The sequence below is a fragment of the Bos grunniens genome, chromosome X (assembly GCF_055505025.1).
Source record: "Bos grunniens cultivar Pamir isolate PY7600 chromosome X, Bosgru_T2T1.0, whole genome shotgun sequence".
Taxonomy (NCBI): domain Eukaryota; kingdom Metazoa; phylum Chordata; class Mammalia; order Artiodactyla; family Bovidae; genus Bos; species Bos grunniens.
Window position 1 is genome coordinate 142,936,574 of NC_141194.1, and position 144,179 is coordinate 143,080,752.

Consider the following 144,179-nt stretch of genomic DNA (forward strand, 5'->3'; position numbering starts at 1 on the left):
CCCTCATACTGAAAGGAAGAGAAGCCTCTGCTTGCTGCAACTAGAGAAAGCCCTTGTGCATCAATGAAGACCCACCACAGCCAAAATAAATAAATCTTAAAAATACAAACAAAAACCCCCCCAGAAAATTGAGAGATATAAATATTTAGAAGAAAGTGTCAAAATTATTATTGTTTTAATTAGGCTTTTTAGGGTGTTACAATTGATATTCAAATTATCATAAATGACAAGAATTTATTGTAAGGATATACATGAGAATAAGGAATCATGAATAGAAGATATTTCTTAGTTATGATAAAAGGTATCTGTAAAAAAAAATCTTACACCAAGTATCATACTTAAAATCTTGCCTCCTAAAAGGAAATCCTAGGCAGTGCAATAAGAGAAGTAAAAAAAAAAAAAAAAAACTTTAAAGACTTGGAAAGAAACAACACTGTAATTGTTAACAGAAACAGGATTGTGTACATAGAATATTCAAAAGAATTGAAGGATAAGCATTTGAATTGATAAATGAATTTAGAAAGGTTACTGAACATGTGGACAACGATGAAAATCAATTGTATTTCTGTATATGATCAACAAACAGTTGGAAACTTCCAAAATATAATGTTAAGTCATTGCAATAGCACAAAAAGTACCCGGGGATAAATCTAGAAAAACACATGCAAGGCCTTGACATAGAAAACTATAACAGATTATTGAGAAAAAGGAAAACCTAAATCAATGGAGTGATATACTGCGTTCACAAACTGGAAGATGCAATATGTTTAAGGTGTCAATTCTCTGCAAACTGATTTATAGATTCAATGAAACCCCATTCAGAAATCCCAGCATTTGTATATGAGTGTATAAGTGCGGGAGAACTGACAAGCTAATTTAAATTATGTGGAAATAAGGTCCAAGAATAGCCAGAGCACTCTTGAAGAACTAGTGGGAAGACTTATTCTAGTAGATATTATCTTATTATATAGTGAAAATAATTAAAAGAGCAAATAGGCAGTGATAGGCAAATAGATCAATGAAACGGAATAGAATGTCCAGAAACACCTGGACATATCCTGCACAGATCTAACAGATATATAACAAAGGTGCCACTGGGAAAGGATTAAAAACAACTTTGCTGGAACAACTGTCTATCCATATGGCAAAAATAAGAGTTGACCACCCCCTTATATCATCCACAGAAATCAATTCTAGGTAAATCATAGATCCAAATGTATGAAGTAAAATATAAAACTTCTAGAAAATAATACAGCAAAATATTTTCATTGTCTTTGGGAAATGAAGGACCTTCTAAAACACAAAAATACTAATCATAAAAGAAAAGATGGATACATTTGATGACATTAAAATTAAAAGAGTTTGTGTTATTAACAGTGAAAAAGCAAGCCACAGAATAGTGTTAGTCTCTCAGTTGTGTCTGACTGTTTGTGATCCCACAGACTGTAGCCCACCAGGCTCCTCTGTCCATGGGATTTTTCAGGCAAGAATAGTGGAGTGGATTGCCATTTCCTTCTCCAGGGGATCTTCCTGACCTAGGGATCGAACCAGGTCTCCTGCATTGTGGGCGGATTCTTTACCGTCTGAGCCAGTGGGAAGTAATACAGAAAAGTATATACAGAAGTAATACAAGAAGTGATACAGAAAAGTATATATAGAAACTCATAGCCAAAATATCTGTTGCTGCTGCTGCTAAGTCGCTTCAGTCGTGTCCGACTCTGTGTGACCCCATAGACTGCAGCCCACCAGGCTCCCCTGTCCCTGGGATTCTCCAGGCAAGAACACTGGAGTGGGTTGCCATTTCCTTCTCCAATGCATGAAAGTGAAAAGTGAAAGTGAAGTTGCTCAGTCGTGTCCGACTCCCAGTGGCTCCATGGACTGCAGCCTACCAGGCTCCTCTGTCCATGGGATTTTCCAGGCAAGAGTACTGGAGTGGGGTGCCATTGCCTTCTCTAAGCCAAAATATCTAAAGAACTACAAATCATCTTTTAGATAATAGAGGGTTTGACTTTTGACTCTTTGGGCACCAGTGCAGTCCCCAGATCCCCAGGGGAAGGCAAAGCCACTTATTCTTTTTTTTTTTTGGCCTTGAGGCTTGCAGGTTCTTAGTTCCAGACCTGAGGTGGAACCTGTGCCCCCTGCAGTGTAAGCTCAGGGTCCTAGTCACTGGAGTACCAAGGAAGTCCCAAGGCCACTTATTCTTTTTGCCTCTGAAGGCAGAGCCAGAGTCAGGGAGGGAGGTGGGAAAGTGGGATTTTGAAAGAGAATGTGCTGTCTAAAGACTCTAATTGAAAAGATTTCTTTTCTCAGAAGGACTAGAGGGAATAGGTGTCCACATCCCATCATGCCCTTCATCATAGCATCTCAAGGGACAAGTGAGTGGAGTACTTTCTGAAGGTAGAAGGGTGGACTGCATCAACTCTAAAGGTCAATTCTTTTTTTAATATTTATTTTTGTTTATGTGGTTTTTTTTCCTTTGGTTGTACTGGGTCTTAGTTGCAGCATGCAGTCTCTCTCTCTCTCTTTTTTCTTGAGGAACCTCCATACTGTTTTCAATAGTGGCTGCACCAACTTATATTCCCACCAACAGTGTAGGAGGGTTTCCTTTTCTCCAGACCCTCTCCAGAATTTGTAGACTTTCTTTTCCACTTTATTTTTTAATTGAAGGATAATTGCTTTACAGAATTTTGTTCTTTTCTGTCAAACATTAACAAGAATCGGCTGGTTCTTGTTCAGATTCTTGTTCATGTGATCTCTTAGTTGTGGCAGATGTTATCTAGGTCCCTGACCAGGGATCAAATCCAGGCCCCCTGCACTGGGAGTATGGAGTCTTAGCCACTGGGCCATCAGGGAAGTCCCTAAAGGTCAATTCTTTTTTTGGGGGGGGTGATTTTATTTTATTTATTTATTTATTTTAATTGGAGGCTAATTCCTTTACAATATTGTGGTGGTTTTTGCCATACACTGACATGAATCAGCCACGGGTATACATGTGTCCCCTGGTCATGAACCCCCCTCCCACCTCCCTCCCCAACCCAAAGGTCAGTTCTTAATTTCAGCTTGCTCCTGCTGGCTCGGCCCTAATTCCAGACTGAGGAGGCGGAGGAGTTTCAAGGAAGCCCCCGTCTATCCTCCCAGGCCTCGAGGTTGGGGGTGGTGTGGGGAATCCAGGCCTGAGAATCCAGTGAGGCCTTTGGAATGGAGCTGGAGAGAGAGGGAGTTATTAATAGGCATTCCTGTGGGACCTCCCCTGCCTCCCCTGTGAATCCCAGCAGGGTTAGGAGGGCTGCCACGCCCGCAGCTGGTTTGGCTCTCCCACTCCTAGGCACAGGACACAATCTTCACTCCTTGTTCATTCATTCTGACCTCAGCTCCTGCTATGGCCCCCCTCAGCTCACTCCCTTCAGCCCTGGTGGTCTTCTCCCTGACGCTCAGACATGTCAGACACATTCCTCCCTGAGACCTTTGCATTTGCCGTTCCCTGGCCTCGAACACTTTTCCTTCAGGTATCTGTATGGCCCGTCCCCTGCCCTGTTTCAGGTCTTGACTTGGATGTCATTTTCTCAGAGAGGTCTTTGCTGCCCATTCTATCTAAAATTTCATTACCCGCCCCCCAATACTTCCTATCTTCCTTCCTTGATTTCCTGTTCCCTTAAGACCCTGTGTATTTTATTTACTTATTTATTTATTTTTGGCTGTGCTGGGTCTTTGGTACTATGTGGGCTACTCTCCAGTTACAGTGTACGGGCTTCTCATTGCAATGGCTTCTCTTGTTGCCGAGCACAGGCTCTAGGGCCTGTGGGCTCAGTAGTTGTGGCACATGGGCTTGGTTGCTCCTTGGCAAGTGGGATCTTCCTGGACCAGGGATTGAATCCGTTTCTCCTGCATTGGCAGGCAGGTTCTTCACCACTGAGCCACTGGGGAAGCCCTCCTGTGTATTTTTGTTGCTCATTTTGTTTACTGTCTGGCACTCCCACAGTGAGGACAGGGATGTTTTTTGGGGGGTCACTGTTGTATCTCAGAGCCTAGTAGTTCCTGGTAATGTAGGAGATGTTCAATAAATACTGGTTGAATAAATGAATCAGCGCTTATTGAGTGCTGACTAGGTCCCCGCCTGTGCTGGCTGCTGAGGGTATGATTGAGAAAGATGCAGGCCTTGGCTCCTCAGGGAGTTTGCTGTCTCTTCAAGGAGAGAGCAACAAGGAAGCAGGTCTGTTGGGAGCCCCCACTATGAGACTCCAACACGAGGAAGAACCCTTGCTTGGTTCCTGTACTCCTGCAGTTCCTGATGGGAGCCCCACTCACAGTGGTTTGGTTTCCAGGCTTCAGAGTGGGGGCCGAACAGGAGACTGCACCACCAGAAATGGGTCCCTGACTTTTGTTTGGCTTCTTTGAAGCTGGGCCTGAGAAAGGAGTCCCTGTAACCTGTTGGCTGCTGCACTGGAGCCCCGCCACTGGGCCCTCTGAAGCACTGTCACAGCATCCCCACCCTGACTGAGGGACTCGTCACCATGTGCTGTAATCACCCATCGACCGCCCTGGGGCCAGGCTAGAAGGTAAGCACAGGGCAGGGGCAGGGGCCGAGTCTGTACGGCTCTAACCTCTCTCGCCGTCTACTAGCCCAGGCCGTGGACCACACACACCAAGGAGCATGGGCACTGTGGGCCAGAGTGCCCGAGTTTGAATCCCAGCTCTGCCACTTACTACCTGTATAATCTGGGGCAAGTCACTAAATATTGCTTGTGCTTCAGATTTTCCATCTGGAAAATGGAGACAATAGCAATACCCCTCTCGTGGGGTTATGAGAATGAAGTGGGTTAATATTGCAAAGTGCTTAGAACAGCACCTGGCACATGGTAAGTGCCTGATAAATAGACACATGCTAAAGACTAGCTATTGCTTGAATGACTGAACTGCAGTGATGGTCACCCCCACCTGTGCTGAGCTTAAATATGAATCCCACGTGTCTCTAGCTCTGGGACAGCTCAAATCAACTGAATTTCTGGTAATGGTGTTAGGGAAATTTTTTTTTAAAAATAGTCTTGTTTAGGCTTCAGAGACAAAGCAGAGCAGGCTTCTGACCTTGCTTCTAACCTGCTTGGACACTGCCCTGATTAGGAGTGACTGCCTGCTTTGAGTACAAGACTCACAGCACTATAGATAAGATGGGGGAGACATCTTGAGATTGTTGAGCCCCTGGAGGGGGCCTGGCCAACCAAGCCCCAGGCGTAGCTGCATTCCAAGTTTTACAAAACAAAACAAACAGCATTAACAGGAAACCAGGCTTGCAATTTGGTCACAGATTGATGATGATATCAGTTTGCGTCTGTCCAGGGATTATAAGCAGGAACTCTGAACTGCGATCTTTGAAGTCTTACTCATTGAGCACACATGCTGCCTGGGACCCTTTCCCCAATCTGGACTCCAGATGTGCTGTGACATGGGACTTTAAGTATGGGTGTTGGTCAAAACCCAATTTGGTGATGTACTCTCTGCTCTTTCTATTTCTCTTTTCTTTTAATGTTAGTATGTTGAATGTAAGCTAGATAATTCTCTAATAAATATCTGTATTATTTATTTGTATATAACGAGTCACTTATTTTGTTAACAAATCCTTTGAACCTGAGACGCAAGTGAAAACTTTCGGCAAAACCACAGCACCCAGGCTGGCCACCCTCAGAGCAGGTTTCTGTCTGTGTCCTCTTGTATCCTTTCCTGGCTTGATCTCCATTTCCGCCCTGTAACAGTGCTTGTGGCACCCTTGGGGTCCCTAGTTTTCATCTGCTCTGCCAGGGAGCTTCATTTCCCTCCATCTCTGGTTTTGCATTGGGGGCATGGTGCCCTGATCCCTGTCTGAAAAAGCTTAGCACTTTCTTATTGTCTGCAGGCCAGGGCTGGGTTATCCCACCAGAAACCTCATCCTGGTGCAGGAGATAGCCCTGGGCATGGTAGTGGGGATATGTGAGGTTGCAAGGTCAGGTTACAGAGCCAGAGCATCCTGAACTTCAGCCATGAGAGAACCCTTGAAGTTTGGGACACATGCACTCTCTCCCAGAGGAATCTGGGGGCCTGCTGAGCCAGGTGAGGGTCTGGGCCAAGTTGCTTCCTTGGAGTGGACTAGCCTACCGCAGAGCTTCTTAACCTGGGCTCCACAGAGTTCAGGCTGAACTTCAGAGAGTCCTTGAACCCTTTGAAAGAAATATGTTGTGTGTATATGTAAGCAGGTGGGCATTTTTCTGTGGAGAGAATTCATTAGTTTCACTAGGTTTTCAAAGAGGCCCAAGAAGACACAACAGTTAAAAATCACTGGTCTAGGGGGCTTCCCTGGTGGTCCAGTGGCTAAGACTCCACGCTTACAATGCAGGGGGCCCAGGTTCCATCTCTGGTCAGTGAACTAGGTTTCTCATGCTACTGAACCGGAGCAGGACCCTATGGTCCTTGCCCCACCCCCACCATGTCCTCTGCCTGCCTTTTGTCTTTGGAAAACTTTCGTCAAAAAATAAGTTTAATCAGAGAAGTGAGAAATGCTGAAACAAAGGAAAACAGTCAAAGGAGACTAAATAATAGTAATGTAGTCATTGAGCATATTCAACGACCTTTAGCTCTTTCTCAAAGGCTCTAGGGAGAAGGCAATGGCACCCCACTCCAGTACTCTTGCCTGGAAAATCCCATGGATGGAGGAGCCTGGTAGGCTGCAGTCCATGGGGTCACTAAGAGTCGGACACAACTGAGCGGCTTCACTTTCGCTTTTCACTTTCATGCACTGGAGCAGGAAATGGCAACCCACTCCAGTGTTCTTGCCTGGAGAATCCCAGGGACAGGGGAGCCTGGTGGGCTGCCATCTATGGGGCTGCACAGAGTTGGACACGACTGAAGTGACTTAGCAGCAGCAGCAGCAGCAAGGGTTATAGATAATATTCTGAGCCATATCCTGCAAGCTGTCTTATAGATATTGAAACACCAGGTGGGGAAGTTAAGTACATGATGACCAGACTGTACCCAGGACATGAGCTGCCACAATTCTGAAAACTGACCTCAAAGAAATAGGAACAAATGTATCCTGAAACTGAAGATTAACTGTACCTAAAACAACCAAGATGATGCTAATCAGACCACTGATGACCAATTTGAAGATGACTGTTAGAGATGATTACGCAGTTTCCGCATGTAGCCCCCCACTCTGTCTATAAAAGCTCTCACCCCCTGCTTGTCGGGAGTGGGGGCGGTGTTGGCTTTTGGATAGATGTCTGCCACCCTCTCTCCCCAGTGGCTGCCATCTGAAATAAAGCAAACTCCTTTTCACCAATTTGGCCTGTTTATTGCCTTTTGAACAGTGAGCAGCCAGAACCCATGTACATATCTTTCTGTAACACTATAAGAAAGATCAAAGACCCACGTGCTGCAACTAAGACCCAGTTCAGTTTGTTCACTCAGTTGTATCCAGCTCTTTGCAACCCCATGGACTTCAGCATGCCAGGCTTCCCTGTCCATCACCAACTCCCAGAGCTTGCTCAAACTCATGTCCATCAAAACGGTGATGCCATCCAACCATCTCATCCTCTGTCGTCCCCTTCTCCTCCTGCCTTCAGTCTTTCCCAGCATCAGGGTCTTTTCCAATGCGTCAGCTCTTTGCATCAGGTGGCCAAAGTATTGGAGTTTCAGCTTCAGCAACAGTCCTTCCAATGAATATTCAGGACTGACTTCCTTTAGGATGGACTGGTTAGATCTCCTTGCAGTCCAAGGGACTCTCAAGAGTCTTCTCCAACACCACAGTTCAAAAGCATCAATTCTTTGGTGCTCAGCTTTCTTTATGGCCCAACTCTCACATCCATACATGACTACTGGAAAAACCATAGCTTTGACTAAATGAACCTTTGTCGGCAAAGTAATGTCTCTGCTTTTTAATATTCTGTCTATGTTGGTCATAGCTTTTCTTCCAAGGAGCAAGCGTCTTTTAATTTCATGGCTGCAATCACCATCTGCAGTGATTTTGGAGCCCAAGAAAATAAAATCTGTCACTCTTTCCTTTGTTTTCCCTTCTATTTGCCATGAACTGATAGGACCACATGCCATGATCTTAGTTTTTTGAATGTTGAGTTTTAAGCCAGCTTTTTCACTCTCCTCTTTCACTTTCATCAAGAGGCTCTTTAGTTTCTCTTCACTTTGTGCCATAAAGGTGGTGTCATCTGCATATCAGAGGTTATTGATATTTCTCCCGGCAATCTTGATTTCAGCTTGTGCTTCATCCAGCCCAGCATTTTGCATGATGTACTCTGCATATAAGTTATATAAACAGGATGACAATATACAGCCTTGACATACTCCTTTCCCAATTTGGAACCAGTCCGTTGTTCCATGTCCGGTTCTAACTGTTGCTTCTTGAACTGTATACAGATTTCTTAGGAAGCAAGTCAGGTGGTCTGGTATTCCCATCTCTTGAAGAATTTTCCACAGTTTGTTGTGATCCACACAGTCAAAAGCTTTAATGTAGTCAATGAAGCAGAAGTTTTTCTGGAATTCTCTTGCTTTTTCTATGATCCAGTGGACATTAGCAATTTGAGTTCTGGTTCCTCTGCCTTTTCTATATCCAGCTTGAACATCTGGAAGTTCTTAGCTCACATACTATTGAAGCCTAGCTTGGAGAATTTTGAACATTACTTTGCTAACGTGTGAGAGGAGTACAATTGTGTGGTAGTCTGAACATTCTTTGGCATTGCCTTTTTTTGGAATTGGAATGAAAACTGACCTTTTCCAGTCCTGTGACCACTGCTGAGTTTTCCAAATTTGCTGGCATATTGAATGCAGCACTTTCACAGCATCATCTTTCAGGATTTGAAAAAGCTCAGCTGGAACTTCATCACCTCCACTAGCTTTGTTCATGGTGATGCTTCCTAAGGCCCACTTGACTTCACATTCCAGGATGTCTGGCTCTAGGTGCATGATCACACGACTGTCGTTATCTGGGTCATTAAGATCTTTTTTGTATAGTTCTTCTGTGTATTCTTGCCATCTCTTCTTAATATCTTCTGCTTCAGTTAGGCCATACCATTTGTGTCCTTTATCAAGCCCATCTTTGCATGAAATGTTCCCTTGGTAGCTCTAATTTTCTTGAAGAGATCTCTAGTCTTTCCCATTCTATTGTTTTCCTCTCTTTCTTTGCATTGATCACTTAGGAAGGCTTTCTTATCTCTCCTTGCTATTCTTTGAAACTCTGCATTCAGATGCTTATATCTTTCCTTTTCTCCTTTGCCTTTCACTTCTCTGATGCTGGGAGGAATTGGGGGCAATTGGAGAAGGGGACGACAGAGGATGAGATGGCTGGATGGCATCACTGACTCGATGGACGTGAGTCTCAGTGAACTCCAGGAGTTGGTGATGGACAGGGAGGCCTGGCGTGCTGCGATTCATGGGGTTGCAAAGAGTCGGACACGACTGAGCGACTGATCTGATCTCTGATCTCTTCTTTTCTCACCTATTTGTAAAGCCTCCTCAGACAAACATTATGCCTTTTTGCATTTCTTTTTCTTGGGGATGGTTTTGATCACCATCTCCTGTAAAATGTCACAAACTTCTGTCCATAGTTCTACAGGCCCTCTGTCTATCAAATCTAATCCCTTAAATCTATTTGTCACTTCCACTGTATAATTGTAAGGGATTTGATTTAGGTCATACCTGAATGGTCTAGTGGTTTTCCCTACTTTCTTCAAGTCTGAATTTTGAAATAAAGAGTTCATGATCTGAGCCACAGTCAGCTCCCAGTCTTGTTTTTGGTGACTGTATAGAGGTTCTCTACCTTTGGCTGCAAAGAATGTAATCAATCTGATTTCGGTATTGACCATCTGGTGATGCCCATGTGTAGAGTCCTCTCTTGTGTTATTGGAAGATGGTGTCTGCTATGACCAGTGCGTTCTCTTGGCAAAACTCTGTTAACCTTTGCTCTGCTTCATTTTGTACTCCAAGGCCAAACAAGGCCCAGTATCTCTTGACTTCCTACTTTTGCATTCCAATCCCCTATGATGAAAAGGACATTTTTTTGGTGTTAGTCCTAGAAAGTCTTGTAGGTCATCATAGAACTGTTCAGCTTCTTCGGCATTAGTGGTTGGGGCATAGACTTGGGTTACTGTGATATTGAATGGTTTGCCTTGGAAATGAACAGAAATTATTTTGTCATTTTTGAGATTGTGCCCAAGTACTGCATTTTATACTCTTTTGTTGACTATGACGGCTACTCCACTTCTTCTAAGGGATTCTTGCCCATAGTAGTAGATATAATGGTCATCTGAATTAAATTTGCCCATTCCAGTCTATTTTAGTTCACTGATTCCTAAAATGTCAGGGTTCACTCTTGGCATCTGCTGCTTGACCACTTCCAATTTACCTCGATTCATGGACCTAACATTCCAGGTTCCTATGCAATATTGTTCTTTACAGCCTTGGACTTTACTTCCATCACCAGTCACATCCACAACTGGGTGTTGTTTTTGCTTTGGCTCCATCTCTTCATTCTTTCTGGAGCTATTTCTCCATTCTTCTCCAGTAGCATATTGGGCATCTACTGACCTGGGAAGTTCCTCTTTCAGTATCATATCTTTTTGCCTTTTCATACTGTTCATAGGGTTCTCAAGGCAAGATTACTGAAGTGGTTTGCCATTCCCTTCTCCAGTGGACCATGCTTTGTCAGAACTCTCCACCATGACCCCTCCATCTCGGGTGGCCCTGCATGGCATGGCTCATAGTTTCACTGAGTTAGACAAGGCTGTGATCCATGTGATCAGTTTGGTTAGTTTTCTGTGATTGTGGTGGGTTGCCATTTTTTACTCCAGGGGATCTTCCTGACCCAGGGATTGAACTAAGACCCAGTGCAGTCAAATAAGTAGATTAGTTAATTAAAAAAAAAATCACTGGTGTAGTCCTCAGAATGTGAGAGGTATCATAGCCCTCCTGGGAAATGTAAAACCTTGCCATCAGATTGTTTGGGTGCTATCATGTACTGCCTGTGACCTTGAGTAAGTCCCTTTACCTCTTAATGTGTCAATGTCCTCATCTAGAAAGTGAAGTTAATAGTACAGTCACACCTTGGAGATACTGTGGGTTTGGTTCCATACCACTGTGATAAAGCAAATATTGCAATGAAGTGAGCCATATGAATTTTTTAGTTTACAAGTGCATATAAAAGTTATTTTTACACTTATACTATAGTCCCTTAAGTGTGCAATAGCATTATGTCTAAAATAAAAAAAATGTAAAAGACTTTTAAAAAATTAAAAAGACTTTATTTCTAAAAATACTAACCAGCATCTGAGCTTCCATCAAGTCATAATCTTTTTGCAGTAGTAACATCAAGATCACTGATGATGGATCACAGTGACACATATAATAATGAAAAATATGAAATATTTCAAGAATTATCAAAATGTGACACAGAAACATGAAGTGAGCAATTTGCTCTTAGAAAAATGGCCCCAATAGACTTGCTCAATGCATGCTCAGTGGCTCAGTCGTGTCCCACTATCTGAGATCCCATGGACTATAACCCACCAGTGTCCTCTGTCCATGGAATTTTCCAGGCAAGAATCCTGGAGTGGGTTGCCATTTCTTACTCCAGGGGATCTTCCTGACCCAGAGACTGAACTTGAGTCTCTTCCGTCTCCTGCATTGGCAGGTGGATTCTTTATGACTGAGCCACTGGGGAAGCCCTTGCTCAATGAAGGGTGGTCACAAACCTTCAACCTGCAAAAAAAACAAGGTGTCTGCAGGATTTCCCTGGTGGTTCAGTCGTTAAGACTCCACACTTTCATTGCAGGGCCTATGGTTTCAATCCCTGGTTGCGGGACTAAGATCCTACATGCAGAGCCACCAAAAAAAAAAGAAAAAAACAAACAATAACCTCTCCACCTAGTATTTGCAAAGTGCAGTAAAGAGAAGCACAATAAAACAAGGTCTGGTTTTTTCCAGATATATGCCCCAGTGTTCATTGCAATACAAGGAAGCAACATAGATGTCCACTGGCAGAGGAATGGGTACAGAAGATGTGGTACATGCACACAACGGGGTATCGTTCAGCCAATGAAATCGTGCCGTTTGCAGCAACGTGGATGGACCTAGAGATGGTCATACTGAGTGAAGCACGTGAGGCAAAGAAAGACAAATACCATATGACATCACTTATATGTGGGATCTTAAAAAGGCTGCCAATGAAGTTATCTACAAAACATACACAGAGTTACAAATGTAGAAAACAAACACAGTTACTAGGCGGTAAGGGAGAGGAGGGATAAATTAGAAGATTGGGACTGACACATACACACTACTATATATAAAATAGACAACTAATACGGACCAACTGTATACACAGGGAACTTGACTTTGTAATGGCCTATATGGGAGAAGAATCTAAAAATGAGTGGGTGTATATATATATATATGTAACTGATTCACTTGGTATACATCTGAAACTAACACAACATTGTAAATCAACTATACCCCAATTTTTAACTGAAAAATGAAAAAAAAAGCAAAGTCTGCCTGTACCTGCTGTATAGAGTTCTTCAGAGAAAAAAAACATGGCATCATAAAGGCACACCCCTGGGGCTTCCCTGGTGGCTCAGTGGTAAAGAAGTTGCCTGCCAATGCAGGAGACACAGGTTTGCTCCCTAATCTGGGAAGATCCCACTACTGAGCCTGTGCTCTAGAGCCTGGGAGTCACAACCACTGAGACCACGTCTCCCAGCTACTGAAGCCTGCAAGCCCTAGAGCCTGTGCTCCACAACCAGAGAAACCACTGCAATGAGAAGCCTGCGCACCAACTAGAGAGTAGCCCCTCACTGCAACCAGAGAAAAGCTTACGCAGCAATGAAAACCCAGCACAGCCCAAAATAACCAAGTCATAGTTTTTTACAAAAGCAAAGCCCTTAATAGACTGTGTGGAGCATGATCAAGTAGGCGTTATCATTATACTCTGTGCGTGTGTGTTTCTGAGACTAGAGGCAGAAGGATGGCGGACGGTGGTTGGAGCTCTTGGAACTCTTGCCTAGATCTGACAGGCTGCTGGAAGGAGCTGTAGGAGCTATCCAGCACTGGAGGCTGTGGGCAGCCCCATCGTATTTCTAAGGTACAGTTGGAAGCGAGATCAACTCCCCTTGTATCTAGAATGGTTTTAGGGCGCAGCAAGGCAATGTTACTCTATTGGTCTGCCATTCTCTGTGTCCTAAAATTTCTACAATTAGAGTTGCTGATAGCTTGGGCAAAAAACTTGTGCTCAGTAGCAAGTCTGTGCGGGGAAGCAGGGTGAGGCCCCATCACAAATGTTGACTTTGTTCTGTATTTGGCTGTGTCGTTATTTCCTAGGAGTCACATTGCTACTGCCAGTTACACAAGTTGTTGCTACTCACTCGCAGTTACTCATGGATGACAAGCTGGTTTCCTGTGAGAGGCACAGTAGGCAGTGTAGCCCACACTCTCAGCTGAGTGAGTTCTCATTCTAACCACTCCCTATTGTGTGGGGACCCTCTCTTCTCTGAAAAGCAAAGCATCATTTTTTAATAACTCTCCACACACTTCCTGTATGGATTTTAAAAGCCCATTTAATTGAGCCGTGTACTTGTTTTTTCTCACTCTAGTACCCGATAAGCTACCTGTTCTGATTTCATCATTACAGCAATGGCTTTGCTCTTGTGACTTCCTAATTAATTTTCCTTTGAATTTTCCTACATTTTGGATTTGCCTACTAATTAGATTTAATCTTGACTCCTATAAATTTCATTCATCTGCTCATAGACGTGTTTATTTTCTTTATTGTCAACTCTGAAAGAGTTTTCTGATTGGTTTGCAATGTTTAATATCCACACTGTTTTATTTCCGGTTAGCCAGATTGTTGCCATTAGCATAATTAACTATTATCATAACAAAAATGAGTTAGATACCAGCATTCTTGAATTTAGGTCTTGTTTAGGTGGATTCTTTACCAGCTGAGCCACCAGGGAAGCCCAAGAATACTGGAGTTGGTAGCCTATCCCTTCTCCAGCGGATCTCCTCAACCCAGGAATGGAACTGGGGTCTTCTGCATTGCAGATGGATTCTTTACCAGCTGAGCTACTAGGGAAGCCCTTGTTTAGAAAATAGTTGAGGTAAAAAGTTTCTGAATTTAGGAACATGGTGCAACATAATATTCTTCTCTGAACGATACATAGACGTTTCCTGGTACAAACTAATTAAATCCAAGGGAGGACAGAGCCATATAGCTGAGGATGAGGGACCTTGAAACCTGAATGCTATTTGAGCCTGCCAAAATGATCCCTTCTCTAGTTTCACAGACCCCAACGCCACCTGGTGATCCAGCCCTATGTCCCTGGGCAGCTCCTCTTCCGGGTCCCGAAGCAGCCATCCCACCACCATTCATTCCACTTGCCTCCATCCCATAACCCCCGCCAGCATCCCCTTTCAGCAGAACGACCTGTTTCCATTTTCATGGAGCAAAATTCAGGCCAACAGTGGAAACTTCAGCCTCAACCTGAGTGGCCCACAGATTCAACTCAAGTGCGATGGCGCCCCCTTCCTCTCTGTGGTGGGCATTGTATGTACTTCCCCGGACCGTCTTCATGATGGAAGGACTCAGTGCCTAAGCCCACAGCCCTCAGCTGTCAGACCCCTCTGGGGACTGCCTCCACGGAAGAGAGCTGCTTTGCCCAAAGGCCAGCCAACTTCCTGGGGCAGCCTGTATCCAGTGAATGACTGATGAGGGGGTGTAAAGGCCCAGCCCCTGGTTTCAGCTCCTAGCTTCAGAGCTTCCCAATGGGGTTGGCTGAGGCCTTTGTCCAACCTGCTTTTGCAGCCCAATCCTGCTTCCATTCCTTCCCATCCTCGGGTGGCGATCCCAGGAGAACTCCCTCATAGCCCTACGCTGAGCCCCTCGTCCTGCCCACAGCCTCTCCCTGGGCCCTGCTCCTTCACTTATGTCATCTCTCTTCCCTGTGGCTTTAAGCTCTCTCTCTCTCTCCATCTCTCCCCCTCAACATGGAGATTTGAATAAATACCTTCAACAAAAACCTCCTTTGACACAGAGCTCCCTTGCAGCTTCGGTCGTTTCTTGCCCTTCAGTCTCAGCTGCTGGATTCAGCCCTCTGCAGTGTGGCTTCTGCTTCCATCACTCTGCTGAAATGTCTCCTTGTGTCCCTGCTCTCTTTTCTGGTACATCTGGCTCTGACAGCTATTCTCTCCTCCCTTCATTGCTAGGACACTTGGCTCTCTCTCATTTCCTCTGTGTGTTTTAAGTGCATGTGCACTAGCTCTAGAGTTCCATCCTTAGCCCTCTTCTCTTCTTATTTATAATTCTATCCCTCATCTCATTCATGACTATGGCTTCAGCTCTCCTTACATACTTGTGCATGCATGCTAAGTTGCTTTGGTCATGTCTGACTCTGTGCGACCCCATGGACTGTAGCCCGCCAGGCTCCTCTGTCCATGGGATTCTCCAGGCAAGAATATTGAAGTGGGTTGCCATGTCCTCCTCCAGGGGATGTTCCCAACCCAGGGAACGAACCCACGTCTCTTATGTCTTATGCAGGCATTGGCACCACGTGGGAAGCCCTCTTTTGTCATGATCTCTCCCTTATCACCTACTTTTGTACACCCACCACATTCTGTTGATTCTGCTTATTTCAGGGCTCTTGAATCCCTCCTTTATACCCTCCCTGACAACGTCGTCATTCAGGCTTTGAACCCACAGAATCTAGACAACTGCAGCGGCCTCCTCAGCATGCCCTTCACAGCCTGCCCGTCTCTCTGCTTCCAGAACCATGTTGCTTAATAGTGCCTTGGATCACAGTGCTCCCCTATTCAGAATGCTCCAGTGACCCACACCCATTGCCTTCAGAATGAAGTAAAAACTCCTATCAGGGGCTTCCATGGTGGCCCAGTGGTTAAGACTACACAATCCCAACATAGGGGGCATGGGTTCAATCCCTGGTCGGGAAACTGAGATACCACGTGCTGCATGGTGTGGCCAAAATATTAAAAAATAAAATAAGAATAATAAAAATAAGTTTTAAAAAACTCCTTTCACTGGCATCTCTCTGATCTGGCTGCTGCCAGCCTGGCTTCATCACCCTACCCCCACTCCCACCTAGCACTTTATATTCTAGCACAACTGGACTCCTTGACGTGCTTTGAACATGCCTCACTCTCCCCATCTCAAAGCTTCCTTTGTACATGTCCTTCTCTCTGGAAAACTGCCTCACTACTCCCCAGTTACTCTTCCTTCCCCCATCCCCATTTATTCTTTGAGTGTCCTTGCAAACTTTCCTGACTCCCTGAGGCTCTCTTAGGCCCTCCTGCACCTTCCCTCCTCTTTATAGACATTCCCTATTCAGTGCCCCTCTTTCCATGTCTTTCTTTCTACCTGGCTGAGTTGCTGGAAGCCAACAGTCCCAGCCTGTGGTCCCAGTACTTGACATGGTATTTGGCAGTTGGCTGCCCCTCATTAAGGACTTCGGGGATGAACGAGTCAGCAAGGCCTGAGTGTAGCAGGAAGAGGGAAGAGAAGAGCTTCTGGGGTGGCAGACAGAAGATGCCCTGGTCCCACGATTCTGCTCTGAGCAGATACCATGTCTTTGGTCTCTGCTCCACGCACATTATCCCCAGATGCAATCTGCATTGGCCCAGAGGTCTGTGGGGTGGCTGTGATCTTGTTGCCTCTGTGCCTCAGAAAAGGAGCCCAAGTAAAGCCAAGTCTACAGAGCTCTGCCTGGGGGCCAAGGCAGGCATAGAAGACCCTTTCCTGCTGCTCAGCGGCCATTCCCATCTGCACCTATGGTCACTGAAGGGCCACTCACCAAACCCTTGGCTGACTCTCTTCATGTGGAAAGAAGGGAATTCGAATCCTGACAAGGCTCACCACTGCTTTTGCGACAACTTTTGTATACAGCAGACGGCGCTTGCCACCCAGGTGCTGCAAAAGGATTCCAGCAATGCTGAGATGTTGGTGCTCTCAGCCTGGTTGGTGCTGGGCTGCTCTCAGTTGGTGCTGGGCGGAGCCTGAGACAGCTCTTTTCATCCAAGGGTACTAGACAAAAGTTCTCTGTGTGCTGCAACATGAAAAAGGTTGCTTCACATTGTTATTAATAAATCATATCTAATCCTTCTGGTCAAGTACCAAGAATTTCACGAGTGCCCCCCTAGGGCCTTGGCATCTTGAATTAACCCATCCATCTTCCCCCCAGTTAAAGTTTTGTCTCAGGTTTTCAGGTACCGTGGAGGGGACTTTGTTTATCCCTGTTTCACAGATGAAGAAACTGAGGCATAGCGAGGTTGAGACCTACCCACTGCAGTACTGGCATAGATGAATCAACCTGGTAGGGGTAGCTGGCTTCCCCACACCAGAAGATGTGAGAGCACAGCCTGGCTGAGAGCCAAGCCCTCTAAGGCTGCCCAGCCAGAGCAGTACCTTTACACTCTGCCCCCCAGAGGCCAGTAGGGTCTGTAGGAGCAGAGGGGGTACCTGAAGGCGGCTCCATGGCAGTGGCAGGTGGAGCTCTTCTCCGTGATAATAACCTTGGCCACATGGGAGCTCCCTAAAAGGAAATCCTGCTACACAGCATTTCCGGGATGTGCCCCCTCCCCAGACAGATCAGAGGTTGTGCCAGGCCAGGGGTGTGCCTCTCCTGGGAAGGCTGTGGAACTTTCCAGGGGCAGCCGCCTTCTTGTATGGCCAATCCTCAGGACATGATGAGCCAGTTGTGGCAGATAGTGCCTGTAGGTGCGGGCTTCCCAGATGGCTCAGAGGTAAAGAACCCACCTGCCAATGCAGGAGACGTGGGTTCTATCCCTGGGTCGGGAAGATCCCATGGAGAAGGACATGGCAACCCACTCCAGTATTCTTGCCTGGGAAATCCCATGGACAGAGAAGCCTGGTGGGCTACAGTCCATAGGGTTTCAGAGCCAGACACGACTGAGCCACTAAACAACTGCCTGTAGGTGCGGCACCTATCCTCCGTGCCCTGTGTCTGGAAGGCTGCAGTCATCTCCACAGGAATAACTGAAACCAAAAATGTCACAAGGTTGTGTCCGCTGGGCCAGAACCTTCCTGGGTGAGGGATGCTGAGGGTGGGGGAGACTTGAAGAGCCATCTATATAAACATCCCCAGGATTTAGAATCAGGACCTGGGTTTGAATCCTGACATGTTCTCTTATTAATCATGACTTTGGGCAAGTTCCTTCACCCCCCTAAGCCTCACTCTCATAATTAGTATCATGGGGAATAATAATACCTGCTTTTCAGGGTTGTCCTGACCACTTACTCATCCCCATTTGACAAATAGTGGAGGTCCTAGCAAGTCCTATCCTAGACTTGCTATCAGAATCAGGGCACATGATGCTTAGATTTAATACCCGGCACACTGTAAGTGCCGAATTAATGTTAACTTCTCTTTGAATGTCAGGCCATGAATTGGGACTCAAGGGAGCAGGCAGTTGGAGGCATCCTGAACAGAAAAGTAGCAGGAGAAAAACACTATTAGGGAAGGTTGCAGTGCAGAGGCAGGATTGAAAAAGGTCAGCCTTATCATTTCCACAGGGTTATTATGAACATCATAAAGCACAGGCAGAGCAAGAGGCTAAGGGCTGGCTCATCAGGACTTGAGCCCAGACTGCAGTTGGGGACCGGAAGTAGCAAGAGGGAGGAGGGGCTGGGAGGAATCCTCCTCTCTGCACCCTGGAAGCTGCTGGGCTTCATTTTCAGATCACCTTGCCTGTCTTTGGGCAGTGGTTTCAGGATGTGGGAAAAGGTGTGGGTATGTCTGTACTGCAGCAAGGACGTGAGCCAGGGTGTTTGAAGGACATGAGAACACAAGGGTATAAAAATGCCACCCTGTGGGTGAGACCCCATTCCTCTAACCCAGATGAGGGCATCATGGGATGCAAAGACCCCACCATGGTCCTTGAGTCCTTCAGTAAACTGTCAGCCATGAGTTTACCCAAGTCTTTCAGAAACTTGTCTTTTTCAGCCTCTCTCACCAACTGGGATGTTTTCCGCATGTTTGTTTCCTTCTAAAGAAATTCTTTTCTTAAAAACACACCTCTAAGGACTTCTCTTGTTGTCCTGTGGTTAAGACTCGATGCTCCCAATGCAGAGGGGTTCCATCCCCAGTTGGGGAATTAGGGTCCCACGTGCTGTGTGGCACGGCCATCCTCCCTTCCAAAAAACCAAAGCCAAACAAACAAAAAACCCACACCTCTCCCAAACTTCACATGGTGCCCTTTTTCTAGGGCATCAGCCTTCCCCTCTGCCCACCAGATTGCAGGTGTGTGTGTCAGCAGTACACAGCACGGCTGGAGGAAACCAAGGAGATCTTCTAGAAGAGCCCCTTTAGATAATTTTCTAAAAGCTGGTTTAAAACTCAACATTCAAAAAACTAAGATCATGGCATCCAGTACCATCACTTCATGGCAAATAGATGGGGAAACAATGGAAACAGTGACAGACTTTATTTTCTTGGACTCCAAAATCACTGCAGATGGTGACTGCAGCCATGAAATTAAAAGACGCTTGCTCCTTGGAAGAAAAGCTATGACCAACCTAAACAGCATATTATAAAAAGCAGAGACATTACTTTGCCAACAAAGGTCCATTTAGTCAAAGCTATGGTTTCTCCAGTAGTCATGTATAGATGTGAGAGTTGGACCATAAAGAAAGCTGAGCACTGATGAATTGGTGCTTTTGAGCTGTGGTGTTGGAGAAGACTCTTGAGAGTCCCTTGGACTGCAAGGAGATCCAACCAGTCAATTGTAAAGGAACTCAGTCCTGAATATTCAGTGGAAGGACTGATGCTGAAGCTGAAGCTCCAATACTTTGGCCACCTGATGTGAAGAACTGATTCATTGGAAAATACCCTGATGCTGGGAAAGACTGAAGGCAGGAGGAGAAGGGGACGACAGAGGATGAGATGGTTGGATGGTATCACCGACTCTATGGACATGAGTTTGAGCAAGCTCTGGGAGTTGATGATAAAGAGGAAAGCCTGGCGTGCTGCAGTCTATGGGGTCACAAAGAGTCGGACATGACTCTGCAGCTGAACTGAGACTGACAATCAGAGACGTGAAGTGACTTGTTTAAGGTATCACAGCTACTAAGCTAAGCTAATCTAAGTCATTTCAGTCGTGTCTGACTCTGTGTGACCCCGTATATGGCAGCCCACCAGGCTCCCCCGTCCCTGGGATTCTCCAGGCAAGAACACTGGAGTGGGTTGCCATTTCCTTCTCCAATGCAGGAAAGTGAAAAGTGAAAGTGAAGTCACGACCCTATGGACTGCAGCCTACCAGGCTCCTCCATCCATGGGATTTTCCAGGTGGTAGGTAAAACCGGAAATTTCCATAGATGTCCAGTCGGAAAACTGACCTGTACTTTTCTTCCCAAGCCAAATGGTTTCCCATTTAGGTTGTATTTTTCTGGACTTCCCTCATTGCCTCTATTCTTTCCACCCCACCCCTCTTTTCATTCTGTCTACTTGTCGGGTGTAGGTGCCAAAGTAGCCTAGGCCAATCAGGAGAGCCAGCAGGCAGGAAGCAGAGCAGTGGACCCTGGAGGAGGGCATAGCAACCCATTCCAGTATTCTTGCCAGGAGAATCCCATGGACAGAGGAGCCTGGTGGGCTATGTCAGACATGACGGAAGCGACTTAGCATGCATGCAGGTGTTCTGTAACCGGGAAGTTCAGACACCAATTGTTGTTCTTCCAACCTAGGAGAAAAGTCACCTCTGCCACCATCCCTTGCACCCCTCCCCAGCCCCCACTCCATCCCATGCCCTCCGAAGCCAGAAGAAGTGCTAACTGGGAGCCATCTGCTCATGGCATCAGCCTGAGAACATCCTGGGCAGCTGAGAGCGTGGTGCTGCCCTCCTGTGGTATAGGGGATGGGAACCGGCAAGGGTGACGATGCAGACACAAGGGCTCAATAGACTCTGAAAGGGGAGGGTTCAAACAGATTTACAAAAGTCCCACTCCCTGCCGGGCACCCATGTCCCACCCAAACTACCCCCACCCCAACACATCTTCCAGCCGGTGCCTTCTGACCACACCATTCATGGGGGTTTGGAAAAGAGGAGAGGCCTGCTGTGTAGTTTGCACAGAGGCATGACTCTCTGGACTCCCACGTCTCTGGGTCACTAGTACCATTGTCCTGATGGCTCCACACAACTATTAAGGAGACATTGTAAAACCATGCCTTCTTCTATCAGCAGGCCTTGGGCTGAATGACCTGGGGAGTGTACCAAGTTGGAAGTTCTGGTGTGTGTGTCTGGGTTAAAATATTAAAACTTTTTGTTTCCAGGCCAAACTTTGCTCCTGTGCTCCAGACCACACACTGTGGCCTCAATTCAAGCACCTCCTGGCCAGCCTCGCTTGGCTGTCCCAGAGGCAACTCAAATTTGACAGCCCCAACCACACTAAAATCCTTTCTCTTCCCCTCAGACCCACAGTCTGTCCCTCCCAATGAGCCCTCTCTTGATAAAGTCACTGATGCTCACTTATGTGGCCGAGCAGGAAACCTGGGCACTCCTCTCATCCCACTTGTCCACATGTCTGGGCACCAAGTCAGGCCTCTTCCATTCTGCATGTTTTCACTTCATCAACCTAGCCCTGCACACCCTGGCGAGACTTGAGGTCAGGCCACCATCACCTGGACGTGCAGTCTCGGCCTCTTGATGTGTTTTCCTGCCTCCAGGTCCCCCATCATCCCTACCCACCCACCTCTATTCTCCACCCTGTCCATAACCAGTACTGAATGATGCGCCCAAGGCAACAGGAAGAAGGCCCTGCCTGACTGAACTGGTTTTTATCTCGGAGTCTCAGGTACCCAAAGTTCCAGTCAATTCTGGGGACAGACGCTGACTTCACAGCTAGCTCACGCTTGACCACAACTCAGTTTATATGATTTATCCTACTGACATCAGATTTTCCTGGACAGTAAGGACAGAACATGAGTGGAAAGGAAGTTCTGACACCAGTGAGGAAGTCGGGAGCATACCCAGAATAGGGTGATGCACCTGTCCGCAGAACCAGAGGGCATTTCTGGGATTTGGGGAAGTGGCTTCCAGAAAAGGGGTGGCCTGGGTCCTGCAGGGACCACCGGGAAGGAAGACTACCCTGGCAACGGAGAGGTCTCAGATGGGCAGCTCCCGCAGTGACTGGGGAGCTACAGGTCTTTCTGGGGTGGAGTCACTGAAGATTTCCCAGAGGGAAGGTGCTCAGATCTTCCAGAATGTGGTCTGGGGTTTCCTTTCAGAAGAGAGGGAAGAATCGGGGAGAGGAAATTGAGGGTGAGGCTGGAAAAGCAGTTCCCATTCTCCCCCTGAGACTTCTGACCTGAGGAGGTGAGCCCCACGTTTCTGCTCTGGGTGGGTGGGGCCTGATTCTCAGAGTCTGAAGGGGGCGTCTCGCCTTTCTTTCCTGGCAAGTCTTCACAAAACACAAGGCTCTCTTCCCAACACCCATCCTCTAGGTCTGCGGTAGAGACAGCCCCCTACAGCAACAGCCCCGCCAGCCCCCTACTATAGTCCTGCAAGACCAGGTTGAAGCCCAAGCCCTCCTTGGCTGCTCAGACAGATCCAGGACACCACCCTGCCAGTCCTCCAGCAAGGTGACACCACTGGACTTCTCGGGAAGGGACCACCATGCTCATCTTTGTACCTCTAGGGTGAAGTGTCCCCTGAACACAACAGGCGCTAAGAAAATTAGCCCTATGCTTCCCTCTGCTCAGCCTACAGCATGCTGCTTTTTTCTCTCCATCCTCGAGCATCCTCTGAAGCCAAGCCCCTTCCCTGACCTCTGTTGAGATTATATCTTTTTTTAAGAAAAAAATTTTTTGGCTGCACTGCATGGCACATGGGATCCTAGTTCCCTGACTAGGGATTGAACCTGTGTCCCCCTGCAGTGGAAGCATGGAGACTTAACCAGTAGAGTACCGGGAAAGTCTCAACAATATACCTTTTTACCTTCCCTCTCAGCCCTGTTATACAGTGTATGTGACAATGATTCCAAATCTGTAAACTACCAAAACCTACAAATTAGAAATCCAAACATGAATCAACATTGTGGTGCAAGGTCTTTTTTAAAAAGTATTTCTGTTGTGTGTATCTCATTGTCCTCCAGATAAAGCCCAGATTCCCACTGTGGCACTTAAGTCAGTTCAAGATTTGGCTGCTGCCAAATGGGGAGATGTTGGTCAAAGGGCATGAATTTCCAGGTATGAGTCAGTTCTGGGGATCTAATATACTGCCTGCTGACTATGGCTAATCATAGTGCATTATAAACTTGAAAATTGTTAGGAAAATAGATCTTAAATGTTCTCAGCACAAAAACGAAATGGTAATTATGTGACATGATGGAAGCGTTAGCTCTCACTAGTGATGGTAATCACTTTGCAATACGAAAGTGTACCAAACCATCATGTCCTATACCGTGGTCCTCTGTCTGTGACACCTGATCATAATTGCTTTATTATTTGGAAATAATTTCAAATTTTAAAATGTTGTGCAAATAAAAATAGCACTAGGAACACTTGTATACCCTTTACCTAGATTCACCTATTGTTAAAATTTTATCCTGTTTCCATTATCATTTGGCTTTTCTCTCCACACACACACTCTGTATGTACAGTTGACCCTTGAAAAACATAGGGTTGGGGTGCTGACCATCTGAGCAGTCAAAAAATCTGAAAATCCATGTATAACTTAGAGTATCTGTATAACTTATACATATATGTGTTTCCTCTGTGTCTGCAGTTCTACATCCAAGAATTGTGTAGTACAGTAGAATTTACTGTTGAAAAAAATCCCCATATAAATGAAACCATGCAGTTCAAACATATGTTGTTCATAGGCCAACTGTACATCTTCAAGGGCTGTCTCTGTTTCTGTCTCTATCTTTCTCTATCCATATATGCACACTTAATTATGTACATATAGTATATGGTCACACACCATACACATGTATACATATTTGTATATCCATCTTTTACACACTCATACACACTTTTTCTGAGCCATTTGAGAGTAAGGAGTACACATCACGACCTTTACGCCTCCACTTCAGTTTGTATCTCCCAAGCCCAGAGGCATCCTCTGCCATAGCCATGGCCCAGCTCTCAGTTCAGGAAATGAACACGGTCATAATACTTGCCTCTACTGTCCATATTCTTCCTTTGTCAGGTGACACACTGATGTCCTTCAGGACATTCCTCCCTGTCTAGTACCAGAGTTACTCTAGGGTCAGGTATCGAAAGGAGTTGCTCCTTCTTTAGCTTTCATTAAACTGGAACATTCCACAGCATTTTGGGGGACTTTTATGACCTGGTGATTTCTGAAGACTACAGTTCCTTCTCCTGCGAGCACTTTTAACAGAATGAATGCTCCTTGTGTTGTTTCCTAATGAGTCAACCGGGGTCGTGCCTCTCTGCTGGCACGCTGCTGTGGAGCTAATATGCTTTCTAATGTGGAGGTACTCAGTGTACATCTGTCTCTCATTGGTGATGTTAATTTTGATCACCAGTTCAAGGTGGTGCCCGATTTCTCTACTCTATTGTTTAGTCGCTCAGTCATGTCCGACTCTTTGCGACCTCATGGACTGCAGCACACTGGGCTTCCCAGTCCATTACCAACTCCCGGAGTTTGCTCAAACTCATGTCCATTGAGTCAGTGACACTTGACTTTATAGCTACTCTTCAATCTCTCCCTTGCCCATAATAAGCAGCCTGTGGGGAGACACTTTAAGATTATGCAAATATCCTGTTTCTCATTAAAATCTCCACTAAATTTAGCACCTATGGATGGTTTTTGTCCAATCTAATCTTTATACCGATTGCCGTAAAATGATGCATTTCTAGCTTCCATACTCCCTCCATCCACATTTACCAGGGTCAACTGTATTTTAAAACGTGTGTGTGGAGAGAGAACCTAAATGATAAAGGAAACAGGACAAAATTTTAATTTTCAAATTTACCACTCTAGGGGACTTGACTGGTGGTCCAGTGGTTAAGACTCTGTGCTTCCACTCAGGGGGCACCAGTTCAATCCCTGATCAGGGAACTAAGATCCCCACCATGCCACAGTTTGGCAAAAAAATAAAAAATAAATTAATTTAAAAATAAAATAAAATTTACCACCCTAACCATTTTGAACCACTTTTGGTTCACCATACCTGCTAAGGGCTTCCCTGATAGCTCAGTTGGTAACACATCCACCTGCAATGCAGGAGACCCAGGTTCGATTCCTGGGTCGGAAAGATCCCCTGGAGAAGGGATAGGCTACCCACTGCAGTATTCTGGCCTGGAGAATTCCATGGACTCTATAGTCTATGAGGGCACAAAGGGTCGGACACAACTGAGTGACTTTCACTTTCACATCTGCTAAGGGCTCTTGGCTAATTCCTATTCACCCTTCAGTCTGGGCTACCATAAATGGTGGTGTGCAACTCCAGGGGGCACCCTTTACATTGTAGCCATGCCCAGTGGCAGCCGTGGGTCTTGGTTTCTTGGAACTTCCTGTTGGAAGCTTTCCCAGATTCCCCAAGTGTCAGTTAGGCAATCCTGCTCTTTGCTTCCAATGCTCTGTCTGCTGAGCCCATCAGCATGCTTGTCACGTTATATTATCATTGTCTTCTTCTCTGCTTCCCTCATTGGGATACGAACTTGTCAAGGGTAGAACTTTCTCTTTCTCCTTCTCTGCTGTGCCCCGCCCAGAAGATATATCCAGCAAATGTCAAAGCAGTTAAAGAGTTGGGTCTCGTATTACAGCTAGTTACTTATATGGCTGGCTTCTCCGGTAGAGGACAAAGTCTTTAAGGGCAAGGACCACACTTAATTCATCTCTGTATCTTCTGCCCCTCCCCTTAGTACTTGGCACAAGGCCTCGTTTGTAACAGGCGCAGAAAGAACCTTTGCTGAATGAGTCCTCATGTGTATACTGGTCGTTAAGGAAACGTGTTTATTCCCTTTCCACAGAACTGCACTGAACTCTGTGGTCAACGCCTGTGAACCACATGCTGTGCCCTTTGTACCCCCGCTCTTCTAGCCCAGCTGGGCCCAGCCCTGCCTGGTTACAAGGTACAGGGAATGCAGGGGCCTGTGGTGGGGATCACCAGGGTTCTTGTTACTGAGTGCGACTCTGAGAGTGACCAAGGGCTGTCAGGGACCCATCCTGAGGCCTGAAGCCTTCCTAGATGACAGTCCCTGGCTCCTCCCAGGGACCCTTCCCAGGAGCTCCTGGCTGAACTATACACAGTTGGCAAGCTGATCTTGGATGCCTTTCTGGTGCTAGATCATTTGGAAGGCACGCTGCTCTGTGGTTGGGTTGATGCAGAAGCAGGAGAGACATGGCGAGACAGCGTAGGAGAAGCTGGGCTGACCACCCTACCATTTTGTCTGGAGCTTAGCCTGCCACTCGGGCAGAATGACCTCTGATGACTGCCCAGATCTGGACCTGGATTCCAGGCTTTCATCTTGCTTGGCAGCCCCTCAGAGTGGAGGCCCATTGCCATAGCAGCACCTACATCTTTGGGGAGGCTGAGCCATGCCCCCAGCTTGGCAACTAGAGCAACTCTTCCCAGAAGGCACTGGCTGGGGAAGCTCTGGAGAATGCTCAGCTCAGCCCCCTAGAGGCAGAAAGGAGCCTCAAGAGCAGCGCCAGGCAGGAGTCAGCGTAGTGAGACAACTCCACCTTTATGCTGAAATTTTAGCCTAGATACCGGCTGTTCTTTAGGTTTTCCTCTCTATGTAAGACAGCACTCAGTTTTTTCCCAGTAGGAAAAAAAAAATGCACCCAGGAGCCCAAGATCAGTTAAGTGAAACTCTTGAAACTTACAGCTAGGGAATGGCTAAATTCAGGAAAATAGATATAACACGGAACCGGTAACATTAAAAGTTTTTTTTCAAAAGCACTTATATAGCATTTACAGTATGCCAGGGAGTGTTTTAAATGCTTCACAATCTAATAACTCATTACATTCTCAAGACAATCTTTAAAAGTAAGTACAGTTATCATCCCCATTTTTATAGTTGAAGAAAACCGGGGCACAGAGAGGTTACATAACTTGCCTAAGGTCACAGAGCTGATCAATGGCACAGTCAGGACTCCAGCCCAGGTAGTATGACCCCAGACCCTGTTCTCTTTACCCTTCTGTCCTGCTGCCCCCCTGGGTTTGCAAACCTTGTGAGGACAGAACAGGACAAGGAGTGGGCCTTCTCCCTCAGCACTCTCCTTTCTTCCTTGGGCACTTTCATTATAGATCAAGTGGAGTCCAGCCTGTCCGCTAGTCACCTGAGGAGGAGTGAGCGAGAGAGCAAGAGTGTGTAAGAGAGAGAGAGAATGCGAATGAAGGCACTCTCTGAATGCTTGGATGCTTCTGGAAAAGCCAGCTCTAGCAGGGGCTGAGACATACCACCATGGTTCTGAAACTCCTGTATTTTATTTCCTGAGCCAAAATTCTGAGCTGAATGTGCTTAGAGACTCCCCAGAGATGAGCATGGCATCTCTTTAACCCTAGCTTCAGGCAACAACCACAACCAAAGAGCAGCCAGAGCTAAGCTTTGGCTTGACACTAAACAGCAGGGAAGAAAGTGAGTGCACCAGGATGGCGTTTCTGAGCTCGGATGTGAAAGGTGACCTGCTGTTTACAGTCAGCAAGACCCCAGTGACCTCTTCATAAAGCTCAGTCCTGAGAAAGCACAGTCAGAGCCCCAATGGGTAACATGTTGGTATGCCTGTGGGAACCTCAACTAGACAGAATGGACTCCCAGGGCATGGGTGAGGGCAACAAACTTCAGAGCAAACAGTCCTACAGCCAACATACTTTTGTGGCAACCCTCTTCTGGGCACCGGGAATACAAACATGAGTAAGAATGCTACCATTTGTGCTGACCTCTTACATGCTCATGTCTACAAAGATGATCCCTGGTGGGGGGGGTGGGTACCGGTGAGATCTGGGGACAGAGATCACTTGGGGGTAATTAGGGACCCGTGGTGGGAGGGCGACCATGTTGCCACTGCAAACCCTTTCTGCCTTGTGAGTTTTGTCTCAGAGGCACATGTTACCTGTATATGACCTCTGCAAAAAATAAATAACATAAGAGGGAGAGAGAAACATGAAGACGAGAAAATAGGAAAGTCAACAGCAGGATAAGGGTTCACAAGGACATGTTCAAAGAGCTGTGGGTTGTGGGTAATGGAAGAACCAGGACAGAAAGACTGAATTGACCAATTTGTCTTCCTCGCTTAGGACATAGGCCAGGCTTTAGCCATGCCAGTTATTTTCAAGAGGTTTTCTTATGACGTCCTCACTAGAGAAAAAAAAAAAAAGTGTGTTTTCTAGTCTTTTTTTCCCCCCCAAACAGTCCCATGAAGAAACTACTAACCTGACAAGAAAGCAGAGGCAGGTGAGGCCTGCCCAAGGCAGAGGGGATTTTGTCCTTCCACAGCTTCAGCCTCCTCCTCCCTGCTTCATGGACAAAGGTGACTGCATGGTAAGAACCATTCACCCAGCAAACACACACGGCTCCCCAGCCAGGCCTGCCCCAGGCACAGAGAAGTGTCTCTCAACAGGCTGGGTGTATGGCTGGTCGTTGGCCAATGCTGCCTGCTCACCGAGCCTCACCGGGCTGAGGAGCTGGCCCAAGCCTGAGAACAAGGGTCAAGAAAGCAGGTTCTGGTGGTTTTCAGGATAACAAATGGACACCGTCAATTTTCTAGTGTGGAGTACGTCTTCTCTGGATTGTATGCTCATAGTCTTCAATTCTGGTCTGACTTTCCCTCACATGCCCCTCACTACCTGCCGGCTTCCTTTCTCACTATGCTCACTACCCTTACGGAATGCTTCCGTGGGCCAGGCTCAGGCTAAGTGCTTTACATGTATTGTATTTCACGCAGTCCTCACAAACACCCAGTGAGGAAGGGACTGTGGCCCTCTTGGCTTTATAGATAAAGAGACTCAGACTCAGGGAGACAAACAGCTAGTAAGTGGTGGTGACCAGACAGTGGTTACAAGCCCATAATCACTGCGCTAATTAAGGCTTTTAAGTACTCTGCGGTACTGCCTCTCATAAAGTTTATTTTAATATTAGCCTAATCCAACCCTATTTAGGAAGGTAAGTGTGCTGCCAAAAAATCACTTCTGATATCCTAAAGTTAAATATAAAAGTTTTTCTGTGATTTCTTGTTTGGGGCTATTTAGGCCAAGGCTTTCCTCCAAGGGCCTAGGTACCCAAGGGTTATACTGAATCAGGGCCTGAAAAAAGATCTCTTTATAAGATCAGCATGGACATGAAAGCCTTTAGACCAGGCCCCACGGACTAAAAAATGCCAAGAGCATCTTTCTAGTTTATTGCCCCTGGGTTGGGGTGGGGAGGGTTCTGCCTGGGGATGAGCATTTTGTAGCTGATAGCTGAAGCTTTCATGGGGGAGAAGCCAACTTCTAGGTCCCATTGGGTCATCACCTTGGAATTATAGATGTGCATTTAGGATTCAGAACAAATAAACTTTCTGACTCCCTTATTCTGTATTCTTGGTTTAGTCCTACAGTCAGACAGTCCCTGGGACTCTTCTCCTTCTTAGCTTGTTGTCCTGGTGGTTAATTCTGTGTAGACTAGGCTGAGGGATAGCTAGTGAAACATTGTTTCTGGAAGTGTCTGTTTGGGTGTCTCTGAAAGAGATTAGCATTTGAATCAATTGTACAAGTAAAGAAGGCAACCCTCCCCAGTGTAGGCGGGTATTATGCAATCTGTTGAAGGTATCCCACCCTCCCCCCAAAAAGGACAAAAGGCAGAAAAAAAAGTCAAATTTGCTCCCTTTGATTTGTCCATCTTCTACTGGGCTCAGACATGGATACTCCTGGTTCTTGGGCTTTTACACTCGGACCTAGACTTATGCCATTGGCCACCTGGCTCTCAGGTCTTAAGACTCGAACTGAGTTATATCACCAGTTTGCAGATGGAAAGTCTTGGGACTTGTTTGCCTCCATAATCACATGAAGGTAAAAAAGTGTTAGTCGCTCAGTCGTGTCCAACTCTTGGTGACCTCATGGACTGTAGCCCGCCAGGCTTCTCTCTGTATGGAATTCTCCAGGCAAGAATACTGGAGTGGGTAGCCATTCCTTCCTCCAGGGGAATCTTCCCTATTCAGGGATTGAACCTGGGTCTCCTGCATTGCAGGCAGATTCTTTACCATGTGAGTCACCAGGGATCACATGAGCCAATGTCTATTATAATATATACACACATTCTGTTTCTCTGGAGAACCCAGACTAATAGAATTACTCTTATGGATTTGCATTCATCTTCTAACATGCTGAGGCTGGACACCAAGAGACTTTTCTAGCAATAGTCACTGGAGACACTCTTTCCCTCATCTCTCTTCCCTGGCTGAGGTAAGGACTCAACTGCCTCCCTGGCCGGCCCAAGGGTCTTGCTGCACCAACCCCAGGGCAGCAGCCCTGTCCTTGCTAGCACAGACACAGTGGGCTGATCTGTGAACTCACCCATGAAGTCTGAGGACGTTCACTCTCTCCCTCTTCCTGGAATGCCCTCCCCACTCTGCTCTCCCCACCCCTGCCTCTTCACCTTCAATGACTCAGGGTAAAACCTACCTCCTATGCACCTGCCATTGTATCTTCCAAGTTTTTCTGTATTCAATATGTAGCCCATTGCTTTATGATTACTATTAACAATAACAAGGTCTTCAGGGGAATTCCCTAGTGGTCCAGTGGTTAAGAATCCATACTTCTACTGCAGGGGACATGGGTTTGATCCCTGGTCCAAGAACTAAGATTTCACATGCTACGTGATGCAGTCAAAAAAAACCAACCAGACAAAAACAAAAGAAAACAACACAAAAATCCCAAGGACTTCAGCTAACATTCATTGAGAGCTGTTGTTAGACTTTCTCTCACTTACACATTATCTCATTGAAATCCCACAGCCACACTATAAGACAGGTGCAATAACAATTACTCTCCCCATTTTCCAGATGAGGAAACTAAGACTCAGGGAAATTAAATGTCTTGTCCTAGGACATAGAGCTAATAAGTGGTAGAGCTGGATCTGAACCTAGGTCTCTCTGATCCCAGAGGCATTCTTTGAACTAATGTGAGTTTACCTATTTTCTTCCAGTAGATTCAGTTCGTTAAGGGAGTCTTTTGTTTCTTCTGGATTTTTCCTCCAAACACCCAGTCCTGGGCTCTGCTTGGAGTGGGCAGTTGCCCGATTGATCTCAGTTTGCAGGAGCTCTGCTCTCACCATCACACCCCACTGGGCATCAGACTCTGCTTCTATTCAGCTCAGAGAGGGAGATGCAAACAGCAAGGCAGCCAGGAGCTAGAAGCAGGAGGCAGCGTCAAGTGTGAGCAATGACCAATGACCCCCCTGAAGTCAGGCAATGGCTCTGTGGCTTCCTGCTGTTCACCGCGTGGCCATATCACACTTGCACACCTCTGGCAGTGCAGCTAATGAGGCAGGGAAAATAAATGACACCGACATCCTGTTCGTGCTTGTGCCTGTTTGGACAGCTGGGGTATCTATGAGGGAAGATCACCTTTTAATATCACTACATTTCAACAGCAACCAGACTCTGGCAGACATCATCTGCCCCCTTGTGGACTGTGCTTCTCTGACACTTGCGGAGAAGAAGAGAGGAAAATAGACGCAGTCTCTAAAATTCCTGGAAAAATACCATTGTCTGAAAATCTTGCAGGGTCTGAGAACTGGTGATTTTCATTGACCAGGGACAACAGAAGCCCTTGTGAGCCTTCTGGGTTCTTCTACTCTGATTAGGGTTCCCGACAGCACCTGGCTCCTTGCACTTTGCAGTTAAACCCACTTAGCACGTCTCTGCATCTTTCTGAGCTCATACCTGTCTACCCTTTTAGTCTGCAGCCAGCTCTCAGCAGTCTCCTTTCAAAAATAAGAAGTCCCCTTCCTGCTTCTTTTCCCATCATCCATTTCCTTTCGTCTCCACTGCCCCCGCCCTAGCTTGTCCTAATCCCCAGCCAGTTAGAGCAGCCTCCACGCCTGCACGTCCTTCCCTCCCGCCCTGCAACCCTCGCCTCACCCCACTTTGCATAGGAGATTCACGCTGCCCACAGGGTTCAAGTTCAAAATCCCCAACCTTCCTCTTAGTCTTACTGACTGATGGCCTATTGTATACAAAGCACTCCTCAGAAATCTGTTCCAGCCTAAGGGCTGGGACCACAATGGCTACCACAGTTTCTGAGGGTTGCCACAGGCAATTTATACACATTCTGTCCTTGAATATTCAGGACAATTCTTCAAGGTATTATCATCAGAATGGACAATGAGTCTCACAGTTGTTAGACAAGTCTGTGTTCCTCTAATCTCCATCTCTTTGTTCTGACTTGTGAGGTGTGGGAAGGTTTGGTCTCAACTTGGCCAAATTCACTCATCTCCCTCCCTTTTCTCCCCTCCCTTCCACCCCTTCTTCTTTCCTCCCTCCCTTCCTCCACACTTATCAAGATCTTACTACACTAAGTCCTGCCAAGGACTGTGCTAGTCACTGGGGATACAATAGTGAGCAAAAAACTACCCTCTGGCACTTGCAGTTTGCAGCCATTCATTCTTTCCTGCCTCACCCCTCTACTCAGGCCATTCCTCTGTCTAGATGGTCTTCCTTGTATTTCTTTACCAAAATCCAATCCAGTCCTCAAAGCTGATCTCGAGTCTGAGTCTCGTGTCTGCCGGGGAGCCTTGCCTCACCATCCACCCATAGTGATTGCTGGTGTCATTCAACACATCATCTGAACAAGTCACTTGACACATGCAAGACCTTCTTGTATCCTTAACTTCCACATTTATGCATGGATCTTGTAACCCTGACTTTGTTGCAGGGAGCAAGCCAATTCTGACTCCATGTTGGAACTGTTTCTTTGACTTGCTTTTCATTGCTAATCACACAGAATGATTAGCCTCAGAGAATCCCGCCCCTCTGCATAACTGTTAAACTAAAGTGCCTTTGTTCGGAACCCTGTGTACCTGGCAGGAAGGAAGAAATTAACACATCCCCTGCCTGAGGCTTGCCATTCTAGGAGATGTTTGCAAAATTAATGGCCTTTTTACTTTGCTTCCTCCCCTACCCTCACCTCTGATCTATCAAAGAACCTGGCATCCAGACCCCAATAAGATGGTTATTTTGAGGCCCTAGCCTGCCATCCTCTCAGTCTGCCGGCTCCCCCATTAAAGTATCTTCCTTGCCTCAACACCTCATCTCTTGGATTCATTTGCCTGTTGTGTGGCGAGTTGAGTGAGCTTGGACTCTATAACAACTTGACTGTTCGTCTCAAAATGGGAAACATTTTCACTCCTCAAGAAGCATTTATCCGAGCACCTACTATGTATTTTTGGCAGTGCAGAAAGTGATAAACCTTTGTGGAGCCTCTTTGAATTAACAAAAAGTTTTCATAAATAATTTATCATTTGATTGTCACAAAACACTACCACTTCCATTTTATTTTTTGACTTAGAAATGGTAATTTAGATTACTTAATAAATATATTCTCCTCATGAAAGTGGAAATACTATAGGTCTGGCTACCATACTCGTTGACCACCCCTATGCCTTCCCATTCCAGATTCTCTTAGAGATACAGATGAAGACACAGGCTCAGAGAAGTGACCAAGGTCACAGAGCGAGTGGGTGGCAATTTTCTGACTCTAAATCTCTTGTTTCCGTTTTTCCACGCTGCATCCCGTGAGGAAAAGGACCCTGTTTACATATCTGTGTCCCGGGTGCTGTGCACAGGGCTCTGCACTGAAGCTGGGACTCAGCAGATATTTCCATTATCAGTGGGCTTTTCCGCACACCGGTTTCCCCTGCACAAGGTACTCACTGCCTCTGGAGGAGGGCTATACCGGTCCCACCCGGTTAGTGAAGGCTCAGGTGTCAACTGAGGACACACAGGCATCCTGCTAGGCTCCCCTTCTGCCATCTCTGTGCTCTGACATCGAGGACCCCGACACTCCCCTGGGGAGTCATTACAGTGGGACTTCATGGAGGTGAGTCAAGTGTTCTCTGGGCACTTGCTCTGCGGCTACCAGCGTGCCAGGGGCCCCGTGTAGTGGTGAGGAGGGCTGATATTTCAACCCTTCTGATATTGTTGTGGAGTCAAGACTTCCCAGTACACCAGACACACTTAGTGAGCCAGCCGGCACATATCCGAGTTCTAAATTATGCAAGTGTGGATGATGCTTTAGGGGATCAGAGGAGGAAGAGTATGGCCACAGTGGTCAGAGCAGGATACTTGGAGGAAGTGAGCTGGCCCAAGCTGGGTGGAGAGCAGCTGGCGTGGAGGGCGCCGCAACCCGCCGGAGCCCCCACCCAGGCAGCAGTGCCGGGTAGAGCAGAGACGTAGCGGGCCCTCTGCAGGCAGCTGCGAGGAGGCTACTTAGCCCGGAGAGGCGAGTTAGCCATTGGTCGCGGAGGCGGCTGCGCGGCAGGTCTCCCAGGCGGTATCTGCCAGCCAGCCTAGCATTTCCAGCAGCTTTCAGTCGCCAGGCCCACGGCAGCCTCGTTTTCCCCACAGGGCGTGCCCGGCCCTCCTGTCTCTTAGTTGCCTGCAGTCGCCTCCGTGGCAGGAGGGGACATCTCCCTCTGCTACTCCCTCCACTTGCCATCCGCCGCAAAGACTATTGTCGCCAATACCCCGAGAGCGCCCACTACAATGTTTCCCTTGAAAAATCCGGCACCTAAACGGACGATGCTGGCGGTCTCCAGAGAACCCCCTGGTCATTTCACATCTAAGCACAAATTCTGTGCCCAGCTCAGTTCCAGGAGCCTCGCAAGTACTAACTCATTTAATCCGCACAGTAGTGCTGTTCTTGACCCTAGTTTACTGCTGAGCAAGCTAAGGCACTGAGAACTTAGTACCTTGTCCACCTCCTGGCCTCACTCCTGGAAAGAGGCAGAGCCCTCCTCTAACCACTACACCAAAGCGTCTCCTGACGCTGCAGACATCGGGTCCTTCCCCACCCAGGCGGATGGTTCCCTACACACCACTCTCCTTCTCGGGTCTCCCTGGTCATTTTCCAGGAACCACAGCATCTCCTGGCCCTCACTTACGTGGGGGGTGAGGGTGGGGCGGAGCTCTGCTTTCAGAGTTTTTAGCTGCAGGTGCTGTTTATAAACATATATGACTTGCCTCAGTTACCCTCATCTGGAAAATGGTAATCACAGCACCTGCATCAACAAGCAGCTGAAAGGATTAAATAAGAGAAGCCGTACCCCACTGGAAGAGTGTCTGGCCCACAGTAAGAAGCTCAAGAAATGACAATGGTGAGCAAGAAGAGACCGAGTCCCTGGGGGGTTCCCACCCACTTTCAAAACAGGGAGCAAACCCACTTGCCTTCAGAGTAGATCAGAGGGTCACCTTCACTCTAGGGTTCTCTTCGGCTTTCTGTGGCCGGGGCTGTCTTGGAAGCGGGGAACATCAGGCCCAGGCACAGGAGTATGTCTGGTCTAATCAGCCCTAATATATCACGTGGGTGTGCAGTCGGTACAGCTCTGGTGGCAGCGTCCTCAGGTGCCCCAGTAACATGCCTATTCCTCTCCCCTTGGAGTGGCCTGAGTCATGTTGTGTGACAGTCAGTGTTCAGCACTGTCACCATCACAACCAGATATCCATCAAGTATTTACTTGATGGAGGGATCTGTGTTTGGGGTTCTTGATTGAATAGGCAGCATATATTCCCAGGAAGCTAGGGGCCCTTGCTGTGGAGTCATATCTATTTTGCACATAAATTGGGGGAAGGGGGGTTTCCAAGACCCTGGCTCTAGCATGGACCACATAGCAGCAATACAGGAACATGGTGATTCCCCAACCTCCTGCTGTATCCAGAGCCTCCCTCTAAGCCCAGGAGCTGGGCAAACAATAGATGCCAGTCAAGAAGGCCCAGTGCAACATATTACTGCAGAGTTGTTCCCAGGGTGCAAGAGGCTGGATCCAGTCAAAATTTACTCCTGCAGATCAATAACCAAGGAGCAAAGTTCACACGTTCATTCATTTCTTCCTCCAATGGACATTTACCACACAAAGTTTTCTGCTCCATGTTAGGAATGTAAAGAGGAACAAGACACAGCCCCTAATGGGGCCAGACACTTAGTCATTATACAATGACACAAACATTAGAGTTCATTCACTTAATTATTTCTTGAATACCTACTATGTGCCAGGCACTGTTCCAGGCACTGGGGATACAACCATGAACTGAGCATAAATAGACTACTTTAGCAGTTCAGAGGAAAGGGCAGCAAGCACTGACTAGTGGAGTCTGGGAAGACTTGTGGAAAAAGGGGTGATCTCAACTGGGTCTTGAAGGACTGTGCCTTGGCAGAGAGGTAGGAAACGGCAGCTTGTGGGTGGGGCTGGAGGGGGGGGAGTTACTGGACAAAACTGCTCTCCATTTCAGTAAACAAAGAATGTTGCCTGCCATCAAGCCATCAGCAACTGCCTTAACATGGTGTGCCCTGAGGGGGAATTCAGAATGGCTAAAAAGAAGATACCAACCCTAGATGCATATCTGAGGAATAATTTCAATGAGCCCAGATTCTTGCATCTTCTATACATACAAAAGTGCTACAGTCATTAACTTGAGATGTTTGTATTTTTGTAATTAGCAGTAATCTTCTGATGTTTGACTATTTATTTTTTTCCAGCAAAAACTCCATTGTATCCTGGCTCCTCCTTTGCCTTTCTAGAACATTTCCTAGGAGCTATATGAGAGGCCATCTCCTCAAGTATGGTCCTCAAAAAGGTCCCTGAATAAAACATACCTCACACCTTTTAGCTTGTGGTTTTTCTGCAGTCATAGTACATCAAAGCTTAGAAATATGAGCATGAACACCTGGTAAGGGAATGGCAGCGGTTTGGTTTGGGACTTTGGAGCATGCACGGATGTAGCAGAACAAAAGGCACAAGTTACTGTCTCTCCATAGACGGTTCGATCAGCTAAAATAGACCAGCTCCCTGGTGTCAACATTTTTCTGAGACCTGCACCCCACCCTTGACAAGAGGTGAGGGGGCGCCAAACACCACCTGGTCATGTGGTTGTGTTAGTTTGGTTGAGCCTTACCCAATGGTCCAATAACACAAGAGCCCCCGCCGCAGGCAAGTAACCTTAGTAGGCGGCTCAGCATTCCTTGCTAAGAGCCTTCTTTTAAAAGGAGGGTCTGTCCTGAAAAAGTTAAGGAAATTTGAATAAATCAAATGTAGCTTTAGGTTAAAGTAATTATTCTTGAACAATAATTCTTAAATTGGCTGGAATAGTAAATAATTCATATTCTAAAATTGAACTCTGTCAACAGTGCTTTGGTTATTACAATTTCTATTTAATATTTGTCAAGTGGTTGTCTGTGGTTGAAACTAGTCAGTTTTCATATTTTAATATATCATGACTCAAAATAAATAGTTGGACAGGCTCACCTTAAAGTTCTCTTTGAAAGTCAAGGACAGCTCAGAGTGCGTTACCTCACCTCCTAAAGCCTCAGTTTCATCAGCTGTAAAATGGAGCTTATAATAATACCTAGCTCTCAGGACTATTGAGAGAATCAGGAGAGTTAATCCAGGCAAAGTGAATAGCACAACATTGGCATATAGGAGGTCAAAATAATTAGTCATGATCGTGATTCTGTGGTTTTAGAGAAATCATAGTATTTGGTTGTATTGATTGTTTAATCAGCAGAAGCAGGCTTAACAATCCAATCTGTCTAGCTCTAGAAATTCTGAAAAGAGTCACAGCACTTGGTAGAAGATTTAAGAAATGATATTGCAGCTGATACTGTTAAAACACACACACACACAAACACATACGTGTGTGTATAACTGAATCACTTTACTGTACATGTGAAACTAACACAACATGGTAAATCAGCTATATTTCAACAAAAAAAAAATTTAATGGGGACTTTCCTGGTTATCCAGTGGTTAAGAATCCATCTCCCAATGCAGGGAACACAGGTTTGATCCGTGGTTGGGGAAGATCCTACATGCTGTGGGGCAACAAAGCCTGTGTGCCCCAACTACTGAAACCAGTGCACCCTAGAACCCATGCTCCACAACGAGAAAAGCCATCACAATGAGAAGCCTGCGCACTGCAACCAGAGAGTAGCCCCTGCATGCCGCAACTAGAGAAAGTCCATGCACAGCAACAGAGATCCAGCCAAAAACAAGTAAATAAATGAAAGTGATATTGTAACCCAAACAAGAAAAGTTGATCTCCAGTTTTCCTGGTAGACAGACTGAGGGACTAATCCATGATGAGCTCTGATGTGACCTAACAGAGACAGGGAAGCAGGGAGCTGAAGTGGGATTACAATTTCAGTAACCAAACTCCCAGCTTTCTATCCTAACTGGCAAGCAGCACGCTTTTACCCAGAAGTCCAAGCCCCCAGCCTCCAACCTTCACTTCTAGGGTCAGCCCACTACAAGGCTCAGTTTTTATTTAATAAAGGGACTCAAGTCCTGAACTGAATTGCAAAAGTGAAAGGAGATCTTTTGCTTCCAAAGGTCTCAGTGTGGCCTCTCCCCAGCAGCTTCTTTCCCTAGGGAGTCACATCATAGACTTGGGTAATCAGGCAGGGACCTTGTGGATTCCTCGAAATACTGTAAGAACAAAGGGAACCCTGGTGATCACATAGTGCTCCTGGGCCAGCAGGGCAGTGGGGGTCTGGGTGTGAGGCAGGATGGATTTTTTTGGCCTCTGCTCCCTTAAATAACCAGAATTGTAAAATAAGTGCTCTAACTTGAGAGTTCAGGATTACCACCATAGCCACACACTCCTATTCAGTGCATTCCAAGTGTTTTTTTTTTTTTTTTCTTTTGTTACAACCTTTTCTTTCTTTGTGTGTGTGTGTGTGTGTGTGTGTGTGAGAGAGAGAGAGAGAGAGAGAGAGAGAGATTCACTTTCTATGGGACATGTGGCATTTTCGTGACTGTTTTAGAAATCTGTAGGTCAGGGATAAGTCCATTACATCAGTCTCCCATGGATGAAACAAAACTCATTTAAGGCATCCAATAAAACAGTAACAGTCGTTGTTGTTTAGTTGCTAAGGTGTGTCCGACTGTTTGTGACCCCATGGACTGTAGTCCACCAGGCTTCTCTGTCCATGGGATTTCTCAGGGAAGAATACTGGAGTGAGTTGCCATTTCCTTCTCCAGGGGATCTACCCAGAGATCAAACCCATGTCTTCTGCATTGGCAGGCAGATTCTTTACCACTGAGCTACCAGGGAAGCCCAGTAACAGTCAGCAAAATTGTGTAAAGCAGGTGTCCACATTGTTCTAAGCACTTTACACATATTAACCCTGTTAATTTTCATGGGGTAGTGTTGTTATCTGTGTATGATAGGTGGGGAAACTGAGGCAGAAAGCAGTTAGGTGAAAATTGGAGAGCTGTCAAGTGAGAAAGTTTGGTCTTTGAAAATGAGGCCTCAGCAGAAACTAACACAACATGTTAAAGCAACAGTGTGTGTTGTGTGTGTGTTAGTTGCTTAGCTGTGTCTGACTCTTTGCGACCCCATGGAGTGTAGCTCTCCAGGCTCCTCTGTCCATGGAATTCTCCAGGCAAGAATACTGGGGTGGGTTGCCATTTCCTTCTCCAGGGGATCTTCCCCACCCAGGAATCGAACTTGGGTCTCCCGTATTGCAGGCAGATTTTTTATCATCTGAGCCACCGAGGAAGCCCTCAAAGCAACTATACTTGAATTAAAAAAAAAAAAGAAAAGAAAAAAAGAAAACAAGACCTCCAGTCCAGAAGAGTCTTATGAGCAAGTCCTGGGCAAGAAGATGGGGAGCAGTGAGGAGACCAGGTGACAAGGAAGTCCCAGGCCTGGGTAATGCCTCTGCCTTCATGTACAGGGCTGCCTCCAAATTCCTTCATCTATTCCAGCTCCACCAGCAGGCTTAGATGCAGGTTTTGTGGGGATATCAGTTTATATAATTATATTATTTGGGTACTCCCTTTTAAAAAACACAAATATATCTTTTGAACATTTTACAAAACCCAATGACCAAATGAATATATTGCTGTGGCACCTCTCAGGGCTGGGAAGGGGCCCATGCAATGGGTGGCTTCAAGGCTGAAGCATCGTTAGGTTCTTGGCACGTCTCTCTCCATCAGGAGAGAGTACATTTGCTCCTCACCCAGCAGGGCATTGGAAACTCATTTAGACAGAAGCGTTTCCCTTTGCACTCCTAAACACGAAGCCCTAGGAAGCTGATCTGTCAATAGCGGTCTAGCAAAGACTTTGCCCTGGTTATGTGTTAATGGCCACAACCATCTCCATTGTGGGAGTGAAAACATTAGAGAGGGTGAAACGTGTCTTGTGATTAGATCCCAGAAGTTCCCTTAAATCTCAACAGTGTTAAATTTCCTCCCCTCATTACAAAAGTCACCCAAGGAAATGAAATCCCAGGATGGGGACCTCTCTTCAACTGACAGTCATGGATTATTTAGCCTGTAACTCAGTTGTGTCTCTGAAGAGGGTATAGTGAAAATACTGCCCAATCTGTCACTTGAACGTTGTTTATATTTGTTGCCGGGATACCAAAGGCTCTTTTAAGCCTTTGGCTAAGAAGAATACCATGCATCTGAACTTGTGCACCTGCATTTAAACCAAATAAATGGCTGAAATGATGGGAAAGCTCCTCCAAAAATTTTGAGTAGAACACAAGGTACTTTTTTGTGTCCAGAAATTGTAGCATCCCGTATTTGTTGTTCAAATATATGGCCATTTGCATACCAAAGTGCATATTACAGATAATAAGATGAGGCTTTGAAAAGACGGATATTAACTATTTTGAGGTAAATCAAACCTCCTTTGACCCAAACTCCAAGCTGTAATTTTGTTGCTCAGCTTCTTGGTCTCAAAATTAATGTAAATCTTTACATTTGTAATTTTACTTGCCAACACCAACCCACCCACACAGTCTGCAAATGACTGTTCTGAGTCAGAGACTATTCACTTTCAACTGTGTTAAATAGTTTAAAATGTTCTCGGGGAGGATTAAATCACCTAATCCCAGTCCTTTCACTGATTCTGCTTTATGTAAAAATGATGGAGCCAGAGAACATCTCAACTGGAAGGAACTTTAAAGGAGAAATTAAGGTTCTGATGTGAAAAGTGACTTGCCCCCAGGTCACTCAGCAACCAAAGCTAAAACCGCAAAGGAAAATACTGGCTTCCTTTTAAGGTTTTAATAAAGAATCACATTTAGAAATCCTTGCTCAGAATCCAGAAACTACCCGTTCCCCACCCTCCTGCCTCTGACAGCATCTGTAAGTCCTGGTCCCCAGAGTCTGACACTGGTCTAAAAGAATCATGCCATTTTGAATCCAAGCCGTCAGAATAGGATTCAAATAAAAAACAAATCAGCTACTCTCACAACAATAAGCATTACAAATTTTTTTTTGTTTGAATAGACAAGAAACTGTTCATAATGGTTACTTTTGAAGACGGGGGTTAGGGATGGGACAGAGGAAATGCTTACTTTTCATTTTATATCTTTAATGTTCAACTTTGAGGACCATGTACAGATACTAACTGTGTTAAAAACCCCCAATACAAATTAGAAATACTATGCTTACAAACCTCCTAGGAAAAAGGAAATGTACCACAGGAACACGGACCCGTGAAAATCTAGCAGCCGGCACGGTAGTACTTTAAAATTTTTTTGTACCTTAGTATCTGTAATGGCAGAGGAGGCTGAAAGGGTTCCCCCTGGGGTCTGAGGGCAGTGCCAGAACTCTTTCTACAGCTTTAAAATGCATTCAAATTGTGCAATAGACTCACTAACATATCCACATCTCTTTTAATACAAAATAATGGCTTAAATGACTTACCATCCACAACTGCCCCTGTGGGAAGACACTCCTGGTTTCTTTATCCAGCGGTGGTGGTCGGAGCACCCGGAGCACTGCCTCCAGTGACTGAGCCGAGTGGCCCCTGGAATGGAGAGCGAGGCTGTGTGCAAGCTGACCTGTATACTGGCTCTCTCACCTGGAATTGGGCTTCACAGATTCTGTTAGGCTTTGAATAGTAACAAAACAATGGCATAAATTAGGGGGTTGCTAAGATTGTGTACTATCAATGTTCGCATGAGCATAATGGACATAATGAATTCTATAGCACTATCCTGCACAGCTTGGAGAGATTAAAACCACTTTGTCTTTAAATTAAATTTCAGAAATCATTGAACAACAAGAATAGAAAGAGGGAAAAAAAAAAAACACACCTCATCTATGTCAGCCACCCAATTGTAGGAAGCACCACTTCTTTCTTTCTGATCATTAACGCTTGGTCCTAGGTTTATTTTAATAGCTGCCAGCTCAGTGAGTCCACATCTATTGTAATAACCATAAAGGGGGCTTGGGTTCTCTTGTATTATGGTTTGCAGCCCTAAGTGAAGAGCCTCTTATCCCCTTTCAGGATCAAATTCTCTGAAAAAAGACCCAATCTGAAGTTTATTTTACATAAATCCTACACAAAATAGTATATCTAGGCTGTTACAGAGAAAAGAGAAGTGAGTTTGAGTTCATTCTTAAGTAGTTCTCTGCTTAGGCAGATCTTCATTCCACAAAATGGATGTCTAATTAGGACAAACTCACATCAGAGAGCTTGCTAGATGCCGGGCACTACATTGATTGCTTTACATGCTTTATGTTACTTAACTCTCACTCCCTAGACCCCAAGGAAATATGGCTAGCACTGTTATATCCCCATTTTACAGATGAGGAAACTGAGACCCAGGATAAGTGACTTGCCCAAGGCCATACAGTTAAGTAAGCAGCAGAGCTGGGATTCAAATCCAGGTACTTCTGATTTTGGAGCCCCTGAAATCTTAACTGTCTCTTAATAATTATCATAGTTACCACTTACAACGTTATGTATGTTCTATGGTAGATGTGGTGGTAGTGTTAATCACTCAGTCGTATACAACTCTTTGTGACACCATGGACTGTAGCCCGCCAGGCTCCTCAGTCCATGGAATTCTCCAGGCAAGAATACTGGAGTGGGTTGCCATTTCCTTCTCCAGGGAATCTTCCTGACCCAGGGAACGAAATGGAATCTCCTTCTTTAATCCTTGAAACAACTCTCAAAGGCAGGCATTATCAATATCCTCATTTTATAGATGAGGAAAACTGAGGCTTGAAATTAACTTCCCCAACAGCACAGTTGTGGCAGAATTCAGGCTTGATACCAGTAGTTTTGTGGGTTTTTTTTTAAGCAACTTTAGTAAGATACTTTTTATTGTCAGTATCACTGAAGGTCAGGGATAAATCCATTATATAAAAACATTGTGTATATTTAAGGTATATAACTTGACATGTGTACATGTGTTGACTCAGGTGCTTGGCCAGGTGGCACGTAACAAAAAGCACTAGGAACCTGTGGGCAGTAACGCCTGCTGTGCAGACCCTATCTACGAGTGGCAGGTAAACATGCTAGTGTATGTCGCATTCCTCAGGAACTTTCACCTGTGCCAGTGGATTACCTATCATTTTCTACTTTGAATGTTGTGGTTTGCTGGCCATGGTGCTTCCTACAAACCTCATGTTCCAGGTAAAATCCCTGGATTTCTGAGGCTACAAGAGCTGCAGAAATTGCAAACACATTCTCATGTGGATCCCAAGGAAGGACTTTTCCAAAAGAAACATGCATCCTCCATTAACTGGCCTGATTAAAATGCCAACCAAAATGTAGATGTGGTTTCCTTTTTGAAAAGTGAGATTTGAGTTCTTGGCAGCTCTCTCCATAATCTTTAACAGTACTGCCATCTCAGCACTGCCTAACTATGCCAGTTCTAATCCTCTGCTTTGAACAGGATTAGATTGACTTGAGACAGGTGAAGATGGAGGAGGGAAGGCAATTGGACAAAAATTGCTGTTACCACCTTATGGGCTTCCCTGGTGGCTGACAGTAAAGAATCCACCTGCAATACAGGTCTGGGTTTGATCCCTGGGTCAGGAAGATCCCCTGAAGGGAATGGCTACCCACTCCAGTATTCTTGCCTGGAGAATTCCATGGACAGAGGAGCCTGGTGGGCTACAGTCCATGGGGTCATAGAGTTGGACATGACTGAGGGACTAACACTGCTGCTGCTGCTGCTAAGTCACTTCAATGGTGTCCGACTCTGTGTGACCCCATAGACGGCAGCCCACCAGGCTCCCCCGTCCCTGGGATTCTCCGGGCAAGAACACTGGAGTGGGTTGCCATTTCCTTCTCCAATGCATGAAAGTGCAAAGTCAAAGTCAAGTCACTCAGTCATGTCAAACTCTGCGATCCCATGGACTGCAGCCTACCAGGCTCCTCCGCCCCTGGGATTTTCCAGGCAAGAGTACTGGAGTGGGGTGCCATCGCCTTCTCCAGGGACTAACACTAGCACCACTTTATAACACTTTTGTTTAAATGAGATAAAACTCATGGAAGAATGAATTTCATCATGAAATGAGATGAAATTCAAGTGTAAAATTCAGCTAGTATTTCTTCATTAATAAGCACAAGACAGGAAAGGTGGGTCCAGAGTGCTTTTTAGAGAAAGCTCATCAGCTGTGACTGTCCACAGGCAATGGACCAACAGTTTTCGGTTGCTCTGGGTCTGCAACGTCGATGGGTCACACAGACAAGCTATTCTTTGCTAAGTGGATGGCTGAAGATTGGTTTTAGAAGAAAGCTCATCACCTCAGGATATACTGCAGCATTTATTAAACAGGTAGCATTTACTCAAATGTAGCCCTTACTAAATTATCTAATGTACTTTTAAATGAAAATAAACCACAAACAAAACTATTCCAGGTATTTTTTATTTCTTCAAATTTGTTATTTGCCAGGAGTGACTGAAATAAAAAAATTGGGTCCCATCGTCATCATGGAAATGGCTTTAAGAGAAAACTGGTCATGTGAATATTATTGCTTCCCATTTTCAACCAGTAAATAGTTGCCATTGATAAATAGACAGTTAACAGTCTGTCAGGAATGCTCAAGATATGTTATATAATACAACATGCCTAGTCACAGGAGAAAAACTAGGAAATAACTTAGGTGAACTTCTTGATTTCATCATACAGGACAAGCACAAACGCCCCGCCCATGCCTCTGAGAACATTGGACCACGCGCCTTTGAAAAAGGCTTTGGCTCCTTCGTCACGAGCAATCTTCCTCCAGCAGTCAAGCGTGCCTGTGTACATGATATCAGCTGCAAAGGACAAAGACAAAGGGTTGGTGACCCGAGGCTGAGGTGAAAAGTCCTTAAGTTTAACTAGACTAACCCAGAGCCCCACCTCTAAGAGCTATCGTCAGTTTTTCAAAATCCAACATTTACACATTAGTGTGGCCAATACTGCAGTCTTAACATGGTGACTAAAGGACAACAGGGAGGTGCAGACAACCTGCTGGCCTTAACCTCTAACACCAGGCAAGCCCCCTTAGGCATAGGCACCAAAGGGCCCGCTGAAAGGAGTCTGTGCAGTGGCCACAGACCAATCAACCCCACCTGGGATCTCAACAGATTGCCATTTTTAAAGGCAGGCATGGGTGCCCATGTGCCATGCCCACATCTGTATCTTCTGCTCCAGTGGAACTTACTTCCTTTGCGCCCTGACTGCATCATCATGCGGCGACGCACAGTGTCAAATGGATAGGAAGTCAACCCAGCAACTGCCGTGACTGATTGTGCGATCATCCAGCTGATGAAGATATGAGTGTTCTTGGGATCTGGAAGCATTCCTGAGAATAGGAGAGAGACACTTTCACCAGTAAGCAGACTCTTCCTCACTTGTTTTGCACATCCCCACCCCCAACATCTCTGCACACAAAGGGCTGTACGGGGTGACCCTGGCTGCCTTCAGACAACCCTTTAAACATTCTCACATGGACAGTTCTGAAGCCCACGGGCAAACTTACCCTTGGCAGTGTCATAGATACCGAAGTAGGCAGCTCGGTAGATGATAATACCCTGCACAGACACGTTAAAGCCTTGGTACAGGCCTCTAATCCCGTCAGATTTGTAGATCTTAACCAGACAGTCACCGAGGCCTCTGAATTCCCTTTCAGCTCCAGCTTTGCCCACGTCGGCTGCTAGACGGGTACGGGCAAAGTCGAGAGGGTACACGAAACACAGGGAAGTGGCCCCGGCGGCACCACCTGATGCCAGATTCCCTGCAAAGTAGCGCCAAAACTGGGTCCTCTTGTCCACACCACCCAGGAAGATCTGCTTGTATTTATCTTTGAAGGCAAAGTTGAGAGCCTGGGTGGGGAAGTATCTGATCACATTGGCCAGGTTACCACGCCAGAAGGACAGGACTCCCTGCTCCTTGGGGATACGAACCACGCAGTCTATGATGCCCTTGTACTGCTTATCTGCAGTGATTTGCTTGCTGGCATGCTGCACCTGACAGAAAGAGTGATAATCACGAGAAGTGAAGAGAATACAGCATCTCAACGGACACCCTTAAAGGTTAGTTGGCTCCCGCCTGCCTCAAGTCTGGTCTTCTGGGTCCCACAGGTGGGACCCTCCTAACCTTCTGCCACCATCACAGCTAGAAGCATTAAACCTCCACCCCTTTGGGTGAGGAGGTACCACCCTCAAGCGGAGCCGTGACCTTTAGACCTGGGAGAAAGGTCATTATCTCAGACCCTGGTTCAGAGACATTAGGGCGAGTCCCACGTCAGGCGCGGTCACCCTGGTGACTGTGGTCTTCGCCTAAGGTCCCTGGGAGCAGCTTCCCTCCCGCTCGGGTCCCCTGCTCCTGGAGGTGACCCGAGGGCCACCACCCGTCAGCCTGTGCGGGCGCGCCCTCTAGAGCCGGAGTAGCAGAGCGCGCCACCAGGCCGCGGGAACGCGCCAGCGGCTGCGCGGGGGCAGAAGCACAAGGGACACGCGCTTCCCGGCGCCGGTTTCCGGCCCGGCCGGTCTGAGCGCGGCTGCCGGCTGCGAGGCCGCTCCACCGGCCGCGTGGCCTCCCCCAGGCTGTTATCTCCTTGCCACGACCCTGACGTGCTCGGTACGAGCAGGTGTCCCCCTTTTCAGCGCCTTCGCCCTTGACCCCAAGGCCCGGGAGTCAGTCACTCCCGGGCTGCCCCATCCGAGTTCGCTGGCTCTGGGATGCCCAGGCCCTGGTCTTCCTCCGCCCACCCTCCGCCCCCGACCCTTTCCGAGATCCTGAACTTCAGATCACTAAAACACCTCTCTCAAGTCTGGCTTTTGGTCCTACCCCGCGGCCACCCCTGCTCCCACGCTGCCACTTCCCTGGGCAGATCACGAGGGCTGGTTCCCCCCCAGGCCTGGGACCACCGCTTCCCGCGCGGCCCCTCCCCCCACTTCCTGGTCAGGCTCTCGGATCCCGAGACGTACCTGCAGCAGCAGCTTCACCCGCTCGATGGGCGCGACTGCGGTCTTGGAGATGGCCGCTGCCACTCCACCTGCCAGGAAGTCCTTGGCGAAGGACACGGCGGCATCTGTCATCTTGGAAGGAAAGAGTAAGCGGACGACTAAAAGATCGGCGAGGAACCGGCTTGGACTCCGGGGCTCTGGGGCGGAGCGAAGCAAATGGCTGATTTATATAGGGGGAGCCGGCGCCCGGGCGGCCGGCGTCGGGGGCGGGCGCTGAGCCTCTGCGCGCGGGGCGGCGGGGCCGCTGAGTGGCTGAGCGCGCAGAGGGAGGAGCCGAGGAGTGCGGCAGGGGCCGCCCTCCGCGCTGCCAGGGCTCGCCCGTAGCACCTGACCCGGCCCGAGTAGGCGGCGGCCCCAGAGTACCTGACCAGGACGCGGGACCCCAGGGGAGGCCCCGGGGCGCGGAGGGGGAGAGGTCACGGTGTGCCTGGACTTGGGTGAGGCGCGGTATTTAAGGGGACCCCAAAGAACCAACAAACAACATCCCCCCCCACTACCCAAATTTGGTTGTCAAGAGAAATAATATTGAATGCAGTATTTTAAAAAACTCATATAGATAAACTGTGGCGCGCTGGTTGGTCGCCTGTTTTTGTAAATCAAGTTTATTTGGAGCCCCAGGGCTAGGGTGAGGGTGAGGCAAGTGAGGCAGGGCCCTACCAGTGCAAGAAGGGAGCCTGTCTTTATTCAGAAATTTGAAATGTTGTTCATCAAGGATTTTTGCATTCCTTTAGATTTTTTAAATGGTGCATTAAAAAGAATCATTCATTTTGATTCCTGAGTTGTTTGGTGTCCGCTAACATTTGGCGCCCGGGCAAGTGCCTCACTCTCCTCACCCTACGTCTGGCCCTGGCCTGGAACTTTGCCGGTGTTCTGTTCAGTTCAGTCACTCAGTCATGTCCGACTCTTTGCAACCCCATGAACCGCAGCATGCCAGGCTTCCCTGTCCATCACCAACTTCCGGAGTCCACCCAAACTCATGTCCATCGAGTCGGTGATGCCATCCAACCATCTCATCCTCTGTCGTCCCCTTCTCCTGCCCTCAATCTTTCCAAGCATCAGGGTCTTTTCCAATGACTCAACTCTTCGCATGAGGTGGCCAAAGTATTGGAGTTTCAGCTTCAACATCAGTCCTTCCAATGACACCCAGGACTGATCTCCTTTAGGATGAACTGATTGGATCTCCTTGCAGTCCAAGGGACTCTCAAGAGTCTTCTCCAACACCACAGTTCAAAAGCATCAATTCTTTGGCGCTCAGCTTTCTTTATAGTCCAACTCTCACATCCATACATGACCACTGGAAAAACCATAGCCTTGACTAGACGGACCTTTGTTGGCAAAGTGATGTCTCTGCTTTTTAATATGCTTTCTAGGTTGGTCATAACTTTCCTTCCAAGTAGTAAGCGTCTTTTAATTTCATGGCTGCAATCACCATCTGCAGTGATTTTGGAGCCCAGAAAAATAAAATCAGCCACTGTTTCCACTGTTTCCCCATCTATTTGCCATGAAGTGATGGGACCGCTGGTGAAGCCAGAGGAAATTGGAGGAGCAGCAGAGCTGGGACACTGTCCGCGTGCCCCAGACCCCTGTTTGCAAAAGCAGTTTAGCAAAGATCTTGCTGGGAATTGGCAGAGGAACATTCAAAAGGACTGGGCTGGAGGGTTTTATTTGAGCCAGAAGCCAAAGCATAGAGGGTATATCGTTAAGGTTAAGGGGTTGTGTGAACTAGATTGGTATTTGGGTCTCTGGGCCCAGGTAAAGTACTCTTGCATTGAATGGATTGCTAATCTCCAGAAAAGTTTAGAGGAATCGACAGAACTAGATTGACACCCATTGTTGTCAAGAGACAAGGGCTTGTTGACTCCCTTAATCTCTGCACTGGGAAAACGTTTGCCACACATGTCCTTACAAACCTACTTGTTAGCTTGAATGCCCTTCCTCAGATTCAGAACAGAAGCTGAAGGTGCCCTCACAAATCCTATGTTTAAATCATCACAGCCATGTTTACAAAAATAACTGTTGAAAACACCCACTGTAGCTGAGCCCTAGGTACCCAGCACACTGAAAACATAGATGGCATGCCACTCAATTTCTTGCCCTCTCCCACCTTCTCCAGATCTGCCTGTTAAAGGACCCAACTCTAAGATTCCTCTGGGCATGTCAGGTTCTTCCTCTAAGTATACTTTGCAATTCGTTAGTCTTTCCATGAACCCGAGCAATCCAAAGTGATGAGCACACACAGCACATGTTCAGAGAAGAGCAATTTTCACTCCAGCTTTGTTGATCCTGGGGGCTATCTTTGACCAGTGTTCTGGAGAGGCCACTTGGTTCTCATTAGTTGATTATAATAGAAATGCAGCTGGATACAGAAATGACCTTGCTGTGCAGTTTCAATGATAGAGTGTGTTCTCTGAAAGTGATAGCCAGTCTACCTCTACTGGTGAGAGAATGAACAGTGAAAACAAAACATCAACAGCATTTTGTTTAGAGGTAGGTGGTTTTAGAATGCATTTCACTATACAATTCAAAACCTTTCTAGTCTGAACTCTTGACATTCTGATGAATGCATTTTTATTCAAATATTAATTACTCTGACCCAGCTCGCTATCACTTATGTACCCTTTTCTTTTTTAGCCTTTCCTTGGCCACATCTGCTACTTCCATTGAGCATGATGTGTCTGCCATATTCTACTCCAAAGCTCTTTTACTGTTTCAAGGATCTCCACATTTACTGTTCTGTTATATTTCACTCTCCACAAAAAGATGATCAAATAATTACGTAAAATTTGCCCCTTCTCAGTCTTTGGGTTGGAGAAGGCAATGGCACCCCACTCCAGTACTCTTGCTTGGAAAATCCCATGGGCAGAGGAGCCTGGTGGGCTGCAGTCCATGGGGTCGCTAAGAGTTGGATACGACTGAGTGACTTCACTTTCACTTTTCACTTTCATGCATTGAAGAAGGAAATGGCAACCCACTCCAGTGTTCTTGCCTGGAGAATCCCAGGGACAGGGGAGCCTGGTGGGCTGCCGTCTCTGGGGTCGCACAGAGTCAGACATGACTGAAGTGACTTAGCAGCAGCAGCAGCAGCAGCAGCAGCAGTCGTCTTTGGGTGCTTAAGTATAGTTTTACTAAAGGTGAAATACTTTTAAGAGTGACTCCATGCCATGACTTGGTATTTTGCTGAATCCACTGTGAGCTGGAGCTCTCCTGGTTGCCTATGACCAGGTGTACTTAAAGGAGTTGGATGTTCTCAAAAGTGTCAAGGTCATGAAAGAAAAAGAAAGACTAAGGAACTGTCACAGATTAAAGGAGACTAAGAAGAAAGACAGATTAATACAATGTGTGATCCTGGATTGGATCCTGGATCAGAAAAAGGACATGGTGGTACTATTGGTGAGATTTGGATACATAATCTGTAGATTAGTTAATAATATTCTACCAACTATTTTTAGTTACAATGGTTATGTAAAATGTTACCATTTGAAGAAGCTGAGTGCAGGATACATGGAAATTCTTTATACTGTTTTTGTGTGTGTGTGTGTGGGCAACATTTTTATTTCTGAAAGTTAAAAAAATTAAAAAGTCAAAAGAAAAAAAAAAGAGGAAAAAGAAAAGAAACCAGGAGCAAGAGTCCAGGGAAACAGGGACTAATGTCAATGATAATGATGATGATGTTGATAATGATATAGACTAGTCAATTCATTAAAAAGAAATGCCTTCATTGAAACATAGCAGAAGCTCTTAGTAACTACTATGTTTCTGGAAGTTGTGTAGTATACACATAGAATTAAGGAAGAGAAAACAGAGCTAAGGCAGTGCCTACTCTCTCAGAAAAAAACAAGGAAGAAGGTCAGAAATGATACTTAATGCCTCAGTTATCTGTGTACTCACACACCCGCCATATGAGTAATAAAGTGAATGCAAAATGTTAATACAAGCAAGAAAAGACAATTTTTTAGGTATTGTTCAAACTTGGTAGAATGGGACTTCTGACTGGCATCAGTAAAAAGAAGGGTAAACCTGGTTCAGAGAGATACCATGTAGGAGAGCAGAGTAGTAATATATCAAGAAAGTATAGCCAGTAATTCATTGGTAGGAGGGTGAAAAGCATTCCATGAAAATGAAAGGGAGAAATGAAAGTGATTGTCATTGTGAAAGCATACAAGAGACTGCCCATATAGATAAAAGCTATGAATAGTACTTCATGAAGTCATCATCTTGGGGAGAAATGTTGATCAGAGACAAAAACCATCTGAGTATCTGCTACAGGTTTCATTATTCTGATAGCAACACACTGATAAATACTTGACTCTCTTGCTGATAATTATAGTTCTCAGAAAACTGAAGAAGCAATGAGGGAAATTGCTAAACTAGGCTTACTCCTGATAATAAGTAAGGAAGATCTCATTGTAAAGTGAAAGCGACAAGAATCATAAGGAAACAGACCAAGACTGACTGATCTGGATCTGTTAAACAAAGGAATGCTGGGCATAGTCAGATAGGTTAACTAACCTGTGTGTGTGTGTGTGTGTGAGCGAGAGAGAGAGAGAGAGAGAGAGTTTTAAAAGTCAAAAGGATCAAAGAAAAGATAAATATGATCTCTTGTTCAAACTCCAAATAGAAAGATAGCTCAGGAGGGTGAAAGATTCCAAAGATAAAATTCAGATCCATACAATTTGCAAAAATTCCAATGAGAAATTAAAAAAGGAGAGATATTTAGTAAATTAAGCTGTCCTTCCAGATTCTTCTCTGATGAGCTCAAATTTTTAAAGTACGTATATAGATGACTTCCAAGGACAAAGACTAAAGAGTATCACAAATCTCTAGGAACTGAGTCAGAAGGGCTAAAGTCCAGAATAAACAGAGGCTTATAAAATGGGAGGGGCCACAATAAAGGTTTCTAATGTTCTGTTTAGTGCAGGACATTTAAGGATAAGGAGCTAGAGCATGTGTGAAAAAGAACTGAGGGTTTTAGTTGACTGTAAGTTGGCAATGCCAAAAAATGCTAATGAGTCTTGAGATGGGTCAAGATGATGGTCATGAACAAATCAGGGGACTTTCAGTCCCATTTGGGGCTCTTCTGTTGGCCCATAGAGCTTTGTGCTCACTTCTGGATGCCATTTTAAGAGGACATTAACAAATTGGGACATGTTTAAAAAAGACAGTTAGGAAAGTGAAGTGCCTTCAAATCATGTCATATGAGAAATGGCTGAATGAATAAGAGATATTTAACGGGGAAAGGGCTTTGGGTGAAGGAAGGCCATCATGACTTTCTTCCTAATTGAAGGACTGTCAGATGGAAGAGAATTAGACATCCTGTGTGGAATCAATGGCAGCTGGTAGAAGTATCATGAAGGTAGACTCCAACTGAACAAAAAAACGACTTTCTAAAACATGAGCCACTTGGGAATTCCCTGGCAGAAGTCTGACTGCCAAGGCCCCAGTTTCAGTCCCTGGTCGGGGAACTAATATCCTGTAAGCCTGAAGCTGAAACAAACAAACAAACAAACAACAAAAAACCAAACCGCCCAACCAGTGTGATAGTGAAGGAGAAAATAGTTCTCCTCATTTGCTGGCCAGTCTTCCTGTCTTTAATCTCTCATTTCTATTTCAGCTTCTCGAACAATCTTATTCACATCCAGTTTTCATCACATCACCTATGTTGCTCAAGAAACCAGTGACTCTCTTCTGCTTAGTGGATCAATCCTGAACTCCGCAGCTTAGCATTTGAAGCCCCTCCACCTCACCCAAGGGCTTTGTTTTGGGCCCCTTTGAGCAGACTTAGAAAGTGTTTGATATATTCCAGCCTTGGATAACTGCTTCAGATAAAACAAAATATCAGTCTTATTGAGGTATAATTATATACAATGAAACTTACATATTTAAAATTTTTAACATACATAAACACCTATGAAATTATCACTGCAGGTAAGATGGTGAACCTATCCATCACCACAGTTTTTCTAGAACCTCATTGTAATCCCTCCCCAAGCAACCACTAATCTTTCTATCACTATAGATCAGTTTGCATATCCTAGAATTTCATATGAATGGAATCATATAGTATGATACCATTCTTTTGGGGATGGGGGCATCTGGCTTCTCTCACTTTATATATATATGTATATATATGTGTGTGTGTGTGTGTATATACATATATATATATATATATATATATGTGTGTGTGTGTATATATACACCCTGAGATTCACCCATGTGTTTTGTGTGTGTGTCAATAGTCAATTCCTTTATATTGCTAAGTAGCTCCATTGTATGTCTATATAACATTTTGTTTAGCCATTCATCAGTTGATAGACATTTGGGTCATTTCCACTTTTTGTCTTTTTTGAATGATACTGCTATAAACATTCCTGTACAAGTTTTTGTTTGGATATATGTTTTCGTTTCTCTGGGGTAGATACCTAGGAGTGGAATTTCTAGGTCATATGGTTAACTCCATGTTAAACCAGTTGAGGAATTTCCAGACTATTCTAAAAATGATTGTACCAATAGCAGAATACAAGAGTTCCAGCTCCTCTACATCTCGAGGCCTTTCCTTAGCTAACATCTCAATGTCATTTCTTGTTGCTTCCCTCTCCCCCAGGGCTTCCCAGGTGGTGCTAGTGGTAAATAACTTGCCTGCCAGTGCAGGAGACTTAAGAGTTGTGGGTTCGGTCCCTGGGTCAGGAAGATCCCCTGGAGGAGGGCATGGCAACCTACTCCAGTATTCTTGCCTGGAGAATCCTATGGATAGAGGAGCCTAGTGGGCTATAGTCCATGGGGTCGCAAAAAGTGGGACACGACTGGAGTGACTTAGCACACACACCTCCTCCCCCAGGAGTTTCTTCCCATCTCCTCCTTTGGTTGTCTCATTCAGTCTCTTGGCTTTACATGCCATCTATCTGCTGACCACACCCAAATTTCTACTTCCAGCCACCACTCCCTCCTGAGCTCCAGACTTGTCCTGTTTGGCCAGGACAGCCCAGGTTTGCTTTGTATCCTGACATAATTATCAATAATGTTCTGGTATATTAGTTTTCTGTTTCAAGAAAGGTTCGTCTAGTCAAGGCTATGGTTTTTCCTGTGGTCATGTATGGATGTGAGAGTTAGACTGTGAAGAAGGCTGAGCGCCGAAGAATTGATGCTTTTGAACTGTGGTGTTGGAGAAGACTCTTGAGAGTCCCTTGGACTGCAAGGAGATCCAACCAGTCCATTCTGAAGGAGATCAGCCCTGGGATTTCTTTGAGAGGAATGATGCTAAAGCTGAAACTCCAGTACTTTGGCCACCTCATGCGAAGAGTTGACTCATTGGAAAAGACTCTGATGCTGGGAGTGATTGGGGGCAGGAGGAGAAGGGGACGACAGAGGATGAGATGGCTGGATGGCATCACTGACTCGATGGACGTGAGTCTGGGTGAACTCCGGGAGTTGGTGATGCACAGGGAAGCCTGGCGTGCTGTGATTCCTGGGGTCGCAAAGAGTCGGACACGACTGAGTGACTGAACTGAACTGAACTGATTGCTGCTGTAACAAATTACTGCAAAGTCAGTGGCTTAAGCAACACAAATTTATCATCTTAACTGTTATAGAGGTCAGAAGTCTCACACAGGTCTTACTTGGCTTAAATCAAGGTGTCTGGCAAGATTGGAGTGCTTTCTGAAGGCCCTGGGGGAAAGTCCATTTCCTGGCTCATTCAGGTTGTTGGCTGAATTCAATTCCTTGTGGTTGTAGGACTGAAATCTCCATTTCCTGGCTCTTGGGCATCTTTGTATTCAAAGTCAGCCAAGTCCTTCTTGTTCCCCATTTCTTCTGCCTTATTTTGCAACCTCGAGTCTGTCTTCCACCTTCCTCTTCCACTTTATCTGGGCCTACCAAGATGCTAAGTGCTAAGTTGCTTCAGTCATGTTTGACTTTTTGTGACCCCATGGTAGCCCACCAGACTCCTCTGTCCACGAGATTTTCCAGGCAAGAATACTGGAGTGGGTTGCCGTTTCCTTCTCTAGGGGATCATGCAGTTTTTTTTTGTTTTGTTTTGTTTTTTTACCACTAGCACCACCTGGGAAGCCCCGATAAACTATAATAGTTTTTCCATCTGAGTATCCTTATCCTTAATCATGTAAGTCCCTTTTGCTGTGTAAGGTAAATATTTACAGGTTCTTACGTATTAGTGTGTGGACACCCTTGATGGGGGGTTCATTGTTCTGTCTACCACAACTGGTTTGGACAATTAAATGAACAGCCTATGGTCCAGCCAACTGCCTACTTGGATGTCTCATGGGCATTTCAAATTTAACATGTCCAAAACAGAACTTTTAATTCCTTTTCCACCAAAACTTGGGCCCCCACCAGTCTTCTCCACCTTAGCAAATGGCAACATTATCTACCTTTTTAATAAGTCAAAAGTGAAAAACCTAGGTGCCATCCTTGATTTCTTTCTTTTATTCCCTACATTCAATTGCTCAGCACATACTGCTGATCCCAAACTGAAAAATCTATTTTGAACCTATTCACTCCTCTCATCCTTATTGCCACCTTTCTAGTCCAAGCCATCGCTTAAATTTTTTTTAAATTTTTTAATATTTTGGCTATGTCACTTGCAGGATCTTAGTTCCTGGACCAGGGATTGAACCTGGGCCCATGGCAGTGAAAGCACCAAGTCTTAACTACTGGACTTCCAGGGAATTCCCCATAAGTCATCATTTCTTACTTGGGCTTTGTAGTAGCCTCTTAACTGGTTTTCCTACTCACAGCCTTGCTTCCTTCCCATCTGTTATCCACATAGCAACCAGAGGGATATTTCAAAAATGAAAATCAGATTATATAGCATCTCTGCATAAAAGCCTTCAATAACTCCCTGCTGCACTTAGAATTAAACTAACTTTACTCATTTATTTTAGAATTGAACATTTTAGTATGGCCCCAGTGGCCGCATATGACCTGGACCTCTGTCCAGCCACATCTCATCCGTTCTCACTCACCACACTGGCTGTGCTCACCTCTTTGTCGTTCATCCAGCCTTTCCTACTACCAGTACCACTGTTGCACCTTCTGTTCTCCCTAGTTCCTTATGTGGTTGATTCATTTTTATTTTTCAGGTCTCATTTCAAATATCACCTCTCATAGTGGCCTTCTCTGGCTCCTTGATTAAAAATACTTTCCTTACCTCCCATGTAATTCTCTAATAGAGCACCCTGTTTATTCCCCTCATAACATTACAATCTATACCTCACTTGTTGATTAGGTTTTTGACTGCCCCCCTCACTAGAACGTGGGCAAGGACCTGAGCTGCCTGGTGTATCATGATGCCCAGAGTGCAAGCTATCATTGAACGAATGCATGAAGCCAGTCTTCGCACTCTTTTGCTTCCTTCCACCTCTGTGATACCACATACGCTACCTTCAGCCTGCAACATATTCTCCCCTCAACCTATTCTTCACCAACTATTATCCTTTCACTTCCTTCAAAATGTAATATAAGACTCATTCCTTCCCAGGACTTCCCTGGTGGTCTAGTGGCTAAGACTCTGAGCTCCCAATGCAGGGGGCTCAGGTTTGATCCTTGGTCAGGGAACTAGATCCCATATGATGCAACTAAGCGTTTGCCTGCAGCAACTAAAGATGCCACATGCCGCAACAAAGATCAAAGATCCCACGTACCACAGCTAAGACCTGGAGCAGCCAAATAAATAATAACTGTTGCAGGAGACTTGGGTTAGATCCCTGGGTCAGGAAGATCCCCTGGAGAAGGAAATGGCAACCCACTCCAGTACTCTTGCCTGGGAAATCACAGGGACAGAGGAGCCTGGCAGGCTACAGTTCATTGGGTCACAAAGAATCAGACACAACTTAGTGACTAAACCACCACCACCATATAAAAAAAGACTTGTTTTTTTCGATTATACTTTAAATCTCTGATTCACTGAGTGAATCAATTATGGAGCTCCTTGGTAATCTTGTTAACGGTTGCTGCTATATTATCATGCCCTTGCTTGTATTTGCTTTGTAATTATAGTTATTTCATATGTGTAGGTATGTTTTGTTCCTGAAGACTAGAAGTTACTCCTGGCTCAATATTGCATCACATATCTTTATAATCCTCCCAAAGTACTTAGCCCAGTTTGGTGGAGCCCATTGCAAACCATAAAGCAGAAAAGCAGAACACTTCCTTCATACCTCTGGGAAAATACAAGAAGTTGGAAATTTGTTTTAGGAACAGTACTAGAGTTTTAAAAATATTTTTTTACAGCTTTCAGAATTTTTTAAAAAGTTGTTCACCTCAAGGAAAATCAAGAGTAACTAACATGAACTATTCACTCTGGGTTAAGAATCTGTTAAACTCACCTGTCACCTCTAAACTCACCTGATGCAAAGAACTGATTTCTTGGAAAAGACCCTGATGCTGGGAGATTGAAGGCAGGAGAAGGGGATGACGGAGGATAAGATGGTTGGATGGCATCACTGACTCAATGGACATGAGTTTGAGCAAGCTCTGGAAGTTAGTGATGGACAGGGAAGCCTGGAGTGCTGCAATCCATGGAGTTGCAGTCAACTGAGTCAGACATGACTGAGTGACTGAACTGAACTGAAACGAAACTGTAACTGATTGGGCTACAGATGAGATTTTCTTGTGTGTATCAACTTCTCTTTTCCATAAAACACAGTCTGCCCCAGTGGCTGAAAAAATGAGTTATTTTGATATATTTCAATAGGACAAGTTTCTGAGAGTTTAAAGATTTTGGCCAGTATGTATATAGCAATAATTTTCTAACTCAAATTAATAATAAATGACCAACACATAATTTTTCTTTGGAAAATAAATTTAATAGGGAAAAATACTTCCAACATACTGAAAGTCTCTTTCTGTGTGTGTATAAATTAACAACTTAATATTAGATATTGCTTTTTAATGCATAGATAGGCTATTCAAAAGGTACAATTACATAAACTTGACATAGAATCCCCAAGGTAGAATAAACCCAAAATTTGATTTAAAAAAAATCTAGTAGACATGATTAGCCCAAAGTGCTTTTTTAGTTACATTGTGGGTCTGTGTGTGTGTCAAATGTTCTATTTGATCCTCTCTAGGCAACTGGGACATGCTGTGAGAATAAGTTGGCTAAATAATTTATTTTCTGGGTAGGCTTGCAAAGCAAACTAAAAAGGCAGAGAATTCAGGCCATTTGAACTATACAATGACTAACTGAAAGAAGGTTTTCTGGGGCATAACGAAGCAGTTATGCTACAAACTACCTTCTAGAAACACAAGAAGGCTTCAAACTTAAATAAAGAAGGCTGGATCTACTATGACGGTGGTAACTTTTAAATGTTAAATGCTTTTCATTTAGTTTCTGGTAAGGCATAATTTACATCATGGTGCGTGCACTCCAAAGTCAGCCAGGATTGTGAGTTCTAGAATGACTGGATCGGGAAGTCTCTAGTGAATCTGGGTGAAACTAGGCTGCTGTGGGTTAGTGAGCCTGTGAGCCTGTGAGCCTGTGGCAGAGCTCCAGCATGCTGTCTGCCCAGTCACTTCAAAAGCACGTTGCTCTGAGGGGTCATGGCCAGGCCCTTTCTTTGGTGTTTTGTACACTGCCTATTTGATGCTTTTCAACTATTTGATGCTTTTGAACTGTGGTGTTGGAGAAGACTCTTGAGAGTCCCTTGGATTGCAAGATCAAACCAGTCAATCCTAAAGAGAATGAATCCTGAATATTAACTGGAAGGACTGATGTTGAAGCTGAAGCTCCAATACTTTGGCCACCTGATTCAAAGAACTGACTCATTGGGAAAGACCCTGATGCTGGAAAAGATTGAAGGCAAGAGGAGAAGGGGAGGACAGAGGATGAGATGGTTGGATGGCATCACCAACTTGATGGCCATGAGTTTGAGCAAGCTCTGGGAGTTGGTGATGGACAGGGAAGCCTGGTGTGCTGCAGTCCATGGGGTCGCAAAGAGTTGGACATGACTGAGTGACTGAACTGACTGACTGACATTGCCTATTTATATCCAGAGTGTAAACTGTACATTTCATTACTGCTAGGTTTTGTTATAAAATCACGGTGGTGCAGGTGTTCACAGGGCCATCACTCTGGAGCTCAGGTATGGCCGAATCTTCTCATTTCCAAGAGCAGCAGACAGGAGCACCCTCTCGTTACTCCATGCGTGCACAATTCTGAGGCTACATTCCTCTCTGATTGCAACACGCCTTCAATCAATGCACCTCTAGTTCCATTCAGTTTTAAAGAGTTGGTTTTTTAGACTTTAGTTGTCCAGTTTTGAAGAACTTGTTTAATTCCCGTAACTCCTGGGGCTTCAAACTCTGATCCACCCCTGGGGTCAATTTATAGCTCAGAGGAGACATGATGTAACCATTTTGGTAAAGACAGATTCTCTTGCAGAACTCAAAGGTGCCAAACATAACTCCAAAATATGGAACTATCTGTAGAGAAAGAAAATGAAAATCATGTGAAAATCTTAAAACATCAATGCATCTGCAATCAACTTCGATCAGGGTAAACTGAGATAAAGGCTATGGACAATACAACATGGTCATTATTTTGGAATCAGGGAAGATGGAAAAATGCAAGCCGGCCCAGTGAGGGTTGGGGAGAGGAGTGGCAGAGCCATTGAAGGGCCTGCCCTGGGGAAGCTTGGGTGTGGGTTGATATGCATGTAGACAATCTAACACTGCTTGTCAACATACACTTGCCTTTTTTTGGCCATGCCACGCATGGTTTGTGGGATCTTAGTTCCCTGACCAAGGATTGAACTCAGTAGTGAAAATGCTCAGTCCTAACCACTGGACAGCTGGGCAATTCCTAATATAATCTTGTCTTGATTGGAATCATTTCTGTGCCAACTAGTGCAAGGTTAGTCCACAGTTCTTGACCTTTTTTTTTTTAAAGTCATGGAGTTCTTTTGGAAAATGATAAAAGTTATGGATCCTTTCCCCAGAGAGATGCACATACGCCCATATGGACACATTTTTTCATACAATTTTAGGATAGGGGGTTATAGTCCTTTTAGGAGTCTATGAACCTCCATTTTGGGAACCTTGACACTAAATGCTTAGCTCCTCTGGGATGGGGTATCAGATGTCCCAACACTGCACAGGGTCCCCACTCTTTAGGGCCAACATCCAGCCTGCATTCACAGGCTCTGTGCTAGAGGAGGTGTTTGCAGGCAAACTGCAGAGGGAGTGGCAAAGGTATAGAACAGGGTGGCAGTGGCGAGGCGGACAAGTGGGAGACTGACCACTTCTCTCACCTTCAGCAGGTTGGCTGCCAATCCATTCCAGAGCCCCAGGACCCCTTGGGCTTTCACTATCTGCCGGAAGCAGTCCATTGCTCCTGAGAAATGGACATCCACCCCTCCACCATGGGGAAGGTAGGGGCTCTGAGCCTGGTAGGAAAGAGAAGATGGGATGAGGTGATTTAGTCACTGGGAAATAATGGTTTTGTCAAGCAGCCAAGGTCTCAAGATTCAGTGTCCTGGCCAAGATGATGATGAAATGGCCGCCACAGGACTCTCTTTTCTGTAGGCTTAGAATGAGTATTAGTGGGCAGGAAAGCCATGACACCCTATTCACATGTTTGGGGCTATTGTTCTTAGAAGGAAGCAGCTATTCTGGATGGACTCCACTTCACACTTACAACTGCCTCTCAATCTATACCCTCTGGACATGGTAGACACCTCTCAGGCCTTTAATCTTTTTTTTTCATTTTCATTTGTCTTCTTTATTAGCTATAAGGATTTAACACATATACTATACTCACAAACAGCTGCAAGCTGCCAAGGATACTGTTTTACATTAAACAGGTTGTAACAGAGACTTTAATCTTTTTTAAGTGCCTTCTGTTTCCTTGTCTTAAATGATCCCTCCTCTATGAAGCCCTCAAATAGGGGCTGCTCATTTCCCCACCTCACAGATGTCCTGGAATGGGCAGCAGAGGGAAGGGCATTCTTCCAGCTCCCGCTTTCTGTTCCCAGACCCTGGCCACTCTCATGTCAAAAGCTCTCAGCTGGGGCTGGTGGCACTAAACCACACCCGTTGCTGTTTTCAGTTACTGGCCTCCTGGCCACTCTTCTACACTCACTGAGGCCTGTGACACCTAGTAGCTCCCCCTCTTCCACAGTCACCACCGTCATAGGGAACTTTAGCATCTGTAGTCATTCCATCTCATACCTTGTTTCTAGACATAGGCATCCATGATCCTCCCCTTGACACCCCTTTGACCACCCACTCCTTTGGTTACCCCATGCATTTCATCACCACTCCCAGTACCATTCTGGCTGACCACCAAAATGCCCCATCTCTGAAAGTAATTTTTTGTCCTTTGACAAAATAATTTTATGATCAAATGAAAGAACTTTTCAATATACCATCTACAGGCAGAATTGACAACACTCATCCAGTGTGAGGGGGACAGCCCCTTATAGGTGGCTTTCAGAAATGCAGACACATTTACATCAAGCTATACATCTACTTAGGTTCGTTTCTGAGATGTCTAGTTGAGGTCAATATAGCATTTTATTATGATGGAATCAAGCTTTTCCATGTGGGAGAAGCAATAGAGTATATTAGTCAGAGAAGCATAAACCTTGGAGTCAAACAGGTTGGGTTCTAGTCCATGGCTGCTCCACTTACTGGTCATGTGGCCCTGGGTAACTCATCTAATCTTTTCGAGCCTCGGTTTCCTTATTTAGAAAACAGGAATAGTATCTGCTGTGAGAATGAATGAGATGTGCATGCAAAGTACTGGTGTCAGGCACATGGAAAGGATCAATAAATATGAGCTGAAAGTGAAAGTGTTAGTTGCTCAGTCGTGTCGGACTCTCTACAACCGTATGGACTGTAGCCCGCTGGGCTCCTCTGTCCATGGAATTCTCCAGGTAAAAGTACTGGAGTGGGTTGCCATTTCCTTTTCCAGGGGATTTTCCTAACCCAGTGATTGAACACGTGTCTCATGCACTGCAGGCAGATTATTTACCATATGAACCACTGGGGAAGTCCTGCTATGACTATTCTGTATAAAGTATTCTAAATATCAGTCAAACCCCTAACCTGACATATGAGTCCTCTGTCTCCACTTCAGAACTGCTTGGACCAGTGTCCTCATCCATCCAGCTCCCCCGCTCCCTGATGCCTATTAACCATAATCATTCGGATCACTAACTGATCTAGTCACATGCCCTCTCCCTTGTCTCCCATGCTATTAGTTCCCTGTTGGCTTCATGGTCCTCCTTTTCTTGACCTCCCAGCCCTTCTTTTTGTTCCTGGTCTTAAAATCCTTGCCCTTTGTCCTTCAGCTGATCTCCATCCCCCCTCCCCACCAACCTCTTCTCTGCACCAAGCTGTTGAACATGAATCCACAAAGGGACAGGTCGGCACCACTGAAGCTTTGAGGTCTCTAGCCTCCGCTGGACCATCATACTGCAGGGTGAGCTCTGGAAGCATTGTTTCCCATTCCTCCCAGTAGCTCTTCCCAACCTCACCATACACAACGCCCTGCACATCACAGTGTCCTCTGTCCCAGATGGAGTTTGTGTTGTGTTGCACAGTTTGTGGGGAAGACAGATCATCTTTCCTTCCCACTGGTGCCCTGGATCTCACACCTTTGAATTCCTCTTGGCCACCTTTCCCAAGAGACCTGATTTCCTCCCTTAGTAAATGAATAAACTCAAGTCCCTCCCATATGAAAAAACAACTCCTTCCTCCAATCTTTGTCTTTTAGACTCTGCCCAATCTCGTGTTCCCGAAGTAACATACAGTAAAATTACCTTGCTTGGGCGTAGTTACATGAGTATAGACACATGTATAGATGGGCTTCCCTGGTGGCTCAGTGATAAAGAATCCACGTGTCACTGCAGCAGACGCAGGTTCAATCCCTGAGTCAGATCCCCTGGAGGAGGAAATGGCAACCCACTCCAATATTCTTGCCTGGTAAATTCCATGGAGAGAGGAGCCTGGCAGGCTACAGTCCATGGGGTTGCAAGAGTCAGACACGACTGAGGACTGAGCATACATGCACACACATGTATAGATCTGTGTGACCACCCCTGTAATCAGGATATAGAACTGCTCCATTAGCCCCCAGAATTTTCCTGCTCCTTTATAATCACAGTCACCCCCACCCTAGGCCAGGGCAACCACTGATCTGTTCTGTTCCTGTAGTTTTGCTCCCTGAGAATGTCATATAAATGGAAACATAGAGCTTGTAACTGTTTTGAGATGCGTTTCTTTCACTCAGCATGATGCCTCTGAGAGTCATCCATGCTGTGTTCATCAATAGGTTTTTTTTACTGCTGAGTCGTATTCCATTGTGCAGACGTATCATAATTTGCTTATCCATCTAGCTGTGGATGGACATGTCTCTCCCTTTCCATCTGTACTTCTTGAAATAGCTGTCTACTCTGGCTGACTCCACTTCCTCTCTTCCCACCTCCCCACTCTACCCACTCAGTTTAACATCTGTCTCCATTACCCTGCTGAACTGATTGTGGCCAGGCCTATCTCCTTTCCTTGCTCTTTCATAGTTGGTATAATTACTTATTTTCTTTATTGGTTGCTCCTACCCCCCAACTAGAATTTCAGCTCTGTAGGAAAGGGATTTCTGTTCTCCATCAAGGCAAAGGGTGAACTTTGGGGTTAGGCCTTCCCCTTGAGGTATAATAACAACCAAGCACAGACAGAGTATGAGAAAAGGAATGTTAAACGAACAAGCTGAGTCTCCAGCCTAGAGTTACAGGAGCCAAAAATGGTCAGGGGTCTTTGGCGAATGTCTTTAAAGTGTTCATCTTAGCACTGTTCTGACATGGCCTCTTTTCCTTCCTATCCCATTGAGAAAGAACTGCTGTCAAAGAGATATTAAGCTTCCTTTCCCTTAGAAAGAATCAGCCTAATTGCAAGGTTTGAAGTGCATCTTGCTACTGGAAGATTGAAATATTAAAAAGAGGAGATTGTGCTCATGCAGGAAATTAACTGTCTTATTCTGTTATGAGATAATATTATTGATCTATCTTCTGCTGGTTTCCAGTAAAATAGCAAAAAGCCCCCAGTCATGAGTCAAGGTAATAATTGTGCAACCTGGGATCCCCTACCACCACTAAAACAAAAAACACTAACCAAGTTACATAAATTATATAACAGGTTCAGTTATAGTCAATTTGTGATGAATCAGGATCTATGGTCAATCTTGGGACCCTAACAATCTTTCAGATGTCTTTCCTTCACTCCACCTTCAGTGTTCACATGGACCATTGTAGCAGCATCCTTAGTAGTCTGTTTGGGACAGAAAAAGTTTGAGACTTCTTGCCTTCTGTCTCTATAGAGCAGCCAGAGTGATTAAAAAAAAAAATCAAATCTTTTTACTCACCTGCTTAAAATATTTTAATGACTTTATTAAAGCCACTGAGAATAAATATAAAATTTTCACTGCTGTCTGTAAGCTGTAGTGGTAATATTGTAGTAAATATTTAACAACTGGTTCTGTGGGTGGAGGAAGCCCTGAGTTGTAGAATTTCTTTATTTCAATGTTGTAAATACTCCTACCATGGCAGATTGCAGGCTACCAACTGTGAGGTTAACCAGCACCCAAATTTGCTGCAATTTAATAATCAGCTCTCTTGAGCTGGTAGGAACTGGCTGAACACATGACGCGAAGGCTCAGGCCCTGCGTGACCTGCGCCAGGACATATTTTCAGTTTCATCTTGCGCCACTACACTTCAATTGCACTGGCCTTCTTCCTGTTCTCCTCTGGCCCCCTCTCTCCTTTGAGCCAGAGGATCATGTAACCAACTATCAACTTGACATCTCTCCACTTAAAAGTCTAATAAACACCACAAACTGTATATGTGTTTTGACCTCTTTGCTCAGGCCCCAAATAGGAGTTCCCTTAAGTCCTCTTCACCCCTTGTGTATACCACTCAAAACTCATCAGATACTGTCATTGCTTTGCTTCGAAACCTTCACCAATCCCCAGTTTTCCAAAGGAAAACTTCCAGAAGGAGTGTTTTCCAAAGAAAACTTAATAGAATTCAAAACTCTCTACAATTTGGCCCCCACCTATCTTCCCAGCATCATTTCCCAATATCACCCCATGATGGGCTAGTTTCATGTGTCAACTTGGCTAGGCCATGGTCAGTACCCAGATATTTGGTTAAATACCAGTTGGGATGTTACTGTAAAGGTATTTTGTAGCTGTGATTAACATTTAAGTCACTAGACTTTGTTAATTTGATAAATTAGGAGTTTGGGATTAATATATACACACTACTGTATATAAAATAAACAACAAAGACCTACTGCATAGCACAGAGAACTATACTCAATATTTTGTAATAACCTATAATAAAAAAGAATCTGAAAAAGAATATAAATATATATATATAACTGAATCACTTTGCTGTTCACCTGAAACTAACACAACATTTAAATCAACTATAGTTCAATTTTTAAAAAGTCACTAGGCTTTTGAGTAAAGAAAATTACCCTTCATAATGTGGGTTGGTCTCATCTAATTAGTTGAAGGCCTTTAGAGGGAAAAAGACCGACTGAGGTGCCATGAGAAACGGAATTCTGCCTGCAGTCCACCTTTGGACTTGAACCGAAACATCTCCAGTCTTTTCTTTTCCTGTGTTGTGCTCCCTGAGGTACTGGTTAGACCTCTGCCATGGGCCAGGCTACCTGGTATAAGTTATCTGGATGCAATCTCTGGGCTGGCAGCCTGCAAGCTCATGGGAGCAGACACTAGGCAGTCCTCACTGTCCCAGCTCTTCAGGGTCTAATACCCTTCATTGTACATACCAGGCACTCGTCAAATGTCAAACAAAATTCCCCTCAATATCAGTGTCGCTAGTAGCTTTCCCCAGTACAACTGTTTACCTGTGACCGGGCTCAAATAAGCCTCATGTATGGCCAGGAAATAAAATGGCCAATATTTACAGAGTTATAGGTGTCAGGCATTACACTGAGCACTTGACATGGACTAGCTCATTTAATCCTCACAGGAGCCTCATGAAATAGGCAGTATTATCTTACTAGCCCAGTTTTATGGATGGCAAAATAGAGCCCGAGAAAAGAGAAATTTTCAAAATCGCAGACTGCTTGAAAAAAGCATCAACTTGAATCTGGGTCAGATTGAAGCTCTATCCCACTAAGCTACACTATTTCCAGTGAGATTACTACCTCAGCCCTCTGTAAACCTGTTACCACATAGCAACCTCGAATGTGGGTGCCACAGCACACACTGAATGGATTCTTTATGCTAGGACTGGAGCTTATGGTGGTGGTGTTGAGTCGCTCCGTCGTGTCCGGCTCTTTGTGACCCCGTGGACTGCAGTGTGCCAGGCTTCCCTGTCCTTCTCTATCTCCTGGAGTTTGCTCAAAGTCATGAGTTTGCTCATGGTATGGTATGAATAAATGCCTCTACAAGGGTCACACTAAACAGATATCCAGAAAATGGATAGCCAACAGGGTCCTATTGTATAGTATATGGAACTCTGCTCAATATTATGTGGCAGCCTTGATGGGAGAGGAGTCTGGGGGAGAATGCATACATGTACATGTATGGCTGAGTCCCTTTGCTGTGCACCTGAAACTATCACAATATCATTAATCAGCTGTACTCCAATACAAAATAAAAACTTTATTTAATAAAAAAAAAAACCAAATAGACACCCAGATTGCAAAGGCAAAATCATATTGCTGGTTGCCCCCTGGACTGACTGTCTGTGTGTCCCCAAAGTTCATATGTTGGATCCCTAATCCCTACTGTGATGGTATTTGGAGGTGGCAGGTGATTAGGTTATGAGGGTGGAGCCCTCATCAATGGGATTAGTGCTCTTATAAGGAGACACACAAGAGAAATAAGGAGACACACAAGAGAAATAATGTCTCTCACTTCACCATGGGAGAAGACAGCAAGAAAGTGGCTATTTGCAAACCAGGGAGTGGCTTCTCACCAGATACCAAACCTGCTGGCACCTTGATCTTGGACTTCCCAGTCTCTAGAACCGTGAGGCGTAAGTGCTTGTCAAGTCACCTAATCTATAGTATTTCTGTTATAGCAGCTCGGATTAAGATATCCTCAAAGAAAGAAAGACTGGTATGGCTATATAGCCATGCTTCTCAACCTTTAGCTACATATTAGAGTAAACATGGAAGCTTTTCAAAACCATCAATGATTGGAATCAGCCCTGGAGACTGTGATTTAACTGACTTGGGGTGAGGTCTGGACGTCAGCAGTTTTGGCAAGCTCCCCACATGAGTCTGATAGGCAGACAGGTTGAGTTTCGCTGGCGTGGGCCTTTCATAGCACACAGCAGCTAAGGCTAAGACCTGAGCCCACCCCCCAGCTGCTGACAGTGAGAGCACCTGGGCAGTGAGAGCACATGGGCACTGAGGCCAGACTGCTTAGATTGAGACCTCAGTTTGCCACTCACTAACCTTGGGACTTTGAGCAAATGCCTTGACCTACCCGAGCCTCAATTTCCTCATCTGTAAAATGGGATAATAATAATAATAATGCATGTTTTATAGGATTGTTGTCAAGATTAAATGAAATACATGTAAAGTGCTTAGAACAGCATTTGACAAATAGTAACCACCATTATCATTACTATAGAGTGTTTCAGCTTGGAGAAGAGGGAATTCCCTGGCAGTCCAGTGGTTAGGACTCTGTGCTTTCACTGCCAAGAGCTCAGGTTCGGTCCCTGGCTGGGGAACTAAGATACCACAAGTTGTGCAGCATGGTCAAAACAGAAAACCCCCCAAACCTAAAAACTCCCCAAAATACCCAAACAACAACAGCAACAACAACAAAAAAAACCCCAAAACCTCCCAAAGCTTGGAGAAGAGACAAGTATACTGAAGACTAAACCAACCCAGGAGCCTAGAATGCTAGACTGCCATTTGCCCAAACTGTATCTTACTAGTAAAGAGACACAAAGCGTATCAGGTTACTAACCACAAGGCCCTGAACTTAAATCCTCCCTCCATACAAACCCAGGTGACTATCCTGTGGTGTCAAGTTCAGATCTGCCAGAATGGACGCAGTGTTCTACAGCAGACGTCACCTGAGAAAGCTGAGTCCTAGATCTGGCTCTGCCACCATTTGCCTCACCTTGACCAAGTCCTTGAATTCCTTGAACCTTTCTTTCCTCACACATCAGATTAAGGAGGCTGAAACTAAATGACCTTGAAGGCTCTTTCTTGCTCCTCTAATCCACGCTGCTGGTCCTACTCCACAACTCCTTCCTGCCCCTAGGACTTCAAATCTGTGCTTCCCTTTGCCTAGCTAAGTCTTTCTTACCGATGAGACTAAACATTACTTCTGCAGGGAAGTCTTCCCAGATCTCCAGCCTAAGTCAGGAGCCCAGTACACACTTTTGGTCACCCCGTACTTCTCTTTCATGGCGTGTGATACAGTTTGTAATGATCTAGTGGACAGTGCTTCCCTGGTGGCTCAGACGGTAAAGAATCTGCCTGCAATGTGGGAGACCTGGGTCCGATCCCTGAGTTGGGAAGATCCCTTGGAGAATGAAATGGCAACCCATTCCAGTATTCTTGCCTGGAGAATCCAACAGACAGAGGAGCCTGGAGAGCTACAGTTCATGGGGTTGCAAAGAGTTAGACATGACTGAGCAACTAACATTTTCACTTTCAGTGTATAATTATTTCATGTCTCTCTACCCCCCATACCTCACAGACTAAATACCATGAGGGCAGTGACTATGTCTATCTTGTTTATGGTTTTGTTCCCAAAGGCTACCAATATGCTCAGCACCCAGAACGTGCTTAATACATATTGAAGGAAAGAAGGATCGGATTTGCAGTCAGTGGAAATGATAGGTAAGCACTTCAAAGCAATGTGCTTGATTGTTTCTGTGATAAACTCCCCAGAGGTCTTCTACCAGAGGCAATGTTTTAGGTTTTTTTATTCTTTCCATGAGTACTGAAATAATTAAATAATACTTGTGAAGATGTAAACTCATATTCCCTTGATTAGAGCAATCCTAATTCTAGGAATCTATCCTACAGATACATTTGCCCATGTGGGAAATGATGTATGTTACAAGGATTTTTGTTGCAGCATTGTTGATAAGAGCAGCAAACTGGAAATAATCTGAATGTCTATCAAAGAGATAGTATGTCATACTATGGAACACGATGTCACCATTTAAAAGTATGTGGCAGTTAAATCTGGACTGATAAGGTGCCATCTCCAAGATACATTTTAGGTGGAAAAGAAAACAGCGTAGAAGAGATATATGCATGCTGCTGATTTTCTAAAAACAAAAAGAATATAAATATGCATGTTTATGTATATCTTTGGATAGACCATGTGTGGAATGACTAGGTAAAAAACTGGAAACAATAGGGTTTTCTCTACAGAGAACTGGAGGGGCCGAGGGACAAAGGTTGGGGAAAACTAGCTTTTTAATGGACATTATTTGTACCTCTTGGATTTTGTTTCAAATGCATATGTTCCCTAGGCAAAAGGTAGAATGTTAATTGTAAAAAAGCATGAATGAAGACAATAAGAAGACAAACCACAGGCTAGGAGAAAATATCGGCAAAAGTCATATCTGATAAGCGACCATAGAGAGAACTCTTAAAACTCAACAATAAGAAACAACCAAATTACCACTCCACATCAACTAGAATGGCCACAATCCGGAACACCAAGGGCAACAGATACTGGTGAGGATGTGGGACAACAGGAACTCTCCTTCATTACTCGTGGGCATGGACAACGGTACAGTCACTCTGGAAGACAGTTTGGTGGTTTCTTACAAAACTAAATATACTCATACCATAGGAGCCAGCGATTGTGCTGATTAGATATTGGTATTTACCTAAAGGAGGTTAAAAATTTATGCCCTCACAGAAACCTGCACATAGTTGTTTAAAGCAGCTTTATTCTTCACTTCCAAAGCTTCCAAAACAAGATGTCCTTCAGTGTGTGAATGGATAAATGAACCAGTATCAGACAATGAAATATTAAACTGAGAAAGGTATGAGTTATCAAGCCATGAAGAGAGAGGATACTTAAGACGTCATTATACATTAGCATAAATCCATGGAATGGACAACACCAAGAGTGAACCCTAAGGTAAACTTTGGACTTGGGGTGATTATGTTGTGTCACGGTAGGTTCATCAGTGGTAACAAGTGTACCACTCTGGTGGGGGATGTTGATACTGGGGGAGGCTGTGCATGTGTGGAAGCCGAGGGTGTATAGAAAATCTCTGTATCTTCCTCTCCATTTTGCTGTAAACCTAAAACTGCTCTAAAAAACCCAAAGTCTTCATTGAAAAAAAGAGTAAAAGGAGAGACAAAAGAAAGAATACACAAAAAAGAAGAAAAGAGTCTGCTAGTTGGAGCCAACAGGAGCTCATAACCTCTTACTTGTTATTTGGAAACAACTTCTAACTTCTGCAGTAACATAGGACACAAACTGAAGACCACACCATCCAGTTTCCAAGCCGTCTGAGAATGTATATTCGTGGAAGGCAGTTGGCAAATCCCAAGGAGTCAGACAAGTCAAAAAAAAAAAAAATCCAATGGTATTAAAGTAAAAGGGCCTTTATGTCTTGTGAGCCACACGGCTCAAGTTTCTCTTGGCAGAGCTAGGTCCCCCCAAATTGTCCTCATACAGCTGAGAAACACCCTGGCTCCTTGGGGGCGGGGGATGTCCATGCAAGCGGGTATAGGCAGCTGCTCCCGGCTTGGCAGGCCTACAATCCATCCCTCATAATGACCCACTCGGAAAGCCTGCAGTGACGTGGGGGCAGCGAGGAAACGGACAGCAGGCTAGTATTTTGCTTGGGAAGAGAAGAGAAATAGTTTCCACGTACCAGCTGGGGGTGGAGGTGGGGAAATCAAAAGTGCAGCTGGACCAGACTCAAGAAAGCAATTGAGATGCAGGCAGGGGAGCAGCCGAGGGAGGCCGTGGCAGTGTGTGCAGGGCACAGCCAACTTTTAGTGTTACCTTCTAAAATTTTGTTTTGATCTTTTGGCCACACCCCACAGCTTGTGGAATCTTAATTTCCTGACCAGGGATTGAACCTGGGCCCTTGGCAGTGAAAGCACCAAGTCCTAACCACTGGACCATCAGGGGTGTCCCTAGTGTCATCTTGACAAGGAATGAGACTGCGTAGGAAGCTTGCGGGAAAAGATTTGGCACATGCCAGTTTTCAGCAGGCTGGGAATACACAGACATATGCAGTAGCTGCACCCAGTGGCCTCTGGGTGAACACCTGTTAAATTAACCCAACAAATGAATGACCCACTCCACTACCATCCCTTCTCACCATTATCTATAGAGAGGGAAGATCTTTTGAGGTCTTTCGATGCTAGCTCATTTGTGTGTTTATAGTGATCATAGAAAACACATAAACACACCTGGCCTGGCTTTTGTAGCTCTAATCAGGCCTCTAATCATGCCTGAGTAGATTCTGAAGAGATGCTTCAAGAATAAAAATAGTACCTTAGCTTTATTGAGTATTTATCATGTGTCTGGCTCTGTGTCTGCATTAACCCCATTCAGTCTTCTCCACAGGAATATGAACCAGGCACTTCTCCCCTTGTTTTACAGAGGAGGAAAGATGAGGTTCAGAGAGGCAACGTGGTTTACCCAAGTTCACACACAGAGTAAAGGGCAGGGCTGGCATCTAAAGCCCACACTCTGGACCACAGAGCTAGTCTGCCAATTAAAGCTTTATGATAAACACAGCTATCAAAAGCAAATGAGCAGGGGATCTTCCCTGGTGGCTCAGTGGTAAAGAATCCATCTGCCAATGCAGGCGGAGAAGGCAATGGCACCCCACTCCAGTACTCTTGCCTGGAAAATCCATGGACGGAGGAGCCTGGTAGGCTGCAGTCCATGGGGTCGCTAGGAGTCGGACACGACTGAGTGACTTCACTTTCACTTTTCACTTTCTTGCATTGGAGAAGGAAATGGCAACCCACTCCAGTACTCTTGCCTGGAAAATCCATGGACGGAGGAGCCTGGTAGGCTGCAGTCCATGGGGTCGCTAAGAGTCGGACACGACTGAAGCGACTTAGCAGCAGCAGCAGCAGCCAATGCAGGAGACACAGGTTTGATCCAAGAGGATCCCACATGCCGCGGGGCAACTAAGCCTGTGTGCCTCCAACTATTGAGTCTGTGCTCTAGAGCCTGCGACCTGCAACTAAAGAAAAAAAGCCCATGCAACAATGAAGACCCAGCACAGCCAAAACCAAGTAAATACATTATTAAAAAACAAACAACCACCTCCCTTAACAAATGAACAGGGACTTCCCTGGTGTTCCAATGGTTCAAACTCCAAGCTCCCAATACAGGGGGCACAGTTTCAATCCCTGGTCGGGGAACTAAGATCCCATATGCCACATGGCGTGGCCAAAAACAAACAAACAAACAAAAAAGAGACAAACAAATCTCCAAAACAAATGAATAACATCTATGTGAGGGAAAGGAGGTAAAAACTGGTGCTGCATTTCTAAAGCTGGCTTGATGCCAGCAGAGGGATTCACAAACCCCAGTGTGCATCTCCTCCTGACAGCAGGGCCTACAGATGAGTGCTCACAGCTGTGGGCCTTTCCTGGGACTTCCCTCCCTTCCCCGCTCTTCACCCCAACCCTGGAGGCAGGGGGAAGGGGAGCTCCCATTTTAGCTGCTGTTATTGTCCAGCTGGACCTCAAAGAAGTCTGCTTAGCAGAGGTTGGCCATTTTGATTCCCAGACTTTATCTCTTGGAAAGAATGAGACAGTGCAAGTCAGGAGGAAAGGGCAGAGTGATTTTACAATGAATGGAATTAGGAAGGCTCCTCCCTGCGGCCCTGGGCCCACCCCCCACCCCTCTGCCCTGCCCCGTGCCTGCCCTCTAGGGAATGGTCTTGTTTCCATGATCAACAACTGCCATCCCTAAAGTATTTAGGACACTCTACACCTTTGGAACAAACAAAGGGGAGACTTCTTTCCTTATACCTTAATGATGATACTCAAACAAAGCCACCTGGCCTGAGGGATGTCCAGACCTCTACCTGGATCCGAAAAATGTCCTTTTTTTCCCCCGTCAGAATGCCAAGGCAATGCTACTGACTGAGGCAGAAGCTGCCAGTTCCCAAAGGGCCCGGCCACCAAAGCAAAATGATGGCAAGGAATTAGAGATGCAGTGAACTCAAGGTAACGTTCCCACCCTCTCCCATGACCCTGAGAGCCGAGAACCCAGCGGTGTTTGTATTTGTGGAGCAGCGGGTGAGTTGGCTGTGCTGGGGAAACAGAACTCTAGTCCTCCTGAGACTAGATGCCATGTCAACCAAGAAATGCTGAACTAGGCAGCACACCTGAAACGCATGTAGTGCTTCCTGGCAGGTGTGCTGAGAATAATCTACACTTTCTCATGCTGGGGCTTTGCACCTGCTCTGCCACGGGCTCGGCGAGCTGCTGGGGCTTTCTTCCCAGTCTGTCCGAGCGGCATGGCCAGTCTGAGGCGGCCAAAGGTCCACGGCTGCTGAATGTTCTCTGCTCCTCATTTCAATCTGCAGGCTTCAAGCTTTCCGTTGTCAGGCTGCCAGTAACCAAAGAAAGCCAGGGCGCCCAACAGCCTGGTTTTCTAAAGATTTTTTTTTTCCCCTTCCAACTGAGTTAACCATTCCTTGGCCAAAGCCACTCTCGTGCCTGTTTCTGAGCTAGCGTGCTACTGGTTTGTTTTTTTTTTTCAACTGAGGCCCAGCGTTCCCAAATCTCAAGATTAGGTTTCATTCTCTGTCATCCTGAACTGAAAAAAAACAAAAAAACAAAAAAACCCTAACTGATTACCTAGCATCTAGGAACAAGCTCGGGAGAAGGCAATGGCAACCCACTCCAGTGTTCTTGCCTGGAGAATCCCAGGGATGGTGGAGCCTAGTGGGCTGCCATCTATGGGGTTGCACAGAGTCGGATACGACTGAAGCGACTTAGCAGCAGCAGCAGGAACAAGCCCCGGGAGCCCTGGTGGATAAAGCATGGGCCTGAAGGAAAGACCTGATTTCCTAGCCCTCGAGCCACTTGGTAGCTAAGTGAATGCTGGGCAGGTAACTTACCCTCTCTGTGCCTCATGCCTCATTTCTTCACCTAGAAACTAGGGATACTAACTATACTTACTTAATAGGGTGGATGAAGAGGATGGAATGGGATGATACACAGCCTGGTTCACATTACATGATGAATAAATGGTAGTTATTATCACATTATTGTCATTTCTTATTTCCGGGGGAAGACTTCCCTGTGGTTACCTCCTCCAGACATATCCCCATCCTTATGCCAGATCTAGATCTGTTCCTTCATATCACGTTTACTGAAATCAACATGCAAGTGCAAACACTATGATGCTGATTCATCAAGCACAAAGTGTTGGGAGGCTGTTGTGAAGAGGGGGTGTCCATCAAGACTGTTTTTCTCTGTCCTTTCAGCGTATTTACTTATCTTGAAATGGTAACAGGTGTTGGAGCTGAGATACACAGAACAGGAGAGCTAAGGCGGGGGGTTGGAGATAGTGCGTTATCAGAGCAAGGATTGCAGGCAGTATGAGGCAGGGGACAAAGCCGAGGTTTCCCTAGGTCAGCAGGCAGGAAAAGGCAGGCTGTTTTTACCTTCAGCACAGGGCAGGGATGAGCACACAGGCTTGGGGCTCATCCAGTGGCAGCTAAGGTTCAATTCTGTACTCACAAGGCAGTGGGAACTCAGAAGCCAGCCCTGAACTTTATTCATTTTAAAACAAGTATCAAGTGCCTGCTATATGAGGTTATGTGCTGTGGGGAGAAACATGTAAGACACACGTCCCAAAGGCAAGGAGCTCAGTCTGGAAGGAATCATGAACACAGAAGATTATGACACAAGGAAGCATGTGACATGGGCCTGCAAGCTATAGAGAGGGAGCTATGGGCGTTCAGAGCCGGGAACCTCTTTCCTCTTGAGAAGATGAGAGAAGGTTTCCGGAGGGAAGGGTGGACGCGTGCAGCAATGGTGGAGAGATGGTAGGAGGTAGGGCACGTGGAGAAACGCTATGGAAACTAAACTAGCTGGACCAGAGTGTACACACAGGCTAAGTGTATCATTTAAAAGGGGTTGAAAAGTGAAAATGAAAGTGTTAGTTGCTCAGTTGTGTCTGATTCTTTGCGACCTCGTGGATGGTAGCTCATCAGGCTCCTCTGTCCATGGGATTCTCCAGGCAAGAACACTGGGGTGGGTTGCCATTTTCTTCTCCAGGGGATCTTCCCCACCCAGCAATTGAACCCAGGTCTCCTGCATTCCCTAGTGGCTCAGACGGTAAAGCATCTACCTGCAATGCTGGAGACCTGGGTATGATTCCTGGGTTGGGAAGATCCCCTGGAGAAGGAAATGGCAATCCACTCCAGCACTCTTGCCTGGAAAATCCCATGGATGGAGGAGCCTGATAGACTACAGTCCATGGGGTTGCAAAGAGTTGGACACGACTGAGCGACTTCACTCCTGCATTGGCAGGCAGATTCTTTACCATCTGAGCCACCAGGGAAGCCCTAAGAATGCTGGAGTGGGGAGCCATTTCCTTCTCCAGGAGATCTTGCCAGCCCAGGGATTGAACCTGGGTATCCCCTATCACAGGCAGATTTTTTTTGTTTTACTATCTGAGCCACCAGGGAAGCACCTAAAAGGAGCTGTTCAACCACAAAGCTTTTGGAACAAAATATGCCCTTGGGGGTGGGGGTAGTGACAGTGAAGACAGCATCTATAGTTATTGACAGAGCACACTTTAAGTAACTTGGATTCTCCTACCCCCAAATGCCCTCTCAAGTGGTTTGGAACGCCCTCATTTGTGGTTTTACAGAGGCAAAACACAAGATGGATGTCTTGATCCATCACAATAGGACCACTGTTTAAGGGGTAGGAAAAGTGAACTCATTTATCAAATGAAATCAACAGATATGTGCTGTTGTAAGTCAAAAGAGTGCTTCCCAGGTGACTCAGCAGTAAAGAATCTGCCTGCCAATGCAGGAGATGCAGATTTGATCCCTGGGTTGGGAATATCACCTAGAGTAGGAAATGGCAACCCACTCTAGTATTCTTGCCTGGAAAATCCCAAGGACAGAAGAACCTGGTGGGCTACAGCCCATAGGGTCACAAAAGAGTTGGACATGAATTAGCTAAACAACAACTTGCTAAGAGCCAGCCACCATGAGGCACATCTCAGGTGAGATGGAGGTGGATGCTTCAGGCAGAGGTGACAGGAATGTGAAATACACTTATTCTTCAGGGGGATGGAGGAGAGGGGCTAAGGAGATAATTTTGATTGAACTGGAGGCTGGAACAGGCAGAGGTTTAAAAATCCTGTTTTGTTTAGCTCAGGCAGAATCTGACAACTTGTATTTGCCAACGTTGAAAGATTGGGGGATCTCACAGGAAAATCTGGATTTTAGGCTCCCTTGAAAAATGGGCCCACATTTCTAAATGGCATCTACTGTTCGGAGAAGGGGAACTCACTGCAGCCTCCCCTGGCCACTTTGTTCCACGCTGCAATTCGTATTTAGATGCTCATCACATTTTGTAAGCACAGTGCAGTTAGCTCTCCAGAATGCTTCTGAAAGCCAGGATGGCTCAGAGTGCATTTGCAAGCTTATTCTTTAGGAGGTGAGTGTTAGTTATATTATCCGGGTTTCCCTACTTTCTCTTCTTTCCACTACTTCCAAGTTCCTGCCAGCATCTGATTGTGCAACTCCTGATAGAGGGGGCCTCAGTGCAACAAGGGTGGCAAAGTTGGTAAGGGCAGCCTGCGGGGCCAAGGGGCCCAGCCCTCATTCTCTCAGGGCAATAAAGGACACGACACAGGCAGATCTTAAGAAAATTCATCTGGCAGAAGCCCATAGGCTGGGCTGGAGGAGGCAGAAATGAATATTGACCCTGGTGATGCAAGTTACTCAGTTACTGAGTGTGTGGACTTGGGTGGGCTATGGAACCTCTTAGTGTCTCACTTTTCTCCTCTGTAAAATGGGCTGGATAAGAACAGTACCAATCTGGTAGGTCTGTTGCCAGGATTAAAATGAGATAATAAGTATACAGCATGTAGCACAGTGCCTGGTTGGTACATCAGTGCCCAATGCTTATGCTAATTTTTAGAATGAATCCTGAGATCAATTGGAAGATTACTGCAGTAGTCGACGTATGAGCTGATAAGGTCCTAGAGGAGGGGAGAGACAGTGACAAGACCAACATGGGAGTGTTAGGAATGACGACCCAACTGGGTTCAAGGCTGACTGGGGGAGGGGGAAGAGAGACAACTTCCGGGTCTGCAGCCTGGGTAAGTGGGGAATGACCGCAACGAAATGGAGAACCCTGGGAAGACAGTTTCAGCGGAGGGAGAAGTCAGCTTGATACATACTTCGAGGTGACCCTGGAGAGGTGGAGGCCAAACAGCAGTGTCCAGCAACCGATGAGAAGTGCGGGAGCGGGGCTGGAGAAATATGGCTCAGGGTTGAGGAAATATGGCTCAGGGCTGAGGATGTGGGTTATGAACATGAGGAACCCAGAGAGGGGAGAGGCACCCTGGAGGGAATGGATGAAGCTCTGTGCCCAGTTCAGCATCTCAGTTTGAACAGCTGGGGATTCTCTTGACCCAGAGACTGTGCATATTCTGCTCAGTCAGCTGTGCCACTTGGATACCACCTTTGTCCTTCTTCATCTTATGTGCTTTTAGTTCAAATGCTGACCGGGCCTAATCCTGCTTGCCTTGTGAGCCCTGATGAGGTCAAAGTCCCCTGTGTAGAAAGCGACAGGCTAACACTTGGTTTTATGTTTGATGAAACGGAGACACCTAATACGGACTGCAGGGACAGGGGGAGGTCAGGCAGAATTGTCGGGGACCCAGCTTTTGGCTGGAGCCTTCCTCCTGATCCTCTCAGAAGGCCCACTGTGTTCCAAAGCTCCACCTTCTCAGCTGCTCCCTAGATTTTCCCGGCAGCTTCTCTCTCTCTTTTTTTCCACATGAACTGTTCAGAGAACCATTTGCTCAGGACTCCCTGGTCCTCATGGAGGCAAATCAATCTCCATCTACTTGTTTCCTTTCTACTTGTTCTCTCAATACACCAAGTGCTGCCAGCCTCTTCAGTCCCAATCTCTGGGTTAGGTGTGGGAGAGACAAAGGGGGCAAGGGTGGGTGTACCTGGAAGAGCTTGAGTTGAAATGTGCTGAAGTGTGGCCAAGGGCATTTCAGGCATGGTGGTCTTGGGGGCCACGAGGGCACACGAGGTGCACAGGGCTGACTCACCCCCTTCCCACCAGCAGCCATCCCATCAGAACATGCACATGCATAATTTTATTTACCTCTCCAGTCTCTAGCATGCCAGCCAGGAGCCAGGGTAAGAGAAAGAAAAAGGAATAAAATGAGTGTAAGCACAGTGAAGGAAGGGCTCAGCTGGTTAAACAAGACTTCTGATTACTGTCATTAGTGCTCAAGAGTTCCAACCCGAAGTGGCATTAAATGGACAGATTGTGTGTATGTGTGTGTCTGGATAAAGCATATATATTAGAAGAATGAGACCTTCAGACAAAGTGGCCAGTCAGTGTTGGGGTGAGGAAATTTCCTGTCCAGCTGGTTACCTAATGGACACCTGATGTTGATTTGCTTCCTGATGGGCAGTGTAAGGAGGAAAGCCAATGGAATGGAAATGTTACCATTAAGTGTGCTCAGGTCAGAGGAGCCTGGCTGCCCTGCAAAGCTCTCTCCTTATACATTCAGCTGGCAAACCTTGCCTGCTCCCCAGGAGGATGTGGAGGGAGACTTAGAACGCTCTCTTTTCTTGAAGAAGTTGGATTGAGTACTTTGCAGGAACAAACAACCGCAATAGAATTTAGGGCTAGCCTGTTGTTTCTAGGTTCCTTATCCTCCAAACTTAAGATGTATTTTGAGCTGGGATCAGGAGGTTGTAAACTGGACAGTGATCACCAGCTGCAAGGCTTCCATACCCTCACGTAGTGCTCAGATACGCTCTGTTACTGCAGCGACATCTAATGGCCAGAGAAAGCAATGCATATTTGCATTTAAAAGCAGCCTGTGGTTCTGCCTTGGGAGGTTAATTTTCTTTTTTTAAGTAGGTTGTCATATATGGAATTTAGAAAGATGGTAATGATAACCCTATACACGAGACAGCAAAAGAGACACAGATATAAAGAACAGAATGGATTGTGTGGGAGAATGTGAGGGTGGGATGATTTGAGAGAATAGCATTGAAACATATATATTACCATATATGAAATAGATTGCCAGTCCAGGTTCAATGCATCAGACAGGGCGCTCAGGGCCGGTGCACTGGGAGGACCCTGAGGGATGGGATTGGGGGGAAGGTGGGAGAGGGGTTCAGGATGGGGGACACATGTACACCCATGGCTGATTCATGTCAATGTATGCAGAAACCACTACAATATTGTAAAGTAATTAGCTTCCAGTTAAAATAAATAGATTAATTTAAAAAATAATGTAGGTTGGACAGGGTACTATTGTTTATTGTTGTTGTTAGTTAGTCGCTAAGTCGTGTCAGACTCTTTTACAATCCCATGGACTGTAGCCCACCAGGCTCCCCTGTTCATGGGATTTTCCAGGCAAGAATACTAGAGTGGATTATTTCCTTCTACAGGGGATCTTCCAGATCCAGGAATTGAATCCGTGTCTCCTGCACTGCAGGCAGTCAGGGAAGCCCCATTATTGCTTATTAACTCCTGTAAAATAACATTTTGACTGCAACCCTAAGAATTCACTTCCTGAATCTTTGGATGACATTCATTCATAACTGGATGTTAATCATTTTTTATGAAAACCAAGCAATTGCCTCTTTGAATTTTTTTCTTACAACTATCATGACTTTGCACTATTTTAAAGCTTCTTGTTGGAGCTCTGTGTATGTATGCATTATGAAGAAGGTTTCTATCGAAGGAAAAAGATGATTAAATTTTCCTCCAAACACCCACTTCTCAGCTTTCCTAGTGGCTCATGGTAAAGGATCCACCTGACAATACAGGACATGATGGTTCAATCCCTGGGTTGGGAAGATCCCCTGGAGAAGGAAATGGCAAACCACTTCTTGCCTGGAAAATCCCATGGACAGAGGAGCCTGGCGGGCTACAGTACATGGGGTCGCAAAGAGTCAGACATGACTTAGGGACTAAATGACAACAACCCACTTCCACTATACAGTAAATTGTTGTGGTAAATATATATTCTAGAGTAGAATGGTGGTGGTAGCTGGATTTCCCCATAAGAGGTCACTATTCTAGCTCTTGCGTGAAGAAAGGAATGCTAAAAGTTTACAGAGAAGATTGAAACCTCTCTTCCCATATTTAGATGCCACTGAATTTCATCTGAAACCCTTTGCGATACTGTGACTTATAATAAATATATACTTGATCTCTGTCCCCATTTCTGGCACAGAGCGCCTATAATATTAACTTGACATTTCCTAAGTGATGAGAGCAATAAAGGTACCTTGGTATTCATAACAAACCCTTTTCAGTCACACCTGAGTTTATGTTAATACAGTGACTTTTGGAAAGTGTCGAAATGGATGGAGTCTGGTTGCCAGTAATCCAGTGAATAAACTAGTTTCCTGAGTTCTGTGAGCCACTCCAGCAAGTTAATCGGATTCAAGGCTGTGTGAACCTCTAATTTATACTTCAGAAGCTCGGGTGACAACCTAGACTGGAGATCGGCATCTGAAGTGGGGGGCAGTCTTGTGGGACTGAGCCCTTAACCCAAGGAATCTGATGCTGTCTCTGAGAGTGTCTGAATTGAGTGGAACTGTAGGACTCCCATGTGCCATTGGAGGCTTGCTTGGTATGCGGGAAAAAACCCCACGCACTGGAGTTGGTCCTAGAATCTAACCCCTTTTCACTGACAACCCCAAACCCTGGGCTTCCCAGGTGGTACTAGTGGTAGAGAACCTGCATGCCAATGCAGGAGACATGAGAGATGTAGGTTCAATCCTTGGGTCAGGAAGATCTCCTGGAGAAGGGAATGGCACCCCACTCTAGTATTCTTGCCTGGATAATTCCATGGACAGAGAATCAGACACGACTGAGTGACTGAGCACACACATTCTAACCTCTAGGTCCTGGTTTTGGGAAGGCTTACTCTAGGGAGGAAGTGAGGTCATGAAACCTTGAACTCTGCATAAGGAACACTAAATTGTAAGAGGTTCCAGAAAGTGCTGGGTAGATGCCTCTGGCTTTACTATTTGAAAAAGTGGTCCTCAAAGCATGGAAGCCGGTGATATAAGTAGCCTTAGTCTCATCCATCTTTTGATGACCAACCAGCGAGAGCCCATTTTCACTCCTGACAGGAAAAGAAATTCTGAGGGCCAGGATATTAAAAAATGAATAAAAAGTTTGTAGTATATCACACTTCTTTCCCACTCAACTTCACTCTGGATTTTTTAAAGAAGCTATCTATTTTAGAATACTTTGGCCACCTGATGTGAAGAACAGACTCATTGGAAAAGACCCCGATGCTGGGAAAGATTGAAGGCAGGAGGAGAAGGGAACAGAGGATGAGATGTTGGATGGCATCACTGACTCAAGGACATGAGTTTGAGCAAGCTCCAGGAGTTGGTGATGGACAGGGAAGCCTGGTGTGCTGCTGTTCATGGGGTTGCAAAGAGTCAGACACAACTGAGAGACTGAACTGAACTGAATAATTATCATATGAAGAAATCAACTTTTCTAAGAATTGACCATATGAAGTTGCCCTTTGGGAATGTCAAAAAAAGGCTGTTGGCAGTGTCATACGGTTCAGTGTAAAAAAAGAAGACTGAAACTAAAGGGGAGATATACTGTATTCCTCAATAAAGACAGAATATTTTACGTAAATTATTCCAAGTATATAAGTTTAACATCAGTCCAGTCATAATCACAAGGTAGTTCTAAAGTTCATCAGAAACAACAAATGACTGAGAATAATCAAGGGAAGATTGAAGAGTGTTGAGGGGGTAGATGCCTTGCCAGACATTAAAGGCTCTTATAAAGCTTTAGGAATTGAAATAGTGTGGCACTGGCACGAGGACAGGCTGACAAATCTACAGTTCAGGATACACAGCCCTGAGACAGACCCTATAACATATATACATCTAGGATGGGCTAAAAGTTATAGAACAAAGTAGTGGGGAAAAGAGATTATTTCAAAAATGGTGCTTAAACAATTGGTAAACTATTTTTGTTTTTAAAGTTAGGTGATTACCTCATATCACACCACAGGTAAATTCTAAATACATTAAAGTGATAAGTGTAACAATTACAATAAAATATTTAAAGAAATATATCAGTGAATAGTCATAGGATTGTGGGATGGGGTAGGTCTTTTACACAGAAGAGCAAAGTTAAAAACCCCAGAATAGTAACATGTATATATAATTGCATAAAAATTGTAAAATATGTACAATAACAGCATAAATGGCATTAGAAGCCAAATGTCAAATGGATGCAGTAAATGACAAAGGGTTAATACCTTTAACATATAAAGACTTCTTACCGATTAGTGAAAAAAAAAAAGCTAAATAGTCTAGAAAAATAGGCAATGGGTACAGACGGAAAATTTACAAAGAAGTACTAATGACAAACTGACATATGAAAAACATGCAATTTGCTTGTAATCAGTGAAATTCAAATTAAAGCAACACGACAACATTTTTCAGCTATTAGGTTCAAAAGGATTCAGAAAGTGAAACCACCTTACTCACTGCTGTTGCACGTGTCAACTAACAGCCTTTCATTAAGACCTTAGACTTATTTTTATTCTGTGGCCTGTATTTCTAGGAATACAGCTAAACAGTGTCATTATAGATGTGAAAAAAATACAAGGACTTTCACTGCAGTATTATTGTACTGAAGAATTAGAAACAGCCTAAACATTTAAACATGGAGAAATTGTTATTTATGGTACGATGGAAGCAGAGATTGAAATTATACTGCCACAAACCAAGGAACACTTAGGGCTACCGGAAGCTGAGAGAAAGGAAAATTCCTCTCCTAGAGCCTTCGAAAGGGGCATGGCCCTGCCAACATCTTGATAGTAAACTTCTAGGCTCCAAAACTTTGAGAGAATAAATCTGTTTTTTAAAAAATTATGGCACACCCAAAAGAAGTTGTACTACACACACACACACACATACACACACACACACACACACACACACACAATGGAATATTACTTAGTCATAAAAAGGAATGAATTTGAGTCAGTGGTAGTGAGATGGATGAACCTAGAGCTTGTCCTACAGAGTGAAGTAAGTCAAAAAGGGAAAAACAAATATTGTATATTAAAGCATATATATGGACTCTAGAAAAATGGTACTGATGAACCCAACTGCAGGGAAGGAATGAAGACACAGATGTAGAGAGCAGACTTGTGGACACAGCAGGGGAAGGAGAGGGCGGGACGAACTGAGAAAGTGGCACTGACACATATACACCATCATGTGGAAGACAGCTGGCTAGTGGGAAGCTGCTGTGTATATAACACAGGGAGCCCAGCCTGGTGCTCTGTGATGACTTAAAAGGTGCAGGACGTGGGGGAGGCTTGACGGAGGGGATATACATATATATATAAATATATATATATTTATGATTCATTCATGATGTACAGCAGAAACCAATACAACATTGTAAAGCAATTATCCTCTAGTTAAAAAAATATTAAAATGGAAAATAATTATGGCATATCCAAATGGTAGAATATTATGTGATAATTAGAAAAGATGTTCTTAATACTTGATGGCCTGAGGCAATATCCATTAAATAATAACTGATAAAAGCAGATAATTTTTCATTTATTATATAATTTTTACATACAGTAGGAATGCAATTTTATGAAAAAATAACTTTCCATATACATATATATTTGTGCATACACATCTGCATATACATATGAACACACAGAAGTAAAACTTAATTACTATAACACATAGCTATTGGGCTTATAGGTAATTCTTTTCTTTGTCATGCTTTTCTGTATTTCCCAAGTTTTCTATAATCTATGTGCATTCCTTTTTTTTTTATTGTGGTAAAACACACATAACAGAAAACTTGACCATTTTAACCATTTTGAAGTGTATGTATTATTCTTAAAATGAGGGATAACAGTTTTTATCAATAAGCATACACTAGGCAGGCTCTCAGCTTGCATCGACATGACAATTACAATGTGACAATTTCAAAAATTTGTTTGGACAAAGGACAGGAAAGGAACACAATCCAGAGAGATGAAAAGTTTGATGGACTGGAGCCGCAGAATTGGGTGTAACTGTGATGTGTGTTGTCCTGAAGGCAGCTTTTCTTTATAGGTTGAGATAAATACTTGCAGGCTTTTTGGTGCTGAGGAAAGTGAGGCCTGGCTCAGCCAAAAAAGGCACATGGGGAAGCCGGGGGCCACTGAGACAATAGAGGGAGAAGTTACAGACATGAGGAAAAACAAACTCAGCCAGGGCTGATCATTTAAAATTGGATTCAACTGGCCCCAAATGAATATCCGAGCAGCTCTTCAGGATACATCAACTGTATAAAGCCAGATTTGCCCAGAAAAGTCCAGGAAGGCAGGTAAGCCTTCTGATGTGGAATCTGAGGGGAGGCTAGCAGAGAAGGAGCATGGTTCAGGGCAGATGCGAAGCCCCATTTGGTTCTGAGTTCACCCCCCAACTGTGTGAACCTGCCTGTAATCCTCATCCTTACTTGGACCATTCTGATTTTTCTTCAATCAGAATTGGCTGATTCTAGGCTCAGTTCCTCACTATGAGACCTTGGGTATCAGGCTTTTGCCTTTGTGGTCTGTAGAGAAACTGAGTTTTCCTAGGTCACAATTAGGAAAATACAGGGCCAAGCCCACTAAGACACTGACTCATTTCAAATGCAGTTACTTCCTCAACAGGGGAATCAGGGACTACTGGCCCCTTGTTAGTGACAGTTCCTGGCTTAGTTTGCTTCTTTCCAGGCTGTTTCACTGAAGGACAGGCTGTTAAGACCAGAGTGACCTGTCCTCACTGTGGAAGCCACCTTGATGTAACAGGCAGTGCAGCTATGAAGTGAGGGAAGAAAAGTGGGCCTCACCTGTAGGTCTACTTCTCTGTAGACCTAAGAGAGCAGAGGGTGGGAATGGGGAGGCAGCATGGGCTCATGCCCATTGCCCTGAAGTTACAGCGGAAATGCCACGGGGTGGGGCTTTGCAGAGGGTTTGTATGAGCAGTCATGAGCATTTTGGATCCTGGTCTCGCTCAGGCTCTGTGTTCTCTGCTGTTGTTACTCACCCACAAACAAGGCAAGGTCCCCCCAAACACATCTCCTCACCTGCATCTTCCTCTTCACCGTGTCAAAGGGGAAGGAGAGGGTCTGGGTCACTGCAGCAGCCAGGCAGACATTGGCAAAGTTCTGGAAGAGAGAGAACCGATCCCGGGGTCCATTCCAGATTTTCTCCAGGTTCATGTAAACTAGAAGGGAGCCAGCAGAGAAAGGGAGAGCACCTGAAAAACAAGGCCAGGGAGGCTGTGATGGCTCAGGAGACACTGGTTTGAGAACATAAATGCCAGTAGGAAACCCTGGGGAAAGCAACAGGACCAGCTCTGGGCTTGTGAAAAGTCACTCCAACAGAAGCAGCACGCACTTTCTTGGGTAATGGTAACGTGGTATATTTTGATTGGGTTTGTGTCATTGATCACAACGCATCGAATGATTCCCTGCAGGTTTGTGTATTCTATGTCCATTTCACTTTTAAAAGAATCATAAACAAACATTGAACTCTAGTTAGTAATATGCACGCTGAAAGGTTGAGGGGTGAAGTGTATTGATGTTTGCAATTTACATGAAAATCATCAAAAAATACATGACTGATGAATGGCTAGAGGGATGGATAGATAGATGATAAACCAAAACATTCATTGAAGGACCCGGTATATTCTGGGTATATGGGTATTTCCAATTCTTTTTAAAAATAATTTATTTTATGTATAGTTGACTTATAATGTTGTGTTAGCTTCAGCACAGTAAAATGATGTACAGCAAAGTGATTCAGTTACGTAGTCTTTTTCATATTTATTTCAATTATTGTTTATTACAGGGTATTGAATATAGTTTCCTGTGCTATACAGTAGGACCTTGTTTATCCAGGGTATTTCCAATTCTCTTAACATTTTGGGGTGTTTGAAATAAAAAAAGAGTGTTGGGGAAAAAAATCACTCTTAAATAAAAAGTTAGTGGGAGGTACTTAATCAAGCTTTGGAGTTTAGTGGATACTGATCTTCAGCTGAGAAGGTAACATTCTGTGAAAACTGAAGAGTGAGATCATAGTGGTGAGGGAGGGAGGTTACTTGACCTTGCTTCTGGGAATGATGCGGCCATATCAGGGCCCAGTGGGCACCCTGCACTGTGTGGCAGCCTCACCTTTCTTTTTTTAAAAAAATTTTATATTGGAGTAGAGTTGATTTACAATGTTGTGTTAGCTTCTGCCGTACAGCAAAGTAAATCAGTTATACATATACATGTATTCACTCTCTCTTTTTCCATATAGGACATTACAGAGTACTGAGTAGCGTTCCCTGTGCTATCCAGTAGGTCCTTATTAGTTATCTTTTCTTTTTAACTTTTTATTTTGTATTGGGGTATAGCTAATTAACGATGTGGTAATTTCAGGTGATCCATGAAGGGACTCAACCATACATATACATGTGTCCATTCTCCACCAAACTCCCCTCCCACCCAGCAGCCTCACCTTTCTAGGAAAAGGTGGTAAGCAAGTACTGCGGTGGTTGGCACTTTGAAGCTTCCAGAAAATTTTGGACCAATCTGAAGTTTACACAGGGACTAAATATCTCCCTTAAGATGAGATTTAAAAGAAGGGCTAACACTAGTTGTGTTGCTCATCTTTAGAAAAATGTAGTATTTATTTAATAAAAACAAAAATGACATACCAATGCTATATTTTCATTCAGAAAACATTTGTGGAGCTAATGCTATGTGATGGGCCCTTTGCCAGGTGCCAGGAATACAAAGAGGAGTGAGCAGGCTAATTCCTGGAGATACTCACCATCTAGTGGGAGAGACAGACAGATAACGAGTCATAGTAGCGGGGCTAGGAAGGCTATACAAAGTGCTTTAGGTACACAAGGATCAGAGGGATCCATTTTGCCTGAGGGAATCAAGAAGGACTTCACAGAAGAGAGAACTTTTTAACTGGGTCTTCAGGAATGAGCAGGAGTTCATCAGACACTGACGGAGCAAGCAGAGGGAACAACATATACAGAGAGTAGTATTTCCAAGAAATGCCAGTATTTCTGGATGGCCAACACAGGAGTGCAGGTAGAGCATGGTAGGAGATGAGGTAGGGATTGGCGGCCGGCAGGGCCAGGTCTGAAGGCGCTAGTATGCCAGAAGGAATTTGGGTTTTTCCCTGTAGCTCACAGGAGTCAGTGAAGGCTTTTAAGGAGGGCAGTGGGAAGAGGCTGATGAAATGATTAACTTGCACTTAGAAAGCTCACCACACCCTGGGAGCAAGGTACAGGGTGGACCAGGGCAGGAGAGACCCAGGACCGGGACCAGGTAGGAGCCTCTCGTGTCTGCAGAAAGATGATGAGAGTGTGACCTGGGGCAGAGAAGATGGGGATGGAGAAGGGGCAGACTTGAGAGCTTTAAAAGGTGAAATTGACAGCACTTGCGGCTGAAGTGGGCATTCAGTGAGAGGAGGAGTCAAAGTTGAGGAGATAATAGGTTTCTTCTGGCTTAGGCCACTGGGTGAAAGAAAGGCAGTCTTGTTCACAGGGACACAGGAAGGGAGCAGACATGCAACTAATGAGGACATCAGGTTTAGTCCTGACTAAATATTGATACATCCCTTGATGTATCAAGGGAATATCAGGTGGGGTTGTCCAATTGCAGGCATTCATACTACCACTGAGAGTTGGTGGTAGTCAGTGGCTAAGAGAGACGGCTCTGCGGTTGTATTGCTAGATCTTCTGTTTTCTATCTATGTGGTCTTGGGCAAGTTGCTTAGCTTCCCTAAGCATCTATTTCACCTGTAAAATGTGGCTTAAATGAGGAGCCGTATGCAAAACGTTTAGGACAGTGCCTGGCACATAATAACGAGCAATAGATGTTAGTCATTGTTATTATAGAGATGAAATTGGGAGTCATTAGAGTATTACAATGTTTGTTTAAGCCACTAACTTAGATGAGGCCACCCAGGGAGGGAATGAAGAGTGAGAAGAAAACTCAGAAAGGAACCTGGGGAATAGCGACAGGTAGAGGGCTGGCAGCATCAGATGAGCCACACAAGAAAGAGCTGAAGAGAGGTGGGAAAAGAAATCTAGATACAGTGGCATCCTGGAAGACAGGTTTCTAGAATAAAGGGTGATGGATCTCATCAAATACTGCAAAAAAGGTCAGATAAAAGGCAAAAGTCTACTCCATTGGCAATTGGGGGTCCTGGTGACTTGTGCAGGTGTAGTCCTGGCAAAGGTTCTGAAGATCACAGAAGCTACAGTTGCTACCCTGGTTGTGCTCATACATGTATGGACATTCTCGGAGACTCCTTCCTGCGGTCATATGGGGAGTGTGTGGGACTGTTTGCCTGTCCACTTGTGCTGAGCCACCTGCAGGCTGTCCTTCTCCCTCCCAGGCCAAAGTTAGGAGTGGGGTGTATGGCTATGGAATAGAACAAAGCTAATCAACTCTATATTGAATCCATATGACCTTGAACTCAGAGATCATTCTGTCATTTTTGAAGCAGAAGATATTAAGAAGAGGTGGCAAGAATACACAGAAGAACTATACAAAAAAGATCTTTATGACCCAGATAATCACAATGGTGTGATCACTCACCTACAGCCAGACATCCTGGAATGTGAGGTCAAGTGGGCCTTAGGAATCATCACTACAAACAAAGCTAGTGGAGGTGATGGAATTCCAGTTGAGCTATTTCAAATCCTGAAAGATAATGCTCTGAAAGTGCTATACTCAATATGCCAGCAAATTTGGGAAATGCAGCAGTGGCCACAGGACTGGAAAAGGTCAGTTTTTATTCCAATCCCTAAGAAAGGCAATGCCAAAGAATGCTCAAACTACCACACAATTGCACTCATCTCACACACTAGTAAAGTAATGCTCAAAATTCTCCAAGCCGGGCTTCAACAGTACGTGAACCCTGAACTTCCAGATGTTCAAGCTCGTTTTAGAAAAGGTAGAGGAACCAGAGATCAAATTGCCAACATCCGTTGGATTACGGAAAAAGCAAGTGAGTCCCAGAAAAACATCTATTTCTGCTTTATTGACTATGCCAAAGCCTTTGACTGTGTGGATCACAACAAATTGTGGAAAAATCTGAAAGAGAAGGGAATACCAGACTACCTGACCTGCCTCTTGAGAAATCTGTATGCAGGTCAGGAAGCAACTGTTAGAACTGGACATGGAACAACAGACTGGTTCCAAATAGGAAAAGGAGTACGTCAAGGCTGTATATTGTCACCCTGCTTATTTAACTTATATGCAGAGTACATCATGAGAAATGCTAGGCTGGATGAAGCACAAGCTGGAATCAAGATTTCCAGGAGAAATATCAATAACCTCAGATATGCAGATGATACCATCCTTAAGACAGAAAGCGAAGAAGAACTAAAGAGCCTCTTGATGAAAGTGAAAGGGGAGAGTGAAAAAGTTGGCTTAAAGCTCAACATCCAGAAAACTAAGATCATGGCATCTGGTCCCATCACTTCGTGGCAAATAGATGGGGAAACAGTGGAAACAGTGACAGACTTTATTTTTTTGGACTCCAAAATCACTGCAGATGGTGACTGCAGCCATGAAATTAAAAGACGCTTGCTCCTTGGAAGAAAATTATGACCAACTTAGACAGCATATTAAACAGCAGAGACATTACTTTGGTGACAAAGGTCCATCTAGTCAAAGCTATGTTTTTTTTCCAGTAATCATGGATGGATGTGAGAGTTGGACCATAAAGAAAGCTGAGCACTGAAGAATTGATGCTTTTGAACTGTTTTGTTGGAGAACACTCTTGAGAGTCCCTTGGACTGCAAGGAGATCCAACCAGTCCATCCTAAAGGAAATCAATCCTGAATATTCATTGGAAGGACTGATGTTGAAGCTGAAACTCCAATACTTTGACCATCTGATGCGAAGAACTGACTCATTGGAAAAGACCCTGATGCTGGGAAAGATTGAAGGTGGGAGGAGAAGGGGACGACAGAGGATGAGATGGTTGGATGGCATCACTGGCTCAATGGACATGAGTTTGAATAGACTCAGGGAGTTGGTGATGGACAGGGGGGCCTGGCGTCCTGCAGTCCATGGGGTTGCAAAGAGTCAGACACAACTGAGTGAGTAAACTGAACTGAACGGACCTTGAACTCAGTTAAATGAATTTAATGGGTTACAAAGATATACAATACATTCATATATATCCCTTGAACTCAGTAAAGTGGATTTCACTGGTTACCAACAAAGATATAAAAATCATTTGTATAGATCCAAGAACACAGCCTTTTCTTGGACAAGGTGACAAGTTCCATCTTACCTAAAACAGTAAGGGAAACCCCTCGATAAAGAGCCAGGAACCCTTCCTGTTGATAAATAGTAGAAAATGCATGGAGGATCCCCCTGTAGGATGGTTCCAGCATGTTCTGCACAATTAACCGAGTTTTGATGAGGTCTGTAGGATATGTCACAATGGTGGAAACCATCCCTGCGAGACTCCCAGCCATGATGGAGCTCCACTGGGAAATATGGCCCAGGTCATCCATGAACAGCACGACAAACCTGGGAGAAAACAGGGAGAAAGGCCCAAGGGAATCAGCTATGGATTGTTTTGGAGTGTTCAGTGCTACTGATTGCAACATTTCCCCACGTTTGGAAATGCTTTATGAAGCAAAAATTACTAATGTATTAAGATAAATGAGTAAACACATTCAATTCTACTATATTTATGTAATTCTACTTAGCTCTAAGGAAGAGATATCTAACCTTATTTACATCTACCCTAAGTCCATCCACTTCATCTTAAGCATTTTCCCCTTTTATTTGCATAACTGTCAACCCTGGCTTGCCTGTGGGGTGTAAATGAACAGAAGTACTCGATAAATACTGAATTGGAATGTGCTCCTTTGATTCGGTTGCAACTTCAATGAAATTGCTTGAAACAATGACTTTAAGCATTCCCAGTAATTGAGGTTTTTTGTTTTTGGCTGCCTCAGGCAGCATGTGGGAAATTAGTTCTTCAACCCAGGGTTGACCTGAGCCCCCTGCACTGGAAGCTCAGAATCTTAACCACTGGACCACCAGGGAAATCCCTTGAGTTTTAAAATATATTGGTTTAATAATTGTAAGAGAAGATGCACGACCCCACCAACTGTCAGAGAAATAACAAATAAAAACAGTAACAAGATACCATTTCTCACCCAGCAGACTGGCAAAGATGAAAAAGTCTGATAACACCAAGTGATGGTGAGAAAGTATGGAAACAGGAATGCTCATCCACTGCTGGGGGAGGTGTACATTGGCAGGTCACTTTGTAGTATCTAGTAAAATTGGAAGAAAGCCTACTTTCATCCCAGCAATTCCATTTCTCAGTGCATATCCTAGAGAAACTCTTGTATAAAGACACAAGATGTACTTGGAGACTCCTTCCTGCAGTCAGATGGGGAGTGTGTGGAACTGTCTTCCTGTCAGCTGGGTGAGAAATGGCATCTTGTTACTGTTTTTATTTGTTATTTCTCTGACAGTTGGTGGGGTCGTGCATCTTCTCTTACAATTATTAAACCAATATATTTTAAAAACTCAAGGGATTTCCCTGGTGGTCCAGTGGTTAAGATTCTGAGCTTCCAGTGCAGGGGGGTGCAGGTTCAACCCCTGGCTGGGGACACTTATTATTAATACATTGTTTGTAAGTGAAATTGAATAGTCTAAAAATCCATTGGTAGAGGAATGGATAAATTGTGGAAGTCATATAATGATACCATAAATGAATGCACTTAGAACTGTGTATTTACATGGATAAATCATAAAAGCATAAAGTTAAGTGAAAAAAGCAAGTTGCAGAATGACCTATAGTGTATGGTAACTATGGTCATTTCTCTGTATCCACAGGTTTCAGAAACCCCAACAGATACCAACATCTGTGGATGCTCAAGTCCCTCATAGAAAATGGTGTATTATTTGACCTCTAGTATACTTTAAGTCAGGGGCTTCCCTACTGGCTCAAACAATAAAGACTGCCTGCAATACAGGAGACCCGGGTTTGATCCCTGGGTCAGGAAGATACCCTGGAGAAGGGAATGGCAACCCACTCCAGTATCCTTGACTGGAGAATCCCATGGACAGAGGAGCCTGGCGGGCTACAGTCCATGGGGTCACAAAGAGTTGGACACAACTGAAGCAACTTATCAGGTACATATGCATACTTTAAATCATCTCTAGAGTACTTATAATACTGAATACAGTGTAAATGCTATATAAAAAGTTCCTGGGGCATGGCAAATTCAAGTTTTGCTTTTTGGAACTTTCTGGAATTGTATTACACAATACTGAATACAGTATTTCCAACCTGTGGTTGGTTGAATCAGTGGATACAGAATCTAAAGATACAGAGGGCTGAATACATTTAAATCAAGAAATACATTTACAAAACCGTATCTTAAAGTAATTATGGATATAGACATGTAAAAAAAGTATAAAATAGACCCCCAAGAAGGTGGAGAGCAGATGGGACTGGAAAAGAGAATGAAGGGGACTTTACCATTATCTGTAATATTTTATTTCTTGTACTAAGTCTTCCCTGGTGGCTCAATTGGTAAAGAGTCTGCCCATAATGCAGGAGACCCAGGTTCAATCCTTGGGTCGGGAAGATACCCTGGAGAAGGAAATGGCAACCCACTCCAGTATTCTTGCCTGGAGAATCCCATGGACAGAAGAGCCTGGTGGGCTACAGTCCATGGGGTCACAATTAGCTTAAAAGATACTTCAACTAAAAAAAAAAAAAAGATACTTCAACTATCTTTTTTATTTCTTGTATCTTTTAAGCTAATTCTCTTGTATGCTGTCAATCCTGCACTGTGGGTATATGAGTGTTTGCTAGACCATTCTTTGTGTTTCACTGCAGTTTCACAATTTAGTCCCAAATGGTTTTGGGTGGACTTTTCTATTGGCAAACTAGAAAGCCACTCTGTTACAATCCCTCTTTCTGGAAGCAGTACATCCCCAGTCATGAGAGCCTACGTTGGCAGAAATTGTTCTAAGAGGACTTTTACATGGTGCACGTTCCCGGGCCAGGAAGCAAAGGAATTTTATTCATGCTTGCGAAATGTGGAGAAAATAAAAGAGGGCTTGGAAACCAGGAAAAATAAGATTTTCTGTCAGAGAGTGGGTAGGAGGAGCGGGAGAGGTATAACAAGGATCTGAATAAAAGGAAGGTGAACAGAGCTAGCTAATAGTATTTTATCTTTTTTAAAATGAGAGCATCCTGAATACTTTGGCTTCCAAAGCTCTAGCGAAGATGTGTATTTCCTGCTTTTTCAGTTTGGCAGCAGGCTAGGGCCCCCTGACTGACGAATAAGTGTTCAGGTGAAACCACTGAGAGAGTTCTAGATTGGCTCCTTTGCTCCCAAGTAAACACTTATCTATTAAAAACATCTCCTTCAAGCTGTAGGAAAGTCTGGGCTTCATTTTGTCAGCCTCACTTAATAGTCATTTGAGTGAACCAGCGCGACCTTTTAAAGATACGGATAAACCAAGCTGGTTCTCCCTGGTGGGCCGTCTGCCTTGGTTTCACTGCCTGCACCCTTCCTGAGTCCTTCCTCCCTCCTCTCTCCCCGAGCCAGTCCAGTCGAGTGGGAGGGGAACCTTAGCAGAGGGAGGGGAGACAGAGGAAGTGGAAATGCTTGGCTAGAGGGGTGGTCTGCAGCATGCTGGAATAATCTAGAAGAAGGAGGAGTTTGAAGAAACACCATTCATTCTCATTCAGTTCAGTTCAGTTCAGTCGCTCAGCCGTGTCTGACTCTTTGCGACCCCATGAATTGCAGCACGCCAGGCCTCCCTGTCCATCACCAACTCCCAGAGTTCACTCAGACTCACGTCCACCAAGTCAGTGATGCCATCCAGCCATCTCATCCTCTGTCGTCCCCTTCTCCTCCTGCCCCCAATCCCTCCCAGCATCAGTCTTTTCCAATGAGTCAACTCTTCGCATGAGGTGGCCAAAATACTGGAGTTTCAGCTTTAGCATCACTCCTTCCAAAGAAATCCCAGGGCTGATCTCCTTCAGAATGGACTGCCTCCCGCTTATTCACCATCCCAGGGCACTCGTGCATGCATTCATTCCCCAGTCACTGAATATATACACTGTGTGAGCTTTCAGCATAAGATCATGAGAGTTCAACGGACCTACCAGAGAGATGTCTGATAGGGGCGGCCCAAGAGAAATTAGGGTCTCTGAATGACTTGATGAACTAGGAAGAACCCTGTCTTCTATCAGTTTGCTTTATAAAGAGGGTTTTGACATATTTGACAAATATACAAAATCGAAAAGAAGAACCAAGGAAAGCCCTTTTTCTCAGACTCTTACTATACAGAGGCGAAGACACAGATCGTTCCTCTTACAATCAGAGTCAAAGCAGGGCAACCCTGATAGGCCATCAATGACATCATCTGAATCCCCACATCTTAAGTGCTTGTCTGATTGGCTGGGGCAGCAGTGTTCCCCTTTCTGCTCTTCCTTGCATTCCCACACACTGCACAGAAGCTCTTCCAGCAAGACTAGATAAGCTGATGAACGGCAGTAACCCCTTCATTTCAGGCACACGGAGATTACACACACCCTTGATGTATGTAGTTAGAACTGCCAACACTTCAACCTAACACAAGTTGGCAGCCAAACACAAGCTAGTGAATTGGTTACACAATAAGGAAATGGTGTTGGTGATGAACAATTTCAGTTTCAGGAACCCAAAACAATGCTTATACAGCTAGACAAACAGTTGTAGCATAAAGTTGGGTAAAGGTCTACATCTGATAGCCACCCATTGTGTTAGATTTTATTTGTTTAGTACAAGGACCTAGCTCCTCCCAGACTCTACTGAGTGCATTCTTTTCATTGTAAATCCAAGTAGGGAGATATGTCATCATCACAACGTTAATTTGAGCACTGGACTAAGCAGAAGACCTGGTTTCAAGCTCCAGCTGTGCCATTAATTGTGTTTGTGAGCAAGTCACTGAACTACTGCTTTTTTAAAAAAAATTTTATTTATTTATTTTTGACTGTGCTGGGTCTTTGTTGCTGTGTGGGCTTTTCCCGAGTTGCAGTGAGTGGGGGCTACTCTCTAGCTGTGGTGCATGGGCTTCTCATTTCGGTAGCTTCTCATTGCAGAGCACAGGCTCTAGAACTCCCAGGCTCTAGAGCACAGGTTCAATAGTTGTGGTATGTGGGACCTTCCTGGACTAGGGGTCAAACCTGTATTGGCAGGTGGATTCTTTACAACTGAGCCACCAGGGAAGCCCTGAACCACTGCATTTTCTGAACATTCTGTATGTTTATGCTTTTTTATTCAAACCCACAATCACAGGCTGTACCATTACCCACAACTAACTGTTCTGCAAATTCATGGATCTGCAAATTCAGTATAATGATGGATCCAAGGTATTGTCTTAATGTAGGAAGTCTGGCATCATGATTGATCCACCACTTGGCTGCCTATCACTGAAATATTTCCTTTTAATTTTCAGAAAGAAACTAACCTTTCAGGAAAACATTAGCAAACCTAGCCTGAGTAGCTATGTGTTCTTCCTCTCCCACACATCTCCTTTTCTCCATTCCCACGGTCATCAGCCCATTTCAGATGCTCTCAGCCACCACAGGGACTAGTGCAACTGGTTCCTAACTGGTCCCGCCGCCCCCAGCCTTCTTCCTCTTTAGATGTCCTCTGCAGCTACCAGGTGACAATTCCTGTTGAATTGCTTTAATCACAGCACTCCCCCATCAAAAATCCACCCCAGTTACCCTTGCATTCCAAGTAAAGTCCAAACTCCCTAATCTGCCCCTCCAAGATCTCATTCCAACCTGCTTTTCTGGCTGTATTTTCCATTACAGCCAGAGACACACCTTATGCTCCAGTCATGCCACATGCCTTCCCACTGCTGTGCCTTTGCTTATGGCATTACCTGCAGTATCTTTCTCCCCATCTTTGCCAGAAAACTCCTACTCATTTTCCCAAGACCAAACTTGGATGGTTTTTCTCTGCTGCGACATCTTCACATCTCCTCCCTCATCAGAGGTGTGAATTTCTATAGCACTTTAAACTTGGCAGTCACATGCTATGGACATACTATAGTTTTATTTTATTGCTCTGGAAGTTCGGGGACACAGGGACCATGCCCCTTTCATCCTTGCATCGTCCCCAGCATCATGCATACAGTGGGCACTTAATGAATGCAGACAGAAAGCAGTATGAAGTAATAGGGCATGGGTATTAGAGTCGGAAGGCCTGGTGGAGTTCAGCTCTGTCACTGATGAGTGGTGTGGCCAATCTGAGCCCAACAGTGCATCTGTAAAGTGGGCATAAGCTTCCTGTCCTGTGGACGGTACAGGGAAGGAGACAGGTGTTGTAAATATCCAACGATTTACACACACATACACACACACACACACACACGAAATGGTAACTAGATAGAGGTAATGGATGTTAATTAGCTTGATTGTGGCAATCATTTCACAAGGTATACATATATCAAAGCATCAACTTGTACACCTTAAACATAGATAATTTTTCATGTCAATGATATCTCAAAATCTTAAAAATCCAATGACATGCAGTCATCCCTCTGTATCCATGGGTTCCAGAACTAACTGCAGATTGAAAATATTCAGAAAAAAATTCCAGGAAGTTCCAAAAAAGCAAACCTTGAAGTTGCTGCACAGTAGCAACAATTTACATAGCATTTACATTATATTTACAACTTTTCCCATAGTATTTACATTGTATCAAGTAGTATAACCAACCTAGAGATGATTTAAAGTATCCAGGAGGATTGTGCAGGTTACATGCAAATACTACTCCATTTCATAGAAGAGACTTGAGCATGTGGAGTGGGGGTGGGGGAGTGGTGGGGTGGAGGTTGTCCTGAAACCAATCCCCTCCCGGATATGGAGGGATGTCTGTATATATTGGAGAGGGTAAGCAGCAAAGCCACAGTACTTAAACCAGCCTTTGAAGTTCTGCTTCCCTCTCCTTGGTACACATTCCAAAGGAGGAGTTCCATACTTTGTGGACAATACAGTAAAGTGGGGAGAAATTGAGTCATTATAACTCAGAGGAGAAATGTTTACAGACTGAAGGCCAGATGTTGCTGAGAGCAAGGGGCCTGGGGAGGAAAGAGAGCCTTGACAGAGATGCCCCACCATCTCACTACCCTCCTTTCCCAGAGTAAGAGAGGCAACGCTATTTCCAGGCATAAGTGAAATGAGCGCTGGCCTCGAGGAATCAGTGATAAGGAAGATTCCACTGGGCTTGTCAGTTGTCGGATGAGAATTCCAGCTCCAGCCTCCCTGAGCCAAAGGCAAAATCCTTCGACTGTCAGTCTGCAAGGCAGACCTACAGTGGCCAAGACTGTGGATTGTGTTTCTCTAATTCTGAGCTGAGGCCAGGCTTCAGAGGTGGCTGCTGTTCCCAGCGAATGGGGACCCCGGGACCATCCCCCCAACTACAGAAACATCTCTACCTAAAACCCCATCCCTATCACTTCATTCTTTTAGGCTGTGTTTCCAGTTAAAATGCAAACATCTCTGAGTTCTTGAGGAAGTTTTAAGACTCATCAGGCTAATTTACATATTCAGAAGTTTTTCTAAAAAGCAGCTGTTTTTGTGGGAGGTGTTAAAAGGAGGCCAGTGAGCAGTGAGGGTGGGGCAGCCTCTGTAGGACCCCAAAGGCCAGCTTCTTGGGGGAGAGGGCAGGGAGCCGAACTCCGCGGCCTTTTGGTGGCAGTAGATTGGGCCCTCTGTCCCTAGCAAGCACTGTCTTCTGAGGGTTCTGGTCACACAGACCCTCTTCCATACATGTATCTTCAGAGGTCTCTCTCCCAAGCCAGCCAAAGCAAAATTTCCAAGTTGGTGGACAGCGGGAGGGGGGTTGGGAGCCATCTATCCGGAGATTTCTTCACTCCTTCCCCCCAAATCTCCTTTCACCCTCTTCCGCCTCCTCTCCCGTCCAGCCCCGTCAGCCTCTCTGGGCCAGAGCTGCGTCGCCCTCAAAATGCAGAAATCCCCAGAAAAGGTGAAGAAGAAAAGGTGGGGACTACACTTTGGGGGCCGAAGAGGTCGCCTTCTGGCCCAAGGGGCTCCCACGAGATCCGGAAGCAGGCGGGGGCGCACCGCCCGCCCGATCCCCAGCACCCGGGCGGCGTCGGGCCGCGGGCTACCCGGCGGCGGCCTCCCGGGCCCTGGCCCCGCCCACGCCCGGCTCTTACTTGCGGTAGGCGGCTAGCTGGACGGCGCTGCAGGGGAAGAGGCGCAGGCAGGCCACCGCGTTCCCCTTCCACAGGGCGCGGGGCCCCTCGGTCCGCCACACGCGGAGCCCCGCGGCCCACGGCCCCCGGGCGCGGCCGCGCACGACGCCGACCTGGGCCAGTACGGTGGCTAGCTCCAGCGGCGCGGTGAGGCTGAGGCTGAGCGCCCCCGCCAGCCCGGCGCATAGCAGCCGCTGGCTGCCCGTCAGCCGGCCGTCCCGCCGCCAAGTCGCCATCGCGCGTCCGCGGCCCGAGCCCCGGGCGGCCGGCCGATCGCGTGGCTCGGACCTGGGGCTCCCGGGCTCCGGCGCAGGGGGCGGGCCAGGCTCCGCCCGGCGTAGGGCGGACCCGCGGACCGGACGGGAAGCCGGTCCGCGGCCGGGCCGGAGCTGGCCTGGGGCCGGGGCGGGGTTGAGGAGGCTGGTCCGGGGTTGAGGCCGTGGCCGTGCCGGTTTAGTGTCTGATTTTCGGCCAAGACGTTTCTGTTTGCGGTTGAGAAACACTCACCGCGTTCTTTCAAGGCCTAGGCCGCTCTATTTGTGTTCTCAATATTCAGCCCCCGCCACCCCGCCTTATTTATACCCTTTCTCCCTTTCCAAGTTCCACCTTGCCCCCTTCCTTCCCTTGCCTCTGTTCTCATCCCTGCGACCTTTTTTCTGCCCCTAGGAAACGCTTTACAGATTTCTCAGGGCAGAAGGAAAAAACCTTCTATAACATACACACGATATCCAACACTTGACAAGTATCAGGCTTTTCGTACATTGCCTTATTTAATCTTCAAAACAGTCCTTAGTGGGTGTGTCCCCATTTATTACTCTCAATTCGAGAGGCCGTACGTACGGTGCTTAGAGCTTCGACTCCAACCTGTGTTAGCATCTGAGCCCTGCGGTTTACCAGCTGTGTGACCTTGAGGAAGTCACTCAACCTCTCTATGCCTCACTCGCTTCATCTATAGTTTTTTTTTTTTTTTCCCTCTAGGGGTTGTTGTAAGTAGTAAATGAAAAATGATACAGGTAAGCACTACAGATGTGTTAGCTATGATTAGATGTTTTTACAGAAGAGGAAACAGAGAGATTGACTTTTCTAGGCACACAGCGGCTAGACGCCATCTGGATTCAGGTCTGTTTTGTAACAACATTCCCTAACAGCTACACTAAACGTCCCCTGGGACAGCAGAGTGTCTCTCGAGTAGAGACATTTTCGGTGGTTTTGTGAGCTAAGGGGACCACAGGGGCAAAGAACGCTTAGTAGTCAGTGACTTGGCCAGAGTCTAAGAAGGATTTTGATAAGTTTTTTAAAAAATTAAAAATTTCTCCCTGTTTTCTCTTCTTATAAAGCCGTTTCAGTAATAATAGTGGAAAGGTAGTCCAGCAGTCTGTTAATATAAGACATCCCAGTTGCTTTTAGGCTTGTATTGTTATTTTCTACATTTACTAACACACATGATGATATAAAGATCCTTTTCTAAAAGGTGTCGCAGGGTTTTGATCAGGGGAACTTGTTCTACCTATTTATTAAACAGCGACAGACTCAAAGACAGAATAGACTGGTTGCCCAGGGGTATAGGGAGTGGGGGAGGGATGGCTTGGGAGTTTGGGATGGGCTTATGCAAACTATCATATAGAAAATGGATCAACAAGGTCCCACTGTAGAGTACAAGGAACTATATTCAATATCCTGTGATAAACAATCATGGAACAGAGTGTGAAAAAGAATGCATATGTATGTAACTGAATCCCTTTGCTGTACAATAAAAATAAACACAACATTCTGAATCAACTATACTTCAATTTAGAAAAAGGAAATGGAAAAAGAGGACTTGTTCTAGTTATAGAAGCTTGCTCTGCTCTCAACCATTTGGGATGCTTATTTTTCTTATTTTGTGAATTCTCCTGTCTTGCTGTAAGCTAATTTCATGGCTGTGGGAGGTTGAGAAAGTAGGTTTATGACTCTGAAGACCAGAGGACATGAATTTCACAGGGTTTGAATTGGAATTTGGGGACTACAGTAAGGAAACCAGTTACTAGTCCTGTCCTAAAGCACTCTGTTGGACAACAGGACTAGATTCTGAAGGTCCTTTAGGGAGCTCTGCCCTGGGAATGGAACAGTTGATGGAATCACCACATTGTGTGGAGTGTGGCTTGACTGGGTTGTACTGGTTTTGTTTGGTTTTAAGGCAACTTACATGAGCATTTCAACTGCACCTACCTCGGGAACCAGGTATCCTTTTTTCTTGAGCACTGCTGTTCTTTTTGTCTTCAGCAGGAATACGATGTTCTAGTGAGCCAGAGGCCAGAAGAATCCTTTTAGTCTTCCCAGCTGTGGGCCAGGACAGATTGTGAGTTGATGGTCTATTTTAACCTCAAAAGTAATTTTTCACAGTAGGTACCTTGCACAGTAAAATGGGTAAGCGCAGAATATTTGCTGCCTTCTGTCTTTTCATGGCCGTGTGCAAACAGAACAAGGTTTGCTCCTATTTTACTCAGCTAGAGTCCCATTCATTTGCTAAACCTTGGGAATATTATGTAGATTAATCTTAAACATAAATCAGTCCTTGAGGGTGTCATATATTTGGATTGCCACTTATAGACTTGTTAACCTCAGTGCCTCTTCATATTTATTGAAAAGCCTGTGAAGAATATAGTAAGTTAAGGATCTCCAACTTTGGAAAAGGCACACAATATGAAACTGGGGTGCTGTGTTAAAAAGAAATGTATGATAACTTTAAAAAAAAGGAGAAATGAGGCGGCAAGTGAAATAATCTTAGACGTAGCATTGTAACTTGAGGAAAAAGGGTGGCTAGCTGATTCAGGCCAGCAGGCAGCCTCCTGTCCTCAGCAGACGTTGGGAGATGCTCATGGTTTTGGATTCTTCAGCACTCACTTTTTGTTTCTCTCACAGAGTGAAATCTTCTCTCAGTACATTACCTTAGTTCAGCTTGCTGATGTTTTTAAGATTATAATTGATCTTGCTATATTATTATATATTGATTATATAATATATAATGTTTTATATTATATATACTATATTGATTATATAATATATAATATTATAATTATATATTATATAATAATATTTATACAATAATATATAATCATAATTATATATATGATTATAATTGATCTTGCCAATGTTGGTGGATTCCTGCTCTCTTAATTTGTATTTTATTCTTTAACCTTATGGGATTTTGTAAATTGCAAATGTCGAATATACCTGTCATACCAAGAAAAACAGTACAGAAGTGTATTAAAAAAAACTGTCTCCCTGAATATCCTCTGAGGTAACATTAGAGAAGCCAACATTAAGAGCTTGATGTGTGTATGCGTGCACATACACACACACTTTTTCTGCAGTCAAATGCTCTACCACTGAGCTATACCCTCTCTGCTGGGTGTATCTTTCCTCATCTTTTTTTTTAAATGTTCAAACAAATATTCATTTGTATGAGTATTTCCCCTCTCTCCCTCTCTCCCTTCCTTCTAAACAAAAAAATGAGATAAAACCACTGGAAGTATATAAAAAACCCTGACAATCAGATTATCTCTAGGGAAGAAAACTGGGAATGGTGGGAACAGAGGTGGAAGGGAGATCGACTTTTGACTATGTGCCCTTTTGTACTGCTTTCTTTTTTCCCCTCTTTTCATTTTATCTTGGGCATGTCTTATCCCTTAAAATAAAATCTCTCCACCATCATCAGTTTTCCCTGAAGCCTTTCCCATTAGGTTCAGTGTTTCTCATTAGGTGACATTTGCCTTGCCTTCCCGGAGGTGTTGGCTTTGAAATGTTGAACAACTCTTGGTGAAGTTCTGAATGAAATAGAATACAATCTGCTTTCTATTTACATGGTAATTGCATTCCTAGGAAGTTCCATGTGCATAAACACTGTACTAAAAATGTTTTGTCTTTATGAGTTAAGCAGAGTTGAGTTTTCAACTCTGATAATGAGAAACAGCTTTTCCACTTATATGGGTGCCTGGTGGGATCTTCGAAAGTCATGAAGGATGCAGGACAGTCTGGTGCATTGCAGCTCTGCAGCGTCCTTGCCCTGCCCATTAAGTGCCAATGGAGTCCTGCAGTCCCTGTGGGCCCCCTCCCCCCAAACTTCCAAAATGGCCTCTAGGAAGCAGCGCCATTCCTTCTGAGAACCACTACTCAAGCTGCTCCCTCTGCTTGGAAAGTTCTTTCCTCACATATTAGCAGAGCTGATTCCTTGTCATTCTGAGCTCAGCTTAAATGTTATCTCCTGTCAGAAGGCTGACTAGCCCACCCCGTCTGCACACCCTCATTCACTCTGCCACATCGCCCCATTTCAATCCTCTGTGTGGCGTTTTTCCCTATTTGCTATTTTTCTTTCTTGGTTTATCGTCTGTTTCAAGTTACCAGAATGTAAGTTCCATAAGGGAAGGGATCTTGTCTCTTGTTCACAACTGTGTTCCCTGTGCCTGGAATACTGGCTGGTGCATAGTTAGTGCTCAGTAAACATTAGGTCAATGAAGGATGGAAGGAAGGAAGAAAGGAAGGAATTTCTTTCTTCAGTTTTCCAAGTTGGAAAAGATTAGCAGAACATAATGTCTTTACAAAATTACTTATTTAGATCTAACCCATGGTAAAAACTCAAAAGATGAGCTAGATTCACAAGCTTAGTAGAATTTATCAATTCCCAGTAAATACTGTCATTTTGTCAGAAATTGGATGTTTGCCGTTGTAAATTTCCAGCCACATCTGTAATTCTAAAGTGAACTGTGATATCTGATAGAGACTCTTTGTACCCAGTCATCATTTTCACCATGTCTTGAGCAGAAGTTTTGGCAACTGTGTCAACAATGACTTCAGTAGCCCTGACCTTTGTGGTTAAATAGAACACTATAAAGTGTGGCTTCCACAGCTTTTTCATTTTTCTCCCTTGGCACACTGTATTTTAGCTTTAAGTGATGTTTGAATATCCTTCCATTCTGCTTCAAACTTTTTGATGATGTTGAAGACGCAGGGTTTCATATCAAAATGTGTAAGCCTTCTTTCATTTTCTCACTCCTTTGTTCATTCCACAAATGTTTGCTGAACTGTTACTCTGTATCAGGAACTAGGATGGGGATACATTTTTCACATAGGGCAATTTAATTTACTCCCATTACCAAGCCATGGTATTCCAAATTTCAATGTGTGTGTGGGTTTTTTTTATGGTAGTCACATAATACTTTTAGTTTCTTTGTTGCTGGTTTGTTTAGTTTCTTTGTTTCTTTGTTATTTTTATAACACTAAGAGATGGTCCTGGAAAAGGCAATGGCACCCCACTCCAGTACTTTGCCTGGAAAATCCCATGGATGGAGGAGCCTGGTAGGCTGAAGTCCCTGGGGTCACTAAGAGTCGGGCACGACTGAGCGACTTCACTTTCACTTTTCACTTTCATGCATTGGAGAAGGAAATGGCAACCCACTCCAGTGTTCTTGCCTGGAGAATCCCAGGGACGGGGGAGCCTGGTGGCTGCCGTCTATGGGGTCACACAGAGTTGGACATGACCGAAGTGACTTAGCAGCAGCAGCAGCAGCAGCAAGAGATGGTCCAGGTGATGAAATGATATATCTTTAATATATGTCTGAAGACCTAGGACTAAAGGAGGAAACAGAACAGGCTCCATCTTGAAAGCAGGACTCCATCTTGGGCTGGACTGTGGACTTTGAGCTATATGCCCAGTATCTATGGAAACGACATACCAACTGGAAAACCAGACCCCCCGGATGGAAGAACCCCAGGGCTCATACCTAGACTCTCCATTGCCTAAAAGAATTCCCTAATTATCTGTGTAACCAAATAGAATCATTAATTCTATTATGCTTATTGGGGTATGACCACAGGCCTATTGATAATTGTCCACCATTAACTACCTAGGCTTAAGGCATATGAATCACAGGTTAACTTTGATTGTATCTTTCTCTTCCTTTGTTCAGACTAGTTTCCCGGAATTTGGGGAGGTGGATTTGGGCACGTACACTTAGGGTATATAAGGTTTTCACAAATGCTGGTCGGGGTCCTTGGCTAAGAGGAGACTCTGCCTTGGCCCGCCGGTGTAATACACTGCACTCCACTCTCTGCACCATCTTTCTGAGTGGGTTTGGCCTTGCTGTGGCATGTGGGATCTTAGTTCCCTGACCAGGGTTCAAACCCATGCCTCCTGCAGTGCAAACATAGAACCCTCAGCACTGGACCGCTGGGGAAGTCCCGAAACTCATCGCATTTTGATCACCGACTCCACCTCTACACTTTTTGTCATTTATGTACATTTATGTATAATTATGTAAAATTACCTTATTTTGATATAGAATTTGTTATATGCGTACTAACACATGTATAGATCTGTGTAATTAGCCCCAATCAGAATACAGAACTGATCCATCAGCGCCCAGAATTCTCCTGTGCTGTCTGTCTGCAGTCAAAGCCTCCCTGACTCTCAACTCTGGCAAGCACTGCTATGTTCTTATAGTTTTGCCCTTTGGGAATGTCATATACATGAAAACATGGTTCTATAGGGGCTTCCAGGTGGCACTAGTGGTGAAGAACCCAGTTGCCAATGCAGGAGACATAAGAGACATGGGTTTGCAGCCTGGATCACAAAGATCCCCTGGAGGAGGGCATGGCAAAGTGACTTAGCATGCATGCACATGGTTGTATAACCTTTTGAGACCATCTTCTTTTACTTAGCATGATGCCTTTGAAATTCAACCATGTTGTTATGTTCATCAGTAGTTTCTTCCTTTTTATTGCTAAGTCATATTCCATTGTGTGGATGTAACATAATTTGGTCAGCCATTCATAGACATTTATGGTGATTCCTGTTTTTGGCTATTATGAGTAGAGCGGCTACAAAACATTAGTATACAGGTGCTTGTATGAAAATATCTCCTTTTGTTACATAAAAGGTGACTTTCTATAGATATAACATTGGTACTTGCTTTTTTCATTGTATACTATGTCTTAGGTGTTACTCCAACTCAGTTTATAGATATCATTCTCGCTCTTATTTACAGCCACAAAATATTTATTTATTTTTTTATTTAGATAAAAAATATTTATTTACAGTTGCATGGAGGTACCACAGTTTATTTAGCCACACTCCTAGGAATGAGTGTTCAGGTGGTTTCCAGTATTTTGCAATTATAAAAGATATTGCAATGACTAACCGTGTGCATGTGTATTTTTGTATTATTGGGGGTTTATTTTTATCTACTGTTAAACTTTAAAGTCCCATTTGTAATTACTGATCCATGGTGAATTCTATGGAAATCAAAACTGAAAAGAATGAAGCACAGGCCTAATTCCTAGTAAAAAAAAAATTGTATATACTTTTACATATATCCTGTATTAAAGATTTGTCAGCCTCTGGAAATCATGTGTTGATGTGTAAATGAAAAGAATGCATGGACCTTCAGGATACAGGGCCCCATACTGCTGCCCTGGATTGTGAAGTGGCAGTGGTCGCTGGCAATGGGCAGATAAGGAAACAAGAAACCAGGGTGCTGGGTGGTTGACCATGTGAATGTTGAAGTGACTGAGAATGATGGGAGAAGTTGGGACAAAGAGGACAGATAGTTAAGAACTAAAGCCTATATGGGGTTCTCAAGGCAAGAATACTGAAGTGCTTTGCATTCCCTTCTCCAGTGGACCACATTTTGTCAGAACTCTCCACCATGACCCATCTGTCTTGGGTGGCCCTACATGGCATGGCTCATAGTTACATTGAGTTAGACAAGGCTGTGGTCCATGTGATCTTAACAAAGTAATGCTCAAAATTTTCCAAGCCAGGCTTCAACAATATGTGAACCATGAACTTCCAGATGTTCAAGCTGGATTTAGAAAAGGCAGAGAAACCAGAGATCAAATTGCCAACATCTGTTGGATCATCAAAAAAGAAAGAGAGCTCCAGAAAAACATCTACTTATGCTTTATTGATTACACCAAAGCCTTTGACTGTGTGGATCACAACAAACTGTGGAAAATTATTCAAGAGATGGGAATACCAGACAACCTGACCTGCCTCCTGAGAAATCTGTATGCAGGTCAAGAAGCAATAGTTAGAACTGGACATGGAACAACAGACTGGTTCCAAATTGGGAAAGGAGTATGCCAAGGCTGTATATTGTCACCCTGCTTATTTAACTTAGATGCAGAGTACATCATGAGAAATGCCAGGCTGGATGAAGCACAAGCTGGAATCAAAATTGCTGGGAGAAATATCAATAACCTCAGATATGCAGATGACACCACCCTTATGGCAGAAAGCAAAGAACAACTAAAGAGCCTCTTGATGAAAGTGAAAGAGGAGACTGAAAAAGTTGGCTTAAAACTCAACATTCAGAAAACTAAGATCATGGCAACTGGTCCCATCACTCATGGTAAATAGATGGGGAAACAATGGAAACAGTGAGAGACTTTATTTGGCAGGGGGCTCCAAAATCACTGCAGATGGTGACTGCAGCCATGAAATTAAAAGATCCTTGATCTTTGGAAGAAAAGTTATGACCAACCTAGACAGCTTATTAAGAAGCAGAGACATTACTATGCCAACAAAGGTCCATCTAGTCAAAGCTATGGTTTTTCCAGTAGTAATGTATGGATGTGAGAGTTGGACTATAAAGAAAGCTGAGTGCTGGAGAATTGATGCTTTTGAACTGTGGTGTTGGAGAAGACTCTTGAGAGGCTCTTGGACTGCAAGGAGATCCAACCAGTCCATCCTAAAGGAAATCAGTCCTGAATATTCATTGGAAAGACTGATGTTGAAGCTGAAACTTAATACTTTGGCCTCCTGGTGCAAAGAACTGACTCATTGGAAAAGACCCTGATGCTGGGAAAGATTGAAGGTGGGAGGAAAAGGGGACGACAGAGGATGAGATGGTTGGATGACATCACTGACTCGACGGACATGAGTTTGAGCAAGCTCTGACAGTTGGTGATGGACAGGGAAGCCTGGAGTGCTGCAGTCCATGGGGTCACAAAGAGTCAGACATGACTGAGTGGCTGAACTGAACTGAACTGAACTGAAAGCCTATATGAATGAGGGCAATCACCAGGAAGGTGACAGAAGACTACCACCAGGGTGAGGAGAGGGTGAAATAACAGGAAGGTGTGAAAGGAGGAGGAGCCAGAGACTTCTCAAGAGTGGGAAGAACAAAAATCAGAAAGTGGCCTTGGGGCACAAGGAGAGTTCCAGCTCTATCACTTGGCACTCTCTAAGGAATTTAGCTATGGGGAGATGAGAGAATAAACAGCCTGTGCTTTAGAGGTGTCATCAGACAGTGAAAGATTCAATTACAGTAGGATGTGGAGGGAACGTCCTGAGGAGAGGTTCAAGGCTATTGGGACCTGTTGTTGTTTAGTCACTGAGTCATGTCTGAATCTGTGCGACCCCATGGACTGTGGTCTGCCAGGCTCCTCTGTCCATGGGATTCTCCAGGTAAGAATACTGGAGTGGGTTGCCATTTCCTCCTCCAGGGGATCTTCCCCACCCAGGGATCAAACTTGCATCTCCTGCATTGGCAGGCAGGTTCTTTGCCACTGAGCCACCAGGGAAGCCCCTCCTTGGACTTGGCCCATCACAGACTGGAAGTTCTAACCTTAATCCAATCCTCACACCCACTTAACCCTCATCTCACCCTGCTGGTGAGATTCAGCTGTTGTCATGGAGTGTGTTCCTTTACTTCTAGACTGCTGGATTGCTTCTTGGCCTTTTGGCTAAGATCAAGTGTAGATCAGCTGGTGCTGGCAACAGCAATGAAAATAACAGCAACTGGCTACAATAAGGGGTGTAGCCCTTTGCCCTTAGGGCACTGGTAGTGGTTTTCAGTGTAGAACATCTCTCTGGATGTTCTTCAAGATTGAGCCTGAAGGCCTGGTTGGAGGGTCACAGGGCTCAGCTCCTCCTGCAAGTTTGGCAGGCACAGTTCTGGTGTTTAGTGTCCCCAACCAGAGTCTAGCTACATCTCCCCAGTATTGCCATGCTACTGCTATTTTGCATGTAATTTGCATGAGGTTTGTTGCATTTCAAAGATGTCAAATGGAAAAACTGACTGACTAATCAGCCAGATTTCACAAGACAGTAGTACCTTGGTAGGGGTCCCTGCTATCTATTTCTTAGCTTTGTGGATCCAGAAAGTCGGTGTTATCAGTGTACCCTGTGGTAAGCTCATTCCGAGGGCTGACTCTTTTTTAAAAATTCTTTATTTTTGGTTGCACTGGGTCTTTGCTGCCATGTGCAGGCTTTTCTCTAGTTGCAGCGAGCAGGAGTTACTCTCTAGTTGGGGTGCGAAGGCTTCTCATTGTGGTGGCTTCTCTTGTTGCAGAGCAGGGACTCTAGGGCAGGCAGACTCGGTAGTTGTGGAGTGCATGCTCAGCAGTTGCAGCTCATGGGCTCCAAAGCTCAGGCTCAATAGTTATAACACAGGCTTAGTTGCCCCGAGGCATGTGGGATTTCCCTGGACCAGGGATCGAACCCTCATTTCCTGCATTGGCAGGTGGCTTCTTAACCACTGGACCACCAGGGAAGTCCCTGGGAGCTGAGTCTTGATAACTACTGGTCACTCCTCCAACTCCTTTGCTGGTTCTTCCTCATCTCCACAATCTCTAAATATTGGAGTGCTCTAGGCTCAGTCCTTGAGTCTCTTCTCTGTTTAAACTAATTTCCATGGTGATTCATCTGGTCTTGTGGCTTTAAATACTATCTCTGTCCTGATGACTCTCAAATAGGTATCTCCAGCTTGGAATGCCCCCTTGAACTCTAGATTCTCATAGCCCAATGCCTCTTTAATAGCTCTGCTTGGACATCTAATGGGCATCTCAAGCCTGCTGCTGCTGCTGCTAAGTCACTTCAATCGTGTCCGACTCTGTGCGACCCCATAGACGGCAGCCCACCAGGCTCCCCCATCCCTGGGATTCTCCAGGCAAGAACACTGGAGTGGGTTGCCATTTCCTTCTCCAATGCATGAAAGTGAAAAGTGAAAGTGAAGTCGCTCAGTCGTGTCCAGCTCTTAGCGACCCCATGGACTGCAGCCTACCAGGCTCCTCCGTCCATGGGATTCTCCAGGCAAGAGGGCTGGAGTGGGGAGCCATTGCCTTCTCCATCTCAAGCCTAATGTACTTCAAACTAAACCTTTGGTCTTCCACACCAAATCCTTTCCTGCCCTTGTTGTCCCCATGTCAGTAAATGAAAACTTTGTTGTCGTTGTAGTTTTATTTTGTAACTCAGGCCCAAAGTCTTATATCTGACACTCATTTTCTCTTTAGAATTCATTCTCCCCTCCATTATTGGGATTCCCCCCTAATAGGCCCGCCGTCCCCTTCCCTGCTTTCTTTTTGTCTATAGAGTTTCTCACTACCTGACATACTATGCATTTTCCTTAAAAACCTGTCTTCCTTTAGCCCACTAGAATGTAAACTCCATGAGGGCAGGAGTTTTGTTTATTTTGTATACTTTTATATTTGTGGCACTTAAAACAGTGTGGCACAGAGTAGGTTAGTAAGCACTCATTAAATGTTTGTTGAATATATGAATGAATGAACCAACTCATAAGATACTGATCTATCTGATATATACTGATGTATCAGTATCAGCAGAATGTCTGTCTCTTAATTGGCTGTGAGAAGTATGACTGCTAAGCAGATCTGAATACTCACATTAGATATTCAGGGTACCCTCTTCCCTTTAGCGGAGTCTTAATGGGCTATCACACTACAGTGAGAAGTTAGGGAAATATTAGGATACTTTTTACAGGTTCACTTCAGTTCAGTTTAGTCACTCAGTCATGTCTGACTCTTTGTGACACCATGAACCACAGCACGCCAGGCCTCCTTGTCCATCACCAACTCCCGGAGTTTACCCAAACTCATGTCCATTGAGTCGGTGATGCCATCTAACCATCTCATCCTCTGTTGTCCCCTTCTCCTCCTGCCTTCAATCTTTCCCAGCATCAGGGTCTTTTCAAATGAGTCAGCTCCATGCTCCCCTGTCATGGATGCCTGTCTTGATTGATCTCACCTAATTGCTTTATGATGACTTATTCAGCAAGAGACAGAAGGAGAAGGGGGGGGTGTCTTGAATTGAATTTTGAAGGACAAGTGGGCATTGCCAGTCTAAGATAGATAAAGCACGTTTCAGGTAGGGAACTTATATGTGAATTATGGGGTATAGACAAAGAATTCTTCAAGTTTATATTTTTTCCAGAAGGTTGTTATGTAGTGCATCACAATTTGTTGAACAAACTTTCTTCTCCCAGTGTCAAATGACACCTTCTACCTTTATCATATTCTTAATGTGTATGTGTGTCCATTTGGGCTGCTGTAACAAAATACCAGGCACAGAGGGGCCCGTGAACAACAGAAATTTACTTCTCACAGTTCTGAAGGCTAGAGGTACAAGATCAGGTACCAGTATGGCCAGATGAAGGCTCTTTTCTGAGTGCAGACTTCTCTCCTATAGAAAGTCTTCTGCATATGAATGAGTTCCATATTGAAAGTGCGCTTGTAAGCCCAATTTGTACGTAAGTCCAAAACAGTTTGCCTTAGTACCCAACTAACAGAATTGGCTATATACTACTGCTTTTACACTTGCTTTGGGACATCCTGGGCTAGAAATAAAAAGACTGTACTAATGTACTCTATACAGTACAGTACACAAAAGCACCACTTGTAGAGGAGGCATGCATGTGACAATGTCCACCAGACACATGAACTAAATTGCGTGATTGGACGTGGGAATGCAAGTTCTAAGCTTTGAAAGTTTGCAATTTGAAGATTCCTATGTAAGGGACTTACTGAATTCTGACATGGCAAAAGGAGCTAGGGAGCTCTGTGAGTTCTCATTGTAAGAGCATTAATCCTCATTCTTGAGGGCTCCACCCTCATGATCTAATTATCTCCCAAAGGCCCACCTTCTAATATCATCACACTGGACACGAGGTTTTCAACATGAATTTGGGGGGAAACACATTCAGACAAAAGCTCTGTGTGTATGTGTGTGTGTGTAGTTGAGTTGATTTCTGTATTCTCTTCTTACCTAGCGAACGCTAAGTCTAACCATGTACCAGTACTAGTCATGTACCAGTACTTCTCTATGTAACTGTGTAGTCTTAACCATATGCTTTAAAAGCTAGTAAGGACTGCCTTCCATGCTCATTAGTCTTCTTTTTCAGAAATGTCCTGCCTCTTGTTACATGTTTGTTTTTCCACATACATTTTAGTATTAGCTTATTTCCTACACCGATCATATTAGTATTTTTGTTGAGATCTTATCACAATTATAGAATAATTTGAGGAAAATTGATATCTGTATAAAATTTTTCATACCCCCCCAAATAGATATCTTTCCATTTTGTCAGGCATTACATTGTGTTTTTCAGTAGCATTTCAGAATTTTCTTAAAATAGCTATTGCATATTTCTTTTAAAATATATTCTTAGGTAATTATCTGTTTGTAGCTATTATAAATGGTGTCTTCCATTATTAATGTAATTGGTTGTTAGTGTATAGGAACACTGTTTTATATATTATTATTTTTATCCAGCCATCTAGCTCACTTCCCTTAAGGTACAGCTGGCCCTTGATATCTGTGGGAGATTGGTTCTAGGACACCACCGCCAACCATCAGATACCCAAATCCATGGATGATCAAGTCCCTTATAAAAAGTAGTGTAGCATTTTAGTGTTTACATATAAACTACACACATCTTCCCATATCTTTAAATCATCTCTAGATTACTTATAATACCTAATACAACGTAAATGATTCATAAATAGTTGTAAATACAATGTAAATGCTATGTAAGTAGTTGCCAGCACATGGTAAATTTGAATTTTGCTTTTTGGAACTTTCTGGAGTTTTTTAAATAAATATTTTAAATCCAGAATTAGTTGAATCCTTGGGTGTGAAACCCATGGATAGGAAAGGCTGGCTGTATATAGTACTTTTCTCTTGGAGTCTCCAGATATACAATTATGTCATCAGCAAATAATGTTAATGTTGCCTTTATTGCTCTATGTTTTAAAGATAAACTTTAAAAAATCTTAGAACAATTTCAGATTTACAAAAAAGCAAAGGTAGTTTCCATATATCAGAAAGTTCCCAAATATCATACATATTGTTATTAACTAGAGTGCTTACTGTATTTCTAAGGTTTTTTTCTACTAAGATTTTCTTTGTACCCAATGTTCTTTTTCTGTTCCAGGAACCCATCCCAGATCCCACATTGCGTGTAGTAGCCATGTCTCTTGAGGCTCTTCTTGGATGTGACAATTTCTCAGACTTCCCTTATTTTTTATGACCTCGATAGTTTTGAGGAGTACTAGTCAAGTATTTTGGAGAAGGCAATGGCACCCCACTCCAGTACTCTTGCCGGGAAAATCCCATGGACGGAGGAGCCTGGTAGGCTGCAGTCCATGCTAAGGGTCGGACACAACTGAGCAACTTCACTTTCACTTTTCACTTTCATGCATTGGAGAAGGAAATGGCAACCCACTCCAGTGTTCTTGCCTGGAGAATCTCAGGGATGGGGAAGCCTGGTGGGCTGCCGTCTGTGGGGTCTCACAGAGTCGGACACGACTGAAGTGACTTAGCAGTAGCAGTCAAGTATTTTATAAAATGTTCCTCAACTTGGATTTGTCTGATGTTTTTCCTATTAGCCTGGGATAGATTTGGAGGGAGGAAGCCTGCAGAGGTTGAGTGTCCCTTTCATCGTCTGATACTGTCAACATCGCCTTATCCCTGTTAATGCTGACGCTGACCACATGGCTGAAGTAGTGTTTGTCAGGTTATCCCACTGTCAAGTTACTCTTTTTCTCTCATTCCATATTGTTGTATTTTTTGGGAAGGAAGTCACTACGTGTAATTCACTCTTAAGGAATAGGGAGGTACACTCCACCTCCCTGAGAGCAAAATTACCTGTGTCACATATCTGAAATTCTTCTGCATGGGAAATTGGTCTATTCTCTCACATGTATTCAATTGTTTATTTATATCAGTTTTGACCCATAGATATTTATTTTATACTTTGGGGTATAGTACCAAAAGGTTACTTACTTAATTTATTACTTTGCTCATCTTGTTACAGCTTTGGCCATTGGGAGCTCATTCCTGTCTTCTTTGATGTAACCCCATTACCACGGGGCTTTTTTATTTTTTAGCACGTCCTTTTTGACACAATAAGATCCTCCAGGCTCCTCTTCTATATTTCCTATTTGAGCCCTACAATCAGTAATTTCTCCAAGAAGCCTGGTTCCTTTATTGGAAAATAGTATTGGGAACCAAGATCTGTGCTTATTTCTATATTTGTTTATTTCAGATTTGGGGACTATCATTTCTCTTAGACCCTTTCAGCTAACAAGACAAAGAAATATATGTATGTATACTCATGTGCCATTTATTTAACTGTTCAATTCAAGCATACATGTGTAAACGTATCAGGATTGTTAACCTATACCCATACAAGAAAGAGCACTATCAACTAGATTACAGTGTTTTTGTCTTTTGCTTTTAGTCTTGCAAACTAGATTTCTAAAGTTGTTTAAGTCAGGGAATCTTAGTGAGGTGGTTTCATACAGTTGTAATATAATTAGATTGTTTAGTCAAATTCTGCATTCCATTCTTGATGTCAAAATGTTTTTTTAATACGCATACATTGATTCACTTTTTGTGCTGTAAGGTTCTATGGGTTTTGACAAATATGTAGTGTCATGTATTTACCATAACATCATACAGAATAGTTTAACTGCCCTAAAACATCCCCTATGCCTGGAGAAGGATTCTTGCCTGGGAAATCCCAGGGACGGAGGAGCCTGGAGGGCTACAGTCCATGGGGTCTTAAAGAGTCAAACATGACTTAGTGACTGAGCACAGTCATTTTTAGGAACAGTGTAGACCACACAAAATATATCAGTGGCTCCTAGTTTGTGGCCTCTGGTTTAATATGTTTCTTTCCCACTTGGCTGTCTGCTCCACAGGGGCACATGCCCACATGCCCATGTCTGCTCTGGTCAGCACAGTATCTGGATTTAACAAATGGAAAAATAAAAATAGAAGACTGAACCACCCTCTCAGTAGAGCATCAGGTTCAGAAAGAATACACTGGCAAGGAGATGGCATTCTGTCACTCCCACCTCTTTTTTGATTGCCCGCTGGAAATATCACCATTTCCCTTTAAGCCCTACTCCCAGTTGACCCCTGTAAGCCTTCTTGTCCTCTGCCCTGAAGTCATCACAATGGCCATATGGGTTCTGGCTGGGGTGGGGCCCTCTGACGTTACCAAGGGCCCAACCTTGCTTGGTCCTCACTCTCCAGGTGCCAGGGCAGACCAGCACACCAGGGGCCATTTCCTCTCGGCACATCGTGTGGTCCTCAAATGGTTCCTGTGCTTATCTATGGGTGTTATCTGTGTTGTTTACTTCTCAGAGAAAGAAAACCGAAGAACTCCAGGGGAAGGTGCTCTGTGGAGGACACTTTCTAATTTGGCAGAATCTACCAGAATATGCCCAAGATTGGCTTGAGATCACGTTGCTCTGGCTTTTCCTCATTGTGCTGATGTATGTGACAGTGAAGTTGGCAGGACAGAGTGGCGAGAGTAATGTGCAGACTCCTCCTTCCCATCAGGGTGATTCATTTGGCTCTCCGGGAAAGAAAAAGAAAAAGGCTTCCCCCAAACAAAGACTATATGTTCGATACCTTAACCCTGCTCGAGATGGACCTTGTGAAATTTATGTCCAGGGTGCATAATCTGAAACTCACCATGGCAACCGGCGGTAACCTCAACCCTCCCAACGTTGAGGTTCCTGCAGACGCACACAGTAACATTACAGTATATGAGCTATGGGGCAATGAAGACCCCAATTGAGTGGATTCATGTGTCAAAGTAGGAGAGGAATTGTTGAGCGCTGACATACTGTATCCAAACTAATAAAACTATTCTGAAGCAAAAGAAAATAGTCTCTGATATTTTTTATTTGCTCTAAGTTTTACCTTTTCCAGAATGTTGTATAATTGGCATCATGCAGTGTATAACCTTTTCCAGACTAGCTTATTTACTTAATAACATTCATTCAGGTTTCATCCATTTATTTTTGTGATCTGATAGCTCATTTCTTTTTATTCTTGAATAATATTCTGTTATATTGATGTACCATAATTTGTTTATCCATCCAGCTATTAAAGGACATTTCCTCCACCCAGCTCACATCCATAGGACAGAAACTCTACTCCAGACATAGTAAGCTGAGAATACTAGGCTTTAATAATCTTCAAACCAGGTTCCCTGTAGAGCTGAGATTCCATACTGGGAGAGACAAACCAAGAAGACCAGCAATGCCCCATCCCCTCCTGCCCCCCAGCCTAGAGTCTTGCTTATATGGGAATGGCATTGATATAATAAAAGTTCCTGTTCCATCTCTGGAGCAGTAGCACAGAGGTTCTGCAGAGGGTGAGAGTCAGGCCATACGAACAGAGGTGCATAGCTGTCCTGAAGAGACTAACTTTATTTGGAATGGAGACTGAGGAAGTTCAAGATTAAGGATGCTGTGAAGAAGTGCAGGTTTTGCTGCTGAGCAAACAGGACACAAAATGGAAGAGGAGACGGAGCTGTACAGGAGTAACATTTCTATATCTCACTTCCGTTGTTCAGTCACCCAGTCATCTCTGACTCTTTGCGACCACTTGGACTGCAGCACACGAGGCCTCCCTGTCCCTCACCATCTCCTGGAGTTTGCCCAAGTTCATGTCTGTGTTCATGGCATCACTGATGCCACCCAGCCACCTCATCCTCTGACACCCTCTTCTTCTTCTGCCCTCAGTCTTTGCCAGCATCAGGGACTTTTCCAATGAGTCAGCTGTTTGCATCAGATTACCAAACTACTGGAGCTTCAGCGTCATCATCAGTCCTTCCAGTGAATATTCAGGGTTGATCTTCCTTAAGATTGACTGGTTTGATCTCCTTGTTGTCCAAGGGACTTTCAGAAGTCTTCTCCAGCACACAGTTCGAAGGCATCAACTCTTTGGCCTTCCTATAAGACCATAATATTCATGGAAGGTGCTCTGGAATCACCCATGCATTGGGCTCTTTGGCTCTCTTTTTTCTAGTTTCCATGTAGAGGAAACAAAGTAACTTCTAAATTTTGGACTTATAAATGGATAGAGAGGCCTCCCTGGTGGCCCAGTGGTAAAGCACTGCATACCAAAGTGGGATATGCAGGAGACCTGGGTTCGATCCCTGGGTTGGGAAGATCCTCTGGAGTAGGAAATGGCAACCCACTCCAGTATTTTTGCCTGGAGAATTCCGTGGACAGAGGAGTCTGGTGGGCTGCTTATAGTCCATGGGGTTGCAAAGAGTTGGACACGACTGAGCACACTTGCAAGGAAGGAGGAAATGGGTAGATAGTGAGGCAATTAACAGAGATAGGGAAGGATATCATGACAATAATTTAGACTAGAATTAATGTATAAGGATATAGTATGAAGGATGTTAAAGTGAGAAGGGAAAGTGTTAGTCGCTCAGTTGTGTCCAACTCTTTGCAACCCCATGGACTGTAGCCCACTAGGCTCCTCTGTCCATGGAATTCTCCAGGCAAGAATACTGGAGTGGGTAGCCATTCCCTTCTCCAGGGGATTCCTGACCCAGGGATTGAACCTGGCCCTCCTGCGTTGCAGGCAGATTATTTACCCTCTGAGCCCCCAGATGAAGAATGTTAAAACTGTAGTAAATCCAACTGGAGGGCCTGTTTCAAGTATTCAAACTGTTATACCAAAAGCAAAGTCTACTATGGCAGAGACTGTACACCAGTATTCATGTGCTCCTCTATATTTTCCTGTGGTTTTCCGTTTAGCCAAGTGGGGTCATGTGGTTTGATATGACCAAGTGGATGATGGGATTGATAACTGCCACTTCAGGCCTGGCCCATACAATAGCCCTCGTAATTTTTCATGCTGACACTCTGATGTTGATGCATCTAGAAGCAAAGGAATTGAGATGGCATAGCATGATGCAAAAAACCTGGATCCCTGAGTTCACCACTTCAGTTCAGTCGCTCAATTGTGTCTGACTCTTTATGAGCCCATGAACTGCAGCACGCCAGGCCTCCCTGTCCATCACCAACTCCCAGAGTTCACCCAAACTCTTGTCCATTGAGTCGGTGATGCCATCTAACCATCTCATCCTCTGTTGTCCCCTTCTCCTCCTGCCCTCAATCTTTCCCAGCATCAAGGTCTTTTCCAATGAGTCAGCTCTTCGCATCAGGTGGCCAAAGTATTGAAGTTTCAGCTTCAACATCAGTCCTTCCAATGAATACCCGGGACTGATCTCCTTTCATCACTTAGAGGAAACCTATCTAGAATAGTTGTTCAGACAGGAACCATCTCATAGGACTTTGTGTGAGTGAGAAAAAAATCTCTGTATTAAGCCAGTGAAATTTCAGGGTTTGTTTATTATTACAGCAGAGTCTAATCTACCCTGACAAACATGTCTCTCTACACACCATTATCCATAGGAAGGCTCTGTCCACTGGAGCTACACATGGAGATTCAAGAGAAGCACTTAATGCTTGTCAGTTAAGGATTTTTTTCCTCAGCTTTATGACTTTTGCTCAAGAAAGTCACTCACTTTCATAAGGAAAAGTAATCACTTGATTATTTGAGTTTCAAGAAAAATCTGTGTCTTTCTGGGGGGAAAAAAAAACCCCTCAATTTGAATGATTATAAACATGGCTCGGATTGACTTTAAACAACCCAAATTTATGCTTTTATGATGAGCTTCATCATTATGGTACCATGCAAGAGAAACTGAATGCAGTGATGGGCAAAACTGTAGCTGTAGCACATAGGCTTTTGATGAAGATTGTGAGTTTGGGGTAGTAAATGATTTTCATTGTCTGAATTACCTAGCTGTGAAATAAACTGAGGAACTTGCTGAAAACATGTTGATTATAACGGAGAGACCCTTGAAATGCTTGATTAAGTGTCTCCTGCAGAATTTCTCTAAGTGGATGGCGGTGGTGAATGGTTAATTGCATTAATTTGGGTCCTCTGGGAAGCAGATGCTAATATGGAGTTAGGAATGCAAGATGTTAATTGGAGATAAAGCCTGTGAAAGATAAAAGGGCAGGGAACAAGACTAGGTTAACGGACCATGCTGCTGCTGCTGCTAAGTCACTTCAGTCGTGTCTGACTCTGTGTGACCCCACAGACGGCAGCCACCAGGCTCCCCCGTCCCTGGGATTCTCCAGGCAAGAACACTGGAGTGGGTTGCCATTTCCTTCTCCAATGCAGGAAAGTGAAAAGTGAAAGTGAAGTCAGTCAGTCATGTCCGACTCCTAGCGACCCCATGGACTGCAGCCTACCAGGCTCCTCCATCCATGGGATTTTCCAGGCAAAGTACTGGAGTGGGGTGCCACTGCCTTCTCCGTAATGGATCATAATGTGGATCTAACACATGTGAAAGGGTCGAGGGAGGGAGGGAAATTGGGCAGAGATACCTTAGGCTGCAAGACAGATGTGACAAGGTCTTGGTCAACCCAGTGGAGAGTTCTGGAGGAAAGATTGCCTGTTAGAAGAGTCCGAAGTTGGAGAGAAATGGCCAGGCCCTAGTATCACCGCTATTCCAGGTTGTTGGCTAGAATCTTCCAAGGGAAAGTATGGCTTTGTCAAGAATACTGCAGCTGATCTTGGAAGACGCTGCAGTTTGAGCCTGTCAGCTAACTTCACTCCTTACAGATACATGGGAAATTCTTTCTTGAAAGGTGATCTAAGCCATGCACTTCCATGCCTGCCCAGCCTTCCCTTTGCATTGCATTGATTCATTTCTCCAAACCTGCACAATGTTTCTGTGAGCCTCTATATCTGAGGGGAAACAGAGAAGAAGAGTCTAGACCAACCTTGCTGCAGTTGTCTCAGGGCTTTTACTGGTTTTCATCTTCTCCCTTCTCCATTCATATTGATTTTCTGTCTTCTGGATCTATCAATTACTAACAAAAGGATGTTGAAGTCTCAAATTCTGATAGTTGGGTATATCTATTTTTCCTTTCAGTTTGTCAGGTTTTTTTTGTTTTGTTTTGTTTTGTTTTTTGTTTTTGGCTGAAATCTTAGTTTCCTGACCAAGGATCGAACCCATGTCCCCTTCAGTAGAAACATGGAGTCCTAACCACTGAATCACCAGGGAAGTCCCTGGTTTTGTCCGTTTTTGTCTCACTTATTTTGATTCTGTGTTGTCAGGTTCATATACATTAAGGATTGTTATGTCTTCCTGAGAATTGACCACTTTATCATTATGTAATGCTCCTCTTTATTCTTGATAGTATTCATTGTTCTGAAGCCTCCTTTGTCTGATAAAAATGTAGCTACCCTAGCTTTCTTTTGGTTAGTGTTTTTTTGGTATATTTCTGTCTATCCTTTTTTTTTAACCTACCTGTCTTTATAATTGGGTCTTTTCAAAATCCACTCTGACAATTTCTGTCTTCTAATTGGTGCATTTAGGCCATTTATGTTTAAAGTGATTATTGATATAGTTAGATTAATATCTATCACCTTTCTAACTGTTATCTATTTGTTGCATTTGTACTGTTTCCTCCCCAACCTCTTTTTCTCTCTTCTATGATTTTAATTGAGCTTTTTATATGATTCCATTTTATTTCCTTTCTTAGTATACGAATTCTTTCTTAGTATAACAGTTCTAATGTGTGTTTCTTCACCTTTTTACCCCTCTATTAGTATCATGAATATAATTGTTGCCCTAGAGTTATAATATACATTTTAAAGTAATATAAGTCCATCTTCAAATAATACCATACTGCCTTATGTGTCGGAGAAGGCAATGGCACCCCACTCCAGTACTCTTGCCTGGAAAATCCCGTGGATGGAGGAGCCTGGTAGGCTGCAGTCCATGGGGTCTCTAGGAGTCAGACACGACTGAGCGACTTCACTTTCACTTTTCACTTTCATGCATTGGAGGAGGAAATGGCAACCCACTCCAGTGTTCTTGCCTGGAGAATCCCAGGGACGGGGGAGCCTGGTGGGCTGCCGTCTATGAGGTCACACAGAGTCGGACACGACTGATGCGACTTAGCAGCAGCAGCAGCCTTATGTGTAATACAGGTGGTTATATGGATAACAGAGTATTTTTGATTCATGTCTCCCATCCCTCTGGTGTCCAAAGGCATTGCTGGCAGCTTATAGTTCAACGGGACTCTTGCTATGCCCCTGGTCAGAAGTGTGCCCTCTGGGTACCAGTACCTCTTACACTGCAGAGCTCAAAGCTATGGGGGACTGAAAGCACAATGTCTCCCTGTGTGCGTGTATGCTCAGCCACTTCAGTCATGTCCAACTCTTTGTAACCCCATGGACTGTATGTACCCTTCAAGGCTCCTCTGTCCATGGGATTCTCCAGGCAAGAACACTGGAGTGGGTTGCTGTACCCTTCTCCAGGGGATCTTCCCCAGGGATCGATTCCACATCTGCCTGCATCTCTTGCATTGCAGGTGGATTCTTCACCCACTGAGCCACCTAGGAAGCCTAATGTCTCCCTACTAGTAGGTTATTGGGAATGACCGTGTATGTGGTCACTTCTGCTTCCCTTCCTTGGTTCCTTCACCCACGTATTTTTCCTCTGGGGGATATGGAGCCATATAAAGGTCTTGGATTTAGCATTTACATTGTATACTGGAGGATGGTACCTCATCCTTGTAGAGTATTGCTTCTGAGCTGGTGCTTCAGCTGCACCTTTAGCAGGCCATTCCATTGCTCTATGAGGTCAGCATCTTCTGAATGGTGTGGAAGGTAACATGCCAGGGGGTCCTGTGGTCACGGACACACTCCCACACTTTCCTTGAAGCAAGTCCTTGGTTAGTTGCTATTCCATGGTGTGAATGGTCAGATACTCCTTAAGTCCCTGGATAAAGTGGTGCTGGCTGAGGATCTACGGGCAGTTAAGGCAAAACCACACCCAGAGTAAATTTCCATTTCTCTGAGTGAATTTCTGGTCCTTCCTAAATGAGAGAGGCCCTGTTATCCCTTTTGCTAGTTATAAGCCCCATTCTGGGTTTGCCCTGCCTACTGTTGGCCCTGGCCTGCAGAGGAGAGCCACATGAACTTCTGAAAGGTTGTTGCTGGGCCGTGAAAGATGCCAGGATTCTTGGCTTCCCGAGGAGAAGAATTCAATCTGGGGCCAGTGACGAGGCTTGATTGCTCAGAGCTTTTGTGTAATAAAGTTTTATTAAAGTATAAAAGAAATAGAGAAAGCTTCTGACATAGACATCAGAAGAGGGCAGAAAGAGTGCCCTCCTGCTAGTCTTTAGCAGGAAGTTATATACCTACTAGCAGGCTGCTAATTAGAGACAGGAAACATTTCAAAACTCAGAGAGTGACACCAAGCCCCTCACCCATAACATGCATTTTGAGATAACATTGGCACAAAGTGAGTCATCCCAGGCCATAAAACGATTGACATGAATCTTGAAGAAAGACAGGTTTCCAAGAAAATACATAGTCTCATTAACATAGCTTGAGAACATTTCCATAAGAAAAATACACTGGTTAGATCAAGGTTTGAGGAAAGTTAAGTTCAGGTGGAACCAGGTGTCGTCATGGCAATACAGAATTTTAAAATAAACATTTTTAATTTTGTATAGAGAAGGGGAAAAATCTGACACTTGTAGTTTGTTTCCTCCTGCCGCTTCAGAGAGAGATAAAAAGAGTCTGACACTTGCAGCCTGTTTCCTCTGTTTGGGGACCCCTAGCCTTCCTGCCTCTTACCCTTTCACTTCTCAGTGATGCTGGTGCTCTCACCAGCACATTCCACATGTCCTTGATGAACAGTGTGTTCCCTGAGCTGTTCTGTGCAGTACAATCCTACAGTGGGTGTTCTGACCTCAGATAACACATCCATTCCAGCATGCCCACCTCCCTGAGCCTTCTCATCACTGTCTGTTGTGGCAACTGAGGCATTTTTAATTTATTAATTTCAGGCAAAGTTAATATCAACCAACATGTTTTCCATGCTTCTAGGATCCAACCTTCTATGTGTGTTTATATCATCTTTCAGGGTCCTTGCCAGGGTGTTAAATCCTGTATTCCAGAAGAAAACTCCTGTATTTATAAACTATCTTTTATCCAAATTTGTGTTCTGCCTCCCTATTTATTACCTGGAACCCCTTACTAGAGAGACACTTTAGGTCTCTGGGTATTAATGTCCAGTGATCTTCTAAATGTCTCCCCTTTCCCTAGTATAATGTCACCCAAGTCAATGGCCACACATCCCTTCAGGGAAGGACTGGAACTATTATTATGGTATGTAATTGCCATGGTGATGCATTGTTCTTCCTCCTGGAGGCCTAGCCGTTTCTTCAGCCAGGGGGTTCTGGGTCTGAAAACTGACTCAGGTCCAGGAACTGGGTAGGGGATCATGGCTTTTTAGTGAGGTGTTAACTCCTGGCCTCTTTTCTATTGCTGCTTTTTAAAAATTGTATTATTAAACAACATCCTTATTGGCTGTCTGTTTGCATCTGTACATGCTAAGTCACTTCAGTTGTGTCCAACTCTTTGTGGCCCTATGGACTGTAGCACCCCTCCCCAACCCCGTTGGGGCTTCTCTGTTCATGAGATTCTCTAGGCAAGATTATTGGAGTGGGTTGCCATGCCCTCCTTCAGGGGATCTTCCCAACTCAGGGATCGAACCTGCATCTCTTACATCTTCTGCATTGGCAGGTGGGTTCTTTACTGCTAGAGCCACCTGGGAAGCCCTGTCAGTCTGTTTATCCTTGGGCTATTCACTTAGTTTTCAGTTGTTAATTGCCCTCAGCAATTTTATTATTCCTCCATAGGGTTTCAAAGCAATTTATTAATAATAACAGCCAGCCAATTCCACTGTCCTTGTAAACAACATTATCCACATCTTTTCATTGCATCTGCCAGAGCATTTTCTCTCACCAGAGCATTCTGTCAACTCACTACTAGTGAAAATTTTAGCAATTGGGCCACCATCTTGTGCCAGGGACTATCCTAGGCCCACATACCAGCTGGGATGAGGTCCTCATTTCATTTCACGTAATAAATGATCCAGTCCCAAGCCCCACCTTACCTCTGCTTTCTCAGATCAATCCTAGTACCAGTTGTTGCCAGTTCAGGTCCTCTGGGAAGCAGATATGAGAGTTTGGAGTGCAAGAGGTTTATTGGGGGTACTAGCTGTGAAATACGAGAGGGGAAGAAACAGGATTGGGCAGGAAATGCCACAGACCATAATGCAGACCTGACACTTGTGAATAGAAAGAAGCTAAACAGGAAACTTGAGAAGGGTGAGTCTCAGATTACAAGGCAGATGTGACAAAATCTAATCTCAAATGTGAGAATGCTCCGGGACTCAGTCCTTGGTCCAAGTCTTTTCTCCTGCTTCACTTACTCCCTTGATAAGCTCTTCTGTTCCCATGGCTTTAAATATCACCTCTACCCCACGTCCAAGGAGCGGTGGCTGCGTGGGCGCAGGAGTGCGGAGAGGAGGTACTCCACGTTCAAGGTCAGGAGGGGGCGACCTCGTCCAAGGTAAGGAGCAGTGGCTTTGCTATGCTGAAGCAGCCGTGAAGAGATAGCCATGTCCAAGGTAAGAGAAACCCAAGTAAGATGGTAGCTGTTGCGAGAGGGCATCAGAGGGCAGACACACTGAAACCAGAATCATAGAAAACTAGCCAATCTGATCACATGGACCACAGCCTTGTCTAAGTCAATGAAACTAAGCCATGCCATGTGGGGCCACCCAAGACGGATGGGTCATGGTGGAGAGGTCTGACAGTATGTGGTCCACTGGAGAAGGGAATGGCAAACCACTTCAGTATTCTTGCCTTGAGAACCCCATGAACAGTATGAAAAGGCAAAATGATAGGATACTTGTTGGGGGCCAGAGTGAGGTACTCCGCCCATGGCAAAGGTCATGAGGAAGGAGGCTCGACATACGCAAAGGCGGGATCGAGCCTCAGGAGTCCCCCTGGAAATCCTCGAGCGTCTACCCCCATAACCAGAGCCTGCCTACTTTACTACTTTGTGCTCTTACCTACACCTCTGACTTTACGGGGGGCTGTCCCCCACCACCTCTTTCGGAGAAGGAGTTAACCTAGAGCTCCAGTCAATAAAAACTCTTGGGTGTGACAAGAGTGTTTTAACCTACAAACTCCTCTGAAGGTTCTCTGGCCTGCCTGACAGGCTTGTCCGGCCACATGTGATCGCTCACAGCACAAGATGCTTTAAACCTTCTAAAAACAGGTTCTTTAGAAAAGTTAGAAAACTATTAGTATAAGTATAATGGGCTGATTAGAAATTGTATTGGTGAAGGGTTTTTCATTTGTTGAGCCAATGTTTGTTGCTAAGTCTCCACATCCCCTGCCCTTACACACATTAATGAATATATAGAAGGAATAAGTATTAACCTTTGATATTAATCACGTTAGACCTTAGGCTAAGTAAATTCTTTCCTTAACTAAAACCCACTACACCCTCACCCTGCAGGAGTGTAACTTTACTTGGGTGGCGTCTGTTTTGAGAATAATCAGCCCTGGAGAAATAAGTGTCCTGATTGACTGACCGCTGTCACAAGGAGAGGGTCGTAAATTGTCAGCAGGCCCCCCTGGCCAGAAGATGATGTAACACCCCTAAGACCTCTGTATACATTTGTATGAAGCACCTGACTTTGATAAAAGTCAGGACTGCTGTCCCCACGTGACTTTTGTATAACATCTCAGTGTATAAAAACAGACTCTGGAAAATAAAGAATTGGGATCAGTTTCTCGAAATACTGGTCTCCCCATGTCGCTCTCTCTCTCACTCTGGTTGACTCTCCATCTGGAGCGTGGAACCCACCATGCTTACTAATTATGCCTGGGCTTCTAAGATCCGACCGGGGAGGCCTCAGTGTCTCCTCTCCTTCGGGAGAACGGAAGGACGCCTGTGGCCTACGTAAGTGGTGCAAGCTTCTTGTCTTGAAGTTTTATTGGTCCCCCGCGTAAACCAAGCTACTCAGCCTCTTTTCTCCACTGAATTTTCCTACTGAGCTATCCTCATCCTATTACTCTTTATATCTTTAATTAATATCTAATTGAAGCTATCGTATCCTGATCCTCGCCTATGCCGTCTCTCCTTCGAATACCCTGGATCAGCCGGGGCTGGTCCCCGGCAGATACTGAAAGAGGAACTCCCCAGGTCAGTAGGTGCCCAATACGCTACAGGAGATCAGTGGAGAAATAACTCCATAAAGAATGAAGGGATGGAGCCAAAGCAAAAACAATACCCAGTTGTGGATGTGACTGGTGATACAAGCAAGGTCCGATGCTGTAAACAGCAATATTGCATAGGAACCTGGAATGTCAGGTCCATGAATCAAGGCAAATTGGAAGTGGTCAAACAGGAGATGACAAGAGTGAACGTTGACATTCTAGGAATCAGCAAACTAAAATGGGCTGGAATGGGCGAATTTAACTCAGATGACCATTACATCTACTACTGTGGGCAGGAATCCCTTAGAAGAAATGGAGTAGCCATCATGGTCAACAAGAGAGTCCAAAATGCAGTACTTGGATGCAATCTCAAAAACGACAGAATGATCTCTGTTCATTTCCAAGGCAAACCATTCAATATCACGGTGATCCAAGCCTATGCCCCAACCAGTAACACTGAAGAAGCTGAAGTTGAATGGTTCTATGAAGACCTACAAGACCTTTTAGAACTAACACCCAAAAAAGATGCCCTTTTCATTATAGGGGACTGTAATGCAAAAGTAAGAAGTCAAGAAACACCTGGAGTAACAGGCAAATTTGGCCTTGGAGTATGGAATGAAGCAAGGCAAAGGCTAATAGAGTTTTATCAAGAGAACACACTGGTCATAGCAAACACCCTCTTCCAACAACACAAGAGAAGACTCTACACATGGACATCACCAGATGGTCAACACCGAAATCAGATTGATTATATTCTTTGCAGCCAAAGATGGAGAAGCTCTATACAGTCAGCAAAAACAAGACTGGGAGCTGACTGTGGCTCAGATCATGAACTCCTTATTGCCAAATTCAGACTTAAATTGAAGAAAGTAGAGAAAACAAGTAGACTACTCAGGTATGACCTAAATCAAATCCTTTATGATTATACAGTGGAAGTGAGAGACAGATTTAAGGGACTAGATCTGATAGACAGAGTACCTGATGAACTATGGATGGAGGCTCATGACATTGTACAGGAGACAGGGATCAAGACCATCCCCATGGAAAAGAAATGCAAAAAAAGCAAAATGACTGTCTGGGGAGGCCTTACAAATAGCTGTGAAAAGAAGAGAAGTGAAAATCAAAGGAGAAAAGGAAAGATATACCCATTTGAATGCCTAGTTCCAAAGAACAGCAAGGAGAGATAAGAAAGCCTTTCTCAGTGATCAATGCAAAGAAGTGGAGGAAAACAACAGAATAGAAAAGACTAGAGATCTCTTCAAGAAAATTAGAGATACCAAGGGAATATTTCATGCAAAGATGGGCTCGATAAAGGACAGAAATGGTATGGACCTAACAGAAGCAGAAGATATTAAGAAGAGGTGGCAAGAATACACAGAAGAACTGTACAAAAAAGATTTTCACGACCCAGATAATCACGATGGTGTGATCACTGACCTAGAGCTAGACATCCTGGAATGTGAAGTCAAGTGGGTCTTAGGAAGCATCACTACAAACAAAGCTAGTGGAGGTGACAGAATTCCAGTTGAGCTATTTCAAACCCTGAAAGATGATGCTGTGAAAGTGCTGCACTCAATATGCCAGCAAATTTGGAAAACTCAGCAGTGGCCACAGGACTGGAAAAAGTCAGTTTTCATTCCAATCCCAAAGAAAGGCAATGCCAAAGAATGCTCAAACTACCGCACAATTGTACTCATCTCACATGCTAGTAAAGTAATGCTCAAAATTCTCCAAGCCAGGCTTCAGCAATACGTGAACTGTGAACTCCCAGACGTTCTAGCTGGTTTTAGAAAAGGCAGAGGAACCAGAGACCAAATTGCCAACATCCACTGGATCATTGAAGAAGCAAGGGAGTTCCAGAAAAACATCTATTTCTGCTTTATTGACTATGCCAAAGCCTTTGTGTGGATCACAATAAACTGTGGAAAATTCTATAAGAGATGGGAATACCAGACCACTTGACCTGCCTCTGCAGGTAAGGAAGCAACAGTTAGAACTGGACGTGGAACAACAGACTGGTTCCAAATAGGAAAAGGAGTACATCAAGGCTGTATATTGTCACCGTGCTTATTTAACTTATATGCAGAATATATCATGCGAAATGCTGGGCTGGATGAAGCACAAGCTGGAATCAAGATGGCCAGGAGAAATATCAATAACCTCAGATATGCAGATGACACCACCCTTATGGCAGAAAGTGAAGAGGAACTAAAAAGCCTCTTGATGAAAGTGAAAAAGGAGAGTGAAAAAGTTAGCTTAAAGCTCAACATCCAGAAAACTAAGATCATGGCATCTGGTCCCATCACTTCATGGGAAATAGATGGGGAAACAGTGTCAGACTTTATTTTTTTGGGCTCTAACATCACTGCAGATGGTGATTGCAGCCATGAAATTAAAAGATGCTTACTCCTTGGAAAGAAAGTTATGACCAACCTAGATGGCATATTAAAAAGCAGAGATATTACTTTGCCAACAAAGGTCCATCTAGTTAAGGTTATGGTTTTTCCACTGGTCATGTATGGATGTGAGCGTTGGACTGTGAAGAAAGCTGAGTGCTGAAGAATTGATGCTTTTGAACTGTGGTGTTGGAGAAGACTTGAGAGTCCCTTGGACTGCAAGGAGATCCAATCAGTCCATCCTAAAGGAGACCAGTCCTGGGTGTTCATTGGAAGGACTGATGCTGAGGCTGAAACTCCAAATATTTGGCCACTACATGCGAAGAGTTGACTCATTGGAAAGGACCCTGATGCTGGGAGGGATTGGGGGCAGGAGGAGAAGCGTACAACAGAAGATGAGATGGCTGGATGGCATCACGTACTCGATGCACATGAGTTTGGGTGAACTCCGGGAGTTGGTGATGGGCAGGGAGGCCTGGCATGCTGTGATTCATGGGGTCACAAAGAGTCAAACATGACTGAGCGACTGAATTGAACTGAACTGACTGATGTCAAATTAAGTGAATTCATGAATAACATGATCTTGTTTTGATTTAACCTTTGCAAAATGTAAAAATAGATTTAAATGATTCCTGTACAAGCAAATAAATACCCCTCTTCTCATCTTCCCCAGAAACCCACAAATCTAATTATAGATTAAAAATAACACTAATACTTCAAGCACAAATAAATAGCAAAAAATAAAAATAGAATATGTAGAAAGCACAAATTAAAGTGGTAAAAGGAAATCCAATAAACTAGCAATGACAAATGTAAACAGATGAAATGTACAAGTTAAACAACATATACTGAAAAATTGTATTTTTTTGTATTTATTTTTATTTGGCTGTGCTGGGTCTTAGTTGTGGCAGGCAGGATCTTTAGTTGCAGATTCTAGTTCCCTGACCAGGGATCAAACACAGGCCCCCTGCCTTAGGAGCATGGAGTCTTAGTCACTGGGCCACCAGGAACTCCTGAAAAATTGTGTTTTTAAAGATCTAACTATGCTGTTATAAGAGATATACCTAAAATATAAAGAAACAGAAAGTTTGAAAGAAAAAGACAGAAGAAAATATACCCAGAAAATTATAACCAAAAGAAAACTGGTACCATGTTAATATCAGACAAAAATAAACTTTAGGGTAGAAAATATTAGACATAAATATGGTCACTATATAATGATGAAAGGAACAGTCCATCAGGAAGATATAAAAATTCTAAGCCTGAAATGGATTAAGGACCTAAATGTGAGACCAGACATTATAGAACTCCTAGAGGAAAATATAGGCAGAACACTCCCTGACATAAATCGTAGCAATATCATTTTCGATCTGTCTCCCAGAGTAATGGAAATAAAAACAAAAATAAACAAATGGGACCTACTTAACCCAAAAGCTTTTTGCACAGCAAAGGAAACAATACACAAAATGAAAAGACAACCCACAGGTGGGGAGAAAATATTTGCAAATGATGTGAATGATAAGGGCTTAGTCTCCAAAATTTGCAAACGGCTTATGATGCTTAATATCATCAAAACAAACAACCACTCAAAAAAGGGTGGGAGACCTGAATAGACATTTCTTCAAAGAAGATATACAGATGGCCAATAGGTACATGAAAAGATGTTTACCATCTGTAGCTGTTAGAGAAATGAAAATCAAAAGTATGAGATATCACCTCACACTGGTCAGAATGCCTATCATCATAAAATATCCAGAAACAAATGCTGAAGAGGATGTGGAGAGAAGGGAACCCTGCTACACTGTTGGTGGGAATGTAAATTGGTACAGCCACTGTGGAGAATAGTATGGAGGTTCTTTAAAAAACCAAAAATAGACTGCCATATAACCCTGCAATCCCACTCCTGGGCACATATCCAGAGAAAACCATGATCTGAAAGGATACATGCACTGCAATATTCACTGCAGCACTATTTATAACAGCCAAGACATGGAAACAACCTAAACTAAATGTCCATCAACAGATGTATGGATAAAGAAGATGTGATACATATATATAATAAAATTTTATGCAGCCATCGAAAAATACAATAACGCCACTTGCAGCAACATGGATGGACTTAGAGATTATCATACTGAGTGAAGTAAGTCGGAGGAGAAATATCATATGATACCCGTTATATGTGGAATCTATAAAGAAGTGCTACAAATGAACTTGCAAAACAGAAAGAGACTCACAGATTTAGGGAATGAACTTACGGTTGCCAGGGGGAAGGATGCAGGGAAGGATGCAGGGAAGGGATAGTCAGGGAGTTTGGGATGGACATGTACACACTGCTATATTTAAAACAGATAACCAACAAGGACCTACTGTCTAGCACAGGGAACTCTGCTCAATATTATGTGGCAGCCTGGATGGGAGGGAAGTTTGGGGAGAATGGATACACGTATATGTATGGCTGAGTCCCTTTGATGTTCACCAGAAACTAGCACAACATTCCTAACTGGCTATGCTAAGTCACTTCAGTCGTGTCTGACTCTTTGTGACCCTGCAGATGTAGTCCACCAGGCTCCTCTACCCATGGGATTCTCCAGGCAAAAATACTGGAGTGGGTTGGCATACCCTCTTCCCAGGGGATCTTCCCGACCTAGGGAGTGAACTTGTGTCTCTTATGTCTCCTGCATTGGCAGGCAGGTTCTTTACCGCTAGTGCACCTGGGAAGCTCAGTTGGCTATGACCCATTACAAAAGAAAAAGTTAGAGAAATTCTAAGCCTGTATGTAATCTAATTATATCGTTGTAAAAAAGCAAAAATGGACAAAATTACAAAGAGAAAAGGAAAAATACACTCAAATAGGAGAAACTTTAACATAATTCTGTTTGTATTTGAGAGATTATGCAGACAAGAAATTAGTAGTGTATAAAAGATTTAAAAGTGCAACTAAAAGGCTTTCTCTCCTGGACATATATAGAACCTTGCATTTATCAATTAGGTAACACATATTCTTTTCAAGAAATATAATAGTTTAAAAATTGATCATTAACTTGCAAACTAAATAACAAACACCAATGAATATTTATATGGAAATCAGTCTTTGATCACAGTGAAATTATATAGAAATAATAAACAGGATAATTTTAAAGCCACAGATACTTGCATATTTATAATCACATATCATATGGGTCAGAGAAGAAATTGTACTGGAAACTAGAAAATATTTAGAACTTAATGATAATAAAAATGCAAAATATCAGAGCTTGTGAGGGTGCAACTAAGGTGGTCCTGAGAGGAAAACATATAGCTTCAAATTCTTATATTAGCAAAGGTGAAAGGCTAAAAGTAACCCAAGAACTTAGAAAGGAAACGAGAAAGTAGAAGGAAAGAATTTCAAAATGATAAGAGCAGCAATTAATGAAATAGAACACCAAGCCAAATCAAGAGGAACAACAAAATAAAACTCCAGTTTTTTTTTTTATATGAATATAAAGATGACAGATATTCATGCTGAGTGTGCCAGGACAGCGCTTGATCTCACATGCTTAACTGATACATTAACAGATAATTATTCTTGTTAAAGTTTGTATTTCTTCTCATGTAATTTTATTCAAAAATGTTATTGATTAAATAGAGAATTAAATGACTCAGCCTTCATAAATCTATCTTGTAAATGCATTTACAAACGAGAAATAACTGAACACCTGGTTGTTTGAAAAAGATGAATAAAACATGCAATTCTCTAGCTAGGTGAATAAAACAGACAATTACCTGGAAAAAAGGGGAGAAGGCACAAGTAATAAAAATGAACGGGGTGTAAAGTAACTGACACAGTAGATAGGATATTGAAACAACCATAAGAGATCTTTATGCCAGTGAATTTGAAAAATTAAATGAAATGGACAACTTCATATAAAACTATCAATATAATTTGCCATAATTGACGCAGGAAGAAATGGGAAAACTGAGCAGACTTATGATTATTAACGAGATTGAAACAGTCATTAAAATCTATCAAGCAACCAACAAAGAAGCACATACACAAAGCACCACAGTCCCAGGAAATAGCTGGCTGTATGGGTGAGCTCCAACACACGTACAAGGAGCAGAGCATCTCAGTCCTATATAGACTGTGGCAGTAAATACCCTTCAACTCATTTCACAAGGCTAGCATAATCTCGATACCAAACCAGACAAGGCTACTGAGAAAGGAAAATTACAGGCTAACTTCACTTATGAATATACATGCAAAAATCCAAAACAAACTCCTAGAAATCAGAAGCAATAATGTATTAAAAATGCATTATGGCCAAGTTGCATTTATCTCAGGAGTATGAATGTTTTAGGATCAGAAAAACCTACTAAATCACCACTATTGCAGAATAAAGGGGCAAGACTAACACTTCTATCCAACCTTGTACTGTGGGTCCCAGTCAGCATCATAATCAAAAGAAAATAAAAAAAAATATCGAAGGTGAATCAAATATTATTAACAGGTGACATGATAGTCTATATAGAAAATGCAAGAGACTGTGCAAGAGGAGAGTGAAAAAGTTGGCTTAAAACTCAACATTCAGAAAACTAAGATCATGGCATCCAGTCCTATCAGTTCCTGGAAAATAGATGGGGAAACAATGGAAACAGTGAGAGACTTTATTTTGGGGGGGCTCCAAAATCACTGCAGATGGTGACTGCAGCCATGAAATTAAAGAACGTTTGGTCCTTGGAAGAAAAGCTATGAGTAATCTAGACAGCATATTAAAAAGCAGAGACATTACTTTGCCAACAAAGGTCCGTCTAGTCAAGGCTATGGTTTTTCCAGTAGTCATGTATGGATGTGAGAGTTGGACTATAAAGAAAGCTGAGTGCCGAAGAATTGATGCTTCTGAACTGTGGGGTTGGAGAAGACTTTTGAGAGTCCCTTGGACTGCAAGGAGATCCAACCAGTCCATCCTAAAGGAGATCAGTCCTGAATATTCATTGGAAGGACTGTTGCTGAAGCTGAAACGGCAATGCTTTGGCTACCTGATGCGAAGAACTGACTCACTGGAAAAGACCCTGATGCTGGAAAAGATTGAAGGCAGGAGGAGAAGGGGACGACAGAGGATGAGACGGTTGGATGGCATCACTGACTCGATGGACATGAGTTTGAGTAAACTCTAGGAATTGGTGATGGACAGGGAAGCCTGGTGTGCTGCAGTCCATGGGGTCACAAAGTCGGACATGACTGAGTAACTGAACTGAACTGATGCAAGCTATTGAAACAAGTAAGAATAGTTAGCAAGGTTTGATGATATAAGAACAATTATAAAAAAAATCAGTAGCGCACCAGTTAGAGCTTACAGTAGCATCAAAACCTAAAAGACACTCAGGAATAAACCTAATAAAAGATGTGTGAGACCTCTGTGGATAAAAATAGAAATCTTTATTGAATGATATTAAAGAAAACCTGAGTTAATGGAGGGACATAACCGTGCTCATGTACAGGAAAACTTAGTGAGTAATGGTGTCAAGTCTCCCTAAATTTGCTTAGAGGTTTAATTACATTCTAACTAAAATTCTAAATAGGAACAGGAAGAGCAAAGACAATATTAAGCAGCACAAACTACCCTACCAGATGTCAACACTTCTTATAAGCTATAGTAATTAGGATAGTGCAGAGAAGAAATAGATCAGTGGAATATTACAGAGAACCCAGAAACAGACCCACGCATAAATGGAAACTTGATACATAACAGTGTGGAAAGGAAGAATTATTTAACAGGTGTTACTGGAACCATTGGTTAACCATATGAAAAAAAGTTCAATTAGATCCCAATTGCACAAAGTATACAAAAACAGATTCAAAGAGGTTTAGTGACTTAAATGTGACAAGTACTTCTAAACTTTTGGATGATGTTAATACAGGCAAATACCTTTATGATCTTGTGGTAGGGAAAAATTTCTTTTTTTTAATTTTTTTTTAAATTTTATTTTATTTTTAAACTTTACAATATTGTATTGGTTTTGCCAAATATCGAAATGAATCCACCACAGGTATACATGTGTTTCCCATCCTGAACCCTCCTCCCTCCTCCCTCCCCATCCATCCCTCTGGTCGTCCCAGTGCACTAGCCCCAAGCATCCAGTATCGTGCATCGAACCTGGACTGGGGACTCGTTTCATATATGATATTATATATATTTCAATGCCATTCTCCCAAATCATCCCACCCTCGCCCTCTCCCACAGAGTCCAAAAGACTGTTCTTTACATCAGTGTCTCTTTTGCTGTCTCGTATACAGGGTTATTGTTACCATCTTTCTAAATTCCATATATATGCGTTAGTATACTGTATTGGTGTTTTTCTTTCTGGCTTACTTCACTCTGTATAATAGGCTCCAGTTTCATCCACCTCATTAGAACTGATTCAAATGTATTCTTTTTAATGGCTGAGTAATACTCCATTGTGTATATGTACCACAGCTTTCTTATCCATTCATCTGCTGATAGACATCTAGGTTGCTTCCATGTCCTGGCTGTTATAAACAGTGCTGCGATGAACATTGGGGTACACGTGTCTCTTTCAATTCTGGTTTCCTCAGTGTGTATGCCCAGCAGTGGGATTGCTGGATCATAAGGAAAAATTCCTTAAAATACAGAAATAAACCATAAGTAAAAACTTGAAAATTTTTTCTACATTGAAATTTAAACATTTGTGTATAAAGAAATAAATCATGAACAAAATGAACAACAACAACAAAAAACCAAGCCATAGACAAGGAAGTGATATTTGCTATATGCTTGCTCCTGCCTCAGACCCCTGGCACCTGATCATCCGCTGCCTGGAACAAACGTCATCCAAATACAGGTTTCACTCTCTCCGTCAATTCAGTAATGCCTCTGTTCCCACGTCACCTCCTCAGAGAGGCCTTGCTGTCCACCATATTGAAAATAACACCTCTGTCGCTTCACCTTCTTCCTCTGTTTTCTCTTCATAGCGCTTATTGCTACCTGATACTCTATGTCTGTTTGCTCACTTATTTATGAGCACTCATCTCTCTACTCCTTGAGAGCAGCGACTTTGTTTTGCTGTCATATTTCTCAGCACTCAAACAATGTCTAGCACATGGTGTATACTAATATGGACTTTTTGAGTGGATAACAAATGAATTCAGATGGTAAGGGATTAGTATTCAGACTATGTAAAGAACTACAGATCAATGAGAAAACTTAGAACACATGGCTCAATAGGAAAATTATTTAGGTCTATGAACAGGCAGGTCACAGAAGAGGACACCTGAAGGGACAATAAGAATATGGAAAGAGATTTAATATCATTTGCGATCAGGGAAATGCAAAGTTAAATGATGACTTCACACAAGAGACTAGCAAAAATTAGAAGTCTGATATTGCCTATAGGGAAACTTAGTGAGTAATGGTGTCAAGTCTCCCTAAATCCGCTGAGAGATTTAATTAAATTCTAATTAAATGATTTTCAATACATTGTCAAGAAGGAATCAAGGAAAAAGGAACTCTGTTCACTGTTAGTTGGCGCATAAATTGGCACAACCATCCTGGAGAAGAATTTGGAAATATCTAATGATCACACACATGCACTTACCCTAAGACCCAGGAATTCTACTTCCAAGTAAACATTGTAGAGATACTTTTTAATATTTGAGTCAAGTGACTACAAAAGAATGTTTATAGTAGCATTGTTTTCATAGCAAACGATATAAATCAAACGTATACCACCAGTAGACTAGACAAACCATGGTGTAGTCATAAAATGGGATAGTCTATAGCAGTAAAAAAATTGCTATAGCTATAGTCTATCAGTTCAGTTCAGTTCAGTTCAGTCGCTCAGTCGTGTCCGACTCCTTGTGACCCCATGAATCGCAGCACGCCAGGCCTCCCTGTCCATCACCAACTCCCGGAGTGCACTCAAACTCATGTTCATCAAGTCAGTGATGCCATCCAGCCATCTCATCCTCTGTCGTCCCCTTCTCCTCCTGCCCTCAATCCCTCCCAGCATCAGAGTCTTTTCCAATGAGTCAACTCTTCACATGAGGTGGCCAAAGTACTGGAGTTTCAGCTTCAGCATCATTCCCTCCAAAGAAATCCCAGGGCTGATCTGCTTCAGAATGGACTGGTTGGATCTCCTTGCTGTCCAAGGGACTCTCAAGAGTCTTCTCCAACACCATAGTTCAAAAGCATCAAATCCTCAGCGCTCAGCTTTCTTCACAGTCCAACTCTCACATCCATACATGACCACTGGAAAAACCATAGCCTTGACTAGATGGACCTTTGTTGGCAAAGTAATGTCTCTGCTTTTGAATATGCTATCTAGGTTGGTCATAACTTTTCTTCCAAGGAGTAAGCGTCTTTTAATTTCATGGCTGCAGTCACCATCTGCAGTGATTTTGGAGCCCCCCAAAATAAAGTCTGACACTGTTTCCACTGTTTCCCCATCTATTTCCCATGAAGTGGTGGGACCAGATGCCATGATCTTCATTTTCTGAATGTTGAGCTTTAAGCCAACTTTTTCCACTCTCCACTTTCACTTTCATCAAGAGGCTTTTTAGTTCTTCTTCACTTTCTGCCATAAGGGTGGTGTCATCTGCATATCTGAGGTTATTGATATTTCTCCTGGCCATCTTGATTCCAGCTTGTGCTTCATCCAGCCCAGCGTTTCTCATGATGTACTCTGCATAGAAGTTAAATAAGCAGGGTGAGAATAAACAAATTATAGCTGGCCCTCCATAACTGAGGATTCTGCATTCACAGATTCAACCAACCTTGGATTGAAAATATTCAAAATGAAATTTAAGAAAGTTCCAAAAAGCAAAACTTGAATTTGCTGCACACTAGCAACTATTTGCAAAGTACTTACATTGTACTTATAGTTATTTATATAGCATTTGAAGGCTTCCCTGGTGGCTCAATGGGTAAAGAATCTGCCTGCAATGCAGGAGTCTCAGGAGCTGTGGGTTCAATCCCTGGGTCTGGAAGATCCCCTGGAGAAGGAAATGGCAACCCACTCCAGTATTCTTGCTTGGAGAATCCCTTGCACCGAGGAGCCTGATGGGCTCTAGTCCATAGGGTCGCAAAGAGTTGGACATGACTGAAGTGACTAAGCACACACAGACACATATAGCATTTATAATATATTAGGTATTATGGACTTAAATGATTTGAAGTACAGGGGAGGATATGTGTACGTTATATGCAAATACTGCTCTACTTTATATAAAACACTTGAACAGCCATGGATTTTGATATGTATTGGAGGTCCTGGAATCAATTCCCTATGGATACAGGAGAACAACTGTATACACACATCATTGTGGGTGAATCTCATAAACACAAAGAGCAAAAGAAGCAAATTGCAGCATACATGTTGTATAATTCCATTTATGTAAAGTTTCAGAATATGATAAACTGTGCTGTTTGTTGTCTATGAATAGATGGACACGTGGTTAAAGGGTCGTGGTTCGCTCTGAAGTGGGAGGGAGTGGCGTGGGATTAGGAGAGGGTACAATAGGGGGCTTCAACTGTCTATGGTTTGTTACTTTAATAAGAAGCAAATATATTAAAATTTGATAAAGTTGTGTGGGTAGTGACAATATCATGACATGACATGAATAATAACTTCATTATTCCCTTAGTATGTGCTTGAAATGATTCATTTGAAGAAATTACCATTAGCTCAGTATCATCTGTGTTTGGGTACCTGTGAATTAAATGCTTAACCAGTTTGCTAATGCTACTATTTTCCTACCTTCATGGCCTCCTCTTTCTGTTTATACTATCCAGCCTCAGAGTTATTTGCTGAATGGGGAATCACACAGTTCTTGAACTTGAACCTCAGCTTCATTTGGGACAGGAGTCAGCCAACTTTTTCTGTTAGGGCCTAGCTCGTAAATATTTTCAGTTTTGTGGAAAAAGGAATGGAAAGCAATGGGGTGGGCAGAATTCTAAGATGGCCCTCAAGCTTCCTGGCCCTAATCTATATACACTTTATCCCAGTTATTCAACTAAACACTGATCTAGGTGCTGCTGTGAAAGGATTCTGGATATGTAATTCAGGTCCCAAATCAGTTGGCTTTCAGACTATCCCTGGTAGGCTTAATCTAATCAGATAAGAGAAGAGACTCAACTGTGAGGGAGAGTCCCTGTTGTTGGCTTTGGAGGTAGGAGGGCCATGTGACAAGGAATGTGGGTGACCTGTAGGAACTGAGAGCAGCCCCAATTTTACAGCTGTAAGGAACAGTTCTGTTAACAACCACTTGATAGAAGACTTTGAGCCTCAGATGAAGCTGCCACCCTAGCCAATCCCTTCACTTCAGCCTTGGGAGACCTTGAATGGGAACCAACTAAGTCCTGCTCAGACTTCTGACCTACAGGGACTGTGAGGTTATCAAATGGTGTTGTTTAAAGCCACTGTTTGTGAGACTTTGTTATACAATCATACAAAATGAATACAAGTAGCCAGAGATAACGCACAAATGAATGAACATGGGAGGTTGTTCCAATTCCATATAATTTTCATGTGTCACAAAATAGTTTTCTTTAGTTTTTTTCCCCACCATTTACATATAGAAAAGTCATTCCTAGCTCATGGGTTATATACAAACCAGCGGTGGGGTGAATTTTGGCTTGTGGGTTATACTTGGCAATCCCTGATCTAGGAATTGGTGTGTTTTAAAATCAAACCCTCTGAACTTTTGATAATATTTCCGATCTTATAAGAGTATAGAAATGTCTAAAACATTTTGTTCTTCAAAATTTGAAATTTGTTACCATTTATTCTCTTCACATAGCATGATAAGCATGATAGCTTTTCTCAAACATATGATAACGTTTTAAAACAATTTTCTCTAATGGCCTAAGCCTCTTCTAAATATCAAATCTGAACTAGAAAAGCATTTCACTTATACATCAATTTCTAACACTCAAATAGGTTCAAAGGAACATTGCCAGCTATTTAATGAAAATATTGTGGTTATTTATTTATTTTATATCCCCAAGGAAGTCTTCTTTATTTTTTTGATTGTGTGATTCTAATTAGTTGAGAAACATGCATGGCCTTTCTTGAGACATGTTAATTAGTATGGATGTTGCTATAACAATCTTCTAGTAATTTACATTTTCTGAATATCTGGTATATCATGCATTCATTTTTATCATTTAATGAAATTACTAAATCAGGAATTTAGAATGCTGTGCTTAAACTTTCTTTAATTAGAAATAGAAATAGGAAAGTGGGCAGGACCCTTGGAAACAGTGGTTTGATAGCACAAGATAGATATGCTTCAGAGAACTTTCTGGAGTAGTTTCCTTGGGCTGCTGCAACAAAGTACCACAAACTGGGCAGCTTAAAGCAACAGGAATTTATTCTCTCACAGTTCTGGGGGCTAGAAGTCTGAAGTCAAGTTGTCAGCAGGGCCACACTCCTTCTGAAACCTGTAAGGAAGAATCCTTCCTCCCCTCTCTCTCTAGCTTCTGTCTTTTGCTGGCCGTTGACAGCTGGTTGGTGTTCTTGGTTTATAGATGTGTGAATCCAATCTCTGCCTCTATCACTGCATGGCTGCCTTCTCTCTGTGTGTTTCTTTCCATCTTTCTTTCTTTAACAAAAGCATGTATTAAAACATCTTATTGGAAATGTTAAAAAATGAATGCACTCTAAACTTTATGGTTTCCTTGAGGTTATAATTTTCAGCAAACACATTTGGACTAAGACCACCTTCCAGACACTCTGATTAAATACACTATATTTAACAACCAATAGCTCTACTTTCAACTCAGCAACCTAAACCCAAGAAATGAAGTGGAGCTGGACTCTATAATCCTTCCCCCCACCCCCATATTCTCTGCTTGCCCTTTTGTCTGTGGAAAAACTTTAGCCAAAGAATAAGTTTAATCAGAGAAGTGAGAAAATGTAGAAACAAAAATAGTCAAAGGAGACCAAATAATAATAGTTTAGTCATTAAACGTAGTCAAGGACCTTTAGTTCCTCCTCAAGATCTGTAGATAATATTCTGAGCCATATCTTATAGATATTGAAACCCTCACCAGATGGATTAAGTTAACTACATGATGACCAGACTGTAGCCATGACATAAGCTGCCACAATTTTGAGAACTGGCCTCAAAGAAATGGAAACAAACCAACCTTGGAACTGAAGATTAACTGTACCTACATCTGATACGAAGAGCTGACTCATTGGAAAAGACCCTGATGCTGGGAAAGATTGAGGGCAGGAGGAGAAGGGGGTGACAGAGGATGAGATGGTTGGATGGCATCACAGACTCAATGGATATAAATTTGAGCAAACTTCAAGAGATGGTGAAGGACAGGGAAGCCTGGTGTGTTGCAGTTCATGGGATCGCAAAGAGTAGGAGATGACAGTGACTGAATAACAAGAGTCTCACAGCTTGTAAGTGGCCAGGCTGAGATGCAAACATAGGCAGAGACTACATTCTTAACTACTTGGCTACTTTGCACCTCCCTTCTGAACATCAACCTTTCCCCACCACCATATGTTTGCATACCTTCTAGACTTTGCCCAAGGGCCCTCCTGGAGGTCCTCCTTAAACCCACCTTCCCAGCATGGGCCCTGCATTTCAAAAACATCTCTTGGACTCTGCCTGTTGTCATGATGAGGTGATAAAAAAAGAAACCAGCTGACGGTATGAGCAGGGCCTCCAGAGGCCTAGGATCCATTTCTCAAATTCGAGGACTCAGAAACTTTGTCTTGTTGGCATCCTCAGGAGTGTTCAGGTCTGGGTCAGAATTCCCTTGTGTAAATCTACAAGGGGTTGATTGCTAATCCAGAATACCAATTTGGGAACTTACACTGAGAAATATGCCTGCCAAGCATTGCAAATATTGCCAAGAGAGTTGGTTGGAAAGGGACAGCTGCTCAGGCAATGCCTTCCCAGGGGTCCTTTGGTGAGATTCTCCTGCCCACAATGTGGGTCCTGGTCCCCCCTCCAAAAAGAGGCCAGGGCACATGGGGTGGGTGGGAGTGCTGGCACAGGCTTGACTTCTGGTATTAGGGTCCCAGGATCTGGGTTGTCTCAGGACTTTTCTGCAGCCTGAGGCAGAGAGCCAGGCATCACGTGGAGAAGAGCCAAGGTTCTGGTAGGAGAGCCCAAACTGTGCGTTAAGTCCAAAGGCTGTGGGAGGACAGGAAGGGGAATGTGAGGAGGGAGTTTGGTAGCTCAGAGGGACTGGGCCGGAGAGCTGAGAGGAGATGTGATGTCAAATGCCTGGCCCAGTGTGACTCTTGCCTCTGACTCTTTGGATCTGGGCATGTGTGAGGTCATCCTGGTGATCAGACCTCAGCTTTCTCCTATGGTCTTTGACTTGACCCGGTCTTCAGGTGCCTGGCAGCCTCTGCTAGAAGCCTCACACTCTGGTTCTGGCCCCATAAAATCCAGTCCTCCCCAGGAAGGGAAGATTCAGATGTTTAGCCACAAATCTGGGGTTTCTGAGTCTGCACAGCTGCCCTGGCCAGACTCTGCCACTCTCCTCCCTGAATCTGTGATGATGCAGAAGAAAAATGCAAGTTCTAAGGGAGGGTTTTCACTTCGGCAGCCCTCAAAGCACAAGGAAGGGCAGAATCAATTCCACAGTCGGTTCCAAGAGCCAGAAAGTCTCTAGGCAAAATTTTTATGGGAAACACGTTAGAATTTTTCAAAGTTGCTTGCTTTTGGCATCATTAGATACAAATTTTTCACCTTTGTCATGTTCAGTTTCACTGTTGGACAGTCTTGTGATAGGCATTAACTTTTTATTTTATTGGTGCTGTTCATCATCCACACCTGGTCCGGGCCATGTTAATTGCTATTGTGGCTCAGTCATTTTGTCTGACAGCTGCCTTCAGCCATCACCAGGTGAGTGAGCTGCTTTGGATCACAGCAGGTGCCTGGCACATAACAGGAACTTTAATATATGTTGAATGAATGAGGAAATGAACATGTGATTGAATGAATCGCTGAAGATTCATTTATAAACTTTGCTTGTGGTCCAATATGTCTAAATACCACAGGAAAGCAGGTTGTAACTGCTCTTACAGTACAGTTTGGGGCATCTTTTGAAAAAAAATGACACAGGTACTACACAAATATATTCTCATGAAAAAAGATTCAAACATTCTAGGGGCTTCCCTGGTGGTCTAGTGGTTAAGAATCCACCGGCCAATGTAGGGGGCATGGGTTCATTCTCTGGTCCTTGGTGATTCCACATGCCACGGAGCAACTAAGCCAGTGCACAACATCTACTGAGCCCATGCTTCACAACTACTGAAGCTCACCTGCCTAGAGCCTTTGCTCTGCAGCAAGAGAGGCCACTGCACGGGAAGCCTGCAAACCACAACCGAGAGTAGCCACCACTCGCTGCAATAGAGGAAAGCCTGCGTGCAGCAATGAAGACCCAGCACAGCCAAATAAATAATCTTTTTTAAAAATAGATTCAAACATTCCAGAAGTATACAGAATAAAAGTCCCTGTTACTTTGCTTGCCACTATCTGAATCCCAGTCCCCCCATTAGAGGTAACCACTGTTACCAGTTCAGTAGGCATAATTCCCCCCTACTTTCCATATATTTACATATATGTGATGTATGGGTGTTGTTATAAGCATATGACGTTCCTCCTTTTTATAAATGGGATTCCATTATGTCTACTGTTTAGCAACTTGTTTTTTGGATTTAGCAATATATTTTGAGCATGTTTCCACATCAAGACAACTACTTCATTGTTTTCAATGACTGCTTAGTACTCCATCTTTTAGGATCATCCTAAAAGAGGATGCTGTTAAAGTGCTGCACTCAATATGCCAGCAAATTTGGAAAACTCAGCAGTGCCACAGGACTGGAAAAGGTCAGTTTTCATTCAAATCCTAAAGAAAGGCAATACCAAAGACTGTTCAAACTACCACACAATTGCACTCATCTCACATGCTGGCAAAGTAATGCTCAGAATTCTCCAAGCCAGGCTTCAACAGTTAACTGAAAACTTTCAGATGTTCAAGCTGGATTTAGAAAAGGCAGAGGAACCAGAGGTCAAATTGCCAATATCTGATGGATCCATAGAAAAAGCAATGGAGTTCCAGAAAAACATCTACTTCTGCTTTATTGACTATGCCAAAGCCTTTGACTGTGTGGATCACAAAAAACTGTGGAAAATTCTTAAAGAGATGGGAATAGCAGATCACCTGACCTGCCTCCTGAGAAATCTGTATGCAGGTCAAGAGGCAACAGTTCGAACTGGACACAGCAGACTGGTTCCAAATTGAGAAAGGAATATGTTAAGGCTGTGTATTGTCACCCTGCTTATTTAACTTATATGCAGAGTACATCATGAGAAATGCTGGGCTGGATGAAACACAAACTGGAATCAAAATTGCCGGGAGGAATATCAATAACCTCAGATATGCAGATGACACCACCCTTATGGCAGAAAGCGAAGAAGAACTAAGGAGTCTCTTGATGAAAGTGAAAGAGGAGAGTGAAAAAGTTGGCTTAAAACTCAACATTCAGAAAACTAAGATCATGGCATCTGGTCCCATCACTTCATGGCAAATAGATGGGGAAGCAATGGAAACAGTGAGAGACTTTGTTTTTTTGGGCTCCAAAA

At 44.2% G+C, this 144,179-nt stretch overlaps 2 protein-coding genes, 1 long non-coding RNA gene and 1 other non-coding gene across 6 annotated transcripts; 1 reads left to right on the forward strand and 3 right to left on the reverse strand.

The window, feature by feature from the left end:
- Positions 1-44,821: 44,821 nt before the first annotated feature.
- Positions 44,822-47,564, reverse strand: SLC25A5 (solute carrier family 25 member 5). Of its 2 annotated transcripts, none has more exons than XM_086389831.1 (4): positions 47,387-47,564; positions 45,937-46,417; positions 45,619-45,759; positions 44,822-45,229 (listed from the first exon to the last, which is right to left on the reverse strand). In XM_086389831.1, exons 1-4 carry the CDS (start codon positions 47,495-47,497, stop codon positions 45,072-45,074), a joined length of 891 nt encoding a protein of 296 aa, XP_086245957.1. In that variant the 5' UTR covers positions 47,498-47,564; the 3' UTR covers positions 44,822-45,071. The 2 variants fall into 2 exon arrangements, with proteins under 2 accessions (XP_086245957.1, XP_086245956.1); XM_086389830.1 differs by having other exon boundaries at positions 45,937-46,423.
- Positions 47,565-58,220: 10,656 nt separating this feature from the next.
- SLC25A43 (solute carrier family 25 member 43) lies at positions 58,221-99,425 on the reverse strand. 2 transcript variants are annotated; one of them, XM_086389832.1, is made up of 5 exons: positions 98,922-99,425; positions 90,991-91,232; positions 85,761-85,933; positions 60,688-60,822; positions 58,221-59,860 (listed from the first exon to the last, which is right to left on the reverse strand). In XM_086389832.1, exons 1-5 carry the CDS (start codon positions 99,194-99,196, stop codon positions 59,660-59,662), a joined length of 1,026 nt encoding a protein of 341 aa, XP_086245958.1. In that variant the 5' UTR covers positions 99,197-99,425; the 3' UTR covers positions 58,221-59,659. The 2 variants fall into 2 exon arrangements, with proteins under 2 accessions (XP_086245958.1, XP_086245959.1); XM_086389833.1 differs by lacking the exons at positions 58,221-59,860; positions 60,688-60,822 and adding an exon at positions 84,232-84,851 and having other exon boundaries at positions 98,922-99,296.
- Positions 71,472-71,544, reverse strand: TRNAE-UUC (transfer RNA glutamic acid (anticodon UUC)). Its single transcript has one exon. It is a non-coding gene; the product is annotated as a tRNA-Glu (tRNA).
- A 1,794-nt stretch (positions 99,426-101,219) lies between the features above and the next one.
- LOC147341558 (uncharacterized) lies at positions 101,220-115,914 on the forward strand. The gene is made up of 2 exons (XR_015159859.1): positions 101,220-101,298; positions 115,387-115,914. It is a non-coding gene; the product is annotated as an uncharacterized LOC147341558 (long non-coding RNA).
- Positions 115,915-144,179: the final 28,265 nt, after the last annotated feature.

What these genes read in the sequence shown, in the direction of transcription:
- SLC25A5 (XM_086389830.1), bottom strand. Translation starts at nt 47,497, where the DNA reads ATGACAGATGCCGCCGTGTCCTTCGCCAAGGACTTCCTGGCAGGTGGA. An exon ending in GGGTGAAGCTGCTGCTGCAG is followed by an intron (nt 46,424 to 47,386) that starts GTACGTCTCGGG and finishes TCTTTCTGTCAG; the next exon opens with GTGCAGCATGCCAGCAAGCA. An exon ending in TATCTATGACACTGCCAAGG is followed by an intron (nt 45,760 to 45,936) that starts GTAAGTTTGCCC and finishes TCCTATTCTCAG; the next exon opens with GAATGCTTCCAGATCCCAAG.
- SLC25A43 (XM_086389832.1), bottom strand. Translation starts at nt 99,196, where the DNA reads ATGGCGACTTGGCGGCGGGACGGCCGGCTGACGGGCAGCCAGCGGCTG. An exon ending in CAGCTAGCCGCCTACCGCAA is followed by an intron (nt 91,233 to 98,921) that starts GTAAGAGCCGGG and finishes GTTTTCTCCCAG; the next exon opens with GTTTGTCGTGCTGTTCATGG. An exon ending in GGTTTCCCTTACTGTTTTAG is followed by an intron (nt 85,934 to 90,990) that starts GTAAGATGGAAC and finishes CTTGTTTTTCAG; the next exon opens with GTGCTCTCCCTTTCTCTGCT.